This window comes from Balaenoptera physalus (assembly GCF_965194825.1).
Source record: "Balaenoptera physalus genome assembly, chromosome: X".
In the NCBI taxonomy this organism is placed as follows: Eukaryota; Metazoa; Chordata; class Mammalia; order Artiodactyla; family Balaenopteridae; genus Balaenoptera; species Balaenoptera physalus.
Window position 1 is genome coordinate 66738190 of NC_138903.1, and position 114735 is coordinate 66852924.

The 114735-nt window shown below is 37.5% G+C and overlaps 1 long non-coding RNA gene across 1 annotated transcript; it reads right to left on the bottom strand.

The window, feature by feature from the left end:
- Positions 1-8917: 8917 nt before the first annotated feature.
- LOC309653127 lies at positions 8918-101933 on the bottom strand. The gene is made up of 3 exons (XR_014259000.1): positions 92881-101933; positions 12314-12353; positions 8918-12233 (listed from the first exon to the last, which is right to left on the bottom strand). It is a non-coding gene; the product is annotated as an uncharacterized lncRNA (long non-coding RNA).
- Between the last annotated feature and the right edge of the window lie 12802 nt (positions 101934-114735).

A 114735-nucleotide genomic window follows, 5' to 3' on the forward strand; every position in this document is an offset into this window, starting at 1 on the left:
TGCTGAATTCTCTCAGCTTTTGTTTCTCTGTAAAGCTTTTGATTTCTCTCTTGAATCTGAATGAGATCCTTGCCGGGTAGAGTAATCTTGGCTGCAGGTTCTTCCCTTTCATCACTTTAAATATGTCATGCCACTCCCTTCTGGCTTGTAGAGTTTCTGCTGAGAAATCAGCTGTTAACCTTATGGGAGTTCCCTTGTGTGTTATTTGTCATTTTTCCCTTGCTGCCTTCAATAATTTTTCTTTGCCTTTAATTTTTGCCAATTTGATTACTATGTGTCTCAGCAAGTTTTGCCTTGGATTTACCCTGTATGGGACTTTCTGTGCTTCCTGGACTTGAGTGGCTATTTCCTTTCTCATGTTAGGGAAGTGTTCGACTATAATCTCTTCAAATATTTTCTTGGGTCCTTTCTCTCTCTATTCTCCTTCTGTGACCCCTATAATGCGAATGTTCTTGCATTTAATGTTGTCCCAGAAGTCTCTTAGGCTGTCTTCTTTCTTTTCATTCTTTTTTCTTTATTCTGTTCCGCAGCAGTGAGTTCCACCATTCTGTCTTCCAGATCACTTATCCGTTCTTCTGCCTTAGTTATTTTGCTCTTGATTACTTCTAGTGTATTTTTCATTTCAGTTATTGTATTGCTCTTCTCTATTTGTTTTTTTTTTAATTCTTCTAGGTCTTTGTTAAATATTTCTTGCATCTTCTCGATCTTTGCCTCCATTCTTTTTCCAAGGTCCTGTATCATCTTCACTATCATTATTCTGAATTCTTTTTCTGGAAAGTTGCCCATCTCCACTTCATTTAGTTGTTTTTCTGGGGTTTATGTCTTGTTCCTTCATCTAGTACATAGCCCTCTGCCTTTTCATCTTGTCTATCTTTCTGTGAATGTGGTTTTTGTTCCACAGGCTGCAGGATTGTAGTTTTTCTTGCTTCTGCTGTCTGCCCTCTGATGGATGAGTCTATCTGAGAGGCTTGTGCAAACTTCCTGATGGGAGAGACTTGTGATAGGTAGAGCTGGATGTTGCTCTGGTGGGCAGAGCTCGGTAAAACTTTAATCTGCTTGTCTGCTGATGAGTGGGGCTAGCTAGGTTCCCTCCCTGTTGGTTGTTTGGCCTGAGGCGACCCAACACTGGAGCCTACCCAGCTCTTTGGTGGGACTAATGGCAGACTCTGGGAGGGCTCACGCCAAGGAGTACTTCCCAGAACTTCCACTGCCAGTGTCCTTGTCCTCATGGTGAGACACAGCCACCCCCTGCCCCTGCAGGAGACCATCCAACACTAGCAGGTAGGTCTGGTTCAGTCTCCTATGGGGTCACTGCTTCTTCCCCTGGGTCCCGATGTGCACAGTACTTTGTGTGTGCCCTCCAAGCATGGAGTCTCTGTTTCCCCCAGTCCTGTTGAAGTCCTGTAATCAAATCCTGCTAGCCTTCAAAGTCTGAATCTCTAGGATTTCCTCCTCCCATTGCTGTACCCCCAGGTTGGGAAGCGTGATGTGGGGCTCAGAACCTTCAGTCCAGTGGGTCAACTTCTGTTGTATAAGTGTTCTCCAGTTTGTCAGTTACCCACCCAGCAGTTATGGGGTTTGATTTTATTGTGATTGCCCCTCTCCTGCCATCTCATTGTGGCTTCTCCTTTGTCTTTGGTCATGGGGTATTTTTTAGTGAGGTCCAGGTCTTCCTGTCGATGATTGTTCAGCAGTTAGTTGTGATTCCAGTGCTCTTGTAAGAGGGAGTGAGAGCACGTCCTTTTACTCTGCCATCTTCTCTATAGTATCTCATTCAAATTTAGTTAGTCTTTCATTGCTATGCTGGCTATTTATCTATTGTCTCTCAGCTTCACCTGCACTCTTCTGTATACTGATCTGTAATGGATTCTGCACACCACCCTTCCCAGACCACTTGCCAACTGACTTTTAGTTACACTATGCCAATGGAAGGCAACTAGAGTGATATCTGAGAATAGATATCAACACATCCAGTAGCTTCTCTCAGAACTACCAGCACCCAGTCTCCCTGTGTCCCTTCAAAGCAGAAGCTAAGTCATTTCCCCTTGACAATCAGAGTCAATTTCTCATCAATAAGCTGCAACCCTTGGACCAATATCCATTGAACCATATTCCCTTCAGGGGTCCTAATACCCCTTAAGTTGCATTTACTCTTCAGAAGTCGAACATGCCATGTCTCCTTCTCAAAGATTCAAAAACTGGTTGTTCATAACTTCCTTCCATAGATTTTTTATTCCTCCAGCCCTAGCAATTTCCTGCAGTTATTAATCTCTGGATTGTCTGGTTATCTCACTTTGCTCTTTCATATTTCCAACTTCAGTATAACCAATTGCCTTTATCAATTCCCTTCTGCTTAAAATACATAATATCTTCTGTTTTCCTGACTGGACCCTACAGTTGCCTGCCTTTCCATTATAGCACTCCTAGCATTCTTGTATTGCATTTATGTATTTCTCTCTGCCATACATAGCATGCCATTGGGACATATGTGTTGAATTAATGCATGAATAAATGAATGAACAAATGGTAGTTTGTAACTGGCTTTTCTAGAGCAACCTATGTTAAGAAAAGAAAAGATTCTGGTCATAGGTATAAAGGGAGAAGATAGACTAAAGAGAGTTAAAGGATGAGAAATTTAATTCTCCAATATTGTTTTCTATGAAATACAATATCACTTACCTTTAAATCTATCTGCTAGAGTTTTAATTCATAAACAAAAAAAATAGGCAGGAAATGAAAGACATGACTGATTTCTTAAAGGGCAAAAATGTATTCACAATGTGACCCACTGAATGTAATATGGCAGCCAATAAATACATAGGGATCTACTGTGTATTAACCCTCTGCTGGGCATTAGGGGAAATAAAATGTAGAGATAGTCACTTTCCTTAAAGAGCTTATAATGTAGCTGGAAAGAGAAAAACAATTGGCTTGAGGGGATCAACAGACATGCTTTTGACCAAATCAATTCTCACCCCTGGATCTCAGTTTCTTCATCAATAACACAAAAGAGGGTGCACTAGGAGCTCCAAATAGCCCCACTAGCTGAAATACACTGTGGCTTTAAGTTTCTATGTGGAGAAGGGGATACAGGGCCATTAATTAGTTTTGAAATGGGGATCTCGAGCAGTTCCAAACACAAGAATAATCATATTCATTTTCTACTTCCAAACCAGGCAGAATCAGATACAAGCTGGAATCTCAAGACAAAAATGAGTGTGTTGACAATCAAGTGGGGAGAGAACCTCCATGTCCCTAGATGGGTGGATAAGTGGGTGTCAAATCTTTCCATGGGGATGACACCCTGTTTGAGACCTGAAAACTTTTCATTCTTCTCTTCTCAGCATAATTTCCCAAACACTGTTGAAGAATCACGTGAAACTTATGCCCTCTGTGAGCTACTTACTGAGACATTTGATGGTGTCTTAGTCACCCACTCCATCTGCAAGACAATTGGCTTCCCAGAAGTTGTCTCCTTCCTTCTTTGCTATCTCACACATTACCTGGGTCAATTTTTGCTGGTTGTATTCTAATGCAGCAGGCGGAGCTAAGACATACACATGAAAATAACTAGTAAACAAGCTTGATGTAATATGCTGTACTAATTCTTTCAACAAGTATTTATTGAGCACCTACTGTGAGAAGAGAGTGAACAAGAAAGTCACAGTCCCTGCTGTCATGGAGCTTACTTCAGGTGACTAACCAAAAATAATTAAAGCAACATACAAAGAAAGTATTTATAAATTATAACAAGTTCTTTGAAATAAGTAAAGTACTAGGAGAATAATGTGAGAGCTACATTAAAGAGCGTGATCAGAGAAGGATTCTGAGTGGGGTGACCAGTACTGAGACCCAAAGTATAAGAGTTAGGCATGGGTAATTGGAAGGTTGACTAATCCAAGCAGAGAGAAAATCATGTGCAGAGGCCCTGTAGTAGGAAGTATCTTGATGGTTTAAGAGAAGATCATTGCGGCTAGAGTATAGCAGATCTCAAGGAGAGTGGTGGGGCATGAAGCTAGTGAGATAGACAGAGGCCAAATTACATACTGTTTATTTGGATTTTATTCCAAGTGAGATAGAAAGCCATTGTAGTGTTTTAAGAAGAAAATGACATGACCTGGCTTACATTTTTAAAAACTAACTGTGGATGCTATGTGGACGATGTACAGTAGATAGAGTGCATATGCATGTAAGTAGGTAAGTAAGTGTGGAAGCAGGGATACAGGTTAGGAAACTGTTGCAGCAGTCCAGGAGAGAAATGATGGTATCTTGGACCAGAGTGTTGGCAGAGGAGGTAGAAAAAAAGTTAATGGATTCAGTATGTTTTAGAGGTAAAATCCAGAAAACTTAATGAGGGATTAGACATAGGGTTTAAGAGAAGGTGAAGGAGTCAAGATGACTTCTAGGTTTCTGGTTCAAGAAACTTTAGCACGGAATCCTTCCTGAGGCAGCCAATCTGACCAAAAGAGAAAGCAAGAATTTACCATAGTTCTCAATAAGGGGCCACAATCTGTTGGCCTTTTTTTCTTTTTGTTTTTTCACTGAGTTTCTTTTGAGCTGATTGGTAACTGCTTACTCCTAGGCCAATCCATTGTCACATATTTTAGGTCTATAACTTGAGTTTCTCTCAGTCTTACCTGCCTACAAGGACTAGTATGGGTAACCTGATAGTAATAACCCAAGTGTCATCAGCTCTTTCCACACCTGCACAGTGCAAGACTTCAGGTCTTTGAAAACTTCTCCCAGGTATTTCTGGGAGTCCTTGGGGGTGTCTCACATGTGTTCACCACCAGTGCTCACACAGCTTAGGTATCCAATTCCATAATTAGGGTCATTTTATTCTTTCTGGCTCTGAAACATGAAAAAAAAAACCCTGCAGTGTGGAAATAAATGCTTAATATATGCAAACTTCAATCAAAGTTACTTTTAATATTCATAAAAACTTGAATTACATTTGAAAACAATTTGTGGGTTATATTTTCTCACTTTACAAGAATTCCCAAGTATGCATAGTGATTACTTAGAAATCATAGCCCATTGTAAATTAAAGGAGTTCATTGTAGCCAAATAATTTCAAAAGTAACATTTTAAAAATCTTTTATAATTTTTTACAGTAATAAAATTCTATTTCATGTGTACTGTGGGTGTCTTTTATTATATTTGATATAATGATGGATGGAGGCTCCAAAACCTAAGGCTTATGAAGGTTTATAAAGGTTGCTACCCACAAGCAGCGCCCACTGCTCTTAAAGCTATTTGCAAGCAGCACCTCCCCACTGCCACTGCTGCCAGGACTCACTATAAGTAAGCGGGTATTTGTAGGTGCCCCAAGACTGTAAACTTTCTTTTTCCCAAAGCACTCCTGGATTCCCTGTCATTCTCAGAGCAGCAAAATCACACTTTGTTGTATATAGGGAGAACGTCTCTCCTCATTACCATGCAGAAATTCACCTCTGAAGCACCTCTGCCTTGTGCCTCAGTGCCTGTCAGACTCCCATGATTAACCTGCCCCTCTGCCTGTAACTGTCTATGGGGTTGTAAATAGTCCATGTCACTAACTGGTTTTCTTCCAAATGTTAGGTGCCAGCATAAAGCTGTTTCCTTATTCTTCTTCTCTAAACAGCAAAAGTAAGACAAATCTCCTGAAGGCCTGGCGCAACAGTGAAGACCAGCCCTGCATGAATAATGGCTTAGACTCAAGGTGACTACCACTACAGGTATTTCAAAGGAAAATACTTTTCAACCCACACCAGTCTTTTTCTCTTGCTTCCAGAGCCACTAGATTTCTGAAATGATGTTAGAAACTTTAAGATGTCGTGTGAGCCACTCTTACTCTATAAGGGCAAGGTCAATCTCTGGATTGGGATTAGCTTCATAGAGGTAGTGGGCCTAAAGCTGAGAAAAGTCATGTAAATTATTTGTACAATCCACTATGTGGTCTACAAAGAACTTTCACATACATTGTCTCATCTGATCATCACAATATATGAGGTAGGTAACACCCTTAGTCCCTTTTAACACACGAAGAAATGGAAACTCAAAGAGATGAATGATAGTCCAAGCGTTCTCAGCTTGGAGAAAGCTATAGGAAGAAGCTTTCAAATTGATGAAGATTTTATTTTTAATCTTTGAAAAGTTTTAAAAACAAAAAGAAATGCTTCTCTCCCTGGCTCTCTATCTGTGTCCCCAAAAGTACTATCTCCTTATTGCATTTGCAAAAGGCATGGATTCCCTTTTCCAGTGGGTAAATAGGTCATGTCCTCTTGCTTCTCCCACTTCTGGTGCTCAAATGAGTTGTGTAATCAACATTTGGAGCCATTCAGGAGAAAGGGAATTCTGACCTCATCAAGACACAAGAGATCAAACCCCCACAAATACGTCAATAGATCATTTAGAACAACAAAGAGTACCAAATTTATGTAAATATCACTGATCAAGGCCAAAACAAAGACCTTTTACCAAATCCAAACAAGCTTTGGAAATCACAAAAAAAATAGACAGCCTAGCATAGCAATGCAGTTGACCTCTCTGCCCAGAAGTCAATATTCTGAAAGATTTCTTCAGGAACTAAAAACTGTAGACTTTTATATAATTCTTATATTTAACGCTTGTTTTCCTAACAAGGGTAATGATCAGTCATGGAGAATTCAAACACAACAACCAGGTTGGTTTGTACTGATTGAACAGTCAAGAAGCACCTACTATATGCCAAGTACTATATTACATGCTGGGTTTATGGAAAGAATGAAGACATGGACCCTGCCCTTCAGGAGCACGCAGAAAAAGATAAAGATGTAAAAGGGCAAAAGGAATTTCATTGCCTCCTCAAGAGCTACTGTCCTCCTCTTACTTGCTAACAGCACTTCACTTTTGTTTGGAATCACAATATATCCCAGCTTCAAGAGATGAATCATGATAAGTTTAAGTGATTCAAAATTCCATTCCCATTTTCCTTTGTCAAATATTTACTTTCCCAGACTTCCATGCAATTAGAAGTGGTCATATGATGAAGTTCTGTGCAAAATGTAAAGGGAAGTCTTTTGGAAGTCTCTGTGGAAGATTTTGCTAGGCTTCCTTCAGACTAATGAGAAGAAAACTTTACACCTCTCTCCTTTTTCCATATAAATGTGAGGATGCTTTTCCTGCAGCTGCAGCAGCTATCTTGCAACCATAAGACAATAAGAATGAAGACAAAAAAGCCATATACTGAAAGTGATGGAACAACAGGATAGAAATAGTTGAAGTCCTTCATGACATAATTGAACCACTGAATGAACCATAGAACTACATCCTCCAAAGTTCTTGATAAGTAAACAAAATGTCCTATGGTTCAAATAATTATTAGTTAAGTTTTTTGTTACTTGCAGATGAAAGTATTGCTAACCAATACCACAATTCACATTTATTGGGTATCCACTATCTGCCAGAAAGAATGTGGTGTTTAACATATTTTATCATATTTAATTTAATCCCCACAAAAATACCACAGCCTAGGGCTTCCCTGGTGGCGCAGTGGTTGAGAATCTGCCTGCCAATGCAGGGGACACAGGTTCGAGCCCTGGTCTGGGAAGATCCCACATGCCGCAGACCAACTAGGCCCGTGAGCCACAATTACTGAGCTTGCGCGTCTGGAGCCTGTGCTCCACAACAAGAGAGGCTGCAATAGTGAGAGGCCCGTGCACTGCGATGAAGAGTGGCCCCCACTTGCCGCAACTAGAGAAAGGCCTCACACAGAAACGAAGACCCAACACAGCCATAAATAAATAAATAAATAAATAAATAAATAAATAAATAATTTTTTAAAAAAATACCACAGCCTAGATATAATTATCATCACTCTTTTACCAATAAAACTTGAGAGGTTCAATGTCTTGTCCAAGGCCACAAAATTATTAAGTCATAGAACCAAGAGTCAAATCCGTATATGTCCAACTCCAAAACTCTTTCCATTAAAAATATATTCATAATTGTAACACATGATAGAAAATGCAAAGCACTTTAAAAGCTTAGACATAAAGTGAGTCTGAGAATTAAGCCAAAAAAGAGATTATTTCCAGATAAAAAGGGAGGTATCATGAAGGAGATAACATTTAAACTGGGCACTAAAGAGTGGGTAGGATTTATTTTATTTAAAAGGAGAGAGGAAAGCAAGGACAGCCTGAGCAAGTAATTGTTACCTTTTGTTGCTTTGTTTTAGTCACACAACTCTTTTGAGAATCTAAGGACACTCTCCTCCAGGAAAAAAATCACATATTCCCAGACTCACAAAGTTTTACATATAATTTTTATATGTTCATAGGCCCCTTGAAGCTCTTCCATTGATGTGCAGATTCTATTGATCGACAGATTCTAAACAAAAGAAACAACATGAAGCAAATCACTAAGACAGGAAAGTATAGGGCATATAGATGAAGCAGTAAATAGAGTTTGGTTGAAACGTAAGCTGTTAAATAAAAGTGGCTGCTTAAATAAAAGTGGTAGAAATAAGATAAATAATAGTCAATATTTGAGGGCCTTGAATGATGTAGGTAAAAATGCATCAAAAGAGATGACATTAGTGAAAATGGCAGAGTAAGAAGTTCCAAGGTCCCATCCCTTCACAGAAAAAAACAAACAAACAAAAAAAATGAGCATATGGGCTTCCCTGGTGGCGCAGTGGTTGAGAATCTGCCTGCTAATGCAGGAGACACGGGTTCGAGCCCTGGTCTGGGAAGATCCCACATGCCGCGGAGCAACTGGGCTCGTGAGCCACAACTGCTGAGCCTGCGCGTCTGGAGCCTGTGCTCCGCAACAAGAGAGGCCACGACAGTGAAAGGCCCGCGCACCGCGATGAAGAGTGGCCCCCGCTTGCCACAACTAGAGAAAGCCCTCGCACAGAAATGAAGACCCAACACAGCCGTAAATAAATTTTAAAAAAAATGAGCATAAACTGTTAGTATCAACTTTGTCAGAACTCTGGAAAATATTCAAAGGCTTACAGGAAACAAATGCTGAATCAAGGAAAATGTGACTGGAGCAAGGTAGGAGAGCTTTAAGGCACTTTAACTTAAATTTACCCCACCTTCCTTACCAGCACAGTGGCTGTTTAAGACACCAGTCTGCATTCAGTTGTAGGCACCTGGTTTCTGGAAGGACAGAGTGGACCTTGTTCATAAAGAATTGTGTTTGTCAATTTTGACCTTTCTGGGAATAGGGTTGTTGTATGCTGAAGGTCAGACAGTAGTTTTAAGCCTTGCCTATCTTAGGTAGTTATGCTGTCCATTTTTTACTGGTGTACCATGTTTGATTCATTCCTTATACTTTTGGAGTTTTTCTGAGAAATGGAGCAATGTTGCAACATCAACTTATTAAAATATATTTTAAGCATTTAAAAGAAAAGAATGATGTGGGGATTCCCTGGTGGTCCAGTGGGTAAGACTCGGCACTTTAACTGCTGTGGGCCCATGTTTGATCTCTGGTCAGGGAACTAAGATTCCACAACCCTCATGGCATGGCCAAAACAAGCAAACAAACAAAAACAAAAAACAAAACAAAACAAAAGGAATGATGTAACGCACTTGATTTGTTTCATGTAATTACTCTTTCAGGGCAGAAAAATGGCCATGTAGAGGGCATACCTTGAAAACATAGAAAAGCAAATGAATGAGCTTCTGCCACTGGAGACAAAAGATTACAGTTGGACAAACATTAGCATGGTGAAAGTCTGGGAGGAAAAGCTGGAGAGTTACTTTGGGGAATAAGGACTTTGGAAAAGCTCTCATGTTCTGTAAACCTAAATCTGCTCTAAAAAGTAAAGCCTATTAATAAAAAAATTATAAAGGGTTAACTGAATGGACTTACCAGAAGAAAGAGCACAGCAGAAGAATGTGTTATTGAAGCTGAAGAGAAGTTAAACAGAAATTATTCATAATAAAAGACAAAGAAAAAACAACAAATTTTCTTCATATTAACAAGGAATCTAAAAATTTACCCAGGATAGTACATATGCTCAGATAAAGTCTGAGAAGACACTTAGCTTTCACCCCAGGCTGATCTTTAGGTTCAGTGCAAGCAGGAAGTGAAGGCTAAGGCAGAGTAGTAAATAGACTGGCTTAGTCTTGAAAGGGTGCCCCTAGACAGGGCCTATCTGCAAAGACCAGAACAGTTTTGCCGGTTTTTTTTTTAACTTAGGTGTTTACATAAATCACCAATAAATCACCATCTGACCACAAGCCAAAGGAACAGAGACATCAGAGACCATACAAAACAGAGAATATGATCTTTTAAAATTAGTAAAAATTACTTTAAAAAACAGTCACTAAGCAAACAACAAGAACCCCCAGTAAGAAACAACAACAACTGCAGAAGGAGGAGAATGTGATTTCTATGGTTACCACATTATAATACTCAAAATGTTCAGTTTTAACCAAAAAATGAGGCATACAAAGGAACAAGAAAGTGCATCCCATTAAAAGGGAAATAAATAAATTGACAGAAACTATCCCTGAGGAAGCCCACACATTGCACTTACTACTGAAAGACTTTAAACCAGCTGTCTTAAATATACTCAAAGAACTAAAGGAAACCATGGAAAAGAACTAAAGGGAACCAGGAAAATGATATCCCCCAAATAGAGAACATCAATAAAGAGAAAAATATAATAAAAAGGAACCCAAATAGAAATTCTGGAGCTGAAAAATACAATAACTGAAATTTTAAAATTTACTAGAGGGTTTCAACCGCAGATTGGAGCAAGCAGAAAAGAATCAACAAACAGGAAGATAGGACAATTGAAAATATTCAGTAAGAGGAGCAGAAAGAAAAAGTGAGGAAAAATGAACAGAACCTAATAGACCTGTGGGACACTATAAAATGTACCAACACACAATGTGATAATGGGAGTTCCAGAAGGAGAAGAGAGAGAGAAAGGAGAGGAGATCATTTGAAGAAATAATGCTTAAAAACTTCCCAAAGTTGATAAAATACATGATCTACACATACAAAAGGCTCAGTGAACTCCAAGTAATATAAACAAACAGATCCACCCTGAGACACATTATAATCAAAGTGTTGAAAGCCAAAGAAAAAAATACTGAAAGCAGCAAGAGAGAAGCAATTTATCATGTACTAGTTATACTCAACAATATTAGCAGCAAGTTTCTCAACAGAAACCATGGATAACAGAAAGAAGTGGGATGACATTTAAAGTGCTGAAAGAAAAAAAAAAAACTGTCAACCAAATAATTGATATCCAGCAAAGCTATCCTTTAAAACAAGGAGACATTTTTTTTAAAAGAAAGAAAATTTATACACTCCCAAATAAGCAAAAGCTGAAAGAATTCACTGCTGGCAAAACTGCCCTACAAGAAATGCTAAAGGGAGTCATTCATACTGAAATGAAATAACACTAGATAGTAACTTGAAACCATTTGAAAATAAAAAGAACACTGGTAAAGATATATACACAGGTAAATATATAAGCTAGTATTATTGCCTTTTAGTATGTTTCTCCTCTTTTTAGATATGATTTAAAATGCAAATGCATAGAACATTGATTATAAATCTATGTAAAAGGGTAAAGTATAAAGATGTAATTAGTGACATTAACAACAAAAAGGGGAAGTAACAGAGCTATATAAGAACAAAGATTTTGTATAATATTGAAACAAAGCTGATATTGTTTCAAACTAGAAGGTTGTAAGTTTAAGGTGTTTCTCATAACTCCCAGAGTAACCACTAAGAAAATGACTTTAAAATACCAAAAAGAGTGATATAAACAAGATGGCTGAGTAGGAAGCCCTGTACCTTCTGTTCCCCTACAAACATTGATTCAGCAACAATCTGTGGACTAATTTGCTTTTTGAAAAATCCAGAAAATATTTGAAAAAGATCCTGTACCTTGACAGAATGCAAAGCCATACTTAACAAAGACAATAGGGAGATTTGAAACATCTTATTGCAGCAATTCCTGCCCCTGTTTCAGCACCTTATGATCAGAAAGAGACCCCCTAGCTACCAGATTCTCCCAGCGAAGGGAAAGGGTTGGACTGTGTGCCCAAGACCCGAACTTTTTAAGGCAGGGTCCCTAGAGTACTGACTTCTGTCTTGCCTGTCATGGAGTTCTGACAGGTCTGGCACAGTCGAGCCACCACAAGGAGAATGCAGATTTTGGTTTGGACTGGTAGATACCATATATCCTCCCCTCTGCTCAGCATAGAGTGAGTGGAAGAAAAATCCCAAGTCTCAGTTTCCTTCTGGTGAGGGAAAGAATTGAGCCATGCATCCAGTGCCCCAACTTCTCCAGGGTTGTCCAAAGGACTGTCATCTGTCTTACTAGTCTTGGAGCTCTGATGGATCTGGTGCAGTCTAGCCACCTAGGGAGAATGGAGGTGGTGGTTTGGGGTTAATAGATGCTATAGTTTCACCCTCCTGCCTCCATTCATCACAGAGTGATCTAACAAAATCAAAGCTGATTTGCTCTGGGAAAGGAAGGACATACCCAGAATCTCAAGCCAAGCAGATTGGTAGGAGGTCTTCTCTGTTACAAGGCCAGTCCTTGAAGACTAGGAGAGGTGTCTACATTGTCTAATGAACAGAGACCAACACAAAGAGTGAAAGAAAATGAAAAATTAGTAAAAGACATCCCCAAAAATGGAGTAAGTTAAATCTTCAGAAACCAACCTTAATGAAATAGAGTTATTGATTTAGCTGACAGAGAATTCAAAATGACTGTTGGAAAGATGTTTGCTGAGGTCAAGAGAATAATGCATGAACAAAGAGAAAATTTCAACAAAGAAATAGAAAATATCTTTATAGTACCAAAGAGAAATCGTGGAGCTAAACTGAAATTTTAATTAAAGAGGTTCAAGAGCAGACTAGATCAACCAGAAGAAATGATTATCAAACTCAAAGAAGGGTTCTTGAAAATAGGTCAGTCAGAGAATAAAAAGAAATAAATTGAAAAAGAATGAATAAAGCTTCAGGGACTTATGAAACACCATGAAACAGACCAATATATGCATTATGAGTATTGCAGAAAGTAAAGAGCGAAAAGACCAGAAAGCTTAGTCAAAGGAATAATGGCTGAAAACTTCCCAGATCTCTGAAAGGAAATGGCCATCCAGATACAAGAAGCCCAAAGGAAACCAATCAAATAAAAACAAAGAAATCCACACCAAGATACATCATAATCAAATTGTCAAAAGTCCAAGTAAAACAGAATTTTGAAAGCGGAAAAAGAAAAGCAAATTGTAACATAAGATTTTTCAGCACAAACCTTGCACATCAAAAGAGAGTGTGATGGTATATTCAAAGCGCTAAAATTAAAAAAAACAACACAACTGCCAACCAATTACATATACCTATAAAACTGTCCTTCAAAAATAAGAATAGGAGTGAATATATAAACAGCTCATACAACTCTATCAAAAAACAAACAACCTGATTAAAAAAATGAGCAGAAGACCTGAATAGACATTTCTCCAAAGAAGATACACAGATAGCCAACAGGCACATGAAAAGATGCTCAACATCACAAATTGTGAGAGAAATGCAAATCAAAACAGCAATGAGCTATCACCTCATACCAGGCAGAATGGCTATCATCAAAAAGTCTACAGGTAACAAATGTTGGAGAGAATGTGGAAAAAAGGGAATGCTTGTACAATATCGGTGGGAATGTAAAATGCTGCAGCCACTCTGGAAAACATTATGGAGGTTTCTCAATAAACTAGAAATAGAACTACCATATTACCCAGCAATTCCACTTCTGGGTGTTTATCTGAAGAATATGAAAACACTAATTTTAAAAGACACATGCACCCCAATGTTCACAGCAGCACTATCAGCAATAGCCAAGACACAGAAACAACCCAGATGTTCATTAACAGATGAACGGATAAAGAAGATGTGGTAGCTGAGGAACAAAGATGGTGGAGTAGAAGGACGTGCTTTCACTCCCTCTAGCGAGAACACGAGAATCACAACTAGCTGCTGGACAATCATTGACAGGAAGACACTGGAACTCACCAAAAAAGATACCCCACATCCAAAGACAAAGGAGTAGCCACAATGAGATGGTAGGAGGGGCGCAATCAGAGTAAAATCAAATCCCATAACTGGTGGTTGGGTGACACACACTGGCGAACACTTACACCACAGAAGTCCACCCACTGGAGTGAAGGTTCTGAGACCCACATCGGGCTTCCCAACCTGGGGGTCCGGCAACGGGAGGAGGAATTCCTAGAGAATCAGACTTTGAAGCCTAGTGGGAATTGATTACAGGACTTCGAAAGGACTGGGGGAAACAGAGATCCCACTCTTGGAGAGCGCACACAAAATAGTGTGCACATCGGGACCCAGGGGAAGGAGCAGTGACCCCGGGGGAGACTGAACCAGACCTACCTGCTAGTGTTGGAGGGTCTCCTGCAGAGGCGGGGAGTGGTTCTGTTTCACCGTGGGGACAAGGACACTGGCAGCAGAAGTTCTGGGAAGTACTCCTTGGCATGAGCCCTCCCAGAGTCTGTCATTAGCCCCACCAAAGAGCCCAGGTAGGCTCCAGTGTTGGGTTGCCTCAGGCAAAAAAACCAAAAGGGAGGGAACCCAGCCCCACCCATCAAAAGTCAAGTGCATTAAAGTTTTACTGACCTCTGACCACCACAGCAACAGTCAGCTATACCCATCACCAGAGCCTCCCATCAAGCCTCTTAGATAGCCTCAACCACCAGAGGGCAGACAGCAGAAGCAAGAAAAACTACAATCCTGCAACCTGTGGAACAAAAACCACATTCAAGACAAGACAGGATGAAAAGGCAGAGGGCTATATACCAGATGAAGGAACAAGATAAAACCCCAGAAAAACAACTAAATGAAGTGGAGATAGGCAACCTTCCAGAAAAAGAATTCAGAATAATGATAGTGAAGATGATCCAGGACCTCGGAATAAGAATGCAGGAAAAGGTCGAGAAGATGCAAGAAATGTTTAACAAAGACCTAGAAGAATTAAAGAACAAACAAACAGAGATGAACAATACAATAACTGAAATGAAAACTACACTAGAAGGAATCAATAGCAGAATAACTGAGGCAGAAGAACGGATAATTGACCTGGAAAACAGAATGGTGGAATTCACTGCTGCAGAACAGACTAAAGAAAAAAGAATGAAAAGAAATGAAGACAGCTTAAGAGACCTCTGGGACAACATTAAATGCAACAGCATTCTCACAATAGGGGTCCCAGAAGGAGAAGAGAGAGAGAAAGGACCAGAGAAAATATTTGAAGAGATTATAGTTGAAAACTTCCCTAACATGGGAAAGGAAATAGCCACCCAAGTCCAGGAAGCACAGCAAGTCCCATACAGGATAAACCCAAGGAGAAACACGCCGAGACACATATTAATCAAATTGGCAAAAATTAAAGACAAAGAAAAATTATTGAAAGCAGCAAGGGAAAAACGACAAATAACATACAAGGGAACTCCCATAAGGTTAACAGCTGATTTCTCAGCAGAAACTCTACAAGCCAGAAGGGAGTGGCATGATATACTTAAAGTGATGAAAGGGAAGAACCTACAACCAAGACTGCTCTACCCAGCAAGGATCTCATTCAGATTCCGTGGAGAAATCAAAAGCTTTACAGACAAGCGAAAGCTAAGGGAATTCAGCACCACCAAACCAGCTCTACAACAAATGCTAAAAGAACTTCTCTAAGTGGGAAACACAAGAGAAGAAAAGGACCTACGAAAACAAACCCAAAACAATTAAGAAAATGGTCATAGGAACATACATATCGATAATTACCTTAAACGTGAATGGATTAAAGGCTCCAACCAAAAGACACAGGCTTGCTGAATGGATACAAAAACAAGACCAATATATATGCTGTCTACAAGAGACCCACTTCAGACCTAGGGACACATACAGACTGAATGTGAGGGGATGGAAAAAGATATTCCATGCAAATGGAAATCAAAAGAAAGCTGGAGTAGCTATACTCATATCAGATAAAATAGACTTTAAAATAAAGGATGTTACAAGAGACAACGAAGGACACTACATAATGATCAAGGGATCAATCCAAGAAGAAGATATAACAATTATAGATATATATGCACCCAACATAGGAGCACCTCAATACATAAAGCAACAGCTAACAGCTATAAAAGAGGAAATCAACAGTAACACAGTAATAGTGGGGGACCTTAACACCTCACTTACACCAATGGACAGATCATCCAAAATGAAAATAAATAAGGAAACAGAAGTTTTAAATGACACAATAAACCAGATAGAATTAATTGATATTTATAGGACATTCCATCCAAAAACAGCAGATTACACTTTCTTCTCAAGGGCGCGCGAAACATTCTCCAGGATAGATCACATCTTGGGTCACAAATCAAGCCTCACTAAATTTAAGAAAATTAAAATCATATCAAGCATCTTTTCTGACCACAACGCTGTGAGATTAGAAATGAATTACAGGGAAAAAAACGAAAAAACACAAACACATGCAGGCTAAACAATAGGTTTCAAAATAACCAAGAGATCACTGAAGAAATCAAACAGGAAATCAAAAAATACCTAGAGACAAATGACAATGAAAACACGAAGTTCCAAAACCTATGGGATGCAGCAAAAGCAGTTTTAAGAGGGAAGTTTATAGCTCTACAAGCCTACCTCAAGAAACATGAAAAATCTCAAGTAAACAATCTAACCTTACACCTAAGGAATTAGAGAAAGAAGAACAAACAAAACCCAAAGTTAGTAGAAGGAAAGAAATCATAAAAATCAGAGCAGAAATAAATGAAACAGAAACAAACAAAACAATAGCAAAGATCAATAAAACTAAAAGCTGGTTCTTTGAGAAGATAGACAAAATTGATAAGCCATTAGCCAGACTCATCAAGAAAAAGAGGGAGAGGACTCAAATAATTAAAATTAGAAATGAAAAAGGAGAAGTTACAACAGACACCGCAGAAATACAAAGCATCCTAAGAGACTACTACAAGCAACTCTATGCCAATAAAATGGACAACCTGGAAGAAATGGACAAATTCTGAGAAGGGTATAACCTTCCAAGACTGAACCAGGAAGAAATAGAAAATATGAACAGACAAATCACAAGTAATGAAATTGAAACCATGATTAAAAATCTTCCAACAAACCAAAGTCCAGGACCAGATGGCTTCACAGGTGAATTCTATCAAATATTTAGAGAAGAGCTAACACCCATCCTTCTCAAACTCTTCCAAAAAATTGAAGAGGAAGGAACAGTCCCAAACTCATTCTATGAGACCCCCATCACCCTGATACCAAAACCAGACAAAGAAACTGCAAAAAAAAGAAAATTACAGACCAATATCACTGATGAAGATACACGCAAAAATCCTCAACAAAATACTAGCAAACAGAATCCAACAACACATTGAAAGGATCATACACCACGATAAAGTGGGATTTATCCCAGGGATGCAAGGATTCTTCAATATACGCAAATCAATCAATGTGATACACCATATTAACAAATTGAAGAAGAAAAACCATATGATCATCTCAATAGATGCAGAAAAAGCTTTCAACAAAACTCAACACCCGTTTATGATAAAAACTCTCCAGAAAGTGGGCATAGAGGGAACCTACCTCCACATAATAAAGGCCATATAAGACAAACCCACAGCAAACATCATTCTCAACGGTGAAAACCTGAAAGCATTTCCTCTAAGATCAGGAATGAGACAAGGATGTCCACTCTCACCGCTATTATTCAACATAGTTTTGAAAGTCCTAGCCACGGCAATCAGAGAAGAAAAAGAAATAAAAGGAATACAAATTGGAAAAGAAGAAGTAAAACTGTCACTGTTTGCAGCTGACATGAAATGCCACCAGAAAACTACTAGAGCTAATCAATGAATTTGGTAAAGTTGCAGGATACAAAATTAATGCACAGAAATCTCTTGCATTCCTATACACTAATGATGAAAAATCTGAAAGAGAAATTATGGAAACACTCCCATTTACCATTGCAACTAAAAGAATAAAATACCTAGGAATAAACCTACCTAGGGAGATAAAAGACTTGTATGCAGAACACTATAAGACACTGATGAAAGAAATTAAAGATGATACCAACAGATGGAGAGATATACCATGTTCTTGGATTGGAAGAATCAATACTGTGAAAATGACTATACTACCCAAAGCAATCTACAGATTCAATGCAATCCCTCTCAAATTACCAATGGCATTTTTTACGGAACTAGAACAAATCATCTTAAAGTTTGTATGGAGACACAAAAGACCCCGAATAGCCAATGCAGTTTTGAGGGAAAAATACGGAGCTGGAGGAATCAGACTCCCTGACTTCAGACTATACTACAAAGCTACAGTAATGAAGACAATATGGTACTGGCACAAAAACAGAAACATAGATCAATGGAACAAGATAGAAAGCCGAGAGATAAACCCACCCACCTATGGTCAACTAATCTATGGCAAATGAGGCAAGGATATACAATGGACAAAAGACAGTCTCTTCAATAAGTGGTGCTGGGAAAACTGGACAGCTACATGTAAAAGAATGAAATTAGAACACTCCCTAACACCATACACAAAAATAAACCCAAAATGGATTTGAGACCTAAATGTAAGACCAGACACTATAAAACTCTTAGAGGAAAACATAGGCAGAACAGTCTTTGACATAAATCGCAGCAAGATCTTTTTTGATCCCCTTCCTAGTGTAACAGAAATAAAAACACAAATAAACAAATGGGACCTAATGAAACTTCAAAGCTTTTGCACAGCAAAGGAAACCATAAACAACACGAAAAGACAACCCTCAGAATGGGAGAAAATATTTGCAAATGAATCAACGGACAAAGGATTAATCTCCAAAATATATAAACAGCTCATGCAGCTCAATATTAAAGAAACAAACAACCCAATCCAAAAATGGGCAGAAGACCTAAATAGACATTTCTCTAAAGACGACATACAGATGGTCAAGAAGCACATGAAAAGCTGCTCAACATCACTAATTATTAGAGAAATGCAAATCAAAACTACAATGAGGTATCACCTCACACCAGTTAGAATGGGCATCATCAGAAAATCTACAAACAACAAATGCTGGAGCGGGTGTGGAGAAAAGGGAACCCTCTTGCACTGTTGGTGGGAATGTAAATTGATGCAGCCACTATGGAGAACAATATGGAGGTTCCTTAAAAAACTAAAAATATAATTACCATATGATCCAGCAATCCCACTACTGGGCATATACCCAGAGAAAACCGTAATTCAAAAAGACACATGCACCCCAATGTTCATTGCAGCACTATTTACAATAGCCAGGTCATGGAAGCAACCTAAATGCCCATCGACAGATGAATGGATAAAGAAGATGTGATACATATATACAATGGAATATTACTCAGCCATAAAAAGGAACAAAATTGAGTCATTTGTTGAGACGTGGATGGATCTAGAGACTGTCATACCGAGTGAGGTAAGGCAGAAAGAAAAAAACAAATATCGTATATTAACGCATGTATATGGAACCTAGAAAAATGGTACAGATGAACCAGTTTGCAGGGCAGAAGTTGAGACACAGATGTAGAGAACAAACGTATGGGCACCAAGGGGGGAAAACCGCAGTGGGGTGGGAATGGTGGTGTGCTGAATTGGGCGATTGGGATTGACATGTATACACTGATGTGTATAAAATTGATGACTGATTAAAAAAAAAAGAAGATGTGATATATTTATACATGGAATATTACTTAGCCATAAAAAGAATGAAATCCTGCCCTTTGCAGGAATGTGGATAGACCTAGAGAATATTATGCTTAGTGACATAAGTCAGACAAAGACAAATACTGTAAGATATCACTTATATGTGGAATCTAAAAATACATACAAATGAATGTATATGCAAAACAGAAACAGACTCACAGATATAGAATGCAAACTCGTGGTTACCCAAGGAGGGAGAGGAGGGGAGGGACAAATTAGGGGTATGGGATTAAGAGATACAAACTACTCTGTATAAAATAGATGAGCAACAAGGATATATTGCATAGCACAGGGAATTATAGCCATTATTTTGTAATAACTTTTCATTGAATATAATTTGTAAAAGTACAGAATCATTATGCTGTATACCTGAAACTAATATAATATTAGAAATCAACTGTACTGCAATTTTTCAAAAAGGATCAACAAAATGAGAAAACAACCTATGGAATGGGAAGAAATAGTTTTAAACCATATATTTGATAAGGGATTAATATCCAACACATATTTTAAAACTCATGCAAAATAGAAAAAAATATATACAAATATTCCAATAGTTTAAGCAGGCAAAGGACCTTCAAAGACATTTTTCCAAAGAAGATATATGAATGGCCAAAAAGTACATGAAAAGTTGCTCATAGCTAATCATGAGAGAAATGCAAGTCAAAACCACAATCAGATATCACCTCACACCTGTCAGAATGATTATTATTAAAAAAAAAAGATAAAGATAACAAATGCTGGTGAGAATGTGGAGAAAGGAAACACTTGTGCATTACTGGTGGAATTGTAAATTGTTACAGCCAATATTGAAAACAGTATGGAGGTTTCTCAAAAAATTAAAAATAGAACTATCATATGATCCAGAAACTCCACTTCTGGAAATACATGAAAAGGAAATGGAAACATTTTGTCTGAGATATCTTGACCCCCATATTAATAGCAGCATTGTTTATAATAACCAAGATATGGAAACAACCTTAGGGTTCATTGATGAATGAATGTATAAAAATGTTTTGATGTATATATACAATGGAATAATATTTAGCCATCAAAAGGAAGGAAATCAAAAAAAAAAAGGAAGGAAATCCTGCTATTGGTGACAACATGGATGGAATTGAGAGTATTGTGCTAAGTAAAGTAAGTCAGAAAAGAGAAAGACGAATACTGTATGATCTCTCTTATATGTTGAAACTTTAAAAAAAAATACTCATAGAAAAAGAAATCAGGTTTGTGGTTACCAGAGATGGGAGGTGGCAGGGTGGAAGAATTGGATGAAGGAGGCCCAAAGGTACAAACGTCCAGTTAATAAATGAGTACTGGGCATGTAATCTACAACATGATGACTAGAGTTAATACTGATGTATAAGTATATAGTATATTTGAACATTATTAAGAGAGTAGATGCTAAGAGCTCTCATCACAAGGCAAAAATATTATTTTTTCTTATTTTTGTTTCTACATGCGATGTTGGACATTAACTTATTGTGGTAATCATTTCACAATATATAAAAGTCAAGTCATTATGCTGTACACATTAAAATTACACAGTGGTGTACATCTATTATATCTCAATAAAACTGGAAGAAATTTTTAACAGAAGTAAAACTTGAAAATTCACAAATATGTGGAAATTAAACAATACAATCTTGAAAAAAAATTGGGTCAAAGAAAAAGTCAAAAAGGAAATTTTAAATATCTCAAGACAAATGGAAATGAAACATACCAATACTTAATGAGGTGCAGCAAAGGCAGCACCAAGAGTGAAATTCATAATGATAAGCACCTACATTAAAAAGGAAGAAACAACCCAAATACAGAACCCAAATTTACATCTCAGTGAGCCAGAAAAAGAATAAACTAAGGCCAAAATTAGCAGAAGGAAGGAAATAATAAACATTAGAGCAGAAATAAACAAAATAGAAAATAGGAAAACAACAAGAAAAAAAATCAATGAAACTGAGTTGGGTTTTTAACAGATAAACCAAATTGATAAAACTTTAGCCAGTTAAGAGAATTAGAGGACTCTCACAGATGTAGAGAACAAACTTATGGTTACCAAGAGGGGAAAGGGGGGGTGGGATGAATTGGGAGATTGGGATTGACATATATACACTACTATGTATAAAATAGAAAACTAATGAGAACCTGCTGTAGAGCACAGGGAACTCTACTCAACGATCTGTGGTGACCTAAATGGGAAAGAAATCTAAAAAAGAGTGCATATATGTATACATATAACTGATTCACTTTGCTGCACAGCAGAAACTAACACAATATTGTAAAGCAACTATAGTCCAATAAAAATTATTTTAAAAAAAGAAAAAAGATGACTCAAATAAACCAGAGATAAAAGAAGAGACATTACAACTGGTGACAGAAAAATACAAAAAAAAAAATCTTGAAACCACAACAAACTGAATGATCTAGAAGAATGGGAAAATTCCTAGAAACATACAATCTACCAAGACTGAATCTTGAAGAGATAGAAAGTCTGAACATGCCTATAACTAGTATGGAGGTTGAATCAGTAATCAAAAACTTCCCAACAAAGGAAAGCCCAGGACCATGTGGCCTCACTAGTGAATTTTAATGCACAACAAAGAGAAATTAACACCTACACTTCTCAAACCCTGTCCCAAAAAATTGAAGAGGGGGGGAAAACTTCCAAACTCATTTTATGACAGCAGCATTACCCTGATACCACAGCAAGGCAAAGTCATTACACACAAAGAAAAATACAGGCCAATATACCTAATGATTATAGATGCAAAACCCTCAACATATGCAAATCAATTAATGCGATACACCACATTTACAGAATAAAGGATAAATATCACATGATCATCTTTTTCTTGTAAATTTATTTATTTATTTATTTATCTTTGGCTGCTTTGGGTCTTTGTTGCTGCGCATGGGCTTTCTCTAGTTGTGGCAAGCTGGGGCTACTCTTCATTGCAGTGCATGGGCTTCTCATTGTGGTGGCTTCTTTTGTTGTGGAGCGTGGGTGTAGGTGGGCGGGCTTCAGTAGTTGTGGCTCGCTGGCTCTAGAGTGCAGGCTCAGTAGTTGTGGTGCACGGGCTTAGTTGCTCCGTGGCATGTGGGATCTTCCTGGCCCAGGGATCGAACCCATGTCCCCTGCATTGGCAGGCAGATTCTTAACCACTGTGCCACCAGGGAAGCCCCACATGATCATCTTGATAGATGCCAAAAAAACATTTGACAAAATTCAACACCCTTTCATGAAAAAATTCTCTACAAACTAGGAATGGAAAGCACCCCAATATAATAAGGATCATATGTAATAAGTCCACAACTAACATCATACACAATGGTGAAAAGCTGAAAGCTTTTCCTCAAACATCAGGAACAAGAAAAAGATGCCCAAGCAAATGGGAAGACATAACATGTTCATGGATTGGAAGACTTAATATTGTTAAAATGTCCATACTGCCCAAAGCAATTTATAGATTATTGCAATTCTTATCAAAATCCCAATGGCATACTTAACAGAAATAGAAAAAATAATTCTAGTGATACAATTAATATAAAACCATAAAATACCACAAACAGCCAAATCAATCCTGAAAAAGAAAAACAAGGCCGGAGGCATCACACTTCCTGATTTCAAATTATATGACACTATAATAATTAAAACAGTATGTTACTGGCATAAAAACAGGTTTATACACCAATGGAACAGAATGGAGAGCCCAGAAATAAACCCACACATATACAGTCAACTGATCTTTGACAAGGGTTCCAAGAATACACAATGGGGAAAGAATAGTCTCTTCCACAAATTGTATTAGGATAACTGATATCCACAGGCAAAAAAAAAAAAAAGAAATTGGACCCCCCTCACTGACACCATATGTAAAAGCCAATTCAAAATGGCTTAAAGACTTAAACATAAGAACTGAAACCATAAAACTCCTAGGAAAAAACATAAAGGAAAAATTTCTTCACATTGGTCTTGGCAATGAGTTCTTGCATATGATACCAAAAGCACACACAACAAAGACAAAAATGAACAAGTGGGACTACATCAAACTAAAAAGCTTCTGCAAAGCAAAAGAAACAGCAGAATGAAAGGCAACCTAGAGAATGGAAGAAAATATTTGCAAACAATGTATCTGATAAGGGGTTAATATGCAAACTATATATGGAATTCCTATACTTGAATAGTAAAAAAATCTAATAATATGATTTTAAAATAGGCTAAGAAACTGAGTAGACACTTCTCCAAAGAAGACATGCAAATGGCCAACCAATAGATGAAAAAGTGTTTGACATCACTAATCATCAGGGAATCGTAAATCAAAACCACAGTAAGCTATCACCTCACACCTGTTAGAATGACTATTGAAGGAAATTCTGCAATATGTGACAACATGAATTAGCTTCAGTGACATTATGCTAAGTGAAATAAGCCAAAATACTGAATAATTCCATTTACACGAGGTATCTAAAATAGTCAAATTCATAGAATCAAAGAGTAGAATGATGGTTGCCAGGTGCTGAGGTGAGGGAGAAGTGAGGAGTTACTAATCAATGGGAATAAAGGTTCAGTTAAGCAAAATGAATAAATTCAAGAGATCTGCTTTATAACATTGTACTTATAGTCAACACTAACTTTAAAATGTATTAAGAGAGCAGATCTTTTGTTACGTGTTGTTACCACTTAAAATTAAAAGATCCTTACCAGAAAAAATCCAACATATGTATGTAAAAAAATGAGAAGGAAATAAAAACATGTGCAGTGAAGTGAAATTTTATGTCCACCCCAAATTCACATGTTGAAATCCTAGCCCCCAAGGTGGGATTAGGTAGTAGGACCTTTGGGATGTCATTTATTCATGAGAGTGGAGGTCAATCACCCATTTCTCCATATGATGTTACAGCAAAAAGATAGCTGTCAATGAGGAAGTGGGCCCTCATCAAACACCAAATCTGCCAGCACCATGATCTTGGACTTCTTAGCCCACAGAACTGTGAGAAATAAATTTCTGTTGTTTGTAAGCTACTCAGTCTATGATATTTCTGTTGTAGAAACCTGAACAGATTAAGACAACACATGACAGCAAAAAATTAGTTAAAGAAAGTAAAAGATGGGCTTCCCTGGTGGAACAGTGGTTAAGAATCTGACTGCCAATGCAGGGGACACCGGTTCAAGCCCTGGTCTGGGAAGATCCCACATGTTGTGGAGCAACTGAGCCCGTGTGTCACAACTACTGAGCCTGCGATCTAGAGCCTGTGAGCCACAAATACTGAGCCCACAGACCACAACTACTGAAGTCTGTGCACCTAGAGCCCATGCTCAGCAACAAGAGAAGCCACTGCAATGAGAAGCCCGTGCACCACACCAAAGAGTAGTCCCCACTCGCCGCAACTAGAGAAAGCCCATGTGCAGCAACAAAGACCCAACACAGCCAAAAATGAAGAAAGAAAATAAAAATAAAGAAAAAGGAAAAAGAAAGCAAAATGCAATAGTGGAAGAATTGAGGAACCAAAAAGATATGACACATAGAAAACAACAAAATGGCATAAGTAAATCTCTCCTTATGAGTAATTACTCTAAATGTAAATGAATTAAACTCTCCAATAAAAAACAGAGACTGGCAGAATGGAATGTTTTAAAATCACCAACTGTATGCTCTCTACAAGAGACTCACTTTGGATCCAATGACAGAAATGCACTGAAAGTGAAAGAATGGAACAGGGTATTCCATCCAAATAATAACCCAAAAAGAACTGTGGTGACTATACTAATATCAGAGAAAATCAACTTTATTCAAAACTATAACAAAAGACAAAGAAGGATATTATATATCAATAAAAAGGAAAGCCCAACAAAAAGCTATAAAAATTACACACATATATAGACATAACAGCAGAGTCTCAATATATATGATACAAACATTGTAAGAAATAAAGAAATAGACAGTTCTACAATAATAGTTAGAGCCTTCTATACTCCACTTTCAATAATGGATAAAACAATCAAACAGAATTAATGAGGGAACAAAGGACTTTAAAAACAGTATGAATCAACTAGATGTAACAGACATATACAGAACACTCCACCCATAAACAGCAGAATACACATTCTTCTCACATGAAACATTCTCCAGGATGAACCATATGTTAGGTAACCAAAAATGTCACAATAAATTTTAAAATATTTAAATAATCCAAACTATCTTCTCTTACCACAATGGAATGAAACTAGAAATTAATAACAGATGGAAAACTAGAAAATTCACAAACACGTGGATGTTAGACAGCATATTCTTAAACAATCAATGGGTCAAATAAGAAATCACAAGTTAAATTAGAAAATACTTTGAGACTAATGAATCAAAAACACAAAGGACCAGAACTATGAAATGAAGCAGAATCAGTATTCAGAGGGAAAATTACAATGATAAATTCGTACATTAAAAAGGAAGAAAGGGGACTTCCCTGGGGGTGCAGTGGTTAAGAATCCACCTGCCAATGCAGGGAACATGGGTTTGATCCCTGGTCCAGGAAGATCCCACACGCCAATGGAGCAACTAAGCCCATGTGCCACAACTACTGAGGCTGCGCTCTAGAGCCCACAAGCCACAACCACTGAGCCCACGCACCACAACTACTGAAGCCCGTGTGCCTAGACCCCGTGCTCTGCAACAAGAGAAGCCACTGCAATGAGATGCCTGTGCACCACAACGAAGAGTAGCCCCCACTTGCCACAACTAGAGAAAGCCCGTGCACAGCAATGAAGACCCAATGCATCCAAAAATAAATAAATAGAATAAATAAATTAGTAAAAAAAAGAAAGAAAGATCTCAAATCAATAATCATATTTTACACCTCGAGGAGCTTGAGAAAAAATAGCAAACTACACCAAAAACTGACAGAAGCAAGGAAATTATAAATATTAGAGAGGAGTTTAAAAAATAGAGAATGAGAAACAATAGAGAAAACTGATGAAACCAAAGTTGGTTCTTTGAATAGATCAACAAAGACAAAACTTTAGCTAGGCTAAGAAGAAAAAGACTGAATTATTTACTTCTGAAAATCAGAAATAGAAGTGGGAACATTACTACCAACCTTACAAAAAGAAAGATTATAAGAGAATACAATGAGCAATGTTTTTAAAAAATTGATATTGGAGTATAGTTGCTTTACAATGTTGTGTTAGTTTCTGCTGTACAGCAAAGTGAGTCAGTAATACATATACATATAACCACTCATTTTTAGATTCCCTTCCCATCTAGGTCACCATGGAGCACTGAGTAGAGTTCCCTATGCTATGCAGTAGGTTCTCATTAGTTATCTATTTTATGTATAGTAGTGTATATATGTCAATCCCAATCTCCCAATTCATCCCACCACAACCCCTCCCATTCCTTGGTAAACATAAGTTTGTTTTCTACATCTGTGACTCCATTTCTGCTTTGCAAATAAGTTCATCTGTACCATTTTCTTAGATTCCACATATAAGTGATATTATATGATATTTGTCTTTCCCTTTCTGACTTACTTCACTCTGTATGACAATCTCTCAGTCCATCCATGTCTCTGCAAATGGTACTATTTCATTCCTTTTTTTATGGCTGAGTAATATTCCATTGTATATATGTAACACATATTCTTTATCCATTCTTCTGTCGATGGACATTTATGTTGTTTGCATGTCCTGGCTATTGTAAATAGAGCTGCAACGAACACTGGGGTGCATGAGTATGCCTCATTTCAAATTATGCTTTTCCCCAGATATATGCCCAAGAGTGGAATTACAGGGTCATATGGCAGCTCTACTTTTAGATTTTTTTAAGGAACTGCCATACTGTTCTCCATAGTGGGTGTACCAATTTATATTCCCACCAACAGTGTAGGAAGGTTCCCTTTTCTCCACACCCTCTACAGCATTTATTGTTTGTAGATTTTTTGATGATGGCCATTCTGACTGGTGTGAGGTGATACCTCATTGTAGTTTTGATTTGCATTTCTCTAATAATTAGTGATGTTGAGCTTATTTTCATGTGTTTGTAGGCCATCTGTATGTCTTGTTTGGAGAAATGTCTATTTAGGTCTTCTGCCTATTTTTGGATTGGGTTGTTTGTTTTTTTTGATATTGAGCTGCATGAGTTGTTTGCATATTTTGGAGAGTAATCCCTTGTCAGTTGCTTCATTTGCAAATATTTTCTCCCATCCTGAGGGTAGTCTTTTCGTTTTGTTTGTGGTTTCCTTTGCTGTGCAAAAGCTTTTAAGTTTAATTAGGTCCCACTTCTTTATTTTTCTTTTTATTTTCATTACTCTAGGAGGTAGATCAAAAAAGAACTTACTGCAATTTATGTCAATGAGTGTTCTGCTTATGTTTTCCTCTAAGAGTTTTATAGTATCTGGCCTTATTTTTAGGTCTTTAATCCATTTTATTTTTGTGTATCGTGTTAGGGAATGTACTAATTTCATTCTTTGACACATAGCTGTCCAGTTTTCCCAACACCACTATTGAAGAGACTGTCTTTTCTCCATTGCATATTCTTGCCTCCTTTGTCATAGATTAGGTGACCATAGGTGCATGGGTTTATCTCTGGGCTTTCTATCCTGTTCCATTGACATATATTTCTGTTTTTGTGCCAATACCATACTGCTTTGATTACTGTAGCTTTTTAATATAGTCTGAAATCAGGGAGCCTGATTCCTTCAGCTCCATTCTTGTTTCTCAAGATTGCTTTGGCTATTCGGCGTCTTCTATGTTTCCAAACAAATTGTAAACTTTTTGCTCTAATTCTGTGAAAAAGGCCAGTGATAGTTTGATAGGGATTGCATTGAATCTATAGATTGCTTTGGGTAGTATAGTCATTTTCACAATGTTCATTCTTCCAATCCAAGAACATGGTATATCTCTCCATCTATTTGTATCATCTTTAATTTCTTTCATCAGTGTCTTATAGTTTTCTGCATACAGGTATTTTGTCTCCTTAGGTAGGTATATTCCTAGGTATTTTATTGTTTTGATGTGATGGTAAGTGGGATTGCTTCCTTATTTTCTCTTTCTGATCTTTCATTGTTAGTGTATAGGAATGCAAGAGATCTCTCTGCATTAATTTGGTATACTGCAACTTTACCAAATTCATCGATGAGCTCTAACACTTTTCTGGTAGCATCTTTAGGATTTTCTTTTTTTTTTAATATTTGAATTTTATTTTTTTTTATTTTTTTATACAGCAGGTTCTTATTAGTCATCAATTTTATACACATCAGTGTATACATGTCAATCTCAATCGCCCAATTCATCATGCCACCACCACCACCCCCACGTGGCTTTCCCAACTTGGAGTCCATACATTTGTACTCTACATCTGTGTCTCAACTTCTGCCCTGCAAACCAGTTCATCTGTACCATTTTTCGAGGTTCCACACACATGTGTTAATATACGATATTTGCTTTACTCTTTCTGACATACTTCGCTCTGCATGACAGTCTCTAGAACCATCCACGCCTCAAAAAATGACTAAATTTTGTTCCTTTTTATGGCTGAGAAATATTTCATTTTATATATGTACCACATCTTCTTAATCCATTCATCTGTCGATGGGCACTGAGGTTGATTCCATGACCTGCCTATTGTAAATAGTGCTGCAATGAATATTGGGGTGCACGTGTCTTTTTGAAATATGGTTTTCTCTGGGTATATGCCCAGTAGTGGGATTGCTGGATCATATGGTAATTCTATTTTTAGATTTTTAAGGAACCTCCTTACTGTTCTCCATAGTGGCTGTATCAATTTACATTCCCACCAAAACTGCAAGAGGGTTCCCTTTTCTCCACACCCGCTCCAGCATTTGTTGATTGTAGATTTTCTGATGATGCTCATTCTAACTGGTGTGAGGTGATACCTTATTGTAGTTTTGATTTGCATTTCTCTAATAATTAGTGATGTTGAGCAGCTTTTCATGTGCTTCTTGACCATCTGTATGTCTTCTTTAGAGAAATGTCTATTTAGGTCTTCTGCCCATTTTTGGATTGGGTTGGTTGTTTCTTTAATATTGAGCTGCATGAGCTGTTTATATATTTTGGAGATTAATCCTTTGTCCGTTGATTCATTTGCAAATATTTTCTCCCATTCTGAGGGTTGTCTTTTCGTGTTGTTTATGGTTTCCTTTGCTGTGCAAAAGCTTTGAAGTTTCATTAGGTCCCATTTGTTTATTTGTGTTTTTATTTCTGTTACACTAGGAAGGGGATCAAAAAAGATCTTGCTGCGATTTATGTCAAAGACTGTTCTGCCTATGTTTTCCTCTAAGAGTTTTATAGTGTCTGGTCTTACATTTAGGTCTCAAATCCATTTTGGGTTTATTTTTGTGTATGGTGTTAGGGAGTGTTCTAATTTCATTCTTTTACATGTAGCTGTCCAGTTTTCCCAGCACCACTTATTGAAGAGACTGTCTTTTGTCCATTGTATATCCTTGCCTCATTTGCCATAGATTAGTTGACCATAGGTGGGTGGGTTTATCTCTCGGCTTTCTATCTTGTTCCATTGATCTATGTTTCTGTTTTTGTGCCAGTACCATATTGTCTTCATTACTGTAGCTTTGTAGTATAGTCTGAAGTCAGGGAGTCTGATTCCTCCAGCTCCGTATTTTTCCCTCAAACTGCATTGGCTATTCGGGGTCTTTTGTGTCTCCATACAAACTTTAAGATGATTTGTTCTAGTTCCGTAAAAAATGCCATTGGTAATTTGAGAGGGATTGCATTGAATCTGTAGATTGCTTTGGTAGTATAGTCATTTTCACAGTATTGATTCTTCCAATCAAGAACATGGTATATCTCTCCATCTGTTGGTATCATCTTAATTTCTTTCATCAGTGTCTTATAGTGTTCTGCATACAAGTCTTTTATCTCCCTAGGTAGGTTTATTTCCTAGGTATTTTATTCTTTTAGTTGCAATGGTAAATGGGAGTGTTTCCATAATTTCTCTTTCAGATTTTTCATCATTAGTGTAATAGGAATGCAAGAGATTTCTGTGCATTAATTTTGTATCCTGCAACTTTACCAAATTCATTGATTAGCTCTAGTAGTTTTCTGGTGGCATTTCATGTCAGCTGCAAACAGTGACAGTTTTACTTCTTCTTTTCCAATTTGTATTCCTTTTATTTCTTTTTCTTCTCTGATTGCCGTGGCTAGGACTTTCAAAACTATGTTGAATAATAGCGGTGAGAGTGGACACCTTGTCTCATTCCTGATCTTAGAGGAAATGCTTTCAGGTTTTCACCGTTGAGAATGATGTTTGCTGTGGGTTTGTCTTATATGGCCTTTATTATGTGGAGGTAGGTTCCCTCTATGCCCACTTTCTGGAGAGTTTTTATCATAAACGGGTGTTGAGTTTTGTTGAAAGCTTTTTCTGCATCTATTGAGATGATCATATGGTTTTTCTTCTTCAATTTGTTAATATGGTGTATCACATTGATTGATTTGCGTATATTGAAGAATCCTTGCATCCCTGGGATAAATCCCACTTTATCGTGGTGTATGATCCTTTCAATGTGTTGTTGGATTCTGTTTGCTAGTATTTTGTTGAGGATTTTTGCGTGTATCTTCATCAGTGATATTGGTCTGTAATTTTCTTTTTTTTGCAGTTTCTTTGTCTGGTTTTGGTATCAGGGTGATGGGGGTCTCATAGAATGAGTTTGGGACTGTTCCTTCCTCTGCAATTTTTTGGAAGAGTTTGAGAAGGATGGGTGTTAGCTCTTCTCTAAATATTTGATAGAATTCACCTGTGAAGCCATCTGGTCCTGGACTTTGGTTTGTTGGAAGATTTTTAATCATGGTTTCAATTTCATTACTTGTGATTTGTCTGTTCATATTTTCTATTTCTTCCTGGTTCAGTCTTGGAAGGTTATACCCTTCTCAGAATTTGTCCATTTCTTCCAGGTTGTCCATTTTATTGGCATAGAGTTGCTTGTAGTAGTCTCTTAGGATGCTTTGTATTTCTGCGGTGTCTGTTGTAACTTCTCCTTTTTCATTTCTAATTTTAATTATTTGAGTCCTCTCCCTCTTTTTCTTGATGAGTCTGGCTAATGGCTTATCAATTTTGTCTATCTTCTCAAAGAACCAGCTTTTAGTTTTATTGATCTTTGCTATTGTTTTGTTTGTTTCTGTTTCATTTATTTCTGCTCTGATTTTTATGATTTCTTTCCTTCTACTAACTTTGGGTTTTGTTTGTTCTTCTTTCTCTAATTCCTTAGGTGTAAGGTTAGATTGTTTACTTGAGATTTTTCATGTTTCTTGAGGTAGGCTTGTAGAGCTATAAACTTCCCTCTTAAAACTGCTTTTGCTGCATCCCATAGGTTTTGGAACTTCGTGTTTTCATTGTCATTTGTCTCTAGGTATTTTTTGATTTCCTGTTTGATTTCTTCAGTGATCTCTTGGTTATTTTGAAACCTATTGTTTAGCCTGCATGTGTTTGTGTTTTTTCGTTTTTTTCCCTGTAATTCATTTCTAATCTCACAGCGTTGTGGTCAGAAAAGATGCTTGATATGATTTTAATTTTCTTAAATTTAGTGAGGCTTGATTTGTGACCCAAGATGTGATCTATCCTGGAGAATGTTTCGCGCGCCCTTGAGAAGAAAGTGTAATCTGCTGTTTTTGGATGGAATGTCCTATAAATATCAATTAATTCTATCTGGTTTATTGTGTCATTTAAAACTTCTGTTTCCTTATTTATTTTCATTTTGGATGATCTGTCCATTGGTGTAAGTGAGGTGTTAAGGTCCCCCACTATTACTGTGTTACTGTTGATTTCCTCTTTTATAGCTGTTAGCTGTTGCTTTATGTATTGAGGTGCTCCTATGTTGGGTGCATATATATCTATAATTGTTATATCTTCTTCTTGGATTGATCCCTTGATCATTATGTAGTGTCCTTCGTTGTCTCTTGTAACATCCTTTATTTTAAAGTCTATTTTATCTGATATGAGTATAGCTACTCCAGCTTTCTTTTGATTTCCATTTGCATGGAATATCTTTTTCCATCCCCTCACATTCAGTCTGTATGTGTCCCTAGGTCTGAAGTGGGTCTCTTGTAGACAGCATATATATTGGTCTTGTTTTTGTATCCATTCAGCAAGCCTGTGTCTTTTGGTTGGAGCCTTTAATCCATTCACGTTTAAGGTAATTATCGATATGTATGTTCCTATGACCATTTTCTTAATTGTTTTGGGTTTGTTTTCGTAGGTCCTTTTCTTCTCTTGTGTTTCCCACTTAGAGAAGTTCTTTTAGCATTTGTTGTAGAGCTGGTTTGGTGGTGCTGAATTCCCTTAGCTTTCGCTTGTCTGTAAAGCTTTTGATTTCTCCACGGAATCTGAATGAGATCCTTGCTGGGTAGAGCAGTCTTGGTTGTAGGTTCTTCCCTTTCATCACTTTAAGTATATCATGCCACTCCCTTCTGGCTTGTAGAGTTTCTGCTGAGAAATCAGCTGTTAACCTTATGGGAGTTCCCTTGTATGTTATTTGTCGTTTTTCCCTTGCTGCTTTCAATAATTTTTCTTTGTCTTTAATTTTTGCCAATTTGATTAATATGTGTCTCGGCGTGTTTCTCCTTGGGTTTATCCTGTATGGGACTTGCTGTGCTTCCTGGACTTGGGTGGCTATTTCCTTTCCCATGTTAGGGAAGTTTTCAACTATAATCTCTTCAAATATTTTCTCTGGTCCTTTCTCTCTCTCTTCTCCTTCTGGGACCCCTATTGTGAGAATGCTGTTGCATTTAATGTTGTCCCAGAGGTCTCTTAAGCTGTCTTCATTTCTTTTCATTCTTTTTTCTTTAGTCTGTTCTGCAGCAGTGAATTCCACCATTCTGTTTTCCAGGTCAATTATCCGTTCTTCTGCCTCAGTTATTCTGCTATTGATTCCTTCTAGTGTAGTTTTCATTTCAGTTATTGTATTGTTCATCTCTGTTTGTTTGTTCTTTAATTCTTCTAGGTCTTTGTTAAACATTTCTTGCATCTTCTCGACCTTTTCCTGCATTCTTATTCCGAGGTCCTGGATCATCTTCACTATCATTATTCTGAATTCTTTTTCTGGAAGGTTGCCTTTGAAGTTTCATTAGGTCCCATTTGTTTATTTGTGTTTTTATTTATGTTACACTAGGAAGGGGATCAAAAAAGATCTTGCTAAAAAAAAAAAAAAAAAAAAAAAAAAAAAAAAAAAAGATCTTGCTGCGATTTATGTCAAAGACTGTTCTGCCTATGTTTTCCTCTAAGAGTTTTATAGTGTCTGGTCTTACATTTAGGTCTCAAATCCATTTTGGGTTTATTTTTGTGTATGGTGTTAGGGAGTGTTCTAATTTCATTCTTTTACATGTAGCTGTCCAGTTTTCCCAGCACCACTTATTGAAGAGACTGTCTTTTGTCCATTGTATATCCTTGCCTCATTTGCCATAGATTAGTTGACCATAGGTGGGTGGGTTTATCTCTCGGCTTTCTATCTTGTTCCATTGATCTATGTTTCTGTTTTGGTGCCAGTACCATATTGTCTTGATTACTGTAGCTTTGTAGTATAGTCTGAAGTCAGGGAGTCTGATTCCTCCAGCTCCGTTTTTTTCCCTCAAGACTGCATTGGCTATTCGGGGTCTTATGTGTCTCCATACAAATTTTAAGATTTTTTGTTCTAGTTCCATAAAAAATACCATTGGTAATTTGATAGGGATTGCATTGAATCTATAGATTGCTTTGGGTAGTATAGTCATTTTCACAGTATTGATTCTTCCAATCCAAGAACATGGTATATCTCTCCATCTGTTGGCATCATCTTTAATTTCTTTCATCAGGGTCTTATAGTTTTCTGCATAGAGGTCTTTTGTCTCCCTAGGTAGGTTTATTCCTGGTATTTTATTCTTTTTGTTGTAATGGTAAATGGGAGTGTTTCCTTAATTTCTCTTTCAGATTTTGCATCATTAGTGTATAAGAATGCAAGAGATTTCTGTGCATTAATTTTGTTTCCTGCAACTTTACCAAATCCATTCATTAGCTCTAGTAGTTTTCTGGTGGCATTTTTAGGATTCTCTATGTATAGTATCATGTCATCTGCAAACACTGACAGTTTTACTTCTTCCTTTCCAATTTGTATTCCTTTTATTTCTTTTTCTTCTCTGATTGCTGTAGCTAGGACTTCCAAAACTATGTTGAATAATAGTGGTGAGAGTGGACATCCTTGCCTTATTCTTGATCTTAGAGGAAATGATTTCAGTTTTTCACCATTGAGAATGATGTTTGCTGTGGGTTTGTGGTATATGACCTTTATTAGGTTGAGGTAGATTCCCTCAATGCCCACTTTCTGGAGAGTTTTTATCATAAATCAGTGTTGAATTTTGTCAAAAGCTTTTTCTGCATCTATTGAGATGATCATATGATTTTTATTCTTCAATTTGTTAATATGGTGTATCACATTGATTGATTTGCGTATATTGAAGAATCCTTGCATCCCTGGGATAAATCCCACTTGATCGTGGTGTATGATCCTTTTAATTTGTTGTTGGAATCTGTTTGCTAGTATTTTGTTCAGGATTTTTGCATCTATCTTCATCAGTGATATTGGTCTGTAATTTTCTTTTTTTGCAGTTTCTTTGTCTGCTTTTGGTATCAGGGTGATGGTGGTCTCATAGAATGAGTTTGGGACTGTTCCTTCCTCTGCAATTTTTTGGAAGAGTTTGAGAAGGATGGGTGTTAGCTCTTCTCTAAATGTTTGATATAATTCACCTATGAAGCCACCTGGTCTTGGACTTTGGTTTGTTGGAAGATTTTTAATCATGGTTTCAATTTCATTACTTGTGATTTGTCTGTTCATATTTTCTATTTCTTCCTGGTTCAGTCTTGGAAGGTTATACCTTTCTACGAATTTGTCCATTTCTTCCAGGTTGTCCATTTTATTGGCATAAAGTTGCTTGTAGTAGTCTCTTAGGATGCTTTGTATTTCTGTGGTGTCTGTTGTAACTTCTCCTTTTTCATTTCTAATTTTATTGATTTTGGTCCTCTCCCCCTTTTTCTTGATGAGTATGGTTAATGGTTTAACAGTTTTGTTTATCTTCTCAAAGAACCAGCTTTTAGTTTTATTGATCTTTGCTATTGTTTTTTTTTTTGTTTCTATTTCATCTATTTCCGCTCTGATCTTTATGATTTCTTTCCTTCTGCTAACTTTGGGTGTTGTTTGTTCTTCTTTCTCTAGCTCCTTTAAGTGTAAGGTTAGATTGTTTATTTGAGATTTTTCTTGTTTCTTGAGGTAGGCTTGTATAGCTATAAACTTCCCTCTTATAACTGCTTTTGCTGCATCCTATAGGTTTTGGATCTTCGTGTTTTCATTGTCATTTGTCTCTCGGTATTTTTTGATTTCCTCTTTGACTTCTTCAGTGATCTCTTGGTTATTCAGTTACGTATTGTTTAACCTCCATTTGTTTGTGTTTTTACCTTTTTTTCCCTGTAATTCATTTTCTAATCTCACAGCATTGTGGTCAGGAAAGATGCTTCATATTTCAATTTTCTTAAATTTACTGAGGCTTGATTTGTGACCCAAAATGTGATCTATCCTGGAGAATGTTCCATGCGCAGTTGAGAAGAAAGTGTAATCTGCTGTTTTTGGATGTAATATCCTATAAATATCAATTCAATCTATCTGGTCTATTCTGTCATTTAAAGCTTCTGTTTCCTTATTTGTTTTCATTTTGGATGATCTGTCCGTTGGTGTAAGTGAGGTGTTAAAGTCCCCCACTATTACTGTGTTACTGTCGATTTCCTCTTTTATAGCTGTTAGCAATTGCCTTAAGTATTGAGGTGCTCCTATGTTGGGTACATATAAATTTATAATTGTTATATCTTTTTCTTGGATTGATCCCTTGATCATTATGTAGTGTTCTTCCTTGTCTCTTGTAACATTCTTTATTTTAAAGTCTCTTTTATCTGATATGAGTATTGCTACTCCAGCTTTCTTTTGATTTCCATTTGCATGGAATATCTTTTTTCCATCCCTTCACTTTCAGTCTGTATCTGTCCCTAGGTCTGAAGTGGGTCTCTAGTAGACAGCATATATATGGGTCTTGTTTATGTATCCATTCAGCAAGCCTGTGTCTTTTGGTTGGAGCATTTAATCCATTCACGTTTAAGGTAATTATCGATATGTATGTTCCTATGACCATTTTCTTCATTGTTTTGGGTTTGTTTTTGTAGGTCCTTTTCTTCTCTTGTGTTTCCCACTTAGAGAAGTTCCCTTAGCATTTGTTGTAGAGCTGGTTTGGTCATGCTGAATTCTGTTAGCTTTTGCTTGTCTGTAAAGCTTTTTATTTCTCCATCGAATCTGAATGAGATCCTTGCCGGGTAGAGTAATCTTGGCTGTAGGTTCTTCCCTTTCATCACTTTAAGCATATCATGCCACTCCCTTCTGGCTTGTAGAGTTTCTGCTGAGAAATCAGCTGTTAACCTTATGGCAGTTCCCTTGTATGTTGTCATTTTTCCCTTGCTGCTTTCAATAATTTTTCTTTGTCTTTAATTTTTGCCAATTTGATTACTATGTTTCTCCTTGGGTTTATGCTGTATGGGACTCTCTGCGCTTCCTGGACTTGGGTGGCTATTTCCTTTCCCATGTTACGGAAGTTTTTGACTATAATCTCTTCAAATATTTTCTCGGGTCCTTTCTGTCTCTCTTCTCCTTCTGGGACCCCTATAATGCGAATGTTGCTGTGTTTATTGTTGTCCCAGAGGTCTCTTAGACTGTCTTCATTTCTTTTCATTCTTTTTTCTTTGTTTTGTTCCACAGCAGTGAATTCCACATTCTGTCTTCCAGGTCACTTATCCTTTCTTCTGCGTCAGTTATTCTGCTCTTGATTCCTTCTAGTGTAGTTTTCATTTCAGTTATTTTATTGTTCATCTCTGTTTGTTTGTTCTCTAATTCTTCTAGGTCTTTGTCAAACATTTCTTTCATCTTCTTGACATTTGCCTCCATTCTATTTCGAGGTCCTGGTTTATCTTCACTATCATTATTCTGAATTCTTTTTCTGGAAGGTTGTCTATCTCCACTTCATTTAGTTGTTTTCCTGGGATTTTATCTTTTTCCTTCATCTGGTACATAGCCCTCTGCCTTTTCATCTTGTCTATCTTTCTGTGAATGTGGTTTTTGTTTCACAGGCTGCAGGATTGTAGTTCTTCTTGCCTCTGCTCTCTGCCCTCTGGTGGATGAGGCTATCTAAGAGGCTTGTGTAAGTTTCCTGATGGCAGGGACTGGTTGTTGGTAGAGCTGATTGTTGCTCTGGTGGGCAGAGCTCAGTAAATCTTTAATCCGCTTGACTGCTGATGGGTGGGGCTGATTTCCCTCCCTGTTGGTTGTTTGGCCTGAGGCAACCCAACACTGGAGCCTACATGGGCTCTTTGGTGGGGCTAATGACAGATTCTGGGAGGGTTCACACCAAGGAGTACTTCCCAGAACTTCTGCTGCCCGTTTGCTTGTCCCCACCATGAGCCACAGCCACCCCCGCCTCTGCAGGAGATCCTCCAACACTAGCAGGTTGGTCTGGTTCAGTTTCCCCTGGGGTCACTGCTCCTTCCCCTGGGTCCCGATGTGCACACTACTTTGTGTGTGCCCTCCACGAGTGGAGTCTCTGTTTCCCCCAGTCCTGTCAAAGTCCTGCAATCAAATCCCGCTAACCTTCATAGTCTGATTCTCTAGGAATTCCTCCTCCCATTGCCGGACCCCCAGGTTGGGAACCCTGATGTGGGGCTCAGAACCTTCACTTCAGTGGGTGGACTTCTGTGGTATAAGTGTTCTGCAGTCTGTGAGTCACCCACCCAACCACCAGTTATGGGATTTGATTTTACTGTGATGGTGCCCCTCCTACCGTCTTATTGTGGCTTTTCCTTTGTGTTTGGATGTGGAGTATCTTCTTTGGTGAGTTCTAGTGTCTTTCTTTCAATGATTGTCCAGGAGCCTATTGTGATTCTGGTGTTCTCACAAGGGGGAGTGAGATCACGTCCTTCTACTCCGTCATCTTGTTTCCTCCTAGGATTTTCTTTGTATAGTATCATGTCATCTGCAAACAGTGACAGTTTTACTTCTTTTTAAATTTCTATTCGTTTTATTTCTTTTTCTTCTCTGATTGCCATGGCTAGGACTTCCAAAACTATGTTGAATAAAAACGGTGAGAATGGACATACTTGTCTTGTTCCTGATATCAGAGGAAATGTTTTCATTTTTTCACCATTGAGTATGATGTTAGCTGTAGGTTTGTCATTTAAGGCCTTTATTATGTTCAGGTAGGTTCCCTCTATACCCACTTTCTGGAGAGTGTTTATCATAAATGGTGTTGAATTTTGTTAAAAGTTTTTCTGCATCTATTGAGAAGATCATATGGTTTTTATTCTTCAGTTTGTTAATGTGGTGTATCACATTGACTGATTTGAAGGTATTGAAAAATCCTTGCATCCCTGGGATAAATTCCACTTGATCATGGTGTATGATCCCTTTTAATGTATTGTTGGATTTGGTTTGCTTGTATTTGGTTGAGGATTTTTGTGTCTATATTCATCAGTGATGTTGGCCTGTAATTTTCTTTTTTTGTGATATCTTTGTCTGCTTTTGGTATCAGGGTGATGATGGCCTAGAGCTTGGGAGTGTTCCTTCCTCTGCAAATTTCTGACAGAGTTTCAGAAGGATAGGTGTTAACTCTTCTCTAAATGTTTGATGGAATTCACCTGTGAAGCCATCTGGTCCTGGACTTTAGTTTGTTGGGAGTTTTTGAATCATACTTTCAATCTCAGTACTTGTGATTGGTCTGTTCGTATTTTCTATTTCTTCCTGTTTCAGTCTGGAAACTTGTACCTTTCTAAGAATCTGTCCACTTTTTCTAGATTATACATTTTATTGGCGTATAGCAGCTGGTAGTAGTCTCTTGTGATCTTTTGTATTTCTGTGGTGTCCATTGTAACTTCTCCTTTTTCAGTTTTAATTTTATTGATTTGAGTCCTCTCCCTTTTTTCTTGATGAGTCTAGATAAAGGTTTATCAATTTTGTCTTTCTTCTCAAAGAACCAGCTTTTAGTTTCATTGATCTTTGCTATTCTTTTCTTCATCTCTATTTCATTTATTTCTGCTCTGATCTTTATGATATTTTTCCTTCTACTAAGATTGGGTTTTGTTTGTTCTTCTTTCTCTAGTTGTTTTAAGTATAAGGTTAGGTTGTTTAAGATTTTTCTTGTTTACTGAGGTAAGATTCTATTGCTATAAACTTCCCTCTTAGAACTGCTTTTGCTGCATCACATAGCTTTTGGATTGCCGTGTTTTCACTGTAATTTGTCTCTAGGTAATTTTTGATTTCCTCTTTGATTTCTTCAGCGATCCATTGGTTATTTAGTAACATATTGTTTAACTCCAATGTGTCTGTGTTTTTTCCATTTTTTTCCTCTAATTGATTTCTAATCTCATAGCATTGTGATCAGAAAAGAGGCTTGATATTATTTCAATTTTCTTAAATTTATTGATGCTTAATTTGTGACCCAAGATGTGATCTATCCTGGAGAATGTTTCACAGGCACTTGAAAAGAAAGTGTATTCTGCTGCTTTCGGATGGAATGCCCCATAAATATCAATTAAGTCTATTTGGTCTAATATGTCATTTAAGGCTTGTGCTTCCTTTTAAGTTTTCTGTCTGGATGATCTGTCAATTGGTGTAAGTAGGGTGTTAAAGTCCCCTACTATTATTGTGTTACTGTTGATTTCCCCTTTCATGGCTGTTAGCATTTGCCTTATGTATTGAGGTGCTCCTATGCTGGGTGCATATATGTTTACAATTGTTATATCTTCTTCTTGGATTGATGCCTTGATCATTAAGTAGTGACCTTCCTTGTCTCTTGTAACAGTCTTTATTTTAAAGTATATTTTGTCTGATATGAGTATTGCTACTCCAGCTTTCTTTCGATTTCCGTTTGCATGGAATACCTTCTACCCTCCCCTCAGTTTCAGTCTGTATGTGTCCCTAGGTCTGAAGTGGGTCTCTTGTAGACAGCATATATATGCGTCTTGTTTTTGTATCCATTCAGCCAGTCTCACTCTTTTTTTTTGTTTTTTAAACTTTCGGGTTTATTTATTTATTTATTTATGGCTGTGTTGGGTCTTCGTTTCTGTGCGAGGGCTTCCTCTAGTTGCAGCAAGTGGGGGCCACTCTTCATTGTGGTGCATGGGCCTCTCACTGTCGTGGCCTCTCTTGTTGTGGAGCACAGGCTCCAGATGCGCAGCCTCAGTAATTGTGGCTCACGGGCCTAGTTGCTCCATGGCATGTGGGATCTTCCCAGACCAGGGCTCGAACCCATGTCCCCTGCATTGGCAGGCAGATTCTCAACCACTACGCCACCAGGGAAGCCCCTCACTCTTTTGATTGGAGTATTTAATCCATTTACATTTAAGGTAATTATTGATATGTATATTCCTATTGTTATTTTCTTAATTTTGGCGGGTTTGTTTATGTAGGGCATTTTTCTTCCCTTCCTCTTTTGTTCTCTTCTCTTGTGTTTCTTGCCTAAAGAAGTTTCTTTAGCATTTGTTGTAAAACTAGTTTGGTTGTGCTGAATTCTCTTAACTTTTGCTTGTCTGTAAAGTTTTGATTTCTCTGTAAAATCTGAATAGAGACTTTCTGGGTATTCTTGGTGTAGGTTTTTCCCTTTCATCACTTTCAATATATCATGCCTCTCCCTTCTGACCTGCAGAGTTTCTGCTGAAAAATCAGCTGATAACCTTCTGGGGCTCCCCTTGTATGTTATTTGTTTCTTTTCCCTTGTTGATTTTAATATTTTTTCTTTGTCTTTAATTTTTGTTAATTTGATTAATATGTGTCTTGTCTTGTTCCTCCTTGGGTTTATCCAGTATGGGACTCTCTGTGCTTCTTGGACTTAGGGGACTATTTCCTTTCCCATGTTAGGTAAGTTTTCAACTATAATCTCTTCAAATATTTTCTCAGGCCTTTTCTCTTTCTCTTCTTCTTCTGGGACCCCTATAATTTGAATGTTGGTGCATTTAATGTTGTCCCTGAGGTCTCTGAGACTTTCCTCATTTCTTTTCATTCTTTTTCCTTTATTCTGCTCCTCAGCAGTTATTTCCACCATTCTGCCCTCCAGCTCATTTATCCGTTCTTCTGCCCCAGTTATTCTGCTATTGATTACTTCTAGAGTATTTTTCACTTAAGTTATTGTATTATTAATCTCCATTTGATTGTCCTATAGTTCTTCTAGGTCTTTGTTAAATATTTCTTGCATCTTCTAAATCCTTGCCTCCATTCTTTTTCTGAGATCTTGGATCATCTTTACTATCATTACTCTGAATACTTTTTCAGGTGGATTGACTATCTCCTCTTCATTTAGTTATTCTTGTAGGGTTTTATCTTGCTCCTTGATCTGCAGCAGTTTCTCTGACTTCTCATTTTGTCTAAATTATTGTGATTGTGGTCTCCTTTCTGCAAGCTGCAGGATCATAGCTCCTCTTGTTCTGGTGTCTGCCCCTGGTGGGTGGGGTGGATATTGAGCAGGGCCTCCCAATTGCTCTGTGGTTGTCACTGCCCTATTAGGGACATGGTGTGCTCCCTAGTTGTTGGAGTAGAGGCACCCAGATCTGTTTTGTAGCTGTGTTTCTGATCTGCAGTGTGAGGTAGGCAGGATTGGATCACTCCCACTGGGAGAGAAGCCACTGAGCATTCCTCCTCTGGAGCTATTCACCTGTGAATATGTTCTGTTGTGTTCCGTTTTGTCCATTGTGCTGGCTCACAAAGTACACTGTTGTTTTGGCACTGCTCTTGGTCCAACCTTAACTGAGTGTATGCCAGGATTTGGCCCTGGTGACTCTTAGGTGCTGTTTTCACCACACTACAAATGCAGATCTACTGAGGTCAGGAACCAGGACTGCAGTTGTTGTGCACCTGTACCCACTGCAGGACCTATGGAGGCAGCTCAGACTGGCGTGGCCCAACCGTCACATGTACGTGTCCACAAAGCCCACAGCTGCTAAAGCCAGACCCGTCTCACCTGCAGGAGTATTTGTTGTTCATTTCAACGTTCCTCAGGAGTGGAATTTAGGAAACCATCAGTGGACCTGTATCTCCATGGCTCATGTAGATCCAAGGACAGCTTTCAATAGAATATGCTACTAAATAACCCTGAGATTACAGAAGAAATCAAAGAGGAAATCAAAAACTACTTAGAAAGAAATGACAATGAAAACACTGCAACCCATAACCTATGGGATGCAGCAAAAGCAGTTCTAAGAGGAAAGTTTATAGCAATACAATTCTACCTCAAGAAACAAGAAACATCTCAAATAAAAAACTGAACCTTACACCTAAAGCAAACAGAGAAAAAAGAACAACAAAACCCCCAAAGTTGGCAGAAGGAAAGAAATCATAAAGATCAGATCAGAAATGAATGAAAAAGAAATGAAGGAAAAAATAGCAAAGATCAATAAAACTCAAAGCTGGTTGTTTGAGAAGAGAAACAAAATGGGTAAACCACTAGCCAGATTCATCAAGAAAAAAAGGGACAAGACTCAAATCAACAGAATTAGAAATTAAAAAGGAGAAGTAACAACTGACACTGCAGAAATACAAACGATCATGAGAGATGACTACAAGCAAAAATAGGCCAATAAAATTGACAATCTGGAAGTAATGGACAAATTCTTAGAAAACCACAACCTTCCAAGACTGAACCAGGAAGAAAGAGAAAATATAAACAGACCAATCAAAAGCATTGAAATTGAGACTGATTAAAAATCTTCCAACAAAGAAATGCCCAGGACCATATGGCTTCATGGGGAAAGTCTATCAAACATTTAGAGAAGAGCTAACACCTTCCTTTCTCAAACTCTTCCAAAATATAGCAGAGAGAGGAACACTCCTAAACTCACTCAATGAGGCCATCATCACCCTGATACCAAAACCAGACAAAGATGTCACAAAGAAAAAATACTACAGGCGAATATCACTGATGAACATAGATGCAAAAATCCTCAACACAATACTGGCAAAAAGAATGCAACTGCACATTAAAAGGTTCATACACCATGATCGAGTGGGGTTTATCCCAGGAATGCAAGGATTCTTCAATATATGCAAATTAATCAATATGATACACCATATTAACAAATTTTAGGATAAAACCATATGATAATCTCAATAGATGAAGAAAAAGCTTGTGACAAAATTCCACACCCATTTATGGTAAAAACCCTCCAGAAAGCAGGCATACAGGGAACCTACCTCAACATAATAAAAGCCATATGTGACAAACCCACAGCACACATCATTCTCAATGGTGAAAAACTGAAAGCATTTCCTCTAAGATCACGAACAAGACAAGGATGTCCACTCTCGCCAATATTATTCAACATAGTTTTGGAAGTCCTAGCCACGGCATTCAGAGAAGAAAAAGAAATAAAAGGACTCCATATTGAAAAAGATGAAGTAAAACTGTCACTGTTTACAGATGACATGATACTATACATAGAGATTCCTAAAGATGCTACAAGAAAATTACTAGAGCTAATCAATGAATTTGGTAAAGCAGCAGGATACAAAATTAATGCACAGAAATCTCTTGCATTCCTCTACACTAATGATGAAAAATCTGAAAGAGAATTTAAGAAAACACTCCCACTTACCATTGCAACAAAAAGAATAAAACACCTAGCAATAAACCTACCTAAGGAGACAAAAGACCTGTATACAGAGCCTGGGAAGGGTGTGGGAGCTCCGAGCACTCTCCCCATTCCTTTCCCTCTGCATCTCTCCCACCTGGCTGTTCCTGAGTTTTATCTTTCATAAGGTGTCGGTGATTCTAGAATTTATGGGGACAGAAGACAGGGGTCCTAGACCCTAAGGGCAAAGTGTGTGTCTTTCATCTGTGCATTGAGAATCATCCATCTCTTACTGGCTGAGTCCAAAACAGATTGGAAAACAGAAAAGCCGTGTGGATGAAAGGCTTCTGGTGCTCCAGCCAGGCATCAGGGCTGTGCCTCTGAGGTGGGAGAGCCAACTTCAGGACACTGGTCCACAAGAGACCTCCCAGCTCAATGTAATACCAAATGGCGAAAATCTCCCAGAGATCTCCATCTCAACACCAAGACACAGCTTCACTCAACGACCAGCAAGCTACAGTGCTGGACACCCTATGCCAAACAACTAGCAAGACAGGAACACAGCCCCATCCATTAGCAGAGAGACTGCCTAAAAAAATAATAATGCCACAGATACCTCAAAACACACAACCAGACGTGGACGTGCCCACCAGAAAGACAAGATCCAGCCTCATCCAGCAGAACACAGGCACTAGTCCCCTCCACAAGGTAGCCTACATAACCCACTGAAACAATCTTAGCCACTGGGTGCAGACACCAAAAAAACGGGAACTACGAACCTGCAGCCTGCAAAAAGGAGACCCCAAACACAGTAAGTTTAGCAAAATGAGGAGACAGAGAAACACACAGCAGATGAAGGAGCAAGGTAAAACCCACCAGACCAAACAAATAAAGAGGAAATAGTCTCCCTGAAAAAGAATTCACAGTAATGCTAGTAAAGATGACCCAAAATCTTGGAAATAGAATGGAGAAAATACAAGAAATGTTTAACAAGGACCTAGAGGAACTAAAGACCAAACAAACACTGAGGAACAACACAACAGATGAAATTAAAAATTCTCTAGAAGGAATCAACAGCAGAATAACTGAGGCAGAAGAAAGGATAACTGACCTGGAAGATAAAATAGTGGAAATAACTACTGCAGAGCAGAATAAAGAAAGAAGAATGAAAAGAACTGAGGACAGTCTCAGAGACATCTGGGACAACATTAAAAGCATCAACATTCGAATTATAGGGGTCCCAGAAGAAGAAGAGAAAAAGAAAGGGACTGAGAAAATATTTGAAGAGATTATAGTTGAAAATTTCCTTAATATGGGAAAGGAAATAGTTAATCAGGTCCTGGAAGCACAGAGAGTCCCATACAGGATAAATCCAAGGAGAAACACGCCAAGACACATATTAATCAAACTATCAAAAATTAAATACAAAGAAAACATATTAAAAGCAGCAAGGGAAAAACAACAAATAACACACAAGGGAATCCCCCTAAGGTGAACAGCTGATCTTTCAGCAGAAACTCTGCAAGCCAGAAGGGAGTGGCAGGATATACTTAAAGTGATGAAGGAGAAAAACCTACAACCAAGATTACTCTACCCAGCAAGGATCTCATTCAGATTTGATGGAGAAATTAAAACCTTTACAGACAAGCAAAACCTGAGAGAGTTCAGCACCACCAAACCAGCTTCGCAACAAATGCTAAAGGAACTTCTCTAGGCAAGAAACACAAGAGAAGGAAAACACCTACAATAACAAACCCAAAACATTTAAGAAAATGGGAATAGGAACATACATATCGATAATTACCTTAAATGTAAATGGATTAAATGCTCCCACCAAAAGACATAGACTGGCTGAATGGATACAAAAGCAAGACACGTATATATGCTGTCTACAAGAGACCCACTTCAGACCTAAGGACACATACAGACTGAAAGTGAGGGGATGGAAAAATATATTCCATGCAAATGGAAATCAAAAGAAAGCTGGAGTAGCAATTCTCATATCAGACAAAATAGACTTTAAAATAAAGACTATTACAAGAGACAAAGAAGGACACTATGTAATGATCAAGGGATCAATCCAAGAAGAAGATATAACAATTGTAAATATTTATGCACCCAACATAGGAGCACCTCAATACATAAGGCAAATACTAACAGCCATAAAAGGGGAAATCGACAGTAACACAATCATAGTAGGGGACTTTAACACCCCACTTTCACCAATGGACAGATCATCCAAAATGAAAATAAGTAAGGAAACACAAGCTTTAAATGATACATTAAACAAGATGGACTTAATTGATATTTATAGGACATTCCACCCAAAAACAACAGAATACACATTTTTCTCAAGTGCTCATGGAACATTCTCCAGGATAGATCATATCTTGGGTCACAAATCAAGCCTTGGTAAAACTGAGAAAACTGAAATCGTATCAAGTATCTTTTCCGACTACAACGCTATGAGACTAGATATCAATTACAGGAAAAGATATGTAAAAAATACAAACACGTGGAGGCTAAACAATACACTACTTAATAATGAAGTGATCACTGAAGAAATCAAAGGGGAAATCAAAAAATACTTAGAAACAAATGACAATGGAGACACAACGACCCAAAACCTATGGGATGCAGCAAAAGCAGTTCTAAGAGGGAAGTTTATAGCAATACAATCCTACCTTAAGAAACAGGAAACATCTCAAATAAACAAGCTAACCTTGCATCTAAAGCAATCAGAGAAAGAAGAACAAAAAAACCCCAAAGTTAGTAGAAGGAAAGAAATCATAAAGATCAGATCAGAAATAAATGAAAAAGAAATGAAGGAAACAATAGCAAAGATCAATAAAACTAAAAGCTGGTTGTTTGAGAAGAGAAACAAAATTGATAAACCATTAGCCAGACTCTTCAAGAAAAAAAGGGAGAAGACTCAAATCAATAGATTAGAAATGAAAAAGGAGAAGTAACAACGGACATGGCAGAAATACAAACGATCATGAGAGATTACTACAAGCAACTCTATGCCAATAAAATGAACAACCTGGTAGAAATGGACAAATTCTTAGAAATTCACAACCTGGCAAGACTGAACCAGGAAGAAATAGAAAATATGAACAGACCATTCACAAGAACTGAAATTGAAACTGTGATTAAAAATCTTCCAACAAAGAAAAGGCCAGGGCCAGATGGCTTCACAGGCGAATTCTATCAAACATTTAGAGAAGACCTAACACCTATCCTTCTCAAACTCTTCCAAAATATTGCAGAGGGAGGAACACTCCTAAACTCACTCAAAGAGGCCATCATCACCCTGATACCAAAACCAGACAAAGATGTCACAAAGAAAGAAAACTACAGGCCAATATCACTGATGAACATAGATGCAAAACTCCTCAACAAAATACTAGCAAACAGAATCCAACAGCACATTAAAAGGATCATACACCATGATCAAGTGGGGTTTATTCCAGGAATGCAAGGATTCTTCAATATACGCAAATCAATCAACATGATACACCATATTAACAAACTGAAGGAGAAAAACCATATGATCGTCTCAATAGATGCAGAGAAAGTTTTCGACAAAATTCAACACCCATTTATGATAAAAGCCCTGCAGAAAGTAGGCATAGAGGGAACTTCCCTCAACATAATAAAGGCCATATATGACAAACCCACAGCAAACATCATACTCAATGGTGAAAAAGTGAAAGCATTTCCACTAAGATCAGGAACAAGACAAGGTTGCCCACTCTCACTACTATTATTCAACATAGTTTTGGAAGCGTTAGCCACAGCAATCAGAGAAGAAGAAGAAATAAAAGGAATCCAAATCGGAAAAGAAGAAGTAAAGCTGTCACTGTTTGCAGATGACATGATACTATACATAGAGAATCCTAAAGATGCTACCAGAAAACTACTAGAGCTAATCAATGAATTTGGTAAAGTAGCAGGATACAAAATTAATGCACAGAAATCTCTTACATTCTATACACTAATGATGAAAAATCTGAAAGTGAAATTAAGAAAACACTCCCATTTACCACTGCAACAAAAAGAATAAAATACCTAGGAATAAATCTACCTAAGGAGACAAAAGACCTGTATGCAGAAAATTATAAGACACTGATGAAAGAAATTAAAGAGGATACAAACAGATGGAGAGATATACCATGTTCTTGGATTGGAAAAATCAACATTGTGAAAATGACTCTACTACCCAAAGCAATCTTCAGATTCAATGCAATCCCTATCCAGTTACTGCTGGCATTTTTCACAGAACTAGAATAAAAAATTTCACAATTTGTATGGAAACACAAAAGACCCCGAATAGCCAAAGCAATCTTGAGAACGAAAAATGGAGCTGGAGGAATAAGGTTCCCTGACTTCAGACTATACTACAAAGCTACAGCAATCAAGACATTATGGCACTGGCACAAGAACAGAAATATAGATCAATGGAACAGGATAGGAAACCCAGAGATAAACCCACACACATATGGTCACCTTATCTTTGATAAAGGAGGCAAACATATACAGTGAAGAAAAGACAGCCTCTTCAATAAGTGGTGCTGGGGAAACTGGACAGATACATGAAAAAGTATGAAATTAGAACACTCCCTAACACCATACACAAAAATAAACTCAAACTGGATTAAAGACCTAAATGTAAGGCCAGACACTATCAAACTCTTAGAGGAAAACATAGGCAGAACACTCTATGACATAAATCACAGCAAGATCCTTTTTGACCCAGCTCCTATAGAAATGGAAATAAAAACAAAAATAAACAGATGGGACCTAATGAAACTTAAAATCTTTTGCACAGCAAAGGAAACCATAGACAAGACGAAGAGACAACCCTCAGAATGGGGGGAAATATTTACAAATGAATCAATGGACAAAGGATTTATCTCAAAAATATACAAGCAGCTCATGCAGCTCAATATCAAAAAAACAAACAACCCAATCCAAAAATGGGCAGAAGACATAAATAAACATTTCTCCAAAGAAGATATACACATTGCCAACAAACACATGAAAGGATGCTCAACATCACTAATCATTAGAGAAATGCAAATCAAAACTTCAATGAGGTATCACTTCACACCAGTGAGAATGGCCATCATCAAAACATCTACAAACAATAAATGCTGGAGAGGGTGTGGAGAAAGGGATCCCTCTTGCAGTGTTGGTGGGAATGTAAACTGATAGAGCCACTATGCAGAACAGCATGGAGGTTCCTTAAAAAACTAAAAATAGAACTACCATACGACCCAGCAATCCCACTACTGATATATCCTGAGAAAACCATAATTCAAAAAGAGTCATGTACCACAATGTTCATTGCAGCTCTATTTACAATAGCCAGGACATGGAAGCAACCTAAGTGTCCATCGACAGAAGAAAGGATAAAGAAGTTGTGGCACATATATACAATGGACTATTACTCAGCTATACAAAGAAACGAAACTGGGTTATTTGTACTGAGGTGGATGGACCTAGAGACTGTCATACAGAGTTAAGTAAGGCAGAAATAGAAAAACAAATACCGTATGCTAACACATATATATGGAATCTAAAAAAAAAAAAATGGTCATGAAGAACCTAGGGGCAAGACAGGAATAAAGATGCAGACCTACTAGAGAATGGACTTGAGGATATGGGGAGGGGGAAGGGTAAGCTGGGACAAAGTGAGAGAGTGGCATGGACATATATACACTACCAAATGTAAAATAGATAGCTAGCGGGAAGCAGCTGCATAGCACAGGGAGATCAGCTCGGTGCTTTGTGACCACCTAGAGGGGTGGGATAGGGAGGGTTGGAGGGAGGGAGACGCAAGAGGGAAGAGATATGGGAACATATGTATATGTATAACTGATACACTTTGTTATAAAGCAGAAACTAACACACCATTGTAAAGCAATTATACTCCAATAAAGATGTTAAAAAATAATAATAATAATTCAATATATGTATATGTTGTGAAATGATCATCACAATTAGCCTAGTTAACATCCATCACCATTCATAATTTCTTTTTTTTTCTTGTGATGAGAACTTTTAAGGTCTCTTTTTAGTAACTTTCAAATATTTAATACAGTATAATTAACTATACTCACTATGCTGTACATTAATTCCCCAGCACTCATTTCTTTTGTAACAGGATGTTTGTACCTTTTCACCCCTTTCACTCATTTTGCACACCCTTCACCTCCTTCCTCTGGCAACCACGAATGTGTTCTCTGTATCTATGAGTTTGGTTGTTTTTTTTTTTAATTCCACGTATAAGTGAGATCATAAGGGATTTGTGTTTCTCTCTCTGAACTATTCCACTTAGACTAATGGCCTCACGTTTCATCCATGTTTTTGCAAATGGCTGGATTTCCTTCTTTTTTATGGGTGAATAAATTTAACTGATTTTTTACAAGGGTGCCAAGACCATTCAGTGGGGAAAGAATAGTCTCTTAAACAAGTGGTACTAGGAAAACTGCATATCCACATGCAAAAGAATGAATTTGTACCCTTACCTCATACCATGTGCAAAACTTAACTCAAAATGGATCAAAGAACTAAATGTAAGAGCTAAATCTATAAAAACGATTTGAAGGAAACATGGGGTAAATTTTCATGACCTTAGGTTTGACAGTGGATTCTTAGATATACATGACAGCAAAAGTATAAACAATAAAAGAAAAAATAGACAAATTGGACTTCTTCAAAATTTAAACCAAAAAAACACCTTTTTCCCACTAAGAGAGGCTACTGAAAAAGACAAACCACAGAAAGGGAGGAAATGTTTGCAAACCGTCTATATTATATCCAGAATACTATATAAAAAACTTTTCTAGCTCAAAAACAAAAATATAAACCGTCCAATTAAATATGTACAAAGGACTTAAATAGATATTCCTTCAGGGAAGATATACAGATGGTCAATAAACACATGAAGTGATGCTGAACATCACTAGCCATCAGGGAAGTCCAAAACAAAACCAAAATGAGATGTGAAGTATTGGTGAAGATGTGAAAAAATTAAAACTTTGTTACATTGCTAGTAAGAATCCAAAATAGTACAGTCCCTATGGAAAACAATTTGGAATTTCCTCAAAAAATAAACATAGAAATACCACGTGACCCAGCAAACCTACTTGTAGGTATAGACCCAAAAGAATTGAAAACAGGTATTCAAACAAATGCTTGTATGTGAATGTTCATAGCAGCACTATTCACGATAACCCAAAGTTGGAAACAATTCACATGTGTCCACCAACGAGTGCATAAACAAAATGTGGTATATTCGTACTACATTTATATTATTCAGCCATAAAAAGAATGAAGTATCTGTACATGCTACAACATGGATGAACCTCAAAACATTATGCTAAAAAAGAAGCTATATGCAAAAGGTCACATATTGCATGACTCCATTTATATTAAAAATTTAGAATAGGTAAATCCACAGAGACAGAAAGCAAATTAGTTGTTGTCAGGGGCTGAGGAAAGGGGGAATGAGGCATGACTCCTTAATGGGTATGGAGTTTCCTTGTAGGGTGATGAAAATATTTTGGAACTAGATAGAAATGATGTTTGCACAACATTGCAAATATACTAAATGTCACTGGATTGTACACTTTAAAATGGTTTTTATATTATGAGAATTCCACTTTAATTTTAAAAAGAAAAGCAGCAGAAAAACAAAGTGTAAAAGAAACCCAGTCATCCTAAGGACCTCTCTATGATGTATCCAAATGTTGAAAGAACATGATTTGCGAAGAGTGGAGAGGATGGGGGAGGGGAAATTCCTGGGATGAGAGTCTAGAAATCAGGATTTTTTTTTTAATTTTTTTTTTTTTTGGCTGTGTTGGGTCTTCGTTTCTGCTCGTGGGCTTTCTCTAGTTGTGGCAAGTGGGGGCCACTCTTCATCGCGGTGCGCGGGCCTCTCACTGTCGTGGCCTCTCTTGTTGCGGAGCACAGGCTCCAGACGCGCAGGCTCAGTAGTTGTGGCTCACAGGCCCATTTGCTCCGCGGCATGGGGGATCTTCCCAGACCAGGGCTCGAACCCGTGTCCCCTGCATTGGCAGGCAGATTCTCAACCACTGTGCCACCAGGGAAGCCCTAGAAATCAGGATTTTTACTTCACTATTAATTAGCTGCATGAGCTGAGGCAAGTTATGTAGCATCTTTGTATATCAATTTTTGCATTTGCAAAATGAGAAGTCTCAAATTTGCTGCTCTTATCATTTAAAAAGTTTCAGAAGAAAAAAAAAAGTTTCAGAAGGGTCACCAAAAAAGAGTTCTATTAAAGATGCAGAAACACAAACATACCCACTCATCTTCATGGGCTTTTGGGGAGAAACAGAATGAGTCAATGAGTGGGAAAGCACTTGAGGTTAAAGGACTAGGTGAATTAAAAATAGCCAAATCTATACCTGCCACTTTCATTTGTTCAGAAAGCAATTATTAAGCACCTATTTATGTCCAACAGTGTGCTAGACATTGAGGATACACAGAGAAATAAGACATTATTTTCTCAAGAGACATCTAATCTGGTGTGAGCGACAGGTAAACAGAGTGTGATAAAGAGATATAGAATTTGATGGGATGCTGTGGGATCACACAGGAGTACCACCTCACTTAGTCTGGAAAGACTCCTGGGTTAAAGTAATAAAAAGTTATCTAGTCAAAATAATGAGTAGAGAAGACCTGATTCAAGAAGATGGAGGCAGCATAAATAGAGCTACAGATGCTTTAAACTAAATAATGTGTATAAGGGACTTCAAGAACTTCAGTGTTACTGGAGCTTAGAGAGCAAGACAGAAAGTGGCAAAAAACAAGGCTTATGAAATAAGCAGGGCCAAGATCATGAAGGGCCTTGTGGGCCCTGAAAGGAGTTTATCTTAAGGGCAATGGGTAGCCTATTGAAGGATTTTAAGTACCCAGAATACCATAATCAGATTTATACTTTAAGATTATTTTGGTAGTGTGGAGGATTAAGTGGAGGGGGCCCAGATTGGAGGCAGGAACAATAGTTAGACTATCTCAGTAGTCCAGATATGAAGTGTTGAGGGTTTGAATTAAGGCAGTGAAAATACAAAGAAATAGACGGATTTGAAATAAAATAGGGAAATAAAAAACAGAATTTGCCAATGGACTTGGATCTGCTAGGTAAGGGGAGGAGGATATTTAAGGATGGCTCTGCAGTTTCTAGGTTGGGTGACTGGGAAGATAATGGTGCCACCAAGCAAAACCAAAAACTCACGAGTACAATCATGTTTAAGGGGTAATATGATGAGTTCCACCATGGACATGTTGAGTTTATGGTGCCTATGGTGTACAACCAGGTGGCAGACTGCTTGATATATTTATTTGTAGCTTGGAGATGAGGATAGGCATATAGAATTGGGGTTGATGAGAAAATAAATGGTAGTTGAAACTTGAAGAGTAGGTGCTTTGGGAGGATATACTAGATGTTCTTTGTAGAATCCTCCAGCTCCAAGATTAAGACTCTATCATGGTTCCTCTTCTATCGTTCTTCCTTTGGAGGAAATCTATGAAGTGTAAGTGGTAAGATTTTGGGAAAGAACTAAATGGAGTGAAATGACAACTTAGTGTGTCACAAATGAAAGCCTATTCTAGATAGGAAGAGAACATAGGCAAGAAAACATAGGTTTAAGATCTTCTGGTAAAGCTAGAATGTCAAGTTGGTTAGCTATTGGCACAGATATACAAAACTCCATCCAGGCCATCTAGATTTTGGTGTTGATCCAGACAAGACTGTTTCTACCATTTTCCTGGCATGACAAGTTGGCACCAGATACTGCTACTTTGGGGTTCATGCCTGGGACTTCCAGTGCAGTGGCCTAGGAACTATATTTGGAAGACCATGTGCATGGCTTTTTTGCCTTGTCTCCACATGGAGGAAATTGACTTCACTGATTTTTGGAAACACCCTCTAAGAGGAATGTGAAGTAGGTTCCTAATCTTGCTTTGCTTAGACATAAATTAACATCTTGTTTGCTCAGAATGACTACTGCCCCATCCTGCCAGAAACTCTACTGTGCTCTCTGGGGTGTGCAACCTCTATTTATTAGGTTATTTTGTTGGCCAGGGGCTCACACTGTTCTTTGTTCTTATTGCTCTGCCGCTCCCATAGACTGGCTGCCGAGCAAACCAGACAGTGACCCCTGATTCACTCTTCTACTAATTCTATTCATATCTCTTCCTTGTCTTTGGATGATGTGACCAAGCACCTCAAAGCAGATGCCGAGAGCCTTGTGTACTACTCCAGAATGACAAGCTCCTCCCAGGCCCTGGAGACAGGAAATCCAGCTGCAAGACTTCTTCTCTTGGCCCCACCTAGCAATGGCAGTACAGTTGGGGACATGGAGCTCTGAAATGCTGGCTCTTCTAGACTGCTTTGAGCATCAGCAAGCCTGGCCCTGTTTGAAGGCAGAATAGGAAATAGCCTATAAGTTACTTTGAGGGAAGCCAAAAGAACTCTCTATCCCAAAACATCTCCATTCACCCACCTACACTCTAATATGCTTGCAGTCACTCCTTTTGGTTAAGGAATTGTGCCCCCAGAGGCAAACTTATATAGAAAAGGGGCCCACAACTAAGTATCAAATTCCCTAGATTCTAGCCCCATTTCTGCCTTATGATCTTAGGCAAGTGTCGTCCCTTTCTGGACCTCAGTTTCCTCAATATACTATATAAGGAGGGAATTAGATGATATCATCTCTAAGGCCCCTTCTGACCATAACATTCTATATTACTTTGACCTACGTTCAAGCTCAAATGTTTCTTTACAGGGGCTACCATTTAATTTGCTAGTATTCATTTATCCATTTGTTTGAATTGACTAGATATGTCACTGGAAAAAGGAAGAGCCAGGGACACGGATAGGTCACATAGATGTCCCAAAGACACAGAAACCCTTCATGGAAACAAATCCTGACAGGACAACCAGAGATTAAAGAGGTCCCATCCTTCTTTCGTCCCTGGTTGTCTCATCCCCACCTTGCTCCCCTCTACTCCCCACCACTGATGATCTCAGCTGGTAGAAGGTAAAAGCCAGGTAGACGGTAGAGAAACCACTTGGAAAAATGAGCAGGACCCTCCAGGTTGAGGAAGCAAGACAAAATCCTAGATTAATTGTTTTAGAGTCCAGATTGAGGTCCCTGTACAGCAGCCCTAGGGAGCTATACATTGAGGGGCAGAAAGTGGCCTTCCCCAAAGAGAGATGAGGTATGTTTCCAGAGCCCTAGGAAAGCAACAACTATGTGGTCTATTTTCTCAGAGAGAAGGAAAGAGTGAGAGCCTGGAATCCCAGATACTCTACCCTGGTTTCCTAGGATAGCCTAGGGAAAGAGTCCTATAATAATAATGGTAGCTAAAAAATTTTTTAGCAATTACTATGTGCCAGGTAATCTTCTAAATACTTCATATAAATTGAAACAATCTTTATAATAATCCTATACAAGTACTACTATTATCCCCATTTTATAGATGAAGACACTGAAACACAAAGAGGTTAAATAATTTCCTTAAGGTCACACAGCCAGGAAAGAGTGGGTCCAGGATATAAACCCAGGCAGTCTGGCTCCAGATCTTACACTCTTAACCCAACTATAGGAAGGTAAATATTCTCTCCACTGTCACAGATCAGAGTTGGGAAGATCCTTAGGGACCATCAAAGGCCATCCCTTTATTCTAAACATGAAGAAACTGAGACTCTTTGAGAGAAAGGAACTTGTCAAATGTCACACAGTGAGAAAGTTAGAGTATAGCCGAGCAGAACCAGAGCCCTGGTCTGCTGACTCCCAACCAGTGCTCTTTCCACTGTTGCTTCTGATCCTTTTTTGGGTCTCTTTCTTGAATTCTCTATCTGCTGCCATTGTCAACTTGGTCATCCTCTCAATCTGGAGTGAAAGGACAGCCATTTCTATAGTAGAGGTCATTGTCTTCACTTTCCAAAATATAAATGAGACTAGAGCTGGCTCCAATCAAGCATTTTCCAAATGATTAGATCCCTAAATCCTAATATCACCTCTGTGGGGGTTACTGATAGAATGCAAACCAACATTTTCCATCCATAAAGGCATCAACACCCAACCATGCCAAGGCCCCGACCTTCTGAGTAGATGAGTGTTCAGTGATGTATGAGGCCCGCCTCATGCTCAGACAGATCCATGGATTCAAATCTGAACTTTTTAAGGGTCATTTGGGGAAACCAATACTGAGCCCAGCTGGAAAAATTCTGCCTGATTCATTGAGAAGTAATGAGGAGAGCTTGTGAAAATGGAAAGTGGGGTTTGGCAGTAGGCTCTGGAGAGAGTGGGGTTAGCCTGGTTTATAATGCCACCAATGTGTGCTGGCCAGTGTCAAGGAGATGGACAACCTAAGTTCCCCAAAGTCCCAGGCCCTTCTTCTGTTGGTATGGAGTTATTCGTGGATCACTGCCTCGAGATGGATTTCACAAAACTATCCTCCCCACCCCACTCCCTACCCCACCCTTCCAATGGATGTGGGAAACAAAAGGCTCCAGTATAGATGGAAGTTTAAAAAGCCTCTTGTGGGGCTGAGCCTTCAACCCACATGAGGCACTGTGTCCATTACCCAATTATTTTATGGGCCTCTGAGCTGGGCACACAACACTGAGCCTAGTGAGGCAGGATGGACCTACCTTTCCCTGAGGGTGTGATATAGTAGTCCAAGAGATTTGGAAAGGCAGACTGGTGGGGAAATAGCGAAACCTTTTCCAGACATGGAAGAAGAATGGTCTCAAGAGGCTGGTTGATATCCCAAGGCAGTATTAGTGCCACCTTCTATCACATTCATATTTTCCACTGCATAAGCTTGGTAAAATCTTCCTACAATAAAAGTGGTTGATTCTGAAGCAGCTGTGAGGTGAAATACAAATAATGCTGACCTCATTCACTCACTCACTCATTCATTCATTTATTAAGACAACAGTTACTATATACCAACTATGTACAAATTATCATGAAATACACAAGGCAAGGGCTCATTCTCCAAAAGTTTACACTCACTAGGGAACATGGCCTATACACATTCCCAAACACCACTCTGTTGCATACAGAAAAGACTTTTAAATGGTGTAAATGAGAGAAAACAGTCTCCCAATTTGAAGGACCTTTAGGAAGGATCATGTAGTTAAACCTCTTCATTGTACAAGTAAAGACACAAACCCAGAGAGGAAAAGAATATTCTCAGGGTTAAATAGGCAGGTAATAACAGAGTTGATCTTTACACTAGGAATTCAAAAAACTCAAAAATTGCCTTGGTTTGGTATGGCAAGACAAAGTCTGACAGGAGTTTTGAATTCAAATTTAAAGAACAAGTAGGATTTTTTCCTAATATTTTACTATGAGAAACTTTAAATAGACAGCCAGGGTCAGCTGCATAATTTGTGGGGCTAAGTGCAAAGTGAAAATGTGGGACTACTCATTCAAAAAACAAGGGAAATTCCAGCTAAAGGCACTAAAATATAAAGCATTTTTCCCGTGCACGCTCTTTCACTCACTTGCTCTCTCTCTTAACTTGTCATGATGGTTTCCATTTGTTATTTTATATTGTTCTAAGTAAAGAATAACTTAAAATTTAAATTATTAGCGTGAATTTTACTGTTCATCTTTATATTATGCAGGATGTTTTAAATACAAATATAAGAACATTTAACTCATGCAGAATCACCGAAATCACACTATTCATATTTCATACCTCTCACATGTGTTTCATTCTTACCAGAACAATGGGAATACTGCACAAATACTACTTTTATTTCACTTTTTGATTTGCACACTTTGTACCAACGTTCTTTGGTTTACTGATGAATAATGAAGAAAGTAAAATGAAAAGGAACTATAGATTGCCCTATCTTTCTCTTTATTTCTATATCATCATGTCCAGCAATTGTGGTTAGGTAATACAGGGAAGTAATAGGGTTCCTATCACAGGAAGTGATAGGGTTCCTTGGTTGTTAATGTTTCTTAGAATGCCATTGTCTATTTTTTACATTTGAAGCAAGCTCTAGTTTGCATGGAAAGCACAGCCTTTTGGGATTGCCAGTGTCCCCATTTACTCAGTTATACCTTTAACCTGTTTACCTTGTACTCAGTTTGAATCTGGCTGAACTCCCACACATTGCGGATCCACTAGAGTTCTGTGCTCATGCAGCATCACAAACACTATATGCAAATGGGGTGGCAAGGAACAGTAGACACACTTAAGTTTATGTGCAAATCCCATTGTCCCATTGGACTTCACTTTTGTAAAACACAAGTTCAAAGATGAAATTATTAAGAACTTCAAAAGAGTGACAGTAGAGCATTAAACCAAGCACAGGGCCCTTCTGAGCATAGCGCCCTGTGTGACTGCACAGGTCACACATCCATGGAGTTGACACTGCATAAAACATAATAAAAAGAATTTTATAGTGAACACCCATATACACACAACCTAGATTCTACCATTTATTTAAATTGCTTTATCATATATCTATCCATCTATCCATCCTTCTATTCGTTCACTAAGCTATCTTATTTTTGTTGCATTTTAAAGTAAGTATCAGACATTAGTACTCTTCACCACTAAATACTTCAGGATGCATGTCATTAAAGTAAAGTTCAATATATGTTTACAGTTATTCTAAGGTAAACACATACATTTAAAAACATATTAAGAGAACATATGCTGAGTTCTGACAAATGCATATACCTGTTTAATTCAAATAATTATTGAGATATAGAACCTTACCAACATCCCAGAAAGCTCCCCTTCCCAGTAAATTGTGACTGTCATAACATTCTCAGAGGTAACCACAAAAACAGGTAGAAATTTGATAGATGAAGACTATAACAATCAAAGGGAAAGGAGAAAATGGGAATATGAGGCCAACAGATGGAAAGCTTGTGTAATAATGGTAAGAGCTACCATTTATTGAGCACTATTTGCCCAGCACAGTACTACTTACATGAGTTAACTCAATTTTAATCTTTACAACAACCTTATAAAGTAGGTACTATTACTATCCCCATTTTACAATCAAGAAAACTGAGTCATAGAAAAGAGCCAATAAATGGCAGCCCACGATTTGAATGTAGATAGTGTGGTTCTAGAGCCCATGCTCATAGATAGCATACCATGCTGCCTGTGGTAGGAAATCAAAGGAGAAAAGATGGGATGCTGGGGTGAGCCCTGATCATAGAGGACCTTGAATGCCAGAGTAAAGAACTTAGATTATCCTTTAAGTCATGGGAAATACTCAGAGGTTTTTGAGTATAGGATGAACCTTTCATGCCTTATATGAAAATCAACTCAAAATGGATCACACATTTAAATGTAAACATGCGTGTTATTAAACTAAAGTTCAATATATGTTTACAGTTATTCTAAGGTAAAGTAAGTCAGAAAGAGAAAAACAAATACCGTATGCTAACACATATATATGGAATCTAAAAAAAAATGGTTCTGAAGAACCTAGGGGCAGGACAGGAATAAAGACACAGACATAGAGAATGGACTTGAGGACATGGGGAGGGGGAAGGGTAAGCTGGGACAAAGTGAGAGAGTGGCATGGACATATATACATTACCAAATGTAAAATAGATAGCTAGTGGGAAGCAGCCACATAGCACAGGGAGATCAGCTCGGTGCTTTGTGACCACCTAGATGGGTGGGATAGGGAGGGTGGGAGGGAGACACAAGAGGGAGGAGATATGGGAACATATGTATGTGTATAGCTGATTCACTTTGTTATAAAGCAGAAACTAACACACCATTGTAAAGTAGTTATACTCCAATAAAGATGTTAAAAAAACAAAAACAAAACCAAATATTAAGAGAACATTTGCTGAGTTCTGACAAATGCATATATCTGTTTAATTCAAATAATTATTGAGATACAATAATATAAAACTCAATATAATATTATAAAACTCAATATAATAAGAATATAAAACTTTTAGAAGATAAGATAAAATATTCAGGACCTTGGGATTGGTAAAGGACTCTTAGATATGACACCAAAGCATGAGATGTAAAAACTCTGATAAACTCTGCTTCATCAAAATAAAAAACTCTCACTCTGTGAAAGATCCTATTAAGAAAATGAAAAAATAAGCCACAGACTAGAGACATTTGCAAACCACATATCTGAGGAAGGATTGTATCTAAAATATATAAAGAACTCACAGACTCAATGGTAAAACACTCACACACAAAAAAAATATTCAATTAGAAAATAGATAAAGAACATGAAGAGATGCTTGGTCAATATCAGTAGCCATTAGGGAAATGCAAACTAAAACCACAATGAGATATCACTGCATACCTATCAGAGTGGCTAAGTGACAACACCAAATGTTGGTGAAGACGTGGAGGGACTGGATCTCTCATACATCATTTTAGTCAAGTGGCCACTCTGGAAAATAGTTTGGCAGCTTTTTAAAAAACTAAACTTGCACTACCATACAACACAGCAATTGCACTTCTGAGAAGTTATTCTAGAGATAAGTAAACCTATGTTTACACAAAAATCTGTACATGAATGTTCATAGCAGCTTTATTTGTAATCGCCAAAAACTGGAAACAACCCATTGCTTTCCATGCAAATATCCTTCAATAGGTGAGTGGATAAAAAAACCATGGTACACCCATACCATGGAATACCACTTAGCAGTAAAAAGGAGCAAGTTATTAACACATACAATAACTTGGATGGATCTCAGGGGCACCATGCTGAGTGGGGGGAAAAAAGCCAATCTCAATAGGCCACATACTGCATTTGCATAACATTCTTAAAATAACAAAATTATAGTGATGGAGAAAGATCAGTGGTACCAGTTATCAAGGATGAGGGAGGGTGTAATGATACAAAGGTAGCTCTAGAGAATTTCTTTGTGTTAGTGGAACAGTTCCTTATCCTAACTATGGTGTTTGTTAACAAATCTATACATATGGTCAAATGTCATAACACTTGTTATAAACTGAATTATGTCCCCTCAAATCTCATACTTTGAAGTCCTAAACCCCAGTACCTCAGAAAGTGACTATTTGGAGATAGGGCCTTTAAAGAGGTGATTAAGTTAAAAGGAGGCTATTAAGGTGCACCCCAATCCAATCTGACTGGTGTATTTATAAGAAAAGGAGATTAGGACACACTGAGAGACAACAGGAACACATGTGCACAAAGGGACAACCATTGAAGAGCCAGCAAGAGGGCAGCTGTCTGCAAGAAAGGAGAGAGGCCTCAGAATGAAATCAACCCTGCCAACACCTTGATTTTGGACTTCTAGCCTCCAGAAATGTGAGAAAATAAATTTCCTCAAGGTTCCAGGATTGGTTTCTTCTGAGACCTCTCTTCTTGGCTTGCAGACGACCACTTTCTGTGTCCTCACATGGCATTTCCTCTGTGCACATGGAAAGAGATCTCTGATGTTTCTTCCTCTTCTTATAAGGACACCAGTTCTATTGGATTAGGACCCCACCCTTATGACTTAATTTAACCTTAATTACTTCCCTAAAAGCCCTACCTCCAAATACAATCACATTGGGGCTTGGGGTTTCAATATATGAATTTGGGGTGGGGGAGAACCACAATTCAGTCCACAATAAAGGTATACAGTTTAGTTCATAGTATTTTACCAATGTCAATTTCTGGTTTTGAAAATGTATCATGATGATATAAGATGATATTACCATTGGGGGAAGCTGGGTGAAGGGTACACAGGAACTCTCTGTACTAGTTTTTCAACTTCTAATGAGTCTAAAATTATTTCAGAATAAGTTTAAAACAACAAACAAAATAGAAAGCAAGACTTCCCTGGTGGCACAATGGTTAAGAATCCACCTGCCAATGCAGTGGACACAGGTTCGAGCCCTGGTCCAGGAAGATCCCACATGCTGCGGAGCAACTAAGCCCATGTGCCACAACTACTGAGCCTGTGCTCTAGAGCCTGCCAGCCACAACTACTGAGCCCACGTGCCACAACTACTGAAGCTCATGTGCCTAGAGCCCGTGCTCTGCAACAAGAGAAACCACCGCCATGAGAAGCCCACACACCACAATGAAGAGTAGCCCCCGCTCACCACAACTAGAGAAAGCCCACATGCAGCAATGAAGACCCAACACAACAAAAAATAAATAAATAAATAAATAAATTTATTTTTTTTTAAAAAAAGCAGTATTCTAATAAGTCCTGCAGTGTACAGGAGTTCTTGACTCTTTCCACACCATAGGGAACCAAGACAGGTTAGATCCTGGCTTCACAACTTACTGGCTCTGCAACTTCACCAACTCACCTAAGTTTTCTGAGCCTCAACGTCTACATCCTTAAAAAGCATGGCACACATTAAGAGCCCTGGATCTTTGCCCTATTAACTTCTAGGCAGTTTTTGAAACATTTCTTCCTGTCTTTTAGTAATATGGGGATGATCTCTAACCTGCCCTCCCTCACAAAACTGTAGTGGGGATCTAGGGTGGCAACACCAGGCTTATGGCTCATTGACATCCTCATATTGTTTTTATAATTTTCTTTCCTAAGTGGCAAAAATAGAAGATGGGGTGGGGGGTTTAGAAATTAGGCAACATGTAGAAAGGAAGAGGGAAAAAAAGCTGCACACAAGATGTTTTTTGAGAAATGAAGAAAGTGTGAGGTGAAGTAAGCATTTGACAAGAATGTTCAGGAAGAAGATTAATCACCGTTTCAGTGTTCCATGTCCAAAGTGATTGTGTCTTTGCTTGTTTGGCTGGGTCTGATTTCAGAATTAAAGAAATCGGCTTTCTCATTAAGGCAGGATGAGGCAGAGGAGGGGGTAGGGACAGACCAGGGCTTCTTTAAGTTTAGCCACTAATAGAGGACAGATGGAAATGACTAGAATGCTCTTAAGTAAAGCAGAAAGCAACTGAGAGAAAACTGTTAAAAGAAAGTACATAAACAGTTTGACCACAAACTACCAGGTTCTGACTTGCTGATAAGGGTGTAAAATTAACTTGTCAGCTTGGTTTTAAGTGCCAAATAGTGAGTGCTGAGGTGGCAAGGAAGACCAGTCAACAGGCACAGTCATTTCCACTGCTCAAAATCTTTCTATGGCTTCCCACTACCTACCAGGAATAGTCCAAACTCCTCTGTGTTGAATGTGAGGCCCTCAGTAAGCATGCCCAAACCTGCCTTCCAACTTCTAGCTAACTGTGTCCCAGGCTCGTGAAATGAGATGAATCTATCGATGACCTCTTTGAAAACAGTGATGCACTGGCAGGCAGGAGACTTAGGTTCAATTTTCCACATTCTTATTAACTGGCTATGTAACCTGGAAAAGAAAATTATTTAACCTCTCTGAGCCTTAGTTTCTTCCTCTGTCAGAAGAGGATAATAATCCCCACCCCAGTGGCATCATGGATTTTTTTTAACATCTTTATTGGAGTATAATTGCTTTACAATAGTGTGTTAGTTTCTGCTTTATAACAAAGTGAATCAGTTATACATATACATATGTTCCCATATCTCTTCCCTCTTGCGTCTCCCTCCCTCCCACCCTCCCTATCCCACCCCTCTAAGTGGTCACAAAGCACCGAGCTGATCTCCCTGTGCTATGTGGCTGCTTCCCACTAGCTATCTATTTTACATTTGGTAGTGTATATATGTCCATGCCACTCTCTCACCCTGTCACATCTTACCCCTCCCCCTCCCCATATCCTCAAGTCCATTCTCTAGTAGGTCTGTGTGTTTATTCCCGTCTTGCCACTAGGTTCTTCATGACCTTCTTTTTTTTTTAAGATTCCATATATATGTGTTAGCATACTGTATTTGTTTTTCTCTTTCTGACTTATTTCACTCTGTATGACAGACTCTAACTCCATCCACCTCACTACAAATACCTCCATTTCGTTTCTTTTTATGGCTGAGTAATATTCCATTGTATATATGTGCCACATCTTCTATATCCATTCATCCGATGATGGACACTTAGGAATGCAACAACACCTAAGAGTTCTCAACAGGTCTCAAGCACCAGGTCTCTGGCAGCCTGGGCTGCAGCATTTTTATCCTTGAAAATGATCAGTCTCAAATCTCTCCTACTTAAGAAAGAATCCATCTGGGACCAATCATTTCATCATTTGAGCCCCATAGAACTAAAGATGTTCTATGAGAACCCTTGTACACCATTGGTGGGAATGTAAATTGGTGCAACCACTATGGAAAACAGTGTAGAGGTACCTCACAATTTTAAACTAGAAGTACCATAAGATCCAGCAATTCTACTTCTGGGAATACAGCCACAGGAATTATAATAAGTATCTCAGAGAGATATCTTCACTCATGTTTATCACAGCATTAGTCCCAATAACCAAGACATAGAAGCAACCTAAGTGTCCATCAACAAATGGATAAAGAAATTGTGGGGTATATATATATATATACATATATAGAATGGACTATTATTCAGCCTTAAAAATGAAGGAAATCCTGCCATTTGTAACAGGGATGAATCTTAAGGACATTACACTAAGTGAAATAAGCCAGATACAAAAGGACAAATACTACATGATACCGTTTATATGATAAATCTAAAGCAGTCAAATTCATAGAACAGAGAGTAGAATGGTTGTTTCCAGGGACTGTGGGGAGGAGGAAATGGGGAGGTATTAGTCAAAGGGTATTAAATTTCCGTTATGCGAGATGAATAAGTCCTAGAGATCCAATGTACAGCGTAGTGACTATAGTTAACAATATCGTGTTTTATACTTAAAATTTTGCTAATAGGGTAGATCTTTTAAGTGTTATCATCATAAAAAATAATAGCAAATAATAAATAATGAGGACAGGAGAAAACTTTTGGAGCAATAGATATGTTTATGGCCTAGATTGTAGTGATAGATTCACAAATATATACTTATCTCCAAACTCATCAAGTTGTATACATTAAATATGTACAGATTTTTGTATGCCAATCATACTGCCATAAAGTGGCTTTTAAATATGTAAAATAAAAAATTTTTAAAGATGATCTATGAGAGTGTGTTCACATTTCTTTTGCCTCATCTCTCAAAGTTCTTCTCTACCTTCTCTTTGTACTTTACATAAAATTATGTGGATTCCACTAACCATACTGTATTTTAATTCCCTGTTTATGAGCCTGACTCCCCCACTAGACTATGGGATACCCAAGGGCAGGGATTGTGTCTTATTGAATTTAATACATTCAACACCTAGTATGCAGTAAGCCTCAACAAGGGTTTACAGGATTGGACTGCTGAATTGAATGTCTCTTCAATAAGTTGGAACATTACTAAACAAATGTTGAGTTACAGAAGTTCATTACAATGTCAGTTACAATTAATTCAATTGATTTCAACAAAAACTGACTTAGAACAAACTGTATACAAGGCACTAAGCTAGGCACTATGTATCCAGCTGTAAATGAGACAGAGTCTGACATGGGTACTGGTTCTCAATCTTGGTTTCACAGTGGAATCACCTGGGAAAGCTTTTTAAAAAATACTGATGTTTGGGTCCCCCACCCCAAAGATTATAATTTAATTCATCTGAGATACAGTCTGGTATCAAAATTTTTAATGTTCAAGCTAGGCTGAGAATTCCTGCTCTTATGGTGGAAACAGGCATGAAACAAGTAACTGAGAGTGTAATGAGTGCCTTAAAAGAGGAAAGATGTTATGCGGATTCTTAACCTGGTCTCAGGAAGGTTGAATTCTATGCCCAGTGAAAATATTCTTCAGGAATGAAGTGGAAATGAAGACATTCTCAGCTGAAGGAAAACCAAGAATTTGTCATCAGCACACACACTGTAAAACAATGACTAAAGGAAGTTCTCTAAACAGAAAGAAATTAAGTTTTTAAAAAGAAAGAAATATTAAAGCATCATCAAAGAAGAAACAACAATCAAGAGGACAATTACTCCTTCTCAGGAGTTTTTAAAATTATATTTGATAGTTGAAACATAATTATAGCACTGTCTGATGTGATTCTCAACATATGTAGAGGAAATATTTAAGACAATTATATTATAAATAAGGGAGGGTCACTCCTGGGCATTTTTCCCAGAAAAACAAAAACTTATATGTACATAAATACTTATACATGATTGTTCATAACAGCTTTATTCACACTAGCCAAAAACCAGAAAAACCAAAATTCCCCACAATGAATAAATGGTTAAACAAACTGTGGCACATATCATCAATCATGGAATACTGCTCAGCAATAAAAAGGAACACACTATTGATACATGCAACATCTTGGATGGATCTCAAGGCCATTTTGCTGAGTGAAAAAGCCAATCCCAAACGTCACATACTGTATGATTCCATTTATATAACATTCTCAAAATGACAAAGCTATAGAGATACAGAACAGATTAGTAGTTGCCAGAAGTTAGAGACAAGAGAAGGGGAGAGAAGGCTGAGGCTATACTGACTGAAAGGTAACATGAGGGATATTTGTGATCGAATTATTTTGTACCATGATTGCAGCAGTGGTGACTGCAAATCTACACATGTGATAAAATGACATAGAATTATACACATACATTTTACTAATGTCAATTTCCTGGTTTTGATATTGTACTATAATTAATACATAACCATTGGGAAATTGAATGAAGAGTATATGGGACCCCTCTGTACTATCTTTATAACTTCCTGTGAATCTATAAGTATTTCAGAATGAATCTGCACTCTCGTGTTCATTGCAACATTATTCACAATAGCCAAGACATGGAAACAACATAAGCATCCATTGATGGATGAATGGATGAAAGAATGTGGTGTGTGTGTGTGTGTGTGTGTGCACACGTGTGCACGTGTGTGTGTGTGTATATATTCAGCCATAAAAATAAGGAAATTCTGTCATTTGTGACACCATGGAAGGACCTTGAGGGCATTATGCTAAGTGAAATAAGTCAGACAGAAAAAGACAAATACTGTATGATCTTATTTATATATGGAATCTAAAAACATCATACTCATAGACAGAGTATAATGGTGGTTGCCGGCAGCTGTTGGTAATGGAAATGAGGAGATGTTGGTCAAAGGTCAAACTTTCAGTTATAAGATGAAAAAGTTCCAGGGATTTAATGTACAGCATGGTGACTATAGTCAGCAATATTGTGTTGTATACTTGAAAGTTGTTATGAGAGTAGAGCTTTAATGTTATCACCATAACAATGACAATAACAAAATTATAAGTATGTGAGGTAAAGATTATGTTAACTAACTTTATTATTGTAAATATTTTGCAACTACATGTGTATCAAATTATCGCATTGTGCATCTTAAATTTACACAATGTTATATGTCAAACTTACACAATGTTGTGTCTCAGTAAATGGAGTGAGAAATGGAATATTGCCTGCCATATCGTAAACAAAGGATGTCACAGTCATCAGCAATGCCGGTGAGCTTGTGAGCCCTGAGGGAACTCATGAAGGAAACAAAGAATACCTGCCATCTAGCAGCCATCGGACTATAGCCACTCCCCACGGTGAGCCCTGAGGAAACTCAGGATATGAAAACACAAGATACTGGCCCCAGATAGCTGAGGTACATATCAAAGGAATGATTTCAGTGAGCCCAGACTCTTGCATCTTCCTATACATAGAAAAGCGCTAAATTCCTTAACTTGAGATATCTAGTTTTCTTTGATTAAGAGTAATCTTTTGTTCCTACTACCTGCCCTTTGTTGCAAAACTCGATATATCCTAGCTCCCCCCTCCTCTCTTTGGAGGAGTTTTCTCAGGGTTACTTGAGATGCTGTCTCCTGGGCTTGAAGTCCTAAAAATTCCCGCTGAATAAAACATACCTCTCCACTTTTAGGTTGTGAATATTTATTTTAGTTGACAGGGGAAGAAAAAGTTAAATGACTGCAGCCCTAACCAACATCTTGACTACAACCTCATGAAAAACTCTAAGACAGAATCATTGGCTAAGCCACTCCCAAATTCCTGACCCAGAGAAACTGTATGAGATAATAAATGTTTATTGTTGTTGAAGCCACCAAGATTTGGGATATATTGTTATGCATCCATAGGTAAATAATGCCTATTCAATGTGCTAATATCTTTTCAAGTATTTTTGCAAAATAATGAAAGAGATGGATTGAGAAAATAATTTTGGAAGAAGGTCAACCAAGATGGTGACATAGGAGGCTCCTGAGCTCCCCTCCTCCCATGGATGCACTGAATGTACAGCTACACACAGAGCAATTTCCTCTGAAAGAGATTCATAACCTAGCTGAATGACTCCTACACATAGGTTGAATGAGAAAATACCCACATCAAAAGGGGTAGGAAAAGCTGAGACATATTCTCACTATAAACCCCACCTCTAGCACAGCATCATACAATCAGGAGGGAATACCCAACTCCCTGCTTCTCACTGAGGAGCAAAAGTTTGGACTTTATATCCAGTGCTCCAATATTTAACACTCCCGCTTAAAGTAGAAGCCCCCAAAACACCTAGCTTTGAAAACCAATAAGGCTTGCATCCAAGAGACCCACAGGACTATGGCAAACAAAAAAGCAGTTCTTAACAGGCATATGAGCACTTGCCACAACTATACCCCCAAGGTTCAACATAAAGGGAGCAGGTGAAAAATGCCCGTCTTCCAGTCTTTCCCTGAAAGAGGTTTATCTGTGTACTTTAAAAGCTGCTATCTGAGGACCAGGCTTCTAATTTAGCACACATTAGGGACTAGCTGTAAACCTTCCCAGAAACTAGGGAAGCCTGAAGGCATCTCCTCTGTCTTCTCCCTCCAGCCTGCTCCAAGTTACCAGTATCTCCCTGAAAGGAGCTTGTACACACATCTGCACCCCAGCTTTTATGACTGCTGTTCAAAGCACAGTCCCCATACCAGCTGGCTCTCATAGCCAACGGGGCTTCCATTCACAAGCCCCCAGAACTGTGGCAAGCAAAAAAAATAGTTATTAACTGGCTATCCATTCAGAGCTCAGCACAGAGACAGAAGGCAAAAATGTCCATCTCTCAGTTTTTCCCTGAAAAGGGTTTGCACACTTTGCAAGCTGGTGCCCAAAAGTTAGGCTTCTAACCTTAGTACATATCTAAGGGGACTGGCTGCAATCCACCCCAGAGCTGAGGAAGTCAGTGAACACCTCCTCCTTCTCCCTCCAGCCCACACCAATAATAAAACCAAGTTGCCAGTGTCTCCCAGGAAAAAGTTTGTACACGTCTGATACCTCAGATTTTGAAGCTGCCACATGAGAGGTGGGTCCCCAGTGAGAAATGGAATATTGCCTGCCATATCAGTAAATAAAGGATGTCACAGTCATCAGTGATTGCAGCTCTCCAACATGAGACAGTGAGCCCTGAGGAAACTCAAGAAGGAAAGAATTGCTGCCATCTAGCAGCCATCAGACTGCAGCCACTCCCTTCGGTGAGCCCTGAAAAAACTCAGGATGTGAAAACACAGGATACTGGCCCCAGATAGCTGAGGTGCAGATCAAAAGAATGATTTCAGTGAGCCCAGACTCTTGCATCTTCCCATACATAGAAAAGCACAGAATTCCTTAACTTGACATATCTGGTTTCTTTAATTAATAGTAATCTTTTGATGTTCCCAACTACCTGTCCTTTGTTGCAAAACTCCTATATATCCTAGCTCCCCCCCCCTCACCTCCTTGGAGCAGTTTCTCAGAGCTATCTGAAACACTGTCTCCTGGGCTGCAGTCCTCATTTTGCCCCAAATAAAACTTAACTCACAACTCTCACGTTGTGCATTTTTTTAAGTCAACACTTATGGCAACCATGAAGGGACCCAGAGTGGACTTTCCTCTTTCACCTGAACTCTAAGAGGAACAAGAGTCTTGGTACCAGCAGGGGCCCCTTCCACCCGTCCAGCTGCTTGGGGAGTCAAGACAAATTTGGGTAAGTCTCTCCTGGGTCTCAGATCTCCAAGTATTCGTTGATCATCCTGAGTTTTAACTGGCAGTGTGCAACAGGTACTTGCCCTTCCAATTGAAAGATATTGGGGAGGGGGGCTCATTTGAAAGATACCAGGGAATACCCACCCAGGTGAAAGATACTGGGGGCGGGGGAGGGGGATGCTGGTTGAAAGATATCAGTGTTTGCTCAGTTGTAGACTGAGTGGTCTTGGCTGAGTGGTTAGGTAAGAGGCTGATCTGACACTTTTCCTCAGTTTGGCTGCCTTAATAGCATTTGTCAGGATAAAAGTGAAGATATTATATAAGAGCTTTGCTCCAAAGAAAAGGGACAAGACTCCTCCCAGCCATTTACGGCTTTCTCAGGCGACTGAGAAATTTACGGGAGTGTTGGAGGCAGAGTCCTCATACCATGCAGTGGTCCCATAGGGAAACCTTCTCACTAATTAAAACACTTGCTTGTCCAGGGGTCGCAGATAAGAATTGGCCATGCAGCAATCCGAGCACCCACAGTGGTCTTAGACCACCAACGGGAGAAACCGAGACACATAAGACAGCTGAAACGACTCTAGGGTGACGCCTAGAGGAGTTAAGCTCACAAGCAGCACACTGGCCACCACACAACTTCATTAGTAAATTTTATCCCTGACAAATTCAACCTAAAATGGGAAATAAAGGTTTCAAAAGAAAAGAAAAAGGAACAACAGATTGCCAGCCTCCAACTAATACCCCAGCCAGGTTAATGTACGTACAAAACTTACAAGTATTTACTTAACTGGAAATTAAAGGAAATCTAGCCCTAAAATAATGGGGCTCTTTTATTGCATATGCAGTTAAGTTAAATTAAGTTTAAAAAGCTGGCTTGGTAAAAATATCTTTTCAGCATTCTGACTTTAAACAAAGGCCTTGTAGGGGAAAACTTGTATTTCTCTGTGTCTTTGAAATGTAAATGTTCTTTCTGATCTTCCTAGAACATTCCCTGTGTGTGTGTGTGTGTGTGTGTGTGTGTACATGCGTTTTGAAAATTTGACCTCTGCCATACTATTTTTGAGAGTAAACTCTCCTGATTTTACTTAGCTTACATCCTCCCCCACTCTCTTATGGGGAAGCCTCTTTCATCTTCTTGGTTTGAATCACTATTAACATATTTTATTAATGGCCAAATGATGGATCCTTTTAAATTTGAGAAACTAATAAATTGGTGAATCTAAAGTGTTTTCATTATAAACAGCTGTTTTACTGGTACCTATAAAAAAAAATCAAACTAAATGCGGAAATAAGAAATATATATATATCTTATAGTTAACCTAAAAACTTCTTTAGTTTAAAACAAGGAAAACTGGTTTGGGAAGCTTCATTTGTGGTCTTTGCTTCCCCTCAATGGGCCTTACAGATGCTAATAAAAGCATTAGAATAATTAATGTTAACAGGAAAAATCTTGTAAGGAAATTCTAGGTACTATTTCCAACAAGGTAGGAATTTTACAAGGAATTATTTCAAATGAATAAAGAAATCTTTAGATGGTTATTTAAAATGGGATAAATAAAATGGACATTTATGTGATTAAAACACAAGGTTGTTTTTTTAATAGATCTTTATTGGAGTATAATTGCCTCACAATACTGTGTTAGTTTCTGTTGTACACCAAAGTGAATGAGCCATATGCATACAAATGTCCCCACATCCCCTCCCTCTTGAGCCTCCCTCCCATCCTCCCTATCCTACCTTTCTAGGTCATTGCAAAGCACTGAGCTGATCTCCCTGTGATATGCTGCTGCTTTCCACTAGCTATTTTATATTCAGTAGTGTATATATGTCGATGCTACTCTCACTTCGCCCCAGCTTCCCTCTCCCACCCCGTGTCCTCAAGTCCATTCTCTATGTCTACATCTTTATTCCTGCCCTGCGACTAGGTTCATCAGTACCATTTTTTTAATATATATACCATATATATTCATTAAAATCCGGTATTTGTTTTTCTCTTTCTGACTTACTTCACTCTGTATGACAGACTCTAGGTCCATCCACCTCACTACAAATAATTTAATTTCGTTTCTTTTTATGGCTGAGTAATATTCCATTGTATATATGTGCCACATCTTTATCCAGTCATCTGTCAATGGACATTCAGGTTGGTTCCATGTCTTGGCTATTGTAAAACACAAGGTTTTGATATTACTGCACTACCTAAGGTTAAATGGGCCAAAAGGGACACCCTACTGGTCCCCAACATTAAAAGCCAAACAAGTCCGTTCTATTTACCCCAGTTTTAAAATATATATTTAAGGGGCTAGAAAAAATTTACACTGAGGTACTTGACCAGCAATTATTTGGGGCAACAGGTAGGCCAAAGGGCCTGAGTTCCCACTCTGGGGATCTCAGAGCCTTTTATATAAAAATAGATAAAATGGACAGGGAACAAAAAGAAGAAAAACTTCTAGAACTCCTCCTGTAAGATCAAAGCTTGTTGATTGGATCCTAATAAAAAGTAAAGTTAAAGGTGTAAAGCTGATGGAATTGAGATGAAAGTATATAAAATTGGTATATTTAAATATGCTTTTTATAAGATGGTTACATCTCTTTTGTTTAATTATATTGTGGGATAGGTATGCTTCACTGGGAAATACCTCCATGCATGGTATTTTAAGACAAGTCATATAGATTGCCCCTTAGGAAATATTAAACATACTAAAGGAAACCAATAGGGTAACCTGAGCCATACAAATAAGTAAAAACTGGGAACTAACATTCAAGGGCTGATAAAAATTAAAAATAGTGATATTTCTCTGGGCTTAACTTGTGAACTCAAAATGCAAGTCTTTGCTGAATGCCTTACACAAACCTTTGAAGGCATGATAAATTAAACTCTAAAGTTCTAGAACACAGAACTCATAAAATAAATTTCAGTTTAGTTAGAAATCTTGTCACTGATAAAATCTTTCAGTATCATCTAGGTGACAGACCTGTTCTTTGGAAACTAAAAGCAACTGTCTTTCTCTTGCAAATCTCTACAAACTAGAAATGTAAATACAGGCTACAAGGACCTGAGACTGAGCCTAACGAGGCAAGACCTGACACCAAGAAAAAAAAATTACAAAGTGGCAGTTTTAAAATCCAAACTGCTGGGAATGCTCCCTGAGCCAAACTTTACAAATAGCAAAACCTTAGTCATCTGAGCAAGCAACTTTAATGTATTCCAACTGTTTGTAAACTAGCAAGTTTATATTGTAATACCTGATTCATAACTGAGTTTTTAAATGAAGCCATGAGATCTCTAGTTTTGCCTGTTTATGTGTGTGTACACAATATACATATGAGATATCTCTACCTCTGGAAAGCATTATCAAAATTGAATTTATAAAGAGCTCTATTTAATTTAAAAGAAAACGCTTACAAATAAAGAAACTGGCCAAAATGACTTTCAGGTTGATGTGAACTGGGAAAGATTGAATATTAAGTTGATACCTGGTATTAAAGTTTGTTGATCTAATTAATATAGACATGTCTTTAAAGTCAACAGCATTAATACTGTATTCTAACTAGGTTTAATAGAAGTCAAATAAGACCTTATTATATCTGTTACAAGGGGAAAAACTTGATATTATGAGACTTTAACTGTAAATGAGATAAGAGCTTTTGGGTAAACTTTTAAAATAATTATATTTTAGAAATGTCTACTTAAAATGATCTTTCCAGATATTTGGTAACTTAAAGTTATAGAATTGTGCTAATTTGTGATGAAAGTTTATTGAATAGCTGGATAATTTCCAAAAAAATAAGATACTGAGACATCAATTACTAAACAGAGAAACTAAAGGTATTTAGGACTATTAATGAAAATGTTTGGTGCCACCCTGAGACATTCTGTATAAAAAATGCTTTTAGAAATTATCACTGGTATTTATGTTCACCAATCTACAGAATGCTAATGTAAAAGACAGTTCATAATTGCTTACTTCTTAACTTTCACTAGAAATTAAGGTTTTTAAAAGCTGAGGTTTCTAATTTAAACTTGTAATTAAAGCTAATAGGAATAACACAGAAACATTTCAGTGTACAGTAGGAAAGTAGAATGTGTGTTTTCAGTAAAGAAGGTATGAGGAATAGAACTACATTTTATTGAGGGAAAAGAAAGAAAGTATGTCTTAGAGCTGGTTAGTGTTATTTGGATGGAAAAATAAGGGACAGGCATATATGGGATGAAAGGTTGTGGAAAGGAACCCTGAGAAAAAATATGTATTCATGGTCAGGATTAAATAAATTTAGATCAAAATTAACTAAGTAAATGGATTTTGTTAAGTAAGCTAATACAAGACTGGAATTTGATTTCTCTCTCTGTTAGAGTGCTCCTTTTTGATAACACATTGTGTGAGTTTCTGTGAGTTTCTGTGCCCTTCTGATTCACATTTGTTGTTTTCTTTTAATTGTTTTGGGACTTTGGTTAAATGAAAAAGTATTGTTTCACAGTGACCTATGATCCTGCTGTGTTTTTAAAACTTTTTGATATTTTTAACAAACTTCCCAAATATTAAAATCCAACTAGAGCAACAGTCAGCTCTACCCACCACCAGAGCCTCCCAACAAGCCTCTTAGATAGCCTCAACCACCAGAGGACAGAGAGCAGAAGCAAGAAAAACTACAATCCTGCAGCCTGTGGACCAAAAACCACAGTTACAGAAATATAGACAAGATGAAAAGGCAGAGGGCTATATACCAGATGAAGGAACAAGAAAAAACCCCAGAAAAACAACTAAATGAAGTGGAGATAGGCAACCTTTCAGAAAAACAATTCACAATAATGATAATGAAGATGATCCAGGACCTCGGAATAAGAATGGAGGCAAAGATTGAGAAGATGCAAGAAATGATTAACAAACACCTAGAAGAATTAAAGAACAAACAAACAGAGATGACCAATACAATAACTGAAATGAAAACTACACTAGAAGGAATCAATAGCAGAATAACTGAGGCAGAAGAACGGATAAGTGACCTGGAAGACAGAATGGTGGAATTCACTGCTGCGGAACAGACTAAAGAAAAAAGAATGAAAAGAAATGAAGACAGCCTAAGAGACCTCTGGGACAACATTAAACGCAACAACATTTGCATTATAGGGGTACCAGAAGGAGAAGAGAGAAAGAAAGGGCCAGAGAAAATATTTGAAGAGAATATAGTCGAAAACTTCCCTAACATGGGAAAGGAAATAGCCACCCAAGTCCAGGAAGCGCAGAGTCCCATACAGGATAAACCCAAGGAGAAACACACCGAGACACATAGTAATCAAAATGGCAAAAATTAAAGACAAAGAAAAATTATTGAAAGCAGCAAGGGAAAAATGACAAATAACATACAAGGGAACTCCCATAAGGTTAACAGCTGATTTCTCAGCAGAATCTCTACAAGACAGAAGGGAGTGGCATGATATACTTAAAGTGATGAAAGGGAAGAGCCTACAACCAAGATTACTCTACCTGGCAAGGATCTCATTTAGATTTGATGGAGAAATCAAAAGCTTTACAGACAAGCAAAAGCTAAGAGAATTCAGCACCACCAAAACAGCTCTACAACACATGCTAAAGGAACTTCTCTAAGTGGGAAACACAAGAGAAGAAAAGGATCTACAAAAACAAACCCAAAACAATTAAGAAAATGGTCATAAGAACATACATATCTATAATTACCTTAAACGTGAATGGATTAAATGCTCCAACCAAAAGACACAGGCTTGCTGAATGGATACAAAAACAAGACCCGTATATATGCTGTCTACAAGAGACCCACTTTAGACCTAGGGACACATACAGACTGAAAGTGAGGGGATGGAAAAAGATATTCCATGCAAATGGAAATCAAAAGAAAGCTGGAGTAGCAATACTCATATCAGATAAAATAGATTTTAAAATAAATAATGTTACAAGAGACAAAGAAGGACACTACATAATGATCAAGGGATCAATCCAAGAAGAAGATATAACAATTATAAATATATATGCACCCAACATAGGAGCACCTCAATACATAAGGCAACTGCTAACAGCCATAAAAGAGGAAATTGACAGTAACACAATAATAGTGGGGGACTTTAACACCTCACTTACACCAATGGACAGATCATCCAAAATGAAAATAAATAAGAAAAGAGAAGCTTTAAATGACACAATAAACCAGATAGATTTAATTCATATTTATAGGACATTCCATCCAAAAAAAGCAGATTACACGTTCTTCTCAAGTGCGCACGGAACATTCTCCAGGATAGATCACATGCTGGGTCACAAATCAAGCCTCAGTAAATTTAAGAAAATTGAAATCATATCAAGCATCTTTTCTGACCACAATGCTATGAGATTAGAAATGAATTACAGGGAAAAAAGCGTAAAAAAGACAAACACATGGAGGCTAAACAATACATTACTAAATAACCAAGAGATCACTGAAGAAATCAAAGAGGAAATCAAAAAATACCTAGAGACAAATGACAATGAAAACACGACGACCCAAAACCTATGGGACGCAGCAAAAGCAGTTCTAAGAGGGATGTTTATAGCTATACAAGCCTACCTAAAGAAACAAGAAAAATCTCAAGGAAACAATCTAACCTTACACCTAAAGGAACTAGAGAAAGAAGAACAAACAAAACCCAAAGTTAGCAGAAGGAAAGAAATCATAAAGATCAGAGCGGAAGTAAATGAAATACAAACAAAGAAAACAATAGCAAAGATCAATAAAACTAAAAGCTGGTTCTTTGAGAAGATAAACAAAATTGATAAGCCATTAGCCACACTCATCAAGAAAAAGAGGGAGAGGACTCAAATCAATAAAATCAGAAATGAAAAAGGAGAAGTTACAACAGACACTGCAGAAATACAAAGCATCCTAAGAGACTACTACAAGCAACTTTATGCCAATAAAATGGACAACCTGGAAGAAATGGACAAATTCTTAGAAAGGTATAACCATCCAAGACTGAACCAGGAAGAAACAGAAAATATGAACAGACCAATCACAAGTAATGAAATTGAAACTGTGATTAAAAATCTTCCAACAAACAGAAGTCAAGGACCAGATGGCTTCACATGTGAATTCTATCAAATATTTAGAGAAGAGCTAACACCCATCCTTCTCAAACTCTTCCAAAAAATTGCAGAGGAAGGAACACTCCCAAAGTCATTCTATGAGGCCACCATCACCCTGATACCAAAACCAGACAAAGACACTACAAAAAAAGAAAATTACAGACCGATATCACTGATGAATACAGATGCAAAAATCCTCAACAAAATACTAGCAAACAGAATCCAGCAACACATTAAAAGGATCATACACCACGATCAAGTGGGATTTATCCCAGGGATGCAAGGATTCTTCAATATATGCAAATCAATCAATGTGATACACCATATTAACAAATTGAAGAAGAAAAACCATATGATCATCACAATAGATGCAGAAAAAGCTTTTGACAAAATTCAACACCCATTTATGATAAAAACTCTCCAGAAAGTGGGCATAGAGGGAACCTACTTCAACATAATAAAGGCCATATATGACAAACCCACAGCAAACATCATTCTCAATGGTGAAAAACTGAAAGCATTTCCTCTAAGATCAGGAATGAGACAAGGATGTCCACTCTCACCACTATTATTCAACATAGTTCTGGAAGTCCTAGCCATGGCAATCAGAGAAGAAAAAGAAATAAAAGGAATACAAATTGGAAAAGAAGAGGTAAAACTGTCACTGTTTGTGGATGACATTATATTATACATAGAGAATCCTAAAACTGCCACCAGAAAACTGCTATAGCTAATTAATGAATATGGTAAAGTTGCATGATACAAAATTAATGCACAGAAATCTCTTGCATTCCTATACACTAATGATGAAAAATCTGAAAGAGAAATTATGGAAACACTCCCATTTACCATTGCAACAAAAAGAATAAAATACCTAAGAACAAACCTACCTAGGGAGACAAAAGACCTGTATGCAGAAAACTATAAGACACTGATGAAAGAAATTAAAGATGATACCAACAGATGGAGAGATATACCATGTTCTTGGATTGGAAGAATCAACATTGTGAAAATGACTATACTACCTAAAGCAATCTACAGATTCAATTCAATCCCTATCAAATTACCAATGGCATTTTTTATGGAGCTAGAACAAATCATCTTAAAATTTGTATGGAGACACAAAAGACCCCGAATAGCCAAAGCAGTCTTGAGGGAAAAAAACGGAGCTGGAGGAATCAGACTCCCTGACTTCAGACTATACTACAAAGCTACAGTAATCAAGACAATATGGTACTGGCACAAAAACAGAAACATAGATCAATGGAACAAGATAGAAAGCCCAGAGATAAACCCACGCACCTATGGTCAACTAATCTATGACAAAGGAGGCAAAGATATACAATGGAGAAAAGACAGTCTCTTCAATAAGTGGTGCTGGGAAAACTGGACAGCTACATGTAAAAGAATGAAATTAGAATACTCCCTAACACCATACACAAAAATAAACTCAAAATGGATTCGAGACCTAAATGTAAGCCTGTACACTATAAAACTCTTAGAGGAAAACATAGGAAGAACACTCTTTGACATAAATCACAGCAAGATCTTTTTTGATCCACCTCCTAGAGTAATGGAAATAAAAACAAAAATAAACAAATGGGACCTAAAAAAAAAAATCCAACAAATCTCTTTTAGCCTCCAGCTGACTTTGGGATGCTTCAAAGGAGCATATCTGAGACATCTCAGAGATGAATGTTAAACTAATTAAGTTTATTTGGTTTGCTGAATTACATCAAAAGCATTGTCAAGTAATTGGAAATGAACCTTAGGTTATAGTGTATAGATAAATGTAATTAATATAGATATTCCATATTTTATATGGAATCCCTAACATCTGATATGTCTTGATATAAAGTTATCAGTCATAATTATAGTTATTATCCTAAAATGTTATCTGTTACAGAAATATCCAAATCTCCTGCTAATTGCATTGTCCTCAAATCTTTAACCACGCTATTTTAAGTTTTTTCCTTTATAGACAATAATTATTTTACACTGATGCTTTTACAAAATGAAGATTTTCAAGAAGACTCATAAAAATAACTTTTTAGGAGCCCCAACCACACCAAAGCCTCCTCTAGCTATGCAGGTCCTGGTGGACCCAGGCACCACCCCAGCAAAGCCCCATGGACCACGAGGGTCCCAGCAGCACGTCCACCATCCCTGACAAAGCCTCATCTGGCCACGCAGGTGCCAGTGTACCAAAACTCCACTCCCCCAAAGCCTCCATGGCCTGTGCAAGTCAGAGCTGCCCACATGCCACCCCTAACAAAGCCTCCTGTGGCCACATAGGTCCTGGTGGGCCTAGAGCCACCCCCGCAAAATCCTCCTCAAGCTGCACTGGCCCCTGCATCCATGCCCATGGAAGCCTGCACCCCAGCTGGCCTGTTCAGGCACATGTGCTATGGGCCAGTTTCAGGAGCAGACGCTGGTGAGAGGCAGAGATGGGGCTGACACATTTGGTCCAAAGACCTACCTAGAGGTCTTGGAGGGCCACCAGGGGAGGCAGGGGTTGGCTGTAGCTCACCATGGGGGCAAGGACACAGATAGCAGAGGAACCACGGAATTTTTTATTTTTTTTTTCCTTTTTTTAATCTTTTTTTTTTACATTTTTTTAACATCTTTATTGGAGTATAATTGCTTTACAATGCTGTGTTATTTTCTGCTTTATAACAAAGTGAATCAACTATACACATGAAGAACCTAGGGGCAGGATGGGAATAAAGACACAGACCTACTAAAGAATGGACTTGAGGACACGGAGCGGGGAAAGGGTAAGTTTTTTTAATCTTTAATTTTATTTTTTATTTTTATTTTTTTGGCTGTTGGTGTTCTGTCTTGTTTTGTTGTTACAGTTTTACTTTTATTATTTCTAATATATTTTTTATTTTTCTAATTTTATTTTATTATTTTTTATTCTTTGTTATTGTTCTGTGCTTTTTTGTTTGTTGTCTGTTTTCTTTTTGCTTTGTTCCTTTCCTATTTTGCTTTGCTTTGTTTTGTCTTGTTTTCCTCTTTTTTTATTTTTTGTTTTTCTTTTTGTCATTTTTGTGTGTTTGTCTTTTCTTCACTTAGCTTTTCTTTCAGTTTGTTTTTTTGACTTTGTTTTATATTTTTAATATATTTATTTATTTATTTATTTGGCTGCATTGGGTCTTTGTTGCTGTGCGCGGGCTTTCTCTAGTTGCAGCGAGCAGGGGGTACTCTTCATTGTGGTGCAAGGGCCTCTCATTGCAATGGTTTCTCTTCCTGTGGAGCACAGGCTCTATGTTCACAGGCTTCAGTAGTTGTGGCATGTGGGTTAGAGTAGTTGTGGCTTGTGGGGTCTAGAACACAGGCTCAGTAGTTGTGGCACACGGGCTTAGTTGCTCTGCGGCACGTGCGATCTTCCTGAACCAGGGCTCTAACCCGTGTCCCCTGCATTGGCAGGCAGATTCTTAACCACTGTGTCACCAGGGAAGCCCTTTGTTTTCTTTTTGTTTTCTGTTTCGGTTAGTTTTGTTTTTATTATTGGTTTTGGTTTGGGATTCTCTTGTTTGTTTTGGTGTCTTCTTGTTTTTTGCTTCCCTTTTTTTTGTTGTTTTTTGTTTTGTTATTGTTGTTGTTGTTGGCTTGGTGGTTTGTTTTTGGTTTGCTTGGATTTGTTTTTATTATTTGTCTTGGGTTTTATTTGTTTGTTTTCTTTTTATTTGTGTGTTTGTTTTTGTATTTGTTTGGTTTGTTTTTTATTATTTGCCTTGGGCTTTGTTTCTCTCTCTTTTTTTTTTTGCAACACCACATGGCTTGTGGGGTCTTGGTTCCCAGGCTTGGGGCCAGGCCAGAGCCCCTGTGATGGGAGCATGGAATCCAAGCCACTGGACTACCAGAGAACTTCAAGCCCCAGGGAATATTAATCAATCTGTGTGAGTTCTCCCAGAGGTCCTCATCTTGGCACCAAGACCCAGCTCCACCCAAGTGTCTGCAAGTTCAAGTGCTGAACGCCTCAGGTCAACAACCAGCAATAGAGGAGCACAGCCCCTCCCATCAACAAAAATGAGATGACAGATAAATATGTTACAGATGAAGGTGCAAGGTAAAAACGTACAAAACCAAATAAATAAAGAGGAAATAGGCAAGCTACCTAAAAATGAATTCAGAGTCATGATAGTAAAGATGATCCAAAATCTCAGAAATAGAATGGAGGTATGGATCGAGAACATACAAAAAATGTTTAACAAGGACCTAGAAGAACTAAAGAACAAACAAACAGTGATGAACAACACAATAACAGAAATGAAAAATACACTAGAAGGAATCAATAGCAGAATAACTGAGGCAGAAAAACGAATAAGTGAGCTGGAAGAGAGAATGGTGGAAATAACTGCTGAGGAGCAGAACAAAGAAAAAAAAATGAAAAGAAATGAGGACAGTCTCAGAGACCCTGGGACAATATTAAACGTACCAGCATTTGAATTATAGGGGTCCCAGGAGAAGAAGAGAAAGAGAGAGGGCCTGAGAAAATATTCGAAGATATTGTAGTCAAAACTTCCCTAACATGGGAAAGGAAATAGCCAACCAAGTCCAGGAACTGGAGAGTCCCATACAGGATAAACCCAAGGAGTAACACACCAAGACACATATTAATCAAACAAACAAAAATTAAATTCAAAGAAAAAATATTAAAAGCAGCAAGGGAAAAACAACAAGTAACATACAAGGGAATCCCCATAAGGTTATCAGCTGATTTTTCAGCAGAAACTCTGCAAGCCAGAAGGGAGTGGCAGGGTATATTTAAAGTGATGAAAGGGAAAGACCTACAACAAAGATTACTCTACCCAGCAAGGATCTCATTCAGATTCAATGGAGAAATCAAAAGCTTTACAGACAAGCAAAAGCTAAAAGAATTCAGCACTATCAAACCAACATTAAAACAAATGCTAAAGGAACTTCTCTAGGTGGGAAACACAAGACAAGAAAAAGACCTATGAAAACAAACCCAAAACAATTAAGAACATGGTAATTGTAACATATATATCGATAACTACCTTAAATGCAAATGGATTAAATGCTCAAACCAAAAGACACAGACTGGCTGGATGGATACAAAAATAAGACCCATATATATGCTGCCTACAACAGACCCACTTCAGATCTAGGGACACATACAGACTGAAAGTGAGGGGCTGGAAGAAGATATTCCATGCAGATGGAAATCAAAAGAAAGCTGGAGTAGCAGTACTCATATCAGACAAAACGGACTTTAAAATAAAGACTATTACAAGTGACAAGGAAGGACACTACATAATGATCAAGAGATCAATCCAAGAAGAAGGTATAACAATTGTAAATATTTCTGCACCCAACATAGAAGCACCTCAATACATAAGGCAAATGCTAAGAACCATAAAAGGGGAAATCAACAGTAACACAATAACAGTGGGGGACTTTAACACTCCACTTACACCAATGGATAGATCATCCAGACAGAAAATTAATAAGGAAACACAAGCCTTAAATGCCACATTAGACCAGATAGACTTAATATTTATAAGACATTCCACACGAAAGCAGCAGAATACCCTTTCTTCTCAAGTGCACATGGAACATTCTCCAGGATAGATCCTATCTTGGGTCACAAATCAAGCCTCAATAAATTTCAGAAAATTGAAATTGTATCAAGCACCTTTTCCGACCACAATGCTATGAGATTAGAAGTCAATTACAGGGGAAAAAACTGTAAAAAACACAAACACATGGAAGCTAAACAATATGCTACTAAATAACCAAGAGATGACTGAAGAAATCAAGGAGGAAATAAAAAAATACCTCCAAATAAAGGACCACATACTCCAGACATTTCTACTCTTACCCATCATAATATACAAACCTGCATACTCCCAAGCTGCTAATATGATTCCTCACTACTCAGCTAAAGTGAAACAGGTTACTGGAGCAGTTGCAAACTGCACTGCAGGCACCTTTGGGGCTGTAGTCCTCACCTCCCCAAACCAGAGGATGCTTTGAAAGGGCCTTGGAGACCTCCCTCAGAGGTAGCACCACACACCTCAGCTGGTCTGGTCCTGCTGAAAAGCTCAGAGGAAAGATAAAACAACCAAATAAAGCTAGTTAAGTTCTTTTTTTAATGTTTTCTTTTTCTTTTTTTTTTAAAGGAATTCCTTTATTTTTATTTTTATTTATTTATTTATTTTTGGCTGTGTTGGGTCTTCATTTCTGTGCGAGGGCTTTTTCTAGTTGTGGCAAGCAGGGGCCACTCTTCATCGTGGTGCGTGGGCCTCTCACTGTCGCAGCCTCTCTTGTTGCAGAGCCCAGGTTCCAGATGCACAGGCTCAGTAGTTGTGGCTCACGGGCCTAGTTGCTCCATGGCATGTGGGATCCTCCCAGACCAGGGCTTGAACCCGTGTCCCCTGCATTAGCAGGCAGATTCTCAACCACTGCACCACCAGGGAAGCCTGCTAGTTAAGTTCTTACCTGTCATCTTTGCTAATTAGAGACTGCAGGTTCCGGCTTGACATGTGAAAAGGGATTAGAAAGAAATGAGAAGGGGAAGGAAAAGATGAAAGTGAATGTGGAGAAAGCTCAACCCCATAAAATGCCAAGGGGAAATGCCTGATAACAGGGATAACAGACCTTTGTTTAGAAGACCTCCCCATCCCGAACCTCAGGTTTTCATCAACATTTTGAGTCATTCTCTACTATGCAGGAAGAGCCACTACAAAAGAAAATGGAGTCTCCTTGTCTTGCAGTCCCAGCCAAACTCCTCCCAATCAGCTTTGAAGGCTGAGAAATGTCAGCCAACATTCAGAGAAAGTAAAAACTACATTGGCTCTTTCACTCCTCATATATCTGCACACCATTTTGAACCAACTTCCCTTCCAAGTCCAGAGAGCTCATGGCAACTAAGGGTAAAGGGCCTAAAGACCTAAGACCTTTCAAATACCTCTTGTTCCAGATCCACAACTGCTGCCTTCTGGGTAAGGTCAATAGACACATAGGTTACTTAATAACCCCTACTGCTCTACTCTCCCCAACACCACCACCACTACCACCCATGAAATCATTAATGGAAGCTGGCATGAGAATTCAGATACCAATCATCAGGAATTTAGAGGGGTCTTCATGGTATCCATGTCTTTATCTGAAAAATATCTGTCTCGGCTAAGATGGACTGTGTACCAGGTTTTCCACTCTAAAGTTTATATGTTCTCCTTTGTAACAATAATTAATTTATGGTGAGATTCTTTGAGTATATGTAAATATCCTGTTCCTCATCAAACCTTCATCCACTACTTTTAGCATCTATTGATGATTCTTGCCCAAATCAATGATTACTATGATGGTTGCAAAATAGTAATTTTTCCAGCTCATTTATTCTAAAAGCAACATCATGTGGCTCCTGATATGATGCACTGAGAAGGACACCACACCACTCTGTGGTATTTCTGCCAAATTCATAATTTCAATGTAAACATGAGGATATACAATGGAGAAAAAACAGTCTTTTCAAGTGCTACTGCGTAAACTGAACAGCTTTATGTCAAACAATGAGATTAGAACAGCTGCTCACACTATATACAAAAATAAATTCAAAATAGATTAAAAACCTAAACCATAAAAACTCCTAGAAACAAAAAAACTGTAAATCTCTGACATAAATTGTAGCAATTTTTTTTGGATCTGTCTCCTAAAGCAAAATAAATAAAAGCAAAAATAAATGAATGGGACCTAACTAAACTTAAAAGCTTTTGCACAGCAAAGGAAACCCTTGACAAAATGAAAAGAAAACCCTCGGAATGGGAGAAAATATTTGCCAACAATATGACTGACAAGGAGTCAATATTCAGAATATACAAATAGCTCATACAACTCAATATCATAAAAACAAACAGCCCAATCAAAAAATAGGCAGACATTTCTCCAAAGAAGACATAGAGATGGCTAACAGGCACATGAAAAGATGCTCAACATCGCTTATTATTAGAGAAATGTAAATCAAAACAGCAATGAGATATCACCTCACACCAGGGAGAATAGCTATCATCAAAAAGTCTAAAAATAACAAATGTTAGAGAGAATGTGAAGAAAAGGGACCTTTTGTACACTGTTGGTGGGAATGTAAATTGGTGCAGCCACTATGGAAAACAGTATGGAGGTTCCTAAAAAACTAAAAATAGAACTACCATATGATCCAGCAATTCCACTCCTAGGTATATATCTGAAAAAAGTGAAAACGCTAGTTCAAAAAGATACATGCACCCCAATGTTCATAGCAGCACTATTTACTATAGCCAAGGTATGGAAGCAAGCCAAGTGTCTATCAACAAATGGATAAAGAAGATGTGAGATATATATAGATATAGATATAGATACAGATATACACATATATATATGGCTGTGTTGTATATATATATAACCCAGCAATAAAAAGGAATAAAATTCTGCCATTTGCAGCAACGTGGACCTAGATAATATTATGCTTGGTGATATAACTCATACAGAGAGAGACAAATAATATATGATATCACTTATATGCAGAATCTAAATATACTACAGGTGAATGTATATGCAAAACAGAAACACACTCACAGATATAGAAAACAAACTAGCGGTTACCAAAGGGAAGAGGGAAAGGGGGAGTGACATATTAGGGGAATGGGATTAAGAGATGATACAAACTACTATGTATAAAATAGGTAAACAACAAGGATATAATGTATAGCACAGGGAATTATAGCCATTATCTTGTAATAACTTTTAATGTAGTATAATCTGTAAAAATACTGAATCTCTCTGCTGTACACCTGAAAGCAATATAAAATCTTACTTTACTAAAATATAAAAATAAAAAATAAAGTAATTGGCACAGTTCCTGACACATAGTGGGCCCTCTCTAAAAGTTAGAGTCTCTCTCCTTCTCCCCATGGTAAGATTTAATCATTTTGTCCTCCAGGAATCCATAGCACTTAGATCAGATCTCTACAGTAACCCTGAATTCTAATTTTCTTGCTTCTTTGTCACTATAAACTAGACTCCTTAAGGGGCAGACTGTCTTATCATCTTTGAATCTCTAATTCAAAGCACAGAGCCTGAGAGTCAACAAGCAAGCACCAAATATATGTTGGGCATTTTGTTCATTTGTATGAATCTTGCTTCTGCCCCGGATGCTCAACTAAATTGGTTTTCCCATAGGTCACCCATGCCTTCTTCATTGTCATATCAATAGATGTTCAGACTTTTCCTCCTACCTGGAATAGCTTCTCTTTTTTTCTACTCACCTAACAAATCTTTCTTCATAAGTTAGCTCAGATCTCTCCTCCAAGACACTCTTCTTGATAATCCTAGTGAACTCTCCTTCCTATAATCTGATACAGTTCTTAGTTACCCTCTAAGTTGAGACTTCCTGGTCTAGAGAAAGGGAGAGGAAGAGGATAGAGGGAAAGGAGGAGGAAGAAAGATGGAAAAGATAAAATGAGAGTTCAAATATATCTTAACATATTGCATGGAGTAACGATATGTAAGAAGAATAAAGTGTAATCAAAATCAAAATAAATTTCTGGAAGTGAAAATTTAATCTGTGCACCCCCAAGTAGTGAAACTAAGAAGTACAACTTACAAGGGAATGGATTACTGTTCAGAATAAGATTGGCCAGGACTGGGCAGAGACAGAAGGGGTTTCACTGAGTTCACCATCATAAGAGGTCTTAAAGAACCTTCTGGATGACTCTTTGACAGGCATGGGTGAGAGAGGAGATTCTGGTATCAGATGGAGGAGTTAGGCCTAAATGCTTTATGACATTTTTGTCCTGAGATTGCTTGGTTCTATGAGAGGGAAGGAATAAAGGAGACAACAGTGGAAGAGGCTGCATTGCACTGACTGACAGTTTATAAAAAGATAATCAAAGTGCTCAAGGAATGAGCAAAGAACAATGAGGGACAACAAGGGTGTGGCTGAAAGCCTCTGGGGTATGTAAGTAGAGAATTGATAGAATAGAAGCTGTCAGAGTCTCACTTATATACTCAGAGACCTTCCCTTTGATTCTCTCCCTTCCCTGAACCCTCCAAATCCTTGAATATGGATGACCTTGCCTCCCTCCAGGTCCACACCTACCACAACTGCCAAGGCTGCCAGATCTCCAGCTTGGCAGTTCCATTATCTGGGAAGCCCAAAACATCAGTGGGTAGTGACTGCCAGCAGAAAGGACATTGCTGCGACAAGACAAAAGGCACACCAACCCTATTTCTCTCTTCTCTCCACCTTCATCTCTGGCAGTTTTTACCTCCATGGCTCACAGGTATAAGGAATCAGGGGCCAGAAGTGAAAGGGGCTACTTTTTGAGACGAGTGTTATTCATTCTAGGGATCAGGAAAGACCCTTCCTACTCTTATCAAGAGGAGAGCAGAAGCAATGGAGTAGAACCTGTCCTTTTCACATTTTATATTGGGAGAAAGAAGAATCTCTTGGTTTAGATTCTTGGTTCTGTTTTGTGTGCTGGGCTACTTCACCAGCCTCACAAAACGGGACTTCCTAGTGCCTGCCACAGAGAGAGTGATCTTACTAAAACATACTCTGATCACATCACTCCATGCTTGAGGCACTTCAGTGGCTCTCCACTACTCACAGAATCAAGGTCACACTTCCCAGCATGTCCTACAAGGATTCATCTCCTGCCTCTTGCCCTTTACACTCTGTATTTGCACAACACTAAATCTTGTTCCTTGAAGATGCCATGATCTCTCACACCACTGGGCACTCAAACATACAATGCCCTCTGCATAGAAAGCCCCCATTCAAGTCATTTGACCATGTTCTTTGATCCTTGTTGCCACTATCTTGGTCCTTGCAGCCACCATCACTCATCAAGACTACCAAAACTGCTTCCTAATACTGATCTTCTCTCGACTCTAGCAAATCAACCCATTCAATCCAATCTTCACAAAATGACCAGAGCGATAATTTTAAAATGCAAATCTGATCATATCATTCACCTATGTTAAACTTGGCAATAGCTCCTCTTTACTCATATGTCAAAGTCTCTGTCCCTTCACAAGGTACATAAAGGCCTTTTGTGATCTGGCTCTTGCATATATCTCCAGTCTCAGCTCTCACCACTCCCCTCTACATGCCCCTTCATACTCTATTCTACATCACACCAATCTAGTCTCTGCTATTTAAATACATCATAACTGATGAACATAGATGCAAAAATCCTCAACAAAATACGAGCAAACAGAATCCAACAGCACATTAAAAGGATCATACACCATGATCAAGTGGGGTTTATCCCAGGAATGCAAAGATTCTTCAATATACGCAAATCAATCAATGTGATAAACCATATTAAAAAACTGAAGGAGAAAAACCATATGATCATCTCAATAGATGAAAAAAAAGCTTTTGACAAAATTCAACACCCATTTATGATAAAAACCTTCCAGAAAGTAGGCATACAGGGAACATACCTCAACATAATAAAGGCCATATATGACAAACCCACAGCCAACATCATTCCCAATGGTGAAAAACTGAAACCATTTCCACTAAGATCACGAATAAGTCAAAGTTGCCCACTCTCACCACTATTATTCAACATAGTTTTGGAAGTTTTACCCACAGCAATCAGACAAGAGAAAGAAATAAAAGGAATCCAATTCGGAAAAGGAGAAGTAAAACTGTCACTGTTTGCAGATGACATGATATTATACATAGGGATTCCTAAAGATGTTACCAGAACACAACTAGAGCTAATCAATGAAGTTGGTAAAGTAGCAGGATACAAAATTAATGCACAGAAATCTCTTGCAATCCTATACACTAATGATGAAAAATCTGAAAGAGAAATTAAGGAAACACTCCCATTTACCACTGCAACAAAAAGAATAAAATACCTACGAAAAAACCTACCTAAGGAGACAAAAGACCTGTATGCAGAAAACTATAAGACACTGATGAAAGAAATTAAAGATGATACAGATAGATGGAGAGATAAACCGTGTTCTTGGATTGGAAGAATCAATATTGTGAAAACGACTCTACTACCCAAAGCAATCTACAGATTTAATGCAATCCCTATCAAACTACCAATGGCATTTTTCACAGAGCTAGAACAAAAAATTTCACAATTTGTATGGAAACACAAAAGACCCCAAATAGCAAAAGCAATCTTGAGAAAGAAAAACGGAGCTGGAGGAATCAGGCTCCCTGACTTCAGACTATACTACAAAGCTACAGTAATTAAGATAGAATGATACTGGCAAAAAAAAAAAAAAATAGATAGACCAATGGAACAGGATAGAAAGCCCAGATATAAACCCATGCACATTTGGTCACCTTGTCTTTGATAAAGGAGGCAAGAATATACAATGGAGAAAAGACAGCCCCTTCAATAAGTGGTGCTGGGAAAACTGGACAGCTACATGTAAAAGAATGAAATTAGAACAGTCCCTAACACCATACACAAAAATAAACTCAAAATGGATTAAAGACCTAAATGTAAGGCCAGGCACCATCAGACTCTTAGAGGAAAACATAGGCAGAGCACTCTATGACATAAATCACAGCAAGATCCTTTTTGACCCACCTCCTAGAGAAAAATGAAATAAAAACAAAAATAAACAAATGGAAACTAATGAAACTTAAAAGCTTTTGCAGAGCAAAGGAAACCATGAACAAGATGAAAAGACAAGCCTCAGAATGGGAGAAAATATTTGTGAAAGAAGCAACTGACAAAGGATTAATCTCCAAAATATACAAGCAGCTGAATATCAAAAAACCAAACAACCCAATCCAAAAATGGGCAGAAGACCTAAATAGACATTTCTCTAAAGAAGATATACAGATTGCCAACAAACACATGAAAGGAGGCTCAACGTCAGTAAACATTAGAGAAATGCAAATCAAAACTACAACGAGGTATCACCTCACACCAGTCAAAATAGCCATCATTTAAAAATCTACAAACAATAAATTCTGGAGAAGTTGTGGAGAAAAGGGAACCTCTTGCACTGTTGGTGGGAATGTAAATCAATAAAGCCACTATGCAGAACAGTATGGAGGTTCCTTAAAAAACTAAAAACAGAACTACCATACGACCCAGAAATCCCACTACTGGGCATATACCCTGAGAAAACCATAATTCAAAAAGAGTCATTGAACACAATGTTCATTGCAGTACTATTTACAACAGCCAGAACATGGAAGCAAACTAAGTGTCCATCAACAGATGAATGGATAAAGAAGATGTGGCACATATAAACAATGGAATATTACTCAGCTATAAGAAGAAACAAAATTGAGATATTTGTAGTAAGATGGATGGACCTAGAGTCTGTCATACAGAGTGAAGTAAGTCAGAAAGAGAAAAACAAGTACTGTATGCTAAAACATATATATGGAATCTAAAACAGAAAGTGGTTCTGAAGAACCTAGGGGCAGGACAGGAATAAAGACACAGATGTAGAGAATGGACTTGAGAACATGGGGAGGGGGAAGGGTAACCTGGGACAAAGTGAGAGAGTGGCATGGGCATATATACACTACCAAATGTAAAGTCGATATCTAGTGGGAAGCAGCCACATAGCACAGGGAGATCAACTTGATGCTTTGTGACCACCTACAGGAGTGGGATAGGAAGGGTGCAAGGGAGATGCAAGAGGGAGGGGATATGGGGATATATGTATACTTATAGCTGACTCACTTTGTTATACAGCAGAAGCTAACACACCATTTTAAAGCAATTATACTCCAATAAAGATGTTTTTAAAAATCTTTTAAAAATATATAAATAGCAAAGGAAACCATAAACAAGACGAAAAGACAACCTTCAGAATGGGAGAAAATATTTGCAAATGAAGCAACTGACAAAGGACTAATCTCCAAAATTTACAAGCAGCTCATGCAGCTCAATATCAATACAACGAACAACCCAATCCAAAAATGGGCAGAAGACCTAAATAGACATTTCTCCAAAGAAGATATACAGATTGCCAACAAACACATGAAAGAATGCTCAACATCATTAATCATTAGAGAAATGCAAATCAAAACTATAATGCGATATCATCTCTCACCAGTCAGAATGGCCATCATCAAAAAATCTACAAATAATGAATGCTGGCGAGGGTGTGGAGAAAAGGGAACCCTCTTGCACTGTTGGTGAGAATGTAAATTGATAAAGCCACTATGCAGAACAGTATGGAGGTTCCTTAAAAAACTAAAAACAGAACTACCATACGACCCAGAAATCCCACTACTGGGCATTTACCCTGAGAAAACCATAATTCAAACAGAGTCATGGAACACAATGCTCACTGCAGCTCTATTTACAACCGCCAGGACATGGAAACAACCTACATGTCCATCAACAGATGAATGGATAAAGAAGATGTGGCACATATATACAATGAAATATTACTCAGCCATAGAAAGGAACGAAATTGAGTTATCTGTAGTGAGGTGGATGGACCTAGAGTCTGTCATACAGAGTGAAGTAGGTCAGAAAGAGAAAAACAAATACCATATGGTAACACATATATATGGAATCTAAAAAAAAAAAAGTGGTCATGAAGAACCTAGGGACAAGACAGGAATAAAGATGCAGACCTACTAGAGAATGGACTTGAGGACATGGGGTGGTGGAAGGGTAAGCTGGGACAAAGTGAGAGAGTGGTAGTGTATATATGGACATATATACACTACCAAATGTAAAATAGATAGCTAGTGGCAAGCAGCCACATAGCACAGGGAGATCAGCTCGGTGCTTTGTGACCACCCAGAGGGGTGGGATAGGGAGGGTGGGAGGGAGGGAGACGCAAGAGGGAAGAGATATGGGGACATATGTATATGTATAACTGATTCACTTTGTTATAAAACAGAAACTAACACTATTGTAAAGCAACTATACTCTAATAAAAATGTTAAAATATATATATATAAATAAATATAAATAAATAAATAATACATCATAAAGGGAGGCCAGCAAGACAGTGGAGAAGAACATGAGCTCGCCCCTTCTTTCGAAAACACGAAAATCACAGCTTGCTTCTGAACAATAATTGACAAAAAAATGCTGGAACCTACCAAAAATGATACCCTAAAGGCAAAGACAAAGAGGAAGCCACAACAAGACGGTAGGAGGGGCAAAATCATGATAAAATAAAATCCCATGCTCACTAGGTGGGTGACCACAAACTGGAAAATAATTATACCACAGAAGTTCTCTCACAGGAGTGGAAGTTCTGAGCCCCATGTTAGGCTTCCCATCCTGGGCGTCTGACAATGGGAGGAGGAACCCCCAGAGAATCTGGCTTTGAAGGCCAGTGGGGTTTGAGGACAGGAATTCCACAGGATTGGGGGAAAGAGAAATTCCACCCTTGGAGGGCACACAGAAGGCCTTCTGCGCAACAGGACCTGGGGAAAAAAACAGTGGTCTCATAAGAGACTCAGCCAGACCTACCTGCTAGTATTAGAGGGTTTCCTGCAGAGGTGGGGGGCGGCTGTGGCTCACTGCAGGGACATAGACACTGGTAGCAGCAGTTCTAGTTAGTACTCATTGGTGTGAGCCCTGCTGGAGGCTGCCATTCCCTCCCCAAGAACTAGCCCCACCCAATAGCCTATAGGCTCCAGTGCTGGGAAGACTCAGGCCAAACAACAAACAGGGCAGGAACACAGCCCCACCCATCAGCAGGCAGGCTGCTTAAAGACTTCCTGAGTTTGGCCCTGCCCACCAGAGGGACAGGACCCAGCTCCACCCACCAGAGGGCAGAAACCAGTCCCTCCCACCAGGAAACCTGCACAAGCCTCTTAGACAGCCTCATCCACTAGAGGGCAGACAGCAGAAGCAAGAAGAACAACAATCCTGCACCCTACGGAATGGAAACAACACTCACAGAAAGTTAGACAAAATGAAATGGCAGAGGAATATGTTCCAGGTGAAGGAACAAGATAGAACTCCAGAATAACAACTAAGTGAAGTGGAGATAGGCAGTCTACTGGAAAAATAATTTAGAGTAATGATAGTGAAGATGATCCAAGATCTCGGAAAATGAATGGAGGCACAGATTGAGAAGATACAAGACATATTTAACAAAGAACTAGAAGAACTAAAGAACAAACAAACAGATATGAATAATACAATAACTGAAATGAAAAATACACTAGAAGGAATCAATAGCAGAGTAACTGAGGCAGAAGAATGGATAAGTGAGCTGTAAGACACAATGCTGGAAATCACTGCCATGGAAAAGAATAAAGAAAAAAGAATGAAAAGAGATGAAGACAGTCTAAGAGACCTCTGAGACATCAAATGCACCAACATTCACATTATACAGGTCCCAGAAGAAGAGAGAGAGAAAGGACCTGAGAAAATATTTGAAGAGATAGTAGCAGAAAACTTCCCTAACATGGGAAAGGAAACCGCCACCCAAGTCCAGGAAGTGCAGAGAGTCCCAGGCAGGATAAACCCAAGGAGGAACATGCCAAGACACATAGTAATCAAATTGACAAAAATTAAAGACAAAGAAAAAATATTAAAAGCAACAAGGGAAAAGGAGCAAATAACATACAGCAGAACTCCCATAAGGTTATCAGCAGAAACTCTTCCGGCCAGAATAGAGTGGCACAATATATTTAAAGTGATTGAAAGGAAGAATCTACAACCAAGAATGCTCTACCCAGTGAGGCTTTCATTCAGATTAGACAAAGAAACCAAAAGCTTTACAGACAAGCAAAAGTTAAGAGAATTCAGCACCACAAGACCAGCTTTGAAACAAATGCTAAAGGAACTTCTCTAAGTGGAAAAGAAAAGGCTACTACTAGAAACAAGAATATTACAAATGGAAAAGCTATCAGGTAAAGGCAAGAAATCATCTGCACACAAATATGATATCAAAACCAGCAATCGTAAGAAGAGGAGAGCACAAATGCAGGATATTGGACATGCATTTGAAATTAAAAGATGAGCAACTTAAAACGATCTTGCTTATATATAGACGGCTATATCAAAACCTCATGGTAACCACAAAACAAAAATCTACAATAGATATGCACAAAAAGGAAAAAGGAATCTAAATTCAACATTAAACTTAGTCATCAAATCACAAGAGAAGAGAACAAAAGAGGAAGGGAAGAAAAAATACCTACAAAAACAAGTCCAAAACAATTAAGAAAATGGCAATAGGAACATACATATTGATAATTACCTTATGTAAATGGATTATATGTTCCAACGAAAAGACATAGACTGGCTGAATATATGCAAAAACAAGGCCTGTATATATACTGTCTACAAGAGGCCCATTTCAGATTTAGGGACACATACAGACTAAAAGTGAGGGGATGGAAAAAGGTATTCCATGTAAGTGGAAATCAAAAGAAAGCTGGAGTAGCAATACTCACATGAGACAAAATACACTACAAAATAAAGACTGTTACAGGAGACAAAGAAGGACACTACATAATGATCAAGAGATCAATCCAAGAAGAAGATATAACAATTGGAAATATCTATGCACCCAACATAGGAGTACCCCAAAATATAAGGCAAATACTAACAGCCATAAAAGGAGAAATCAACAGTAACACAGTAATAGTGGGGGACTTTAACACTCAATTTCATCAATGGACAGGTCATCCAGACAGAAGATCAATAAGGAAAGCCAGGCCTTAAATGACACATTAGTCCAGATAGAATTTATTGATATTTATAGAGCATTCCATCCAAAACATTCTTCTCAAGTCCACATGAAACATTCTCCAGGATTGATCACATGATGGGCCACAAAGCAAACCTTAGTAAATTTAAGAAAATTCAAATCATACCAAGCATTTTTTCTGAAAACAGGACTATGAGATTAGAAATCAACTACAAGAAAAAAACTATAAAAAACACAAATACAGGCAGGCTAAACAATATGCTATTAAACAACCAATGGATCACTGAAGAAATCAAAGAGAAAATCAAAAAATACCTAGAAACAAATGAAAATGAAAGCACAATGATCCAAAACCTATGGGATGCAGCAAAAGCAGTTCTAAGAGGGAAGTTTATAGCAATAAATCTTACCTCAGGAAACAATAAAAATCACAAATAAACTATCTAACTTTAAACCTAAAGTAACTAGAGAAAGAAGAACAAACAAAACCCAAAGTTAGCAGCAGGAAAGAAATCATACAGATCGGAGCAGAAATAAATGAGATAGAGACAAAGAAAACAGTAGAAAAGATCAATGAAACTAAAAGCTGATTCTTTGAAAAGATAAACAAAATTGACAAACCTTTAGCCAGACTCATCAAGAAAAAAAGGGAGAGGGTTCAAATCAATAAAATTAGAAACGAAAAAGGAGGAGTTACAACTGACACCACAGAAAAACAAAGGATCATAAGAGACTACTACAAACAATTCTATGCCAATAAAATGAACAACCTGGAAGAAATGGACAAATCCTTAGAAAGGTACAGTCTCCCAAGACTGAACCAAGAAGAAATAGAAAATATGAACAGACCAATCACAAGTACTGAAATTGAAACTGTGATTTTAAAACTCCCAACGAAAAAAGTCCAGGACCAGTTAGCTTCACAGTCGAATTCTATCAAACATTTAGGGAAGAGTGAACACCTATCCATCTTAAACTATTCCAAAAACTTGCAAAGGAAGGAATACTCCCAAACTCATTCTATGAGGCCACCATCACCCTGATAACAAAGCCAGAAAAAGATCCCACAAAAAAGAAAATACAGGCCAATATCACTGATGAACATAGACGCAAAAATCCTCAACAAAATACTAGCAAACCGAATCCAACAATACATTGAAAGGATCATACACATTGATCAAGTGGGATTTATCCCAGGGATGTAAGGATTTTTCAATATTTGCAAATCATTCAGTGTGATACACCATATCAAAAAATTGAAAAATAAAAACTATATGATCATCTCAATAGATTCAGGAAAAGCTATTGACAACACTCAACACACATTTATGATAAAAAAAACTCTCCAGCAAGTGGACATAGAGGGAACCTCAACATAATAAACGCCATATATGACAAACCTACAGCTACCATCATACTCAACGTTGAAAAGCTGAAAGAATTCCATCAAAGATCAGGAACAAAGCAAGGATGTCCACTCTCACCACTTTTATTCAACATACTTTTGGAAGTCATAGCCACAGAAATCAGAGAAGAAAAAGAAATAAAAGGAATCCAAACTGGAAAAGAAGAAGTAAAACTGTCACTCCTTGCAGATGACATGATATTATACAAAGAAAATCCTAAGGATGTTACCAGAAAGCTACTAGAGCTATCAATGAATTTGGTAAAGTTGCAGCATACAAAATTAATTCACACGGACTTCCCTGGTGGTGCAGTCATTAAGAATCTGCCTGCCAATGCAGGGAACATGGGTTTGATCCCTGGTCCAGGGAAGATCCCGCATGCTGCAGAGCAACTAAGCCCACGTGCCACAACTACTGAGCCCATGCACTGTAACTATTGAAGCCCACATGCTCTAGGGCCCACGTGCCACAACTACTGAGCCCACGTGCTGCAATTACTGAATCCTATGCACCTAGAGCCCATGCTCCACAACAGGAGAAGCCACTGCAATGAGAAGCTCATGTACCACAACAAAGAGTAACCCCTGCTTGCCATAACTAGAGAATGCCCACACACAGCAATGAAGACTGAATGCAGTCAAAAATAAACAATAAAAAAATTAATACACAGAAATCTGTTGCATTTCTATACACTAACAGCAAAAGATCAGAAAGAGAAATTAAAGAAACAATCACATTTACCATCACATCAAAAAGAATAAAATACCTAGGAGTGAACTTACCTAAGACCTGTACTCCAAAAACTATAAGACACTGTACTCCAAAAACTATAAGACCTGTACTCCAAAAACTATAAGACACTGATGAAAGAAATTGAAGATGACACAAACAGATGGAGAGATATACCATGTTCTTGGATTGGAAGAATCAGTGTTGTGAAAATGACTATACTACCCAAAGCAATCCACAGATTCAATGCAATTCAATGCAAATTACCAAGGGAATTAGAATTAGAACAAAAAATCTTAAAATTTGTATGGAGACACGAAACACCAAAAGCAATCTTGAGAAAGAAAAATGGAGCTGAAGGAATCAGGCTCCCTGGCTTCAGACTATACTAGAAAGCTAGAGTCATCAAAATAGTATGATACTGGCACAAAAATAGAAATATAGATCAAAGGAACAGGGTAGAAAGCCCAGAAATAAACCCACGTACCTATGCTCAATTAGTCTGTGACAAAGGAGGCAAGACTATACCATGGAGGAAAGACAGTCTCTTCAATAAATGGTGCTGGCAAAACTGAACAACTACATGTAAAAAATGAAATTAGAACATTCTTTAACACCATACACAAAAATAAACTCAAATGGATTAAAAACCTAAATATAAGACCAGACACTATAAAACGCTTAGAGGAAAACATAGGCAGAACACTCTTTGACATAAATCACGACAATATCTTCTTCAATCTGTCTCCTAGAGTAATCGAAATAAAAACAAAAATAAACAAAAGGGACCTAATTGAACTCAAAAGCTTTTGCACAGCAAAGGAAACCATAAACAAAACAAAAAGACAACCCACAGAATGGGAGAAAATATTTGCGAACAATGCGAACGACAAGGGATTAGTCTCCAAAATTTACAAACAGCTCATGTGGCTCCATATCGAAAAAAAACAAAGCAACCCAATCCAAAAATGGGAAGAAGACCTAAATAGACATTTCTCCAAAGAAGCGATACAGTTGGCCATGACACACCTGAAAAGATGCTCAACATTGGTAACTATTAGATAAATGCAAATCAAAACTACAACGAGATATCACCTCACACCAGTCAGAATGGCCATCATCAAAAAAAATCTACAAACAATAAATGCTTGAGAGGGTGTGGAGAAAAGGGAACCGTCCTACACTGTTGGTGGGAAAGTAAATTGGTACAGTCACTATGGAGAACAGTATGGAGATTCCTTTAAAAACTTAAAATAGAGCTACCATATGATCCTGCAATTCCACTCCTGTGCATATATCTGGAGAAAAACATGGTTCAAAAGTATATATGCACACCAATGTTCATTGCAGTGTGGTTTACAATAGCCAAGATGTAGAAGAAACCTAAATGTCCATCAACAGATGAATGGATAAAGAAGATGTGGTACATATATACAATGGAATATTACTCAGCCATTAAAAAGAATAAAATAATACTATTTGCAGCAACATGGATGGACTTGGAAATTATCGTACTAAGTGAAAAAAGTCAGACAAAGACAAATATCATATGATATAGCTTATATACAGAATCTTAAAAAATGATACAAATGAACTTATTTACAAAAGAGAAGCAGAGGGTTGCCTGGTGGTGCAGTGGTTGAGAATCTGCCTGCCAATGCAGGGGACATGGGTTCGAGCCTGGTCTGGGAAGACCCCACATGTCACGGAGCAACTAGGCCCATGAGCCACAATTACTGAGCCTGCGTGGCTGGAGCCTGTGCTCCGCAACAAGAGAGGCCGCAATAATGAGAGGCCCGTGCACCGCGATGAAGAGTGGCCCCCACTTGCCGCAACTAGAGAAAGCCCTCGCACAGAAACGAAGACCCAACACAGCCATAAATAAATAGATTAAAAAAAAAAAAAACAGAAGCAGACTCACAGACTTGGAGTATGGACTTATAGTTACTGGGGGAAGGGTGTGGGGGAGGGACAGATTGGGAGTTTGGTATTGACATGTACACACTGCTATATTTAAAATAGATAGCCAAAAAGGACCTACTGTATAGTATGGGGAACTCTGCTCATTATTCTGTAATAACCTAAATGGGAAAAGAATTTGTAAAAGAATAGATATATGTATATGTATAACTGAATTACTTTGCTGTACACCTGAAACTGACACAACATTGTTAATCAACTATACTCCAATACAAAATAAAATATTTAAAAAGAAATAAAAAATAAAGACATAAAAAATAAACCTACTTGTGGCAATGATGTGGAAAAAAACAAGAATTCTCATGTCCTGCTTGAGTGAGAATAAAGTGACAGAATCATATTGAATGGCATTTTGTGATATTAAAATGCATGCACATTTTGATTAACTCTATTTATAGAAATTTATCTTATGGATATACTTGGAAATACATATAAAATGTGTGTATAAAATTATTTACTGCATCATCACTAGCAATACATAAAGACCAAATACAAATAATAACAATGTATTTTTTAATATCTTTTTTCTGTCTTTATTTTTTTTTCTTTTAACATCTTTATTGGAGTATAATTGTTTTACAATGTTGTGTTAGTTGCTGCTGTATAACAAAGTGCATCAGCTATATGTATACATATATCCCCATATCCTCTCCCTCTTGCATATCCCTCTCACCCTCCCTAACCCACCCTTCTAGGTGGTCACAAAGCATCGAGTTGATCTCCCTCTGCTATGCAGTTGCTTCCCACTAGCTATCTATTTTACATTTGGTAGTGTGTATATGACAATGCTACTGTCTCACTTCGTCCCAGCTTACACTTCCCCCTCCCCATGTCCTCAAGTCCATTCTCTACATCTGCGTCTTTATTCCTGTCCTGGCCCTAGGTTCTTCAGAACCTTTTTTTTTTAATCCATATATATGTGTTAGTATACAGTATTTGTTTTTCTCCTTCTGACTTACTTCACCCTGTATGACAGACTCTAGGTCCATTCACTTCACTACAAATAACTCAATTTCGTTCCTTTCTATGGCTGAGTAATATTCCATTGTATATATGTGCCACATCTTCTTTATCCACTCATCTGTTGGTGGACACTTAGGTTGCTTCCATGTCCTGGTATTGTAAATAGTGTTGCAATGAACACTGTGGTGCATGCCTCTTTTTGAATTATAGCTTTCTCAGGGTATATGCCCAGGAGTGGGATTGCTAGGTCATATGGTAGTTCTATTTGTTGCTTTTTAAGGAGCCTCCATACTGTTCTCCATAGTGGCTGTATCTTTATTTTTATTTTTTTAATCTTTAAAAAAAAATTTTTATATTGAAAAGAAGAAAAGAAACATAAATGAAATTTGAAGATCAGGGAGGACTTCCTCCTATAAAAAGAGGTAATACTCAAGCTAGGTCTTAAAGAATAAGCAGAAGTTCCTTAAGCAGAGAAAGGAGATAAGAGTTTCCATTGCAAGTATTGGAGAGTCTATGTCATAGTATCACAGGCATTATATCATGGAGGTCCCTGAATGACATTCTGAGGTTTTAAGCTTTATCCCACAACAATTAGCAGTCCTGAGGGATTGCAGGCAGATAAACAGCATGATTAAATTTGTGGATTAGGATTATAAGGGAGTAAGACTGAAGTTGTAGATACCAGTTAAGAGGCTTTTGTAATAGTCCAAGAAAGAGGTGATAGTGATCTTAGCTAAGACAGTGGGAGTGGGGATAGAAAGAACTTGACAGATTGGAAAACATTCTGATAACTTGGTAATGGACCTTTGTGAGGAGAGATGAAGAGATCAAGGGTGATTCTATCTGGAAGAAGAGATGGGTAATATAACCAGAGAGACTAAAATTCTAAGAGAGAATCAGAAAGAAATGTTAGAAATAAAAAACACTCTAACACAAATGAAGAAAGTCTTTTATGGCCTCACTAGTAGAGTGGATAAAATTAAAAAAGGATCAGTGAGCTTGAAGATATGTCATTAGAAACTTACAAAATTGGAAATCAAGAGAAAAACACAGAAAACATGTAACAGAATATACAAGGACTGTGTACAGCTACTTAAGGTGTAACATATATATAATGGTAACATCAGAAGGAGAAGAGAAAAAGGTATAGAAGAAGTATTTGAAGCAATAATGACTAATAATTTCCCCCAAATTAATGACAGACTTCAAATCACAGATCCAGGAACTTCAGTGAACACCAAGCAGGACAAATGCCAAAAATTCTATACCTAAGCATATCATGTTTAACTGAAGAAAATCAAAGATAAAGAGAAAATCCAGGAAAAGAAAACAAAAGAGGGGAAGGGAACACCTTACCTAAAGGGGAACAAGGATAATAATTACATTGGATTTCTCTTCAGAAACTATGCAAACAAGAATAAAGTGAAGTCTCTCTCCAACATTATCCAGTGTAGTATTGGAAGCCCTACCTAGAGCAATTAGGGAATAAAAGAAAGAAAAGGCATCCAAATTGCAAAGGAAAAAGTAAAATTGTCACTACTTGCAGACAACATGGTATTATATATAGAAAACCCTAAAGACTTCACCAAAACACTGTAAGAACTAAGTCACAGGATATAAAATCAATATACAAAAATATATTCCATTTCTATGCACTAATAACAAACTATCAGTAAGAGAAATCAAGAAAATATCCCATTTACAATCACATCAAAAGAATAAAATACCTAGGAATAAATTTAACCATGAATGTGAAAGACCTGTACACCAGAACTATAAGATATTGATGAAAGAAATTGAAGAAGACATTAATAAATTGAAGGCTATTTTGTGATCATGGATTGGAAGAATTCATATTGTTAAAATGTCCATACTACCCAAAGCAATCCACATATTCAATGCAATCCCTATCAAAATGCCAATGGCATTTTTCACAGGACTAGAACAAATAATCCTAAATTTTGTATGAAACAAAAAAGACCCCAAATAGCCAAAACCATCTTGAGAAAAATGAACAAAGCTGGAGGCATCACATTCTCTGGTTTCAAACTATATTATGGTGCTATAGTAATCAAAAGAGTGTGGTACTAGCAAAAACAAACAAACAAACAAAAACCAGACACATAGATAACTGCAACAGAATAGAGAGCCCAGAAATAAACCCATGCATATATGTCAATTAATTTATGACAAAGGAACCAAGAATATACAATGGGGAAAGGACAATCTCTCCAATAAATGGTGCTGGGAAAACTAGGTGGGCACAAGCAAAGAATGAACCTGAACCAGTATCTTACACATTGACAAAAATTAACTCAAAATGGATTGCAGACTTGAACATAAGACCTGAAAACATAACTTCTACCAAAAAAATAGGTGGTAAACTCCTTGACATTGGTCTTGATTATGAGTTTTTGAATTTGGCACTAAGAGCAAAGGCAACAAAAGCAAAAAAAAAAAAAAAAACAAGCAGAAATGCATCAACCAAAAAGCTTCTGCACAGCAAAGAAAACCATCAATAAAATGAAAAGGCAACCTACCAGAAAGAAGGAAATATTAACAAAGCACATATATGATAAAGGGTTAATATCCAAAATATATAAAGAACTCATACAACTCAATAGTAAATACACAATTTGATTTAAAAATGAACAGAGGATTTGAATAGACGTTTTTCCAAACACAGACATACAGATGACCAATACATACATGAAAAGATGCTCAACATCACTAATCATCAGGAAAGTGTGAATCAAACCACAATGAGGTATCACCTCACAACTGTCAGAATGGCTATTATAAAGAAGACAACAAATAACAAGTATTTGCAAGGATGTGAAGAAAAGAGAACCTTGTACACTGTTGGTGAGAATGTAAATTGGTGCAGCCACTATGCAAAATATTATAGAGGTTCTCAAAAATTAAAAATAAAACTACCATATGATCGAGCAATTCCACTTCTCTGTATTTACCTCAAGGTAACAAAAACATTAACTCAAAAAAAAAATGCAACCCTATGTTCTTTGCAGCATTATTTACAATAGCCAAGATATGGAAACAATCTGAGTGTCTGTCAATGGATGAATGTGGGCATTTATGACAAGCCCACAGCTAACATCATACTCAATGGTGAAAAGCTGAAAGCATTTCCTCTAACATCATGAACAAGACAAAGATGCCCACACTTGCCACTTTTATTCAACATAGTTTTGGAAGTCCTAGCCATAGCAATCACACAAGAAAAGGAAATAAAATGTATCCAAACTGGAAAGAAATAAGTAAAACTGTCATTGTTTGCAGATAACATAATACTATACATAGAAATCCTAAAAATGGCACGAAAAATCTACTAGAACTCATCATGGAATTTGGTAATGTTTCAGGATACAAAATTAACATGCAAAAATCTCTTGCATTTCTATGCACTAACAATGAACTATCAGAAATAGAAATCAAGAAAACAAACCCATTTACAATCACACCAAAAAGAATGAAATGCCTATGAATAAATCTAACTAAGGAATTGACTTATACTCAGAAAACTATAAGACATTGATGAAAGAAATTGAAGACAACTCAGACAATTGGAAAGATATACTGTACTCATAGATTGGAAGACTTAATCTTGTTAACATTACCATACTACCCAAGGCAATCTACAGATTGAGTGCAATCCCTATCAAAATACCACAGGCATTTTTTACAGAACTGCAACAAATAATTCTAAAATTTGTATGGAAACAAAAGATCCTGAATAGCCAAAACAATCTTGAAAAAGAAGAACAAGGCTTGAGGTATCATGATCCCTGATTTCAAACTATACTACAAAGCCACAGTAATCAAAACAGTATGGTACTGGCAGAGAAACAGACACATAGATCAATGGAGCAAAATAGTGAACCCAGAAAGGAACCCACACTTATATGGCCAATTAATCTATGACAAAGGAAGCAAGACTGTACAATGAGAGAAAAACATCTTCTTCAATAAATGGTTATGGGAAAACTGGACAGTTACTTGCAAAAAAATCAAACTGAACTACTCTCTCATACCATATGGAAAAGTAAACTCAAATGGATTAAAGACTTAAAGGTAAGACCTGAAAACTCCTAGAAGAAAACAGGCAATAACCTGTTTCACATAGTATTAGCAATATTTTTTGGATATGTCTCCTCAGGCAAGGGAAACAAAGGCAAAAATTTAAAAATGGGACTACATCAAACTAAAAATCTTTCGCACAGTGAAGGAAAGTATTAACAAATGAAAAGGCTGCCTACTAAATGGGAGAAGATATTTGCAAACAATATATCTGATAAGGGGTTAATATCCAAAATATACAAGGAACTCATACAACTCAACATCAAAAAAATAAATAAATAAATAACCTGATTTAAAACTGGCAGAGGACTTGAGTATATGTTTTTCCAAAGAATACATATAGCTTGCCAACAGGAACATGAAAAGATGCTCAACATCACTAATCATCGGGGAAATGCAAATCAAAACCACGATGAGGTATCACCTTACATCTGTCAGAATGGCTATCATCAAAAAGATAATAATAATTTTTGTTGAGGATATGGAGAAAAGGGAACCTCTTGCACTGTTGGTGGAATTGTAAATTGGTGCAGCCACTATGGAAAACAGTATGGAGGTTCCTCAAAAAATTAAAACTAGAACTGCTATATGATCCAGCAATTTCACTTCTGGGTATTCACTCAAATAAAACAAAAACACTAATCTTAAAAGATATATGCACTCCAAAGTTAACTACAGCAATATTTACAATAAGCAAGATATGGAAGCAACCTAAGCATACATCGATAATCAAATGAATAAAGAAGCTGATATATATATGTGTATATATATATATATATATATATATATATATATATATATATACACATATATATATCACTCAGCCATAAGGAAAATGAAATCTTGCCATTTGCAACAGCATGGATGGATCTAGAGGGTATTATGCTAAGTGAAATAATTAGTCTTTCTCAAAGAGCAAAAGACAAATACCATACGATCTCAACTTACATCTGGAATCTAAAAAACAAAACAAACAGAGAAACATAATGAAAACAGAGTCATGGATACAGAGAACAAACATGTGGCTGCCAGAGGGGAAGGGGATGGATGTGGGTGAAATAAGTGAAGGGTATTAAGAGGTACCAACCTCCAGTTATATAATAAATAAGTCACGGGGATATAATATACAGCATAAGGAATATGGTCAATCATATTGTAATAACTTTGTATGGGGACAGATGGTTACTAGACTTATCATGGTGACCATTTCATAATGTGTGTACAAATGTCAAATCATTATGCAGTACAACTGAAACTAACATAATATTGTATGTCAACTATATTTCAATTTAAAATTAACAAACTAAAAATAAATAAATCTATATGTATATACATATATATACATATAAGGTTTACTGTGTTCTGGAATAAAGTTATAGAATGTAGTGCAGGGTGTGAGGGGTGGGGATTCGATAGTGGTAATTATAAGAAATAATTTCCTAGGTTGTAAACATATCCTCTCAAAAATGACAAGTAAAGAAATATGGTTTCTGTGAGTCACTTTGGACTAAAAATAAAAAGTTTTATCACAAAAAAAACAGAAAGCGGAAATACAGTGGAAGACAAAAATAGAAACAAAGAACAAGGACAACAAGTAGAAAACAGTGATAAATATGGTAGATATTAATCCAACTATATCAATAATCTCTTTGTCAAGAGTCTAAACACATCAATTAAAAGACAAAGATTGTCAGAGAGGATCAAAAAATAAGACTCAATTGCATATTGTCTAAACTAGATGCACTTTAAACATAAAGACATATATAGATTAAATGTGAAGGGATGGAACAAGATATACCATACTAACACTAATCAAAAGAAAGCTGATGTGGTTATATTAATTTCAGACAAAGCAGACTTCAGAACAAAGAAAATTATCAGGGATAAAGAGGGGCATTACATAATGATAAAAAGTCAGTTCTCCACAAAGACATAATAATCCTTAATGTGCATGCACTAACAACAGGGCATCAAAATATATAAGGTAAACACTGATAGAACTGCAAGGAGAAATAGATGAATCCACAATTATAGTTGGGGACTCCAATGCTCCTCTATCAGAAATGGACAGATCTAACAGGCCAAAAATCAGTAAGGACATGATTGAACTCAACAGCAACCAATCAACTGACATCTATCGAATACTTCAACCTAAGGTGAGGAAAAAGAGCTAGTAGAAAGGAAGAGGTTGAAGATACAGAACTATGTGTATCGAGGAGGGGAGTGGTGGTGATTGATCAAAAAATGTCTGAGGAGGCAGGATAGAATGGGATCCAGAGGTAGGGTAGAGGGTTACACTCTGAGCAGGAAAAGCTATACCTCCTCCACTGAGACAGAAGGAAAGGAGGAGATAATGGGTCCAGGTAAAATTGAGATTATAGGTAGTGAAAGAGGAAGTCAAGGGAGGTCCTGCCTGATATCTTCATGTTCACAGTCAAGTAGGGGACAAAGTTAACTTACACGAATGAGAAAAGAGAGGGTAGAATAGAGGGATTAAGAAGAAAACTGGGAATATAAAATAGCCACTAAGAAATTCAAGAATGAGCTACCTAAGTACATACAGAGGGTCACCAAGCAGCTCAGTTGAAAGTCTAACTGAGAATGGAAAATCATAAATTTGTATTGGCTTCAAACTGCATAGTGTATGTGTGTGTGTGTACCTGTGCATGAGTTGAGTGAATGTTTTCCAACAGCCTGAGTGTTGAGCAGAAAAATGGCGGAAACTTGGACTTACCCTAGGTTGCAGCTCTACAGGGCAAGTGTGGCAGTAGGAGTAGGAAGCATGATGAGAATGAATGAAGTAAGTCTCCCAAGCTTAAGATGGAGTCCTAGGGAACACCAAAATGTAAAGGGTAAACAGAAGAAGGGGAACATGCAAAGGTAAATGAGAAGGATCCAGAAACCAGTGGTGTCACAAAAGAAATATTCTTGAAAACTTCAGCATTTGGAGAGCTTTCTGAGATCATGTCGTCCAAACCCTTAACTGTGGCAGATGAGGAAAGTGAGGCCCCAAGAGGGGAAGAGGCTTGCCCAAGGATCATAGTAAGCTAGAGGTGGAACTAGGACTGAAATTCAGGTATTTTAACTCTGTCCCATTTACTCTATGGCACTTGGGTATCTTTCCTTCTTTTATTTTAGAAGTAATATATGTTTTGTGTAGATAATTTGGAAAACTCAAAAAAGAATAAAAAATAAAATTTAATTTCTTTATAATCTTACCACTGACTGTAAACATGTTGGCGTATGTTAGATTTAAAACAAGTTGGAAAATTCTTTGACATTTGTCACATCAAGAGGTGGACTCTAGTTCCCCTCCTCTAGAATATAGGCTAGCTTTAGTGATTTTCTTCTAACAGCATGAGGTGAATATGATGCTGCATGACTCCTGCCTCTAGGTCATAAAGTCAATATAGCTTCCTCTCAGCTCTCTTTCCCTCAGGACACTTGTTCTTGGAACCCAGTCGTCATGCTATGATGAAACCCAGGCCACATGGAGAAGCCACATGTAAGTGTTCCAGCTGAAAGCCCCAGCTGAGTTCAGAGCCAGCAACTAGCATCAACTGCCAGACATGTGAATGAGGAAGCCTCCGAGATTTATCCAGCTCCAGCCACTGTCCGATTGCAACTGTATGAGAGACTCTGAGAAAGAACCAAGTAACTGAACCCAGTCAATCCTCAGAGTCTTGAGAGATGATAATAGTCATTTTACATCAGTAAGTTTGTAATGCAGTGTTAAATAACCAATATAGCAAATATCCTTCTAGTCTTTTGTATGCATATACATTTTTTAACATCTTTATTGGATTATAATTTCTTTACAATGGTGTGTTAGTTTCTGCTTTATAACAAAGTGAATCAGCTATACATATACATTTTAATTACAATATTGAAATTACAAAGTATATACTATTTCCTATCCTACTTTTCTCACCTTGCATTTTTCATGAGCATTTTACAGCAACATTAAAATTTGTTTAGAAAGATCATGATAGTAGGCACATAATATTCAGCTATATAGATATTTCAAATATATTTAACCAGTCTTTACTGTTAGACATTTATATTAATTTCTAATTTTTCACTATCATAGATAAAGCTGCAGTGAACATTCGTGCATCTACACCTTTTTTAAAGCATGTTTACTTTGTCATTTGAATGACAAAAGCATCATAGTTTAACTGAAGTAATTTACATAAAATACAAAAGATCCAAAAGTTAAATTTGTATATTCTTCCACTCCCTCTCCAGAGCCATCTCCCTAACCGCTGTTGAAAATCTAGTGTGAATCCTTACACACTTTATTCTTCACATATACAAACATATAAACACATAGTATATTTTCTTTCACAAAAATGTTGTTACTATAGCCTTCTCTTTTACTTAGCAATGTATCATGGGCAGCTTTCCAAGTCAATATTCCTTATTCCTTTCAATGATTTCATAGTAGTCCATAGTATAGTTAGACCATAATTTATATAACTAGTTCCCTATCAGTGGACATTCAGGTTGTTGCTATTACATATAATATTGCAGTAAACACCTTTGTACAGTTACCTATACATACTGGCACTTTAATTTCTGACAGTTAAATTATCATAAGTGAGATTTCCAGGTCAAGGGGTGTGTGAATTTTTCAGTTTTAATAAATACATGTAGAGGACCTCCCATTAAATATGACAGATTAAATACATGTTTATCATCTCTTCTAAAACTGCAGTAAAATGAAAGAGAATGGACTTTTTTAACATTTTTATTGGAGTATAATTGCTTTATAATAGTGTGCTAGTTTCTGCTTTATAGCAAAGTGAATCAGTTATAGATATACATATATCCCCATATCTCTTCCCTCTTGTGTCTCCCTCCCTCCCACTCTCCCTATCCCACCCTTCTAGCTGGTCACAAAGCACCGAGCTGATCTCCCTGTGGACTTTTTAAGGAGTATAAACTCACAAAGACAAAGAGAACAGAAATGAAGACAGCAACAGGCAAGATATGCCAACACATTTTTGGAAGATGCAAAGTAGATTCGGGTTAGCACAACTGAAAGAGCTGAAGAGCAAGTGCCTCCAGGTGGCAGATGCAAAATGAGAAGCAACACAATTCATGCAGCAGAATGTCTGCGAAGCTCAGAAATTGGAGACACCAATGACCAAAAATGTCAGGGGTGTGGCAAAAGGCTGAAAACAGAGGATTTAGTTGCTTGTGTGTGAGAAGTAGGGTTAGACCACTCTTAGATCCCCTCCTTCATCCTGCTCAGCCAGGAAAATACCTTTTCCCTACTCTGGCAGAAGACTGGAAGTTTATTCAATCCACGGAAGCCTCAGAGCCAGATACCCCAGGTAGAGTGAAAGATGGGGAAAGGGTGTCATACTGAAAATAGCAGCACTAAATGAAAGTCTACAATAAGATTCTTTTCCCTACAACCACCGCCCCCCTCAAATACTTTGGTTCCAAGGACACCAGCAATCAGGTATGTATTTTTCAGGCAGGAAATTGAAGAATTCATCTCTGAAGAAATTGAAACTGCTCTCAGAGAAAGGACTTACAGATAATGTCATTTTGGGGTCCCCAGTGAACTAGCCATTCTCGCTGAATCATCTTAGAGTGAAGATCACCAGTTGACAAGCCCTGCCCCTAAAGGAAAGTCTCCTATATGAAAGATAAAGAACAAAACAAATAAATCAAATGAAACAGTGAAATAAAGGACGGAGCAGAAGAAAACTTTTTTATTATACCCGGAAATAAGATATTACAACCATGAAATAAAAACAAGATGCTATAAAAAATAAACACTTAGAAAACCAAAGAGAAGTTATACAAATATCCTAATTTTCTTATAATACACTTACAGTTTACTTTTTACACATATATCTCAAATTCTATGAATTTTTTTCTATATGGTACAAGGTGAGGATCTGAATCTATTTCTTCACAAATTGATTGCTGTCCCAATATCATTTATTGAATAATTCATACATATAGACCTTTGTTCACACTGATTATTTCCTTAGGATAAAAACATAAGTGGAACTACTGGCTTTAAGGGCAAGAACAATTTTAAAGCTTTTAAAATATACTGTCAAATTGCCCTCCAGAAAAATTATACCAATTTTAATTCCATGAGCAGAGTATAAGTGTGTATTTCCTATATGCATACCAACAGTGAATATTGTTATCTTCACCAATTTTATGAGCCAACAATGGTATTCTTTTGTTTAATATTTTTTCTCTTAATTATTTTTGTTTTTTTCTTCCAGTTTGATTAAGATATAAATGATATACAATACCATATAAGGTGTACAGCATAATGATTTGATTTACATACATCATGAAATGATTATCACAAGTTTAGTGAATAGTGATCATCTCATATAGATAAATTTAAAAATAGAAAAAAATATATATATTTCCCTGTGATGAGAACTCTTAGGATTTAGTCTCTTAACCACATTCTCATATAACATACAGCAGTGTTAATTGTATTTATCATGTTGTACATTGTATTCCTACTACTCATTTATCTTATAACTGGAAATTTGTATCTTTTGACTGCCTTCATCCAATTCCCCTCCTCCCACCCCCAGCCTCTGGTAACCACAAATCTGATCTCTTTTTCTATGAGCTTGTTTGTTTGTTTTTGAGGGATAATTGACCTACAACACTGTTAGTTCTTGTTACACAACATAGTGATTTGATATTTCTATACATTTCAAAAAATGACACCACAATAATTCTAGTTACGATATGTCACCATAAGAAGTATTACGTAGTTATTGACTATATTCCCGGCACTGTACATTTCATACCCGTGACATTTATTTTGCAACTGGAAGTTTGTACCTCTTAATCTCCCTCACCTATTTCTTTCCTCCCCTCACCCTCCTCTACTCTGGCAACCACATATTTGTTCTCTATATCTATAATTCTGTTTCTGTTTTGTTATGTTTGTTTATCTGTTTCGTTTTTTAGACTCCACATATAATTGGAATCATACAGTATCTGTCTTTCTCTGTCTGATTTATTTCACTTAGCATAATACCCTCTAGGTCCAACCATGTTGTCACAAATGACAAGAATTCATTCTTTTTTATGGCTGAGTAAAATTCCATTGTGTGTGTGTATATATATATACACACACCACAACTTCTTTATCCATTAGACCATATATGGACACTTAGGTTGCTTCCATCTTAGCTATTGTAAATTTTTGCTTCAATGAACTTTAGAATGCATATATCTTTTCTAACTAGTGTTTTTGTTTTCTTAGTGTAAATAACCAGGAATGAAATTCCTTGATCATATGGTAGTTCTATTTTTAATTTTTTAAGGAATATCCATACTGTTTTCCATAAGGGCTGTACCAATTTACAATCCCACCAACAGTGCAATAGGGTTCCCTTTTCTCTACAACCTCGCCAAAACTGTTGTTTGTTGTCTTTTTGATAATAGCCATTTTACACGTGTGAGGCAATATCTCATTGTGGTTTTAATTCTCATTTCCCAGAGAATTAGTGATTTTGAGCATCTTTTCATGTGCCTGTTGGCCATCTGTATAGCCTCATTTAAAAATTTTCTGTTCAGATCCTCCACCCATTTTCACATTGGGTTATTTGGGGTTTTTTTTGATGTTGAGTTGTATGAGTTCTTTGTATACTTCGGATATTAACCCCTTATTGAATGTATCATTTGCAAGTATCCTCCCCGATTGAGTAGGCAGCTTTTTCGGGGGGGGTTTTGGTAGTTTCCTTTGCTGTGCAAAAGATTTTTAGTTTAATGTAGTCCTGTTTGTTTATTTTCACTTTTGTTTCCCTTGCCTGAGGAGACATGTCCAAAAAAATATTACTAAGACCAATGTCAAAGTGATTATTGCCTACATTATCTTCCAGATATTTTATGGTTTTATATCTTACATTTAAGTCTTTAATACACTTTGAATTAATTTTTGTGCATTTTGTGAGACAATGGTCCAGTTTGATTCTTTTAAATGTAGCTGTCCAGTTTTCTCAAAACCATTTATTGAAGAAGCTTTTTTTTCCCCATTGTATATTCTTGCCTCTTTTGTTGTAGATTAATTGGCTGTATAAGTGTGGGTTCCCTTCTGGACTCTCTATTCTGTTCCATCGAGCTATGTGTCTGTTTGGGTTTTTTTTTTTTTGCCAGTACCATACTGTTTTGATTATTGTAGCTTTGTAGTATAGTTTGAAATTAGGATGTGTGATACCTCAAGCTTTGATCTTCTTTCTCAAGATTATTTTGGCTATTTGGGGTCCTTTGTGTTTCCATAGAAATTTTAGAATTATTTGTCCTAGTTCTGTAAAAAATGCCAGTGGTATTTTGATAGGGATTGCATTGAATCTGTAGATGGCCTTGGGTAGTATGGTCATTTTAGCAATATTAATTCTTCCGACCAATGAAAATGATACTTCTTTCCATCTTTTTATGTCATTTTCAATTTCTTTCATTAGAGTCTTATAGTTTTTCAAGTACAGATTTTTACCTTCTTATTTAGATTTATTCTTAGGTATTTTATTCTTTGTGATGCATTTGTAAATGTGATTGATTTCTTAATTTCTCTTTCTAATAGTTCGTTTTTGGTGTGTAGAAATCCACAGATTTTGTGTATTAATTTTGTATCCTGGAAATTTACTGATTTATTGATGAGTTCTAGTAGTTTTTGGAGCCATCTTAGGATTTTCTATATAGTATCATGTCATCTGAAAACAGTGACAGTTTTACTTATTTCATTACTGTTGGATTTCCTTTTATTTATTTTTCTCATCTGATTGATGTGAATAAGACTTCCAATACTATGTTGAATAAAAGTGGCAAGAGTGGACATCCTTGTCTTGTTCCTGATCTTAGAGGGAATGCTTGCAGCTTTTAACTGTTGAGTATGATGTTAACTGTGGACTTGTCATATATGGACTGTATTATGTTGAGGTATGTTCCCACTTATCCCACTTTGTTGAGAGTATTTATCATAAATGGAGGTCAAATTTGGTCAAAAGCTTTTTCTTCATCTATTGAAATGATCTTATGATTTTTGTTCTTCAATTAGTTAATGTGGTTTATTACACTGATTGCTTTGTGAATATTGAATTATATTTGCATCCCCAGGGTTGCAAGTGGGGTTCCACTTGATCATGGTATATGATCCTTTTAATGTATTGTTGAATTTAGTTTGCTAATATTTTGTTGAGGATTTTTGCATCTATGATCATCAGTGATATTGTTGGCCTATAATTTTCTTTTTTGTGATATCTTTGTCTGGTTTTGGTATCAGAGTGATGCTGGCCTCGTTAGAATGGGTTCAGAAGCATTTCATCCTCTGCAATTTTTTAGAATAGTTTGAGAAGGATAGGTGTTAATTCTTCTCTAAATGTTTGGTAGAATTCTCTGAAGCCATCTGGTCTTGGACTTTTGTTTGTTGGTAGTTTTTTTTTATTACCAATTCAATTTCACTACTTGTAATAAGTCTGTTTATAATTTCTATTTCTTTGTGGTTCAGTCTTGGGAGATTTACATTTCTAGAAATGTGTCCATTTTTTCTAGGTTGTCCATTTTATTGGTGTGTAATTGTTTGTAGTAATCTCTTTCTGTGGTATAGGTTGTAACTTATCCTTTTTCATTTCTGATTTCCTTTATTTGGGCTCATTCTCTTTTTTTTCCTGATGAGTCTGGCTCTAAGGTTTATCAGTTTTGTTTATCTCATTGAAGAACCAGCCCTTAGTTTCATTGATTTTTCTATGTTTTTTAGTCTCAATTTCATTTATTTCTGTTCTGATCTTTATGATCTCTTTCCTTCTACTAACTTTGGGTTTTGTTTGTTCTTTTTTTTTTTTCTAGTTCCTTCATGTGTAAGGTTAGGTTGAGATATTTCTTGCTTCCTGAGGTAAGAGTGTATCACTGTAAAATTCCCTCCTGGAACTGCTTTTGCTGCATCCCATAGATTTTGGATTGTTGTGTTTTTCCTCTTCATTCATCTCCAGGTATTTTTTTTTTATTTCATCCTTGATTTGTTCAGTAACCCACTGGTTGTTTAGTAGCATCTTGTTTAGCCTCCATGTGCTTGTGCTTTTTTTGCAGTTTTCTTCTTTTTTACTTTTTATTGGAATATAGTTGATTTACAATGTTGTGTTAGTTTCTGCTGTACAGCAAAGTGAATCAGTTATACATATATCCACATAGATTTCCTTTCCATTTAGGTCACAACAGAGCATTGAGTAGAGTTTCCTGTGCTATACAGTAGATTCTCATTAGTTATCTATTTTATATAAGGTAGTGTTCATATGTCAATCCTAATCTCCCAATTCATCCCACCCCCCTTCCTCCCTTGGTAACCATAGTTTGTTTTCTACAACTTGCAGTTTTCTTGTAGTTGATTTCTAATCTCAAAGCGTTTTGGTCTGCAAAGATGTTTGATATGATTTTAATCTTCTTAAATTTACTTCACACTTGTTTTGTGGCCTAGCATGGATCTAT